The following is a 144,179-nucleotide window of genomic DNA, read 5'->3' as shown; positions in this document are numbered from 1 at the left end:
TGTTAAAGTGAAAAGCCTGATGCACCCTCATGGAAATCCTTTTTAGATAATTACACGTAATTCTCGTGACCCATTGGCATCAATATTTCATCTTCTCTCAAAAAAAATTTAGGAGAAGTTTTGAATATTTACCGGCGGGATGTCTTTGTCAGGTAACTTCATTGCTTGTTTTAGTGAACTAAAAAGGCCTGGTAGCGATACTTCTGCCTAAAGAAATAAATACATTATGTTCTTTGTTTAATAAATTAGAGTAACAGTATGAATTTCTTTCGTGGAGTCTTATTTTTAAGCTTAATTTTATTTGAAGTGAATTATAAAATCTTTTTTTCCATTAATGGTGGTAGGCCGAACCCGATTTCGTTGTTTTACGTCTAACACGTTAGAAATTTTGAGATTGAGTTGAGCAACGCAGAGTTAGTGTCCATATTATATTTTAAACGGGTTTCCTACTTACCACGATAACGATTACAACGATAAATTGACGAGATGATGAATTGCACTTAATCCATCACTCTATCGTACAGAGTACAAATAAAAGTGGTTTTCACCTGGAAAGGTCAATATTACCCAACTCTACTAGTTACCAAAATAAATATCACATATATTTTTGGACTATCCAATTATCAGCCCTGTATTTATCTGATAATTATTAGGGGAATTGTAAACAGTCCTGAAAATTATCATACAGTTCTTATAAGTGCCACCAGCTGACTTAATAGTGTGGCACATAAGAGAACATTTACACGGCATAAACAAAATGGTTGTTCTACAGAGGTTGGGAAATCTTCTCCAGAAGAACAAATCTATCGTCATCCAAGCCTATTTTTATGTCAAAATTTGGAGTATCAATAGGGCTGAAATTACTAAATAATAAGTTTCATATGTCATTTTCCATTTTTTCATATATGATAAAACTATGATCTGTGTAAAATTCATCGAGTAGTACTTTTTTCCCCTTTGAATGGTTGTTCTACAAAGGTTGGAAATCTTCTCCAAAAGAAAAGAACAAATCTATCGTCATCCAAGCCTCTTTTTATGTAAAAATTTGGAGTATCAATAGGGTTGAAATTCTAAATAATAAGTTTCATATGTCATTTTCCATATTTCATATATTATAAAACTATGATCTTTGTAAAATTTATCGAGTAGTATTTTTTACCCTTTGAATGGTTGTCCTACAAAGGTTGGAAATCTTCTCCAGAAAAACAAATCTATCGTCATCCAAGCCTCTTTTTATGTAAAAATTTGGAGTATCAATAGGGTTGAAATTACTAAATAATAAGTTTCATATGTCATTTTCCATATTTCATATATGATAAAACTATGATCTGTGTAAAATTCATCGAGTAGTACTTTTTTCCCCTTTGAATGGTTGTTCTACAAAGGTTGGAAATCTTCTCCAAAAGAACAAATCTATCGTCAATCCAAGCCTCTTTTTATGTAAAAATTTGGAGTATCAATAGGGTTGAAATTCTAAATAATAAGTTTCATATGTCATTTTCCATATTTCATATATTATAAAACTATGATCTTTGTAAAATTTATCGAGTAGTATTTTTTTACCCTTTGAATGGTTGTCCTACAAAGGTTGGAAATCTTCTCCAGAAAAACAAATCTATCGTCATCCAAGCCTCTTTTTATGTAAAAATTTGGAGTATCAATAGGGTTGAAATTACTAAATAATAAGTTTCATATGTCATTTTCCATATTTCATATATGATAAAACTATGATCTGTGTAAAATTCATCGAGTAGTACTTTTTTCCCCTTTGAATGGTTATTCTACAAAGGTTGGAAATCTTCTCCAAAAGAACAAATCTATCGTCATCCAAGCCTCTTTTTATGTAAAATTTGGAGTATCAATAGGGTTGAAATTCTAAATAATAAGTTTCATATGTCATTTTCCATATTTCATATATTATAAAACTATGATCTTTGTAAAATTTATCGAGTAGTATTTTTTACCCTTTGAATGGTTGTCCTACAAAGGTTGGAAATCTTCTCCAGAAAAACAAATCTATCGTCATCCAAGCCTCTTTTTATGTAAAAATTTGGAGTATCAATAGGGTTTGAAATTACTAAATAATAAGTTTCATATGTCATTTTCCATATTTCATATATGATAAAACTATGATCTGTGTAAAATTCATTCGAGTAGTACTTTTTTCCCCTTTGAATGGTTGTTCTACAAAGGTTGGAAATCTTCTCCAAAAGAAACAAATCTATCGTCATCCAAGCCTCTTTTTATGTAAAAATTTGGAGTATCAATAGGGTTGAAATTACTAAATAATAAGTTTAATATGTCATTTTCCATTTTTCATATATGATAAAACTATGATCTGTGTAAAATTCATCGAGTAGTATTTTTTACCATTTGAATGGTTGTTCTACAAAGGTTGGAAATCTTCTCCAGAAGAACAAATCTATCGTCATCCAAGCCTCTTTTTATGTCAAAATTTGGAGTATCAATAGGTTTGAAATTACTAAATAATAAGTTTCATATGTCATTTTCCATATTTCATATATGATAAAAACTATGATCTGTGTAAAATTCATCGAGTAGTATTTTTTTACCATTTGAATGGTTGTTCTACAAAGGTTGGAAATCTTCTCCAGAAGAACAAATCTATCGTCATCCAACCCTCTTTTTATGTCAAAATTTGGAGTATCAATAGGTTTGAAATTACTAAATAATAAGTTTCATATGTCATTTTCCATATTTCATATATGATAAAACTATGATCTGTGTAAAAATTCATCGAGTAGTATTTTTTACCATTTGAATGGTTGTTCTACAAAGGTTGGAATTCTTCTCCAGAACAAATCTATCGTCATCCAAGCCTCTTTTTATGTAAAAATTTGGAGTATCAATAGGGTTGAAATTACTAAATAATAAGTTTTCATATGTCATTTTCCATTTTTCATATATATGATAAAACTATGAATCTGTGTAAAATTCATCGAGTAGTATTTTTTTACCCTTTGAACGATATCTTTCATTTCCCTCTCATACCGGTACAGGTGTCTGTATGGGAGGTAAACATGAGGTTATCAAAGGGGTTAAAAATATTGTTTACAAAATTTTCCTGTAACTAATAATTCCTTTACTACTACTACTGAGAATGACTGGAGTGGTCGGGGCTTTACTTTCCACTTATTCCATTTCCATTACATGACTTGGTTACTAGAAAAAGTACTGGAAATTATCTCGTACAGTTTTAATAAGGGCCATATGTTGATCTAATAGTCTGGCATCCGAGAGACATTTATTTGTTTTAAGCACGCACAATACTATTTTTGCAGATAAACAAATCAATCGTCATCCAAGCTTCTTTTTAGTGGTAAAAATGGAGTGTCAAAGGGGTTGAAATTATTAAGTTATAAATTTTGTATGTCCTATTCCATATTTCGTATATGAAAAAATATTATCTGTGTAAAATTGATCGAGTATTAGTGTTTACATTTTGAACGATATCTTTCATTTACCTCTCATACCAGTACAGAGTTTTTTATGGGGGAGGGACTTGAAGTTATGGAAGGGTTAAAAAATAGTGTTAACTAAATATTTCTGTAACTAAAAATTCCTGTTCTACTACTGAGTATGACTGGAGTGGTCGGGGCTCTTTTATTGTTACAGGTTCTGCAAGTCTAAAATTGAGAGAGTGCCATACCCACTACTTTTGCCTAAAAAAGGCCAAAACAGGTTATCTTCTTCCCACGTGGCGTGATCGATATATAGATCCCACTGTTCTATGTCATGGTGGATGGATACAACATAAAATACTACCCCAATCTTACTCGTCCTTACCAAATTCCAGAGCAACGTGATCATCAACAACACGTGGGTTCTTCGTCAAACTATGGATTTGAATCAACGATATGGCCAATGATGATTGCCCATTCATATTTGCAATATTGTACTTGTTATGATCTTAATGCAAAATTTAAAATCTTTAAGAAATGTTACATTTTTGTACTATTTTTAAGATATTTCACTCTTTCAATTGAAGATTCTAATATCGTAAAGAAATTCTAATGTTCTTGCTCTATAATATGATTTTTAATAGTATTTAGTAAAAATAAATTAATTGCGTCAATTCAAAATTTACTCTTTTGGTAAAATTTAAGAGAACTTCGTCAACTTCATATTTAATTGAAACATTAAGGTAGAGTGAATTTTTACGCAAGAATTAACGGAACCAGTACAAAATAATTCGGTTAACAACACCAGGACATTCAGTAAACACCAACATTGCGTTTTACTGAACAAATCCAATAATTAGTGACATTTATTGGAGTCAGCTGCCGAGGTTGGTCTGTCACACTCCAGTAACCCTTCGTTAGTTGATGTGGTCGTTAATTATTTATTCAATGTACTCTTCCAAAATTAATCTGCTCAACTACATTATAGAAAGTCAGTCATTGAAAATACTGATAATTTACCAGTTTCCTACCTATTCTTTCATTTTCAACTAATGAAATGGAAAGATATTTTATGCAATGAAAATGTTTATATTTTTTTACTTCTAGAACTTTGCACCCTTGTCTATTTGAGTCTTTATAGACATACTCTAACTGCATATAAACATATTTTATATTACACATTCTATATTGAATATTTAGTAAAGCTATTAAAATTAATCCTTTTATATAAACTAATTTTAAAGAATTGTAAATTAATAATTTTTATGTAATTCATTTAATTTTTTAACATGTACACATGAATTTTTACGCAATGAAATGAAATTTATTAAATAAAAGTCTTTTTTATACGATTACCAGGCAAATGTGCAAAACGGTTTGTTTACATTCTGTAAACTACAAGAAATCTAATTTTTTTTGTACCAACTGTTCTTTGTTTGTTAACATATTCATTTTTTGGGAGAATATATGCTTCTTTGAAGATAACGTATTCCATTGGAGCTTTTAATGTAACTTTCAAAATACGGTTTATTTTATAGACTACATAAGGCACTTTATGAGGTCCGCGAGTATCTTAAGACTAACTTGTACAGTAATGTATTAGTAAACAAGGTACATAAAGAGATTTTTTGGCAAGATAACGAGTCGTGTCCCTTTCTTGGTTGGTTTACACGCGCGAAAGTGATTACGAAAAAAAGTACATACACTAGTACATCCATGATATTCAATACATGTTAATAGAGGTGTCAATGGCTATTGCTCTACTATCGAACTATACACTATACTCTCTCTCGGAGCTCTAGGATACATTTCACATTGTATTTGACGGGATATCATCATTTGGGGACTTAGCACGAAGTGGGAATTATATGCCTCCACAAACAACATTAGTGATCGTCAAATGTCGGTTTAATACTATGTCTTGGAATTTATTACGTCTTATTTCAAAGGACTCCTACAATTCGAACGCTGCATGAACATGAATATTTATTTGTATCTCTGAATTCTCAAGAATCTAAATACACGCAGGTGCAAATGTACTGGCTGAACTCAAAGGAAATATAGGACTCTCCGCTAGTGGAGTCAGGATATGTAATAGCTAATTATCAATAATGCTTAAAGATTGTACTATAAGCTTTACAGTGCAAGCCCGGTCAGGTAGCTGGCATACAATATTAAATTAACTAATTAATTTTAATTAACTACTGTATAATTTAACTACGAAACCAATATGCTTTATGTTTGGTGTTAAATCCCCCTTTTGCCGTTACTCATGACCTAATTACTCATTACGTATCGAGAAACGCAAGTGGGTTTGACAGAGGAAGAAGCAGTTATATATGTTAATTACACTATGTGTGTAATTAATGAGTATGTCTTCTGATGCAAAAGAAACTTAAGTCAGTCGCCATAAATTCAGGTGTAAACTAATAACTTTACTAATGTTACTTTTTAAACTTAGCTACTTCCACACATCCTTACATATATAATCCTCCCCTGACGTGGTCAACTAAAACAAAGGACACCACATGTCTCTTGAAAAGATTCGCTGAGGTAGCATGCAAATTTTCAAGTCTATAACGCATTTCATTAGGCTACATGTATGTGTCACATTTAACCCTTTCCGGGCCAGGCGGCAATATATTGCCGCCATAGATCGTGTCTGAATAGTGCCAGGCGGCAATATATTGCCGTCGGTGACATACGGCACCAAAGAATATTGCCGCCTTGATATTCGTAATTTTCTTTAAAAAATACGACATCAAATGGTTAAAGTTTTATGTTTTTTTTATTCCCTGGTATATTTGTAGATATTTAATATGAATATAATTTTTATTTTGGAGGTCTATGCATTTTTATTTCGTAATTGTCACGTGACATTATTAGGTGACTCGATCTATTGTTGTTAATTCTTTATGCTTTAGTGCAATCGTACCATTGTATGCTGGATTCTTCTTCATTATTTTATTTTGTGGTTGTAAATATTAGTAGTGTTACCTGCTTAGCTATTGTGTGTAGTAGTTACAATGACTGACAATTTGCGATCTCACGGGAGTGAAATTGTAAGTAGCATATTTGTAAATAGAAAAAGTGTAAATAAATTTCAAATAAAATTGTGTAAATATTTCTTGGTAAATAGTGTTTTTAACTGTATTGAAACTGCTTATGGATCCTACAATCATCTGTTTACCGGTACATCCGTAATGTGAATATTTATTTTAAGTTTCTTGCAGTTAAGAGTCAGTTGCTTTATCACTTGTTGCGAAGTTACAATTATGCGTATTTATACAAAATGTGTCATAAAAAATGTATTTATGAGAGAAATAACACAAAATTTTGTATGGTTGTTCCTTTATAAATGTAAAATATAATAACATAGCTTTCTACGGTAAAATTATTTTTCCTTTTTTAGTTATTTACGAAAAATTTTTAAAAAATTAAATTTTTTTTTATGTAATCCATTAAAACATTATTTTTTTTAAATTTTAAATTACTTAAAACTACATCTTTATATTTTTTTGTTGACAGTATATATCTATACGAGTAATTTGGTGCAACTTTTAGGTCATTCTCTAATGTTTATGAAAAGTTATAAATTTTAATCTAAGAGACTGCAAAATCGCCAATTTTAGCCTGGCACTTTTGACTAGTCACAAGGGGATAGATATGTGAAAAAATTTTGCAACATCTCATATTTGGTCCTGGCCCTGAAAGGGTTAAAAAGTCAAATCATTGTACTCATTTCAATAGAATCCAATACCTAATTAATTTTTATTTCGCACTTGCCGCGGACTACTGAATTGTATGATTAACTTATCCAGCACAATAGGAGAAGAGTTATTAGGATACATGATTAAACCTTACTATATCTCTAACTCGGGCCAAAAATTCAACGATTTAGACTGTAAGGCGATCTGCTTTCAAATAAAGGCTTATTTACTTCCAAAAATAAATTGAAGGTTTTCAAATTATTAAAGATTGTATACACTAAATTAAATGCTTATTTGTCTTAAATGATTTATTAACTTTCTGTTGTTCTAAACAATAAATTCAGTCTAGAATAAAGTATGAATTAGTCAATTTTATTGACAGCTATAAAAATGCATTCTTATATTTTCAATAAAATTAACTCAACGCCTAACTCCACTAAATATGAACAGTGTAATCATACGTGTACAGACTAATACTAACAGCGGTAATCAGGTCCCGTATGCGACAATGATTCATGTGCCAACAGCGACTGTTCTAAATATTTATTGGAACGTATTAATCAACTATTTATGACTAGTAATTTATACATAAAGCATGGGTAAAACACATTATAAGTATAATATTTTTTGTTCCAACGTTTTACAGAAATCTTCAATTTTTACATACAGCATTGAAATTTTTGAATAATCACGTTCTTCTTTAAGAAAGCTTTTTTTAGTCTGAAAATAATTTTAAAATGTCAAGCATTGTGACACTCTCTGTGTCGGCTCTCTTAGGGACCTTCAAGAAAACAATTTAAAACTGTAGTACGGTAATAAAGTAGGCTACTTGCATTCGTCTAGTATTATTATACAAGACATTATTATACTGTATTAGAAAATAAATATTTTACAATGCAACTTCCCATGAAAATATACAGAAAAATGGTTTGATGAGTTATATAAGTTTACGATCAATATTTTATTGTTCAAGCAGTTAAACCTATCCTATTTTTGATCAGGCACATAGTGGCTTCGTCAGAAACAAATTTGGTGCAGCCTCTGGCAGGGAATCAATCGACCGATCTATTCAGCCCCTTATTGGGTTATTAGCTGACATGAAAATTTAATTGGTACATACAAAAAGAAAGAAAAAAAGAGAAATATAACGGTCGAAATATACCTGAAAACTGCTTGACTCCAGACAGGAGAAAATGAACCCTGGCATTGTCACTGTACAGGATGCTAGACACGAATACGAGAAGTCAAGAGCACTATCACATATCACACCAGCACAGACGAAAGTGGGATAGAATTCAACAAACTTTAGAAATTATCTGATAGTTGAGGTTGAGTTTTATGAATTTTTTAAATATAATAATTCTGAAAACATTTTCTCAAATACTGAGAAATCTACAATTCTTCCAATATATACCACAAAATGTGGCATCTGCCACAGGAACACAATTTTTTGATACACATTTCAGTCGATTTACTGCAAACAAGGTTCTGCAATTAAATATACAAAGGTCCGTAAAAATATTAAATGCAATTTAAAAAATTCCTAGTACAGTATCAAGTGTATGCCTACAAGTATCAACTTAATTTGAAATATTATTGATGGTAAACGTTGTGTATTAAATCTTGAATTATTAATCTTGCATTTTTTTCTCTACTGAGATATAAACAAGTAGGCCTGAGCGCCTTCTTTTGTATTATATTGGACACACACATTTGAATGTAAGCTGACCTGAAATATGACGAATATGATTTAGCTAAAAACTTAAAATATGATTCTATCAAACAATATTGAACATTGCATTGTCAATCTGAGCGAGATATTTGTAAAGCAAACTGGAATATATCGAGCAATCATAGTTTCTGTGGCTTTTATATGACAAATATATAGTAGATTACAATGTATCTGTTTCAATAGAATATTTTTATGACGTTTTTCTCAGAAATATAAAAAATGCTTCGAGTACTTATGCTGTTCTAATAGTGATTATCTTTCAAACATCAGAAAGAAAAAAAAGAAATGATAATCACCATGTTAAGAGGCGCTTTTATTGTTTTTTATTATATTGTTCTAAAACACTAATATAATTTAAATCATAATATTAAAGGAGCCGAGAGATAATTTGATTTGTATAAGCATTGAGAATAATTGATTTTAAAACCAATAACAGAAATTCTCTAAGTTTGAAACCAAAGGTTAGCCGCTCTAGAATTGGTGCAGGTCAAAGTGGAAATGTATCAAAATAGTTACAATTATGTAATAATATTTGTATCTCAGAATACATATTTCCTATCTTTATTCATATTAAACCAACCATCAGAAACAAGATGTTCCTCTATCTTTAATTACAACACAACAAACTTTGTATACTTATATAACTCGAATGGGCTTTCTGCTCATAGGCTGTAAGTAATTACAATATAAAAATTACTTTAACCGTCATTCCACAACCATAATCATAAAGCCACAGCCTTCAATTGTAAAAAAAAAACTATAACAGATTTGGTTTAATTTATTCCATTATGTACATCACTCCAGTGATTACACTTCGACTTGTTAGTCACTTTAATAAATAGTAGTATAATCTATAAAATAACGTTGTTGGTGATTCAAATATCAGGAAATCACATTATTAAAGAGCAAAAAACGAAATTATATTAGATTTCGCAATGTTAAGTAGCGCTATTGTTGTTTTTGATAAACAACGGTCAAATTTCCAACTGTATTTTTTTAATTATTAAAATAATCTATGTGTAAATATAATTATTTAGGTATTTACACCCAACTCGGGATTATGTGGAGGTTTTTGTCTTAGTGAACGAAATTTTAGACATATTACAAGATAAGAGTAGTCTATGACACATCACGTGTTGTGTACGAGTGACAGGGATCGCTGAGTCTGCATACAAAGTTTCAAGTTCATAACTACATGCGATAACATGTCATACGATTGTACTCAATTTGCTTACATATTAAAAATATATGTACACGAATGTCTACGGTTTTCTCAGTGCCACAATGGTTACCCATAATGAAAATTTAAAAATATTGGCTAACGCTCAGCCAAATCCCATAAACTGACATCATCAAACATCAATTTCCTTATATAGAAATGAAGCTGTGCAAAATTGCAAGTTAACAGGTTTGGTCGTTCTAGACATATCTTGTAGAAAGACAGACAGACAGTCATAAGTTTAATTTAACTCAAATAAACTCATTTATTATTGTTATAAAGAATATATTTTTTTAAACTGTATAGTGTCTAACATTCTCTAAAGCACTATGTAATAAATATTCTAATCTACAAAAACCTTATAGTATATAATTTTCTACAGACTTTACATTATTATCATTTTCCTTTATTTTTATTCTTTATAAACTATTAAATAAATCGTTATCTATAATTTTTCATAGTACCTACATTAAATCCTTTTTGTGACAATTAGAAAATTCTATCTAAAAAAAGTATAGCTTTATCTACTTACTGCATTCGCAGTCGTATATCATAGCTAATTAGGTACGTCACCACTGTAATTGTTTATACATAATTGCTGCTGCAGTCCCAGGTAGACGACGCGGCATGGCGGGCCGAGGTAATCCAATGGCGGAAATCGTGTTCTCTCCCGTCTCGCTCGGAAATTGTTTTCCGCCCTCCGAGGTCTGATTGATTCACATTGTACGTCCCAGTAGGTTTGTTACTATCAACTCAAAGTCATTATTTTCTTGATTAATCTTATACTTTACCAGTCTGTTGAACAGCTTCATCTTGGAACTTGTATGAGGATTCCCTACTAAAAATATAGTTTTTATACAATTCTTTTTCTAACTATGAAAAACAATTTACAATAGTTAAAATGGATTAAAATAGCTTATTAACATTACTAGAGTTAAATAAGGAATATTGAAACCGTATTAAATGTGTTTTACACAAAGTTTTGAGACTTGTTACAAAATATAATGTCTGAAAGTTTTCAAGTCTTCAACCAACATTAACGTTTGTTATATTAATGTAAACTAGAAGGAGTATTAAAGAATATTAAGTTTATTTGAATATACTCTAGTTTTGGTAGCTATAGCGATTGAAATGAATATTATTAAGTTTTTTAAATTACAAATATTTATCTAATAACAAGAAATACCCATTACAATTTCACATAATTTACTAAATACTTTTATAGTAAATAGTTTACTTGAAAAAATGCAAAAAGTATCGTAAAAGAGATTAAATGGTGGCCGTAACCCTTTACTTCGCCATTTTAACGCTAGCACTGTTTATTACAAATATGAACAATACTAAAATATATATATATATATATATATATATATATATATATATATATATATATATATATATATATATATATATATATATGTATATACATTGTGAATCAAAAGTATGGATACTCTGTTTTTAGTTTTTCATAAATAACGATTGAGGAATGGAACTCGGGACACCTTTCTGGGAAATAGAAGTGAACCGTTTAGTCACTGTTAAAACTTTACCCATCTCCCCAAAATGGGATTTTGGGGGCATCACAAAATTGTTAAATGTTTTTAAAATCACCTATTAAGTGACTTTAGTAAAATTGTAAGCTTTTGTTTCGGATCCATTCATGCCTTTAACTTAATTAATTCCAATTACCTGCCATTCTGTACTGGTTTGAGATAGAAAATTTTAGTCTCCTTTCTGCTTCTTCTTTTATCACGAACTTACAAATGAAGTGTTACTTTCAATATCGTTGTTATAATGGTTAGTTTGAATGGTGCCTCTGTTCTGTTAAACAAAAAATTCAAACATATGGATTTGTATGTAGAATAAAAATTGATAAAATATTCTGTTACTAGAGAGACACAAACCGGTAGAACTGCAGTCTGTGCATTATTAAAAAGGCGGTTGCGTGGGGAAGCGAACAAGTTCGATAAAACATGTGGTTCCGATTTGTTAATATTTTCATATTGTACTTTAATCATTACATTAACACATCCTACTAGACAGTTGTTAAATAGGATTACGTATTAACTGAGCGATAGTAAGAGCTAGGAAAATTTCGGTTCTGTCTGTCATCCAGCACGATATATCGAAAACTACCCTATCGACTTGAACTGTTACATCCTACTTTATTTCCACATATGAAAACCCGAGTTCAATGATGTTTCATTCCACTCCATGAAAATTTTGCTGAGCCTTAAGAAACATTTTTACGTTGGACTTGTAGGTAACCATGACGAAAACGAAAAATCTCTGAATGAAGGAATTTATAAACAAACGTAGTACAGTCATATTACATGTAGCCCTAAATATTTGAAAAAATATCTTGAAAAAGGTTTTACCTGTAGACTTTTTTGTTTGCTTGAAGCTTAATATTTAAACACACGAAAAAATGTATCATGTATGTGTCATCTCAAGAATGAAATGAAATGAAACATTTGCATGCAACCTTAGCGACACGTGTTGGTGTACTCCTACCTTGTATGTGGTTAGGTTAGGAGAGTGTTTTTGTATAAACAAAAGTGATAATTTTTGCTATACCCTTTTAAAATTCTTTACGTCAGCTATATAATGGGGGGGGGGGTGGGGGGGGGGGGGGGTGGGGGGGGGGGGGGGTGGGGGGGGGGGGGGGTGGGGGGGGGGGGGGGTGGGGGGGGGGGGGGGTGGGGGGGACCTATAAGTAAGAGTGAGTTATATGTTACGTTGAGATTACAACCTATTTTTACAAAAAAAAAAACTTAAAAGCAAATTTCTGTTTTTTTTTTTTGCAAAGCAAGTTCTTTTTGCGATTGGGAGCGAACAGAAACAAAGTGCGAATGGACCGAAAAGGGGACAAACTTGAGTGCAAGAACTGTCAGCGTGTATAATTGATAGTTGACAGTTTCAAAATACAGCAGAATTTAATGTAGAATCTACAGCATCTAATCTCTGAATACAATAGGGCCAGATTCTTTGCAAATGGAAAACACACATAAGTGTTCCTGACGTCATGTGAAATAAACTTTTGTTGTTAGTATTGTTTTGTTTAGTTATGGTTACAAAAGGCGAACTTCATTGTGCTTTTACATAGCGACTTTTATGAAAAGAAACTTTACAGTTTGTACTTCACCGTAAAAATATTGTATTGAGCCGCAATGGTAGATTCATAGGTCTAGTCTACTGCTTAGTGTAATGTAGTAGTACACTAAGCAGTAGACTAGATTTAACTGTTGAGTAGTTGGTACCCCTTTAGTGTTAAAGGCAGTTGGTAGCATAAGGGCGTCGCCCCCTGCCTACTTCGACTGGAGAGGCTGGTCTGAACCTCTGAAGCTGGCCTCCTCTTTCTCCATGACGGTATGGCGGACATTAATAAATAAAATCCTTTCTCATGAATCTCGACAGGATGTGATCAGTACCCTCAACCTTACCCATCCAGAATATCCTTCACTCCGCAAGCAGCGCAAAGGCACTTTTACAACTAAGTGCAATTTCTAAGCTTCTTCTAAGAGTACAAAAAAAATGTACTGATATAATCAATATTAAAAGTTATTTTCAAAATGAACATTTTTTTATTGTTTCACCCAAAGTTAATAACGTGTTATTGATTGTCCAATTGTATTCTTCCCTTAAACAGATAAACCCTTCCTGCACATGATTACGCAGCAATAGAATCCATTATTTATGGTTCAACTGGTAAAAATTATCACTTCCAGTAAAAAAACACAGAGATATTCTATTCTGTTGTTGGAATTTTGTCCCCGTGGTATTGAGATGGTAACACTGAAGTTATCACAATTCAATTATCTTCTCGCCGCCGCGCTTCACAGCTGTTCTTATAATCTCATCTTTTATTCAACCTTCCTTGTTATCCACGGCTCCACGTATCTTAACGTGGTGCAATAGATTTTGAGTTTGAAAATATTTTATTATGTAAAACTACAGAACTTTAAAATAACTTTTTTGTATACAGAAAAAGTACAAAATCTGTTTTTTATCACTTTGACTATTAAAATTCAATTTTTAAACCAATAACAAATCGATTAATTATTTACAACCTGTTTAGGCCAATTAATTCATTATAGCAATTGACTACCCCATCACGTATTATTACATATATCAATTCTACTTGGGCCGCCGGCCTATCCCACAGACTATCACTCCAAGTCGTACAAAATTGAACACAATTCTCAACGAATTAGTTTGAAATTAGTTCAACAAGCGAAGTAAGAGTACAAATATTGTTTCATATTAGAGCAGCCTATTTTAGGATGGTATAATCGATTTTGAGTTCAGACAATATGTATGTTCAATTTTTAAGCTAAGAACGGGTTTTTAGCTAAGAACGTGGATTCCTTAGGGTTTTATTCCTTTTTAGTTTACAAGGGACATAAGTTTGCCTTTAATGGTACACAATGGAGTTCATTCAAAATTTTGTTTCTAAAATCTGTGTTACGAATTTACTACAGAAGCGTGTGGAAGGAAGAACCCAGAGCCCAAACGAATTTTTTAACAAGGCCATGCTGAATTACAATCCGAACACGTATTTGTTAGACTACCACCATAAATTTTGGAATATTTGTGAAAGTTTGTAATTTCAGTGAATAAAATATGAATAATTAACTCCAATTTTTTTTCCTAAAACCACAAAAACAAGAGTGGGACGCTCCTTAATATGCATCATTAATATATTAAAGGTTAAGATAGTAAATTAGTTCTACATGATAACAAGTTTTTTTGCGTTTTCTGGGAGTAGAATTTGTAATATAAATGTACCTCTTTCTCAGGAATGAACAGAGTTACCTACTTGAAATGTTTTGTAAATACTCGTACTTATAATACGTAACTATAGCTAGGGCAAATACATTTAAAAGCAAAATAATGCCTCATCAAAAAAATAAATAATGGTGTTTTTTATAAATCATAATTTTTTTTTATAAAATCCTTTTTACAAGAAAAGATTGATTTCGAACTTTCGATATATGTACGAAAGCATGTACTTCCATAAAAAAAAAAATAAAAAAAAACAGAAGATTTAAGCCTTTATTAGTGTTTGAAGAAAAGGGAAGATAGGGCATGGCGCAGTGACCCTTTTAACCCTCTTTTATACAATTTTTGTTATTTAAAACTAGATTCTTATGTTAGTATACTATTTACCTCGACAAGCAGATAACGACCTAGTGAGACCCAAACGTTTACTAGGTTTTAGAATTAACGACGTAACAATTTGTAGCTAATTGCCATATTCTACTACCTTGTATGCTCAGCGTTGTATTTCAATGATAGCTGTATTATTGTCGTCATAGATTATGATAAGTGGAAAGTGGATTGGTTTTATGTTCTATTCAATGATCAATGTTGAACGACAGCATAATTCAATACTAGAAGAATGTAAACACTCCATTATGTTGTCGGGTTATAGACTACAGAACATAACTCAAACAGTCTATTGTTGTGCCAGGAGATCACTATAGTTTTAAACTATGAATATATATAATAACTTTACTGTGACAAAAAGCGTAAAAGAGAGTAAATGTATAAGGGATGGTTTGCCGGAGGGACGAGTAAAAATACCCTCACCTTTCTATCACCGCGACCTTATCTACTGAATTTACACTTTCATTCTTCATCACAATGTTTGTCTCACTCTACTCACCATGGAATTGATACTTTTAAAACCCGTCTAAATTAATATTCACACTAATTAAAATTTAACTTTGTTAAAGTTAAACTGATTGTTAACAGTTATATCAATAAAGTATTGCGCTGCAAAGTTCACCAGTATACAACCTCTTCAAGGTAACCTGTACGGTTCTGAATTATGAGTGTAGATCAGCGTTGGTTGGCAGCACTGAAAACCGTCACAACTCAATTATCTCAACCGCGCTTCACAGCTGGTCTATAACCTGATGTTTTATTCAATGTTGCCAACTTCAATGTCTTGCTTACATACATCAGCTTATCTTGAACACCAAAGGTTTAATTTGAAAGTTTTAACTGACACTTTACAAAAGATAAATTGCATTACTTCTATGCATATATATTGAGGCATCAATCTTGAATTTAAGTGTTAAAGTATTCTGTTTTACTCTTTTGGCAAGCTATGGAAGTGGTAGAAATCCATTCTTCTGGAATGTCTCCACTGCAGGTAAACTAATATAAGTAAAACTCTTTTTCGTTCAGTATCATAATTTATTAGTATTTATTTTCCTTGTATTTATACCCTCTACGAGTCGTTCTGAACCATCAAATCAACATTCGGTTTTAGTGCTGAGACCCATTCAAAATAAAATTTGTAAATACTCATTTAGAGCCATTTATTATGTATAATTTTTAAGAGTGCCTATTGATAAACCATGTCAATGATATTTATTATTATTTAAAGAGATTTAAATGTAAGTTTAAATACTATAAAGGATGTGGTCCCTTTAATTATGGATTAAGCAATTTATCTTCACTAGCAATATAAAAAAAACGATGGGTGCGAAACAATATGCAAATCAGAGATAATAAATAATACAATTAAGGTTCAATTACTGAAAATAGTTATCAATTTAAATTTACCTACATGTAATTCAAATTCGTATATTAATTTTTATCTCCTGCTTATTACAGCTGTCTTGAACATATTATCTCTGCTGATTCAAGTTGTGGCTGTTTTACATAGAACTGTATTTCAAGAATCTATTAAAAAATAGAAATTTAAGTTTTAATATATGTTTATTATGTAAAAGCATATCTTATTTAGCAATTTAATCTTATTATGGATGTTTCAGTGAGAACTTATTTTAAAAATTTTCCAAAAAATAGACATTTGAGTCTCAAAATATATTTATTATGTAAAAGCATATCTTTCCTGCTTATTATTTTAAAACGTGAATTTCCTGCTTTATAATCGAAAAAAAGATATATTAATTAGTATTTTAATTTTATAGTTTTAATTACAGTATATACTATACGTCTACAAAATACTTTTTGTTTTTTAATACGTAACGTAGTTTTAATTTTTTATCATAAGATTTTCAAGAATGATTATCATGACCAACCTAAGGCGATTTGCTCTATAAAAAAACAGTAGCAGTCGTGGGACTGCCGATAGAAGTGAAAAACGGAACTATTAAGTTGAGAGTAATTAAAACTATATGCAAAAAATTTATATGAAATTTTTTATGTTTTATTTATTAGTTACATATGATGGAAAACAAAATCATACAAAATATTAAAAAAAGTTGAAAAAATAATTAATATACAATTATCTTAACAATATCTTATAAAAATACACAATAAATGAACATATTTCATAAAATCTAAAATTATTATAACATTTTTTTTAATTTTTCCAATTTTAAAATCCACGAAAAAATATTATCAAATAACTAGAAATTGAATTTTAACCACGCTAGTAAGATAAATCTTATACCGTAATAATACTCATTTCATGATGAAGAGGTTAAATATTAATAAACATAGAAACATAGAATACACCGAGTGAGTAAACACCGAGTTGAACAACAGTGAGTTGAACACCGTTGTAAATAATACAGTTATTGCTACGGATAAAGTATATAATTGCCAATAACAATTAAACCCACAATATTTTTTAAACTAATAAATTAGTTAAATTAACTTGGTTCTTTCGTAAAGGTATTTTTTATTGCACAATAAACTAATTTATTGAGTTAATACGGTATCAGTGAGCCAATGCGCCAACTACAGTTCCGGCAGAAACGTTCACTCATCACTTCAGATGGCCACTACTACAGGCTAAACTAAACTTCCAATAAAAAAAAAATGATAAATTACAAAAAAATATTCATCTATTTTCACACAACTTTCTCGCTGACAAATTTTGTCTGACCAAAAAATAAAAAATAATCCTCGCTTACTACTTTTTTTCTTGTCATTGTAAACGCTATGTAAAATGTAAACAATAATCAAAATTATTTCGAAATTTTTTTAATATTTTAAAAATGTAACCAATAGATTGCCAATATTAAGAGCTTTAATTTGACGTATCTTACAGAATTGTACGACATTGGCTTCACTTTTAAATCGCGAGAGGAGAGGAAGCCGTAAAGGTCACTGATTTTCGCAGTCTGTTTTCATACTCCCGCCGGGACAGTTTTAAACACAGCGAGACTGACTTTTTCATGCAGGTTAGTAGTCCGCGGCCAAGTCTACGGTTAAAAAACACAGCGAGACTGACTTTTTCATGCAGGTTAGTATCATTAGCATGTCGGTGACGCGAACCGAGGATTTTACCCTCTACCAAAAACGCTCAACGCGCCTAAAGAAGTTTTCACTTCAAAATATGTTTTGTAACATTATAAGGTATTTCATTCCAAAGAAACAACAAAAAAAGACTGACAGTGTTGCCAAAAGTCCAAGTTGGCAGAGTACCAACCCCCGCGCATACATCTCTGACCTTTACAATCCATTTCCCTAATGCGATCCACTTCCACATCATCTACTAAACAGATACACTCATCTTCTAATTTTATTTTAATTTTTTTATTACTTAAAAGAATTACTTTTATTATAATTTAAATACATTTTTTGGTCGTAGCTAAGACATCAATGTAAATGTATTAACCTAAATGTATGATAACTGCTGCTTTTGTCTAATGTATCGATTAATGGATGAATAGCTTTATCCATCATTGTCAAAATACAACATTTAATTTATTATCTCTATTTCCGGGTAGCGTGGTAAACAAAACCCGATATTGTTGAATGCATTATTGCATACAGAAGTTATCGACTAAAAAGGTCCAAATTATCATAATGCTTTACTAAGCGTGGCATTTTCGAATATGACTAGAAGTACTACAATGTAGAACTACTGACTAGAAGAACTGATTAGCTGTAATTCCTTTTATTAATATTAAGGCCATATTTATCTTGCAAACAGAACTGTTGACTATTTTCCCGATTATCAAGTTATTTAGTAACTCGAAAGTATAATTTCGAATACATCTTAGTTGTACTAACGTTACATTTCTACTCAGAACCCCAGTGTGACTAGCCTATTTTTACGTACTACGTAAATATATAAATATATATATATATATATATATATATATATATATGCTATAAATATACAACATTTTAACAATGTAGTAAAGGCGTACTAACGTGTATGTGTGGTTAAATACTTACACGTAGATGTATCATTAAAAAATATATTTTTATTCAACATGAGTATCAAAAACAACAGTCAACAATAAATCAAGAATTAAAACCCATTAATCAAAATGATAGAAGGATTTTAAATATTATTCTAAAATTCTGGCAATGGAAATTATTTAAGTGATCCCCAAAGGCACGAATCAAATCTTTTCGATTACCAATTACTTGTTAATCCACCGAATACCAGCACTGAAGTGTAGACACAAGAGAGAGGAGTAGACTGCAGAGTTTTAAGAGGAAGCAGACAGACGACCGTGCCGTTGTCATGGTGACTGATGTTATTAATCACTGTAAAACGTAACTCGTGGTATTATTTGTATTTAGCAGTTAATTTTCACTGTACAACTATTTTAAGAACCGAGAGTACAACGATTCGTTTGTGGCGAAAAATTAACCGGACATTCCTGCCGTTCCTAACCATTGAGCTCACCACAGTACCTCCCTCTTTCTGAGCTTGTTTCGTGACATCTGCTCCTTAAGGTTTACCTTCTCAATAGATATAAGAAACATAGAGTTTCATTTGGTGACCAGCAATACCTGAACATCCAGTCTGAATAAAGGTTGTCTTTAGAAACTACTCTTCTACAATACAACATTACATCATTTTATGTGTTTTACAACCAACTAATACACCAATTATAGCATCTTTAAATGTAAAATAAATACGGATTATATACTAATTTAAGTAACTCTTAAGAGAAAAGTTATATTTAGTTGTAAGTTAAACGCACATACAGAATGTGCATAAAAGGGTGTCAATCACTTCTGTGAGTGTTAGTATTCATCATTTCAGAAAACATTTCATAAAAACATCGATCGATTAATGTCTCGTTTAGCCGCTAGTACCCATTTTGTTTCTTAGTATAAAACATTATTACTATGTTTTATAACTATATTGGTTTATATTTTGTTACTTGACTTTAAAATTTGTTCAATAGAAGCCATTTTGTTAATATTAAGGAAAATAACACAGTTATTTCAGATTTCTTGTTATCTATTCGAATTGTGTGCCAAATTTTTTCTTTAGCTTAACTAGTTTTAGATATAATAATTTTGTTAAAAGAAAAAGATAGCTAGCGGCTAAATGAGACATTTCTCGTCGTGTATTAATGTGAAGATTTTTGTTTAAAGTAATGAGTACCATCAGTTAAAATCGTTTGTAACACTATTTTGCGAACCCCTGTATATAGAGAACAAAATATTTATTTGCATCTGGCACTATTTGTCTATTATAAATATAAATGTAGTATGTGCTTGATTTTTATTAGAAATTTTGAAAAAATGACCCTTTGTCATCAAATATAATTTATATAGTTGGCCTATTAACATTCCAGGCTTTGAATTAATAAACACTTAGTAATAATCATAATTACATGCCAATGGTAAAATATTAATGTACGGTTACTACACTGATAGTACATCAAGGGCGGATCCAGAGGGGGGGGCGCGAGGGGCGCGCGCCCCCCCTCGGTAGTCACAAATTCAAATTTTTGTTTGTTTATAAAAGATTTAAGCTTAAAGTAATACTATATTGTTCGTTAGTAAAGGGTGCTTTCATCGGCCACACTATTCGTAATTGGTACTGTCGGTGTTTCAAACATACATTTTGTACTTAAGATTGTAGATTTAATTCGTGTATGAGTAGAGGGGAGGTGGTAACAGTGCGTATGATCACCGGAAGGGGTGGGGGAGCGGTGCGTGCGCATGAGTCGTCCTAGTCCGCCCGCCCCAACGATAGGCCTACACCACACCGCCTACTACGGCCACTCAGTTGATTCAGTGCGTACGTTCGTGAATATCGTGAAGTACCCGTTCGCTTGTGTTTAATAGCTTTTTGAGTGTTAACAGATTTTTGTGCAATATGGATCGTTATCTTGTTAAAAGACCAAAGTTAGACAGTGAAGTTCCTTCTTCAAATGTTGAGGTTTCCACCCAGCATGAGGTTACAGACGTGCCGCTGCCACCACAATCGGCGCCATCATCCTCCAATTCACAAGTTAGTATCTCCGAAAACATGTGCTCTTTCGACATCGGGTCTCACATTAACAACATCTCTAAGATGAGTGACCATACTAAGTATAGTATTTTTACTAATCATTGGAAGCCTAAAAAGGACTTTAAGTTTCCTACATCCTCTCATGTAAAACGAGGACGGGAAGAACAAAGAAAAGCTAATATTGGCCATTTTGAAAAGTATCCATGGTTAGTTTTTTCAGAAGCTAAGCAAGGGCTATTTTGTAAATTTTGTGCAGTACTATGCCATCAAAAGTTAGTTGGAGGACAGCATACAGTTTCTTTAAAGAAATTAGTTACTGAACCTCTACAGAAATATGCTAAACTCTCAGGCAAGGACGGAGATTTAGAAAGTCACGCAGCGACACAATATCACAAAGATGCTGAAATTGACGCCAAACATTTTATATCTGTTTTTGAAAACCCTGAGGGAGAAATTCTTAATTTGTTAAATGAAAATAGGAAGGCCCAAACCATGCAGAATCGTGCAAGGCTTGTGCCAATAATTAAAACTATTTTGTTGCATGCTAGGCAGAACATACCCCTTAGAGGTCATAGGGATGATGGCAGTTTGATTGAAGTTGGAGATGATCCAGTACAAAATGACGGCAATTTCAGGGCACTTTTGCGATTTAGAATAGATAGCGGGGATGTTCAGCTTGAAGATCATTTGAAGTCTGCAGGAGCAAACGCCACTTACATCAGCAAGACAACAGCTAACTGCCTTATAAAATGTTGTTCTGATGAAATTTTGGAAGTGATAACTCAACGAGTATCAGAAGCTAAATATTATAGCATAATATTTGACGAATCAACAGATGCGTCTCATACTTCTCAGCTAAGCCTTAGTTTACGTTACCTGTATAACAATGCTATAAGAGAAGACTTTGTAGGTTTTGTTGATCTCCACGGTACGGGTACGAACTATTCTGATCAAGAAGTTGAACCTGTTATCACGGGGGAGGTTTTAGGACAGTCTGTGCTGAAATTCATGCAACAGCTTGGTTTGAACATGAACAACTGTGTAGGGATCGGTTGTGATGGATGCTCTGTCAATATGTCTGACATGCGAGGAGCAGTGACAGAAATTAAAAAAATTGCCATAAACAGCACCTTATGTGGCTGCAGTAATCATGCATTGAATTTGGCTATTTCAAAGTGCAATAAAGTCCAAAGCGTGAGAAATGCAGTAGGCACTGTAAAAGAGATTTCTAGATTTTTCACCTCCTCGGCCAAACGGAACTCTATTTTGAAAAAAGTACTGGGACATCAAATGAGAGGATATTGTGAGACCCGTTGGGTTAGAACGGCATGAATCAATTTTTGAGTTTACAGAAGACCTAACAAAAATAGCCGAGGCACTTAAAATTGTCTCAAAGTGGAATGATAGCTCAACAGCAAGCAAAGCAAATTGCTTATTGTGCTCTATCTCCACTTGCGAGTTTATAATAACTATGCATTGTCTTAGTGATATAACGGATGCAACCTGTGTTCTTAGTAAATATCTTCAGTCAGAAACCATAGACTTGTGTTCAGCAAGAGACAAAGTAATGCACACAATAAAAGTACTTCAGAATAAAAGGCAAAATCCTGATCAATTCTTTTCTCTGATTTTCAATACTGCTGAAAAGACTATGGAGTCTATGGGCATAGAAGTTCGTATTCCAAGAATTGTGGGACAGCAAGTAAATAGACCAAACTACCCCTCAACGTCCAGTGACAGTCGGGAATGTACAATACAACATTGGAAAAAATCCGCATACATAACAATCCTGGATAACATTATTGCAGATATGACAGATAGATTTTCAAGCGATTCACTGGAGTGTTATATGCTGAACCTAACCGTTCCGACAAACTTGGACAAAATAGTGGATATGAAATCTAGTTTTGAGCCCATATGTATGAAGTATTGCAGTTTAGTGTCATTGAACAAAAACACGATGCTACTGAAACTTATGAACGAAGTATGCTCCCTCAAGAACATTCCTAATTATAATGAATTTAAGACTATAACTAAAGCAATGAAATGTTTTGAAGCATTAAATGAAAACAGCTACCCTCTTCTAAGGGCTTTGGTACAAATTCTGCTTACTCTTCCAATTTCAATAGGTAAGTAATTTTTGTTTATACTATTTTTTCAAAATTATTTATTAGCAGATAATTTCTAAAACCAGTTAAACTAATAGTATTTTCTTAAATCGTGTGGTTGTTATTTTTTTTTCATTGGTATGAAACATTTGACCTTTTTTTCCAATCTGTTAGAACTTATTGTTTTTTCCAACAGCAACGGCAGAACGATCTTTTTCAACTCTGAGAAAATTGAAGTCATGGATCAGAACAAGGATGGCAGAGGATAGGTTGACTGGACTCGCTCTGCTAAACGTGCACAGGGACATCGAAGTATGCCCCGAAAAAGTCATTAACAGATTTGCAAGCCAAAAAAACAGAAGACTCGATTTTGTACTTTAAAGATAAAATTTTGTATTTTTACAACTTTTGTCAGATTATATACAGTTTATTGGAAATATTACATTGTTTTCATTTATCACTTTAGCCCTTTTTTTCATTAGTATAGAATAATAACATTATATGTCAAATTACAGAGCTTTGACTACCAACATGAATCATATGTGTAAAAAATCTCCCAAAATCTCAGACCGCCCCCCCCTCACAAAAATCCTGGATCCGCCCTTGTAGTACATCATATAAGTATATGTCTATAGATGTTATTGTTTTACATCATTTCTATCTAATATGCAGTTAGATACGAAGTTATATAAATATACATATAAAATCTGTAGTCTACAAAATATATATCACCGTAAACAAAATATGTCACACTGCACAATACACCCCCCTCCACCCCAGTGTGACAGTAATGCACTAAGCCCGACTGTCTGTCTGTCTATCTGTGGACAAAACTTTTCCATTACTGAGTTATTATATTAGTTTATTCCATTGCCATTTATGTGCTGTTACTTCATGAATTAAAGTCAATTTATATTAGTTTTGTTACATAAGGGATATTTGTTACAATCAGTAACACATTATGTCTCATTAAAGATTTCTCCATTGTGAGCAATATTATTTCCTACATATTTCTTTGAAGAGTGATTGGCAAGACTGTTATGGAATGTATATATAATTATAGTGTAAGTAAACTAAAATATTATAGAGAATTGTTTCTTTATAGTAATTGCGAACAAACTAGAAGAGAATTCTACGATTACAAAGGTTCAGGTATAAGGTTAACTACAATTATTTTAATTAATTTGTGAACACTGAAGATTCAGGCTCTCTCTAATTAGCAAGCAGTAAACAGTGTAACATAAGCACTTCCGACACAACGTCGGAATGCGTTAGATTAAAACTTAATTTAACTTTAGCTAATTTTTATTTATATCTGAGGTAGAATTTCTATTTGCTGAATAGATATCATAACATTTCTACAGACCAACAATTACGTGATTTTAAACAAACTAGTTTTCATCAGGCCATTCATTAAAACTCAAGAACATCATTTTTTAAACCTCTAAATTTTGAATAAATATACAATTTACGACAGTAAGTAAACTCGAGATTGCTGTGAATCTCTGTTAGAATGGGAATTTGAGATAATTAGGAAATTAGGGAAGGAAGCTATTTAGTATCCTGAAAATGTATGTTCACAGAAATGATAAATCTGTTTCTATGAATGGATCTCGGAACTACCTTATGCGGGAAATAGTGCAATACTAACGTTACAACGTCCGGTTCTAGTTATTGACGTCATTGAAACGCCTAAGTATATAAAACGTGAATATTTTGTTAAGACAATGTTTTGCACCAATAAAAAAGCTTGATTAAATTAAACTCTCGAATTTAGAAGTTTAAATTGTACATATTATGATTTGTATTATAATTTATCTTGATTCTTACAGACATATTTTTCTTAAATAAGTTTATTATTTATTTTATTTCTAATTTTTGTCACAAATTTTACCTAACAATACTTTTTATCTTTATGAGCTCAACTCCACGCACAGTTACAACCTATGTGGGAAACTTCCCATGCTATTGTAAATTTACAAATTGTAAGTGATTGAGATAAATAAATGTAATTTAATTTATGAACATTTTGTTAATTGTTTGCAGTTGTTTGCAGGTTTTAGATACATGCAATGTTTAATAAACACTGCAACTTTTAGAGGTCCGTAGCAGCGACTTGTGACAGTTTTTGCATGAAACTAATTTAAAAAAGACAGTATAACTCAAAGGACAATCTAATTACTACCTGAAACTAATCTTTTGTACCACATCAATAAGTAGTGGTCAATACAAAGCATTATTGCACAATATCCCCCTCCCCATCTCTCACTCTACAACAGGTGTTTAGTACGCTCTTGTTCCCAACATCAATATCTCCAGAGCTCTCACTGTCATCAATCATCTCCTGTTTTAGGAGAAATGATAGTCTGTCATCTTCACGCTCAGTGTTTGCCCACTAGTGTGCTCTCTATATAAAAGTGTTGTTTAAACATAGAAACCTAAGAAACGCAGATACAGAGAAATTTTATCACAAGATACTCGTTATTAATTGGATACTATTCTTAAAATGTGATCACAACTTTAACATCATGAGAGTGTCTAACAGCAATTTTAGTATTGGTTTTGTTGATCTTAACATTACATGACTATATGATTAGTGGTGTTTTGATTAAATTAATAAAAAAAGATGTCACAGTCATTTCCCTGATAAAATCTTTAAGACAGTAACAAATATAAAGATTTCATTACCGCTAGAAGATTTATATGCATTCAAACTAGTATTTTTTGCGATACTGTATTCTGGCTTCCCCTAAAAAAACAGGAGTGGAAAACAATGCAAATATTGTCAGTACTAGTATGATTAAGTAAAGTATAAGAAACTTATATGAAACTATTTTAAGGAAAACATTGACCAAAGTTGTGTATGCTAGTAAATTATCAATTTTAATCACTCCTTCAGTCACATCTCGTTTACAAAAAAAGTACTTGAGACAGAAATGATGCATCATAGAACTGAATCTTGTAGAACTAAATATTTTAGAAATGAATATTGTAAAAATTAAGTGTTATGCAAGATTGAAAGTCTATAGATGAAATCTTTCTTGACAAGTCTTGCTTCATGATCTTTGTTCATTGATTGGTTTTCATATAAATGTTGTACAATAAATTTTTATACAGCAACTCACTATACATTGGTATTGGCGTGTTTTTATAATTATTCTGCGTTATTATGTTGTACGTTTATGGTTGTATTGAGTTTTTTGACGATTTTAATTGTTCTGACAGAGACACATGATATTTTGTCCTAGCGCACAGCCAACTAGTAATTTTTTTATTTTGGGGCTATCCTTCATTTATTTTAAAGTTATTTTTTAAGCATCTCCTAATTGCGTTATTCTTAAAATTAACGCTTAAAAAACTAGAGACAATCTAGTGACAGGTGTTAATATATGATTAAATAAACGAACAACACTGTTGTGATTGGACCAAATAATCCTTCCCTTAAATTATAATGGATGTTGTTATTCCACACAGAATTTGTACAATTGAACTAATTCATAACATAACTCAGTAATTGTGAAGTTTTGTTGACAGACAGAGTTGTGATTTGTGCATTGTTCATTGATGTTAGGGTGGGCTTATTTTTGTTGCAGGCTATTGCTATTTATACAAGTTAATGTAAATAAAAGTCGTTTGAAAGGTGTTTGGTCTTCCGATCATATGTTAGTTTGCTTATTTAAACGCATATGTGTCAGATACGGCCAAATAAAAAATAATTAAATCGGAAAAAGTAAGCGCTCTGTGGTGTAATGGTAGCACATTCACCCGGCAAGTGAGAGCTCCCGGCGGAGCAAGTACTTTTCGTGATTCAATGTTTATTGAAATTAAATAAAGCTATTGCTATTTATACAAGTTAGTGTATATATATTAACTTGTATAAATGGCGCAGTATATCGGGTACAACGGTTATCACAAAATAACCCGATGAAGCATAATTTTCTATAATGCTCTCCCTTCAAATATGAAAGATATTTGTGAGGAGACAATTTTTAAAAGGAACCTGAGGAGTTACTTAGGAGTTATAGTAGAGGAATTTTATTATGTAAATTAATTCCTTTCTGACAGTGGTTTTTAAATTTTAACGCAAATCATTGTTTTTTGTGTGCTTATTTCTTTCTTTTGAGTACTATGTTGATAACACTTATGTGTATGTTTAGATTTATTCTATATTGAAGATTGCGATGTACTTCTATGCACCTTATGCAATAAAAAGAATTGAAATTGAAGCAACGTCGAGCGTGGTTGGTGCTCGGATAGGTGACCGCTAAGCGATCCTGTCCTTGCAAGCGGCCCGCCTGCCCAGCCATTGGTGGTGGTTCGGAAGTACCTTTAAGCCATTAGTCCCCAGGCTGTGTTACAGAGGGCTTCTAAGCCCTAACTTCGTCCGGTAAAATAAAACATCTTTACATTGCTGTTACTTTTAAATACACTTAACTTGTTTTAATATCGTTATATTAAAATAATATCAAGAGTAGGTCATGTAGATGATGAGTGTATCTGCCACGAAGGTGATGTAGAAACAGGTCACATTAGGGAAATGAAGTGCAAAGATGTTAGGGCAGAAGTTTAATTGTGCCAACCTATACATTTAACTATATTACCTTTAAGTTTTATTTTGGTAACAGTTAATTTTTATTTATATAACATATTATTATCTATAACCAAATTTATTTATTATTGACTTTAGTCCATTTTTTGAATTCCGTGGTTCATCTCATTGTTTGGAAAGCTTACGATATGAGAGTAAAATTGCAACAACTATTTGAAAATAAAATAAATATATTTGTCGTAAAGACACCTTACATTTTTAAACAGCATAATTTAGTTACTCAATCTGAGCTCATTACTTGCCCAATTTAAACACAATTACTACATCTTCATTATTATCTCAATTATGTATGATATTTACAAGAGCGTGTATTTAATTGATTTATTTACGTTGATCTTTTCAATATGATAACTGCAATGTTATACGATGCTGGCTGGACTATGACACAGGAAGAGTTATTTGACATGTTGAGGGATATTGCATCGTAAACATTCTTAGTCTAATCTCTTAAAAGAGTACTTATCTAATGTATCCTACTGTACCTTCTTTTACTCATTTATTCTATGTTTTGTGATTTTTCTCAGATTTTTCACTTTCCGCAGTTTAAACCTGGAATGCTTTTATTTGATACCAAGTGAATCTTTCACGCGCCTTTTGTATTCTACAATGTGAGAACCAAGAAAACAACTACTTTGCGACCTGTCTTTTGGTACCATTATTCGAATAGGACATTAAATCAATTCGTGTTTCTTATTCAATGTTCAAGTAGAAGGTTCAGAATTAATGCAAAATGTGTGCTAAGTGTCCTGCGTCACGTAATCAATATACCAAGAGGATGATATAGGATAGTTCTATCTTGATAGTATTCGCTTACTAAGCATCTGCAATAACGTGTATTTAAATCTGTAATATAGTTTTGGAAGCAAACCCATAAAGCTTAAAAAACATTGGTTTCTACTCAACCAGAACAACAATCTGACATTTTCTGACCATGTCACATTTACTTGTCAACGAGCACTGGACAGACTTAGGGGACTTTACAGGTTTAGAAGTTTTCTCCCAGAGTCCGCCAAACTTAAGCTCATACAGTCACTTATCCTGTCTGTTTTCTACTATTGCTATCCTGCATACGGAAATAGTATCTCCAAGGGGGACTGCGGTAGGATCCAAAAAATGCAAAACACAGCCATTAGGTTTGTGTTTTGTTTGAAAAAAATATGACCATGTGACAGCTTACCGCGAGGCTGCCAAACTTGCCCCAATGGCGACCGTATGCAGGATAATGACGTGCTGTATGGTGCACAAGGCCCTTACACTTGGAGTGCCTGGGTAACTTACTGACCGGCTCCAGTGTCGAGACGAGGTTTCCCTGCGCAGCACTCGCCATGGTGGAGTGCTTCACTTTCCCAAAATTAAGTTAGAATTGGGAAGAACAAGTTTTTTCTTATTTTGGGCCAAAGATGTACAATGACCTCCCCGAACCCATTAAAAAGTTATCATGCCCTAGTTTCAAGAAAATGTTTTAAAAATCTGTGGTATAGGCATTGATGTTGTATATTTATTTGTTATCTTACTTCTTGTATTTACTCTTAGGCCTAGATAACTTTGTGTCTTTTTTGTATTTATTTTAGTTTTTAGACGACAGTAATTCTGAAAAGCAGTATTTTACTGAGAAGCGCTGGATTAATAAAGACATTTTTATTTATTTATTTATTTACTCGTATTTATTCTATCTTAACTAGTGGCAGTACATCGTTATCTACTACCGTCGTGATTAACTAAACAGTGCAATGTCTAGTATTTATATTCCATCTTTGGCGGCTATCCACTGTTAATTTAGGAACGATTGATTCAATTTCATTTCATGCCCACTTAAAATATTGGATTTTCTTAATCAACATATTCAACTTTAACAATTTTGAATTTTGTGAAAAAACTTGTTTACCTTTTGAGGTTACACGCATCCGAACTTACTACTGAAAAAAAAGTTTTTTTTTTTGTCCTGAATGTAAAACTTAACATATATGAAAGTGAAGGTAATAGCTAGTACAACCAGATTGCCAATATTCAATATATTTGGTATCGCAGACATAACTTTTGCATTACTAAGTTCCATTGGCGAATGGTTCGGAGTAATTGGAATGCGCTGTTTGTTACTGAAATATGTTCCAACGGAAAGAATTACCAAAACACGATTTGTAAACGTATTCGCCACGATTGCATTCTTCTGTATATTTTGGACTATTCTTTGTAACAATTGACGTTATTAATACTCAATACGATAATTGTTACGTTTAATTAAACAATCTAATATGTAACAATTATAAAAATGAAACTTATTCGAGAACTTAGAACGAAAATTATAGTAAAATATCTTTGAGATGTAACATCTAACTATATGATAGCGTTAATTTAAGAGATATATTCATATTTTGAGAGAATTGGTATTTATATTATATTAAATTACCCATCTTGGTTGAACGATAAACTCGTACTTACTGGTAAGGACAACTCAAATTGGCCAATAGAGTTCCTGCACACGCTCAATCCTGCAGGAATCCCGCCACTCAGTCTGTATTTAAATAATGGACTGCGAACAAAGCTGCTGCGGAATTTGGTACCTCATTAAGTTTTATAAGGTACTATGAATGTACTCGTAGTATGGTTTTTAAGGTAACATTTTTTGATGATTTTTTTATTCGTGTGATTTGCAAACTAAATTAAATTATTTATGCTTATTTAAAATGCAAAAACCTACCATTCAAACGTAATTTTTAATAATAATACCAATTTTATAATCTGATATTTCGTAATTGTAGTAAAACGTATAAAATAGCATCAAAACTTTGCGAGCTTGATTATTTCAGTTATAATATAATGTAGTAAAACAAAAATTTAAGTTAGGGTAATAATTATTTACTTAGATAGGAATATCTTCCTACTTAGGAAACAAGGAGGAATTCTGTTAATTTATTACTTTTAATTGACTTATTTGTAAAGATATTATATAATCAAGTCAGGGTAACAAGGATCTTAATTTGTGAACTATCAGTCAGGAGACAAGAAAAAAAAACAAAGTAAATAGAATGGTTATTACATGTACATTAAATTACATGTAATAAAACATGCATAGTATTGAACATTACATCACAATAAACAATAGCTGATAGTGTGTTGGTTACTTATTTTTGTCTAAATCAATAGAACTATGATAATGAACCACATTGTTATGCTAAAAATAGTATTTTAGAATATAAAGTTATAAATCTTTAACCCAGAAAAGCTTTCTATATGAAAAATATGTAAAAACATATTTTAAGTTTTATTTAATTTAAAAAAATATGAGGTCGGTGGTTATGTTTATTCCTTATGGAGCATTGTTTTATAATATCTTCAACAATACTTTCTATCATACTTTGGTATAATCAATGGGTAATAGAGATTTGTAAACTAAAAATAATTAAAAAAACACACGCACACAAACCTAAACATTACTATAAGTACCATTTAATTCTACAACAATAATTTCATGTAAGACTTTTAATGTTCGGCTGGAAAACAAACCATTGTATTTATTCTGAAGAACTTTCTGTTGAGAATAAAGGAGAAATTTAACACAATTGTACAGATTTAATCTTATTATCCGATTATTGTCTGATAAATCCCCGCCAACTGTTCTACTCTTGAATTAATTTCGAGACAATCGTTCCCTTTTATCTCAGGGGAATGCAGACAAATTGCCTTGAACTAGACCCTTGTTAAAAACAAAATATTACATTAAGATTCTAGATACTAATTAAAATTATTTTATTATTTGTGATTTAATCATTTTAACAACAAAAGCAAGCTGATGAATCCGCATGCTACAACTAACCATCTAGTTAATTAACTTCGACCAAGAATAGAAAAGAACTAGAACAATTTTATTAAATAAAATCAAAACTTTTACAACTGATTTCTTCAAACAACTAAACTTTCCCAAAACGATATTGATTCACATTGTTAACTCATTAAATACCCAAGATAATTCTAAAGTACCTAATGTTTGTGGCGGCTTTGACAAAAAATCGTAACAAAATTTACTTGTATGGTTGATGTTGAAACAAATATATGCGCATGCGCACACACATAAACACTAAACATACGTATTTTAGTAGCTAGAACCGTACCACATGTAACCACAAACGTTACTTAAAAGTATTAGTCAGTTCATCTAGTTACTTTGAATAGTTACTACGTGGAGTATTATTACATGATGTGTAAACGAGGTGTTAGTAGTAGGAAGGTCTTTTTATTTCATATTCACCATGGTATTTGCTATGACTACTTTATTGTGAGGTATTTTACTGTCATTACATTACAAACATTTTAATTAAACAAAAAGTTAAGAATAAAGTGGATATTAATATATATGCGTCATACTTTTTCAGTAAATTGTGCGCAATTTGCCAGCCCTATGAAGAACACAGCCAGGGGTATAATGAGACGTACCTCTACACAATGTGAGTTATATATTTGTCAGTAGGGGTGTTTTTAATTTCCGTAGAAATTGTTTTGATCAATGAGTTCATATTTGAATTTGCTAAATCCCATAACTCTTCAGAATTACTTTATGCTCAGGCATCACTGCAGTTTGCGTGTATTATTTACATATTTCTTTAAACAATATTTGTCTAATTTTGACACTAAATTGATTATTTTTTTGTTGGGTGATAACTTGATGTCGTAACGTGCCATTTTGGTTAATGGAAACACTCAACCTCTTTTTTATTATAGATATCAAATCGTCCACACTCTTAAATATACAAAAAAAGTGTAGCTGATAACAACTAAGGATAAATGTGTAGTTATGTGATTAGTCCAGGAAGTCTCACACAAACTAATTAACTACACAATAGAAATGATGTAGACATCTAGGGGTATGGCAATACAGAGCAGCCAGGTATAAAAAATTAAAAGACAGGAAAGCGTAAAAACGGCAGTCATAAAAAGTATTACTTTATAAAATATGAGAACTTCAGAATAGACGTGAAACACAGCGGCACGGAAGTGGAAGTGTGGGAAGATAATTAAACTGCGTGATAACTTCAGTGTTGCCAACCGTGATACTATGAAGATAAAATGTCTAACAATTGCATAGGATTTGCAGTAATTTCTATGTGAGTTTCAAATCTATATTAATTGCAACTATGTCTTACAATTGCGTAAATAATTCCCAAATCAGCCTCCATCAGCTGCAAGGTGCAGATGCGAAAGTATAAACATAGATAAATAAACGCACATACTTGTAGTGGAATCGGACACTGCCATTTTCTTCACTGCTCTACAGCTCTTAGTGTCACAATATTACTAAAAATATTGTTTGAAAATCTTGAAAACGGTAAGAAACACACATGAAATAGTCTATGTAAACATTACCGTGCCAGGTTTGAAATTAGTAGCCGACTTTTGATTATTTTGCAAGCATTCAACATATCGCAAGACTTTTGTTGTTTTTTTTTCAAATTAAAGCATGTTAGGATAAAAACTTTGAAATTCGTTCATAATAATCTCTCTTCATAGATAAAGCATACATTTTCATACTTTTTAGGGTCTTGTTAAATTCCTGCATTTGCATTTAATTGTTGTTAAAAGCTAGTGAACAAATAATTCTTTATTTCGTTGGTACTCAAATATAAATACATTGCAGTCGTCATTCGAACATTATTCCTAAATTACATAACTATACAACTTCATAATTAAATAATTTACCTCAATTAACAACATTCGACAAGTATTTCTTAATACTACAATAATGTTTAGAATCAGCAGTGAACTCCCCTATTGGGTAATAGCTTTTTCCTAGCAAGTGTAACCTCAGTTTCATTTCGAATAGTTTTTTACTGCCTTGATGTCGGCCGAAGTTTTATTAAAAAAAAACCAGCACCCGCAGATTGAGACATAACGACTCCCACAGTCAATCTTGAGGACAGCGGACGAATTTGGGTATTGTGTCGGATAAAGTGATCGTAGTTATTATTCGACAAAGCCTTATTCGACAATAAAGGCATGTTTATGATTTTTATTTAAAACCCTAAACGTGTATGGTTGTGAAACATATTCTTTCAACATCATTCATAATTTTAGATCAAATTAATTGAATATACGACATCACATGGTCGATTATTATGTTAAGTATTTTTTTAACATGGTGTAATAATTACTTGAAATAGTCGTCTTAATTGCGAGAAAATACTTGATTTTTTCATACCACCTCAATGCTATGCAACCCACCATTTGTAGTAATGAGAGATTAATCTAACCATGATTATATAAATATAATAATACTATTTTTACATTTAAAATAAATAAGTAAACTTTCATTAATGGTTTAATCCACTGTTCTAACAAGGAAGAAAGTTAATGTAAACACACAGTTCCCTTAAAAACCAAACAAGATTGGATGCCCTCACTTTATATGTAAATTTATATTGGTTCATTTCATATGTAAATAGAAACGGGATAAAGTGAGAATTGAATTTTTACTCAATGAAATAAAACCAATTATGGAAATAATTTAGTCAGAAACGTTGTTTCCTTGCTGGACCCTACTTACGTATTAGTGAATTCGTTCACTAAAACCCTCATATAATTCCTATAAGTTCTTTGTTACGCTTGTTTAACACATTATGTAAATTGTGTTGTATATTAAGAAGTTAATTCAGTACTAAATTATTCAATACTAATAACAAAATCGTTTATTTGGTACTTAACTCTTTGACAGTGGAGTATATCCTGAAATTCCTACTTATAGGTTTTACCATTTGCTCTCACAACGCTTTTGGCATTAAAACTTCCCCTATTAAAAACCCTAAAATTGGCAGCAACCTCAAGAAAAGTGAAAGATGGTAAGGATACAAACAGAAAACCCCAAAAATACTAACCCCTCTTTTATTTGTTTTATCTACTTACCAAGAGAGATTCACAGATTACCTGACCACTTACAGGTTATTTTACTCCATATGGAAAGTTTTTGTTTTTTATATGTGTTCTCTTAGGAGTCCTCTTAAGGTCCTGTAAGAACCTTTGCGCTGCTTCCGGAGTGCTGACAGGATATTCAGGATGGGTAAGGTTTAGGGAGTAGGGGAGTAGGGGCCGCCTCCTATCGAGATTCATGAGGAAAAATTAGGGCACTACATTTCAAAGTCATGTCTCCCCGGAAGAAGGGGAGGCCAGCTCTGAACCAGACTCTCCAGTCAAACAGGCAGGGGGTTTCATACCCTCGTTGAGGTTAGCAAGAACCTCCGATAGTTATGGAACAAACCCCACCAACTCCAACAGTCATCTCCCACAGTAGACTAGACCTATTGAATTGCCCATGAACCCCAGAATCTCAACATTTGCGGTTAGTGATGTGCCCCTCCTGGACATCCATAAGGTTGCCCAGATTTAAGTGACACGTCGGTGTTTGCTGTGCCCAGTGGTGGGTTCAACTGGAAGGTATAAACCAGCCAGAAGTGATCCCTGCCGGGTTAGGTAAGTTTGTTACGATTGTCTCAAATAACTCCACCCGTGAATTCTCTCAGGAGACCAAATTGTATGAGTTGAGGACCTAATTCCGTGAAAAGAGGCCGAGCACGTAGTGAAGACAGAGTAATAAACCTCCGAGCACATATTAAAGTCCAGGAGCTGAGAGCTCTACGCAATGTTTAAGCACAACCTAATTTGTATTGAAACCAATCGAGAACTTTCCTCTAAGAAAGAAATTTATCGTCAGTCAAGCTAGGTTTAGGCCGAAATGGGAGGGTATCAAAAGGATTGAAAATATGAAATTAAATTTATTTCTCAGATAATATTAATATTGCTTAGCTTGAAGAGCTTAACATCAACCGTCAGACAAGTTAATAATTCTGAAATCAGAGTCAACTAACCTTAATAAATAGATCCTTGAAGTGGCAACTTTCAGACTGTTTATCTAGTTGTCTGACGGTAATAAAACTACAGTATTACTCGTATGTGTTTGACGGTCATTTAAAAGTGTACCAAACTAGGACAAATTTAATTTGAAAAATATTGTTTCATATTTTCAACGCTTTCATCCTCCATTAAAGTTAGTACTGCTGTCGGCGTCAAGAAACCCCAGGTTGTGTGCGTATACGGTGGAAATTGACTCTCGGCTCCTGTTATCTCGATATTTGATCATCTCAGCTACTGGAAGCCGCTAGGCACATGAATTCCACCTAACATGTATGTGTTAGTGTTACGCCAACCAGTCAGCGATGACGTCATACCCATCGCATCGCGTTCTCCAGTTTTTTTTTTTCTGTAGATGCCAATGCTGCAAATCGGTTGCCTTTTGTTTTATGTAACCATGTATTAATTTAGTATTTCGTGTTTAGCTCCAAACTCGGTTAACATGTTCTGTTGGTGAATTGAAATTATTGAATGTTGTGATACGTGACTACGGTGTGATGATATTTCTGAAGATCTAATATTATTCCCAGAAATAAAATGTTTTACAATGTGAGTATTGTAAACGTTTTACTCCAATTCAAGAGTCCTAGAAAATAAATTCCGTACACATATTAGCCAAAGTTCGCAGGAAGTAACTCAATAATACATACTTAATTATTATCAAACAAATAGTTTTAACTTTAAAAGTTTTCTACTGATTGAACTACTTTCTTGTGAGATAAAAAAGTTTATACGAAAAGATTAAAACTATACCATGGAGTCCTAAATATAATTTTGTAAATTGACTACTTAAAATAGAGACAATTACAAAAAGCATAATTTGTGCAACCACCTAACACGACAACTTGTGCAACTTACGTTGAGATGATAGGTCCGTCGTATAGAGAATGTTAAAGAGGGCCACATAAAGGAATTGGACTGCAGATGTGGGGATGCTTCTAGCACGGGAACTGGTACTTTGCCAAAATGTACATTTGGCAACACTGGATTTGTTATGTTAATCATTATTAATTTATATATAAAATGGTCAAAGTAAATAATCTTCACATATGTTTAAAACACCATTTTAATAATAATAAAATTTATTTCTTAAAACTTAAGTAATACGTTTATTTATTAAATTAATTCAAGGTTAATTTTGAATTCAATTCAGGAAACGGTAGGTAACCAAATTACAAATTATACATCATTTTCTCACTTGTGGTTAAAACGTAATAGGAGTACTTTTCTCTGAAAATTAGGTATGGTGGTGTATGCGATAGTATACTGCAACTCCGAGGATAAAATTTCGATTACTTAGTGGCAGATTTCTCTAAAGCATATAAACTGTGGGAAATGGTCAATACCACAGCTGCAAGCTGCTGATTGAATTATTATTAAAGTTACATTGTATTAATTGAGGTACGTTTTGTCAGTAGTAGAATATTTTGCACTATATTATTCCATTTAATCTGTATATTATTTTAAACCGTTATTAGCTAATGTTGCTGGTGGTGTAAAATATATTCTTATTTTTAGTCGACGCAATTGAAGTGTCAGGATATGAAAATGAAATGAACAATTCTTTATTTATACAGGCAAAGTTAAGGCCACATGTATTAATACATGGAAAGTTTCTCTTAGCATCCTTTCATTGCTGAGTACTAGGCCTAATGATGTGTATTCGGCTATTGTATGGTAAACTGCGTAAGTACATCTAATCTTTGATAATTAAGATAAGTATTCTACATTAACCGTTTAAATATATGAGATTTGATCAGATATTACAAAACCACTAAGTACAACGTTGTCCAAACTGTGTAAACTTCAATTATATGATCTAATATTTTATTTAGATCATATATCCACAATGAAAACGTGAGGTTTGACGAATTCAATACATTTTAATCTTTGCAGCACAAACAAAATAAAAAATGCAATACATTACGTCAGCACAACTAATTGCTTCATGTTAATTTATTAATTATTTTATTCTTATATGAGGCATTATGTGATGGAAATGATGTCAGAAAAATCTATGAATTGATATATAATACGAAGTGTCTATATAATTATCAGTGTAATGTGTGTGTATTGTGTAATTAGATTTTTTTATTTCATACAATTCAGGTAACAAATATTATATAATATTCATATTCTCTTGATAACTCTTAAAGGTTGGATACTTTTTGTTATGATCAGTGGTACATTTTATAAATATGTATTCATGAAGTTATTACAAATTATCACTACTGACGATTTAAGTACATGAGATCGAGTGCGAGTCTACACAATAAACGGATTTGAGATTGAATTATTCATAGCCACTCTTGGTTGCTATATACACGGTTTTTAAACTTAGATAGAGAAAAATATGGTTCTTAGTTATTTTATACCGACTAATCCAACATGAAGTGGGTAAAATTTGATAAGGAATATACTATAATCGTTAGTACTCGTATAAAAATAATATATTTGTAATCGTTAAATTAAGAAGGGTGCCTGACAGAAATTAACGGAGTTAAACTTTTATAAAGCAACATAGGCTATATACAGGACTGTGTGCTTAAAAAATAAACAGTTTGGTATTCAAGATAAGCTGATTTACGTAAGCGAGAGGCTGAAATTGGCAACATTGAATAAAACATAAAGTTAGAGAACAGCTGTGAAGCGCAACTGAGATAATTGAGTTATGACGATTTTCAGTGCTGCCAACCAACACGGATCTACGCCCGTAAGTTAAATAACTAATCTTCACAAGGTTTGGACCAATTTCTTCTTAATGGAACCGTCCTTTGCTACGCATCACTTTTTGGTGTTTCTTTAGTTTTCAAATACTGTTTAATTGTATGTAACGTAAAGTTTGTCCAAGTGTTATTTGAAGAGTAAATATTTCCTGGTGTTTAAAACCGTGTAGTAAAGGATGAACTGTGTTCGAGAGAGAGGAAGTGTTAATGCAGTCGGCTGTGTCGTGGTCACCGAGAGGCAGGGGTGTGAATACTCGACCCCTGCGGCAACCCTTTTCTCCTCTCTCTCGCTTACTATCTCTCTTTCGTGTTTAACCCTACACTTTACATTTTACTCACTATTTACAGTATTCTTAATTAGTTACGATATTAATTGAGAATATTTAATTTTTTTAAGATTTACTAAAACTTTCCCAGATCTACCGTTCACATTGAGAAGTTTCATCAGTTTGGGCCAGGACCGAGGTGTGATGCGGGGATAGGTAGGAAAAAGTAGAGTAGACTGTTATATAAACGGACTGTAGGTCCACGTCGTAAAACTGTCGGGACCATTTCTTACCTACTTCTTAAGGGGCGGACACCGAGTCCACAGTCCCGATCTGGGACCTATTGTCCGATCCACGGGTTTCTTTTGACGAGAGGTTGACAAGCGATCGAGGTTATACTGCAGTACTTCAAACAATCGTGTAGATCTAACCTGTGAGCGAAAGTTATACTACCCAAATGTACAGTATGTCTTTCAGTGCATTATTGTATACCGATTTCATATATTGTTTACTACTTTACAAGGTTATTCCACATTTCGTACCTTAACCTCACTCATTGTTATAAATCAAAGTTTAAATTAAACCTTTTCAGTAGGCTACAGTATTATTACTAAAACATTATTGTTTGTACACTTGAAAGATTCAATGATTATTTGATATAATCGCATATGGTTGGCATCGTGTATTAAATAAAATTAATGTATTGATAAACTAATAATAAAAATTATTAACTATTAATACTAAGGAATGTTTAACTATTTCTACATCAATATTATATTAGAGTTATTATAACTATAATCATTATCTTATATATAATTATCATGTAAGTACGTCATCTAGAACACAACATGTTATTTACTTTTTACAAACAAGCAAACTAGATGTGAGTAACGCTTACGCTTTTCTACGAAGTAAAATGAAACAAGATTAGTACATTAGTTTTCGTTTTAATTAATAAAACGTTCATGAATAAAGTCACTATTTTTGTTGGTTACGTAATACATTAAAGTTCTTACTAAAATTTATATTAATTTTTCATATACAAATAATATAGATATTATGTTTCAAAAACTTTACTTAAATGTTGAATCAAAATTTATTAGAATAAATTTAGATTGAAAAAATATTTTTAGCGGCATGAAGATTATGCTCTGCAATATATGATTTGGTGTGGAATTCCAACTCAGAGTTACTACTACTGAGTTGTTTACTATACATACATTTACTATAAAAATCTAAGCATATGAATTAGTTACCAGTTTTTCGAGATGTATTTGAACTTAAAGTTTTTTTAACTTGTATAACCTTATGTTTATTTAAATTTATATTAAATATTCCAAGTGATGGATTTCAAAATCTAAATTGTAAGTGCCAAAAATAATAATGATTACGACAGGGCACATACTGGCTTTTTTTTTTTTTTTTTTTGCTGTTTTTTATAAAATATTACTTTCGACATGAGGTTCTTTAAAATTATAGCTGTGATTTTCCTATGTTTACAATATCTCTAGGATACTTAGGGCCAATTATTGTTCGCTATATTATTTTACCTCCTAACATGTTTCTTATTTCTGTGCTGTATAAATACGTTTTAGAAGTGTTGAAATAACCTATATTCAAGTACATCGTTTTCTATGTAAATGCTTTATTTGCATTTCCCTCAATTTCATAAATGAATATATTCATCTGACACGCCACGGAATATAAAAGGGAGCATATAATTTCCCTTAGGCATCGTTAACTAATAAGTAGTTTGTCTAATATATTTAAATATTGTGTTTCTTACTCATATTTTTAAATCATAAATTTTCTAAATATATATTTTTTATAATAATTTATTTACGAGGACTGTTATTACTTATTATGGTTTGGTACTTCGATTAGCGTAGCTATTTTGGGAAGGGTTGATTCAAAGCGAATATGCAAGTGCATCGTTTTCGTTATATCGTAACATCGTTATATTACACTTCTTCTGGGGATGTATTATGTTATACAAGGACCGTTTATTTCAGTAAAGTTTTAATTAAACTTCTGCATGATAAATGTATTCAGTAAATATTCACATGTATTGCCTTCTTTACATGTCACAAGGCAACTTCTGAAATATTTTAGATTGCAGGTACTGATTTAAATCAGTTACAATATTTTTAATTTGAGATTTTATTGCAAAAAACAACTAGATTAAGCGTATAAATTTCTCACTTGTTATATCGTACCATCGCTATATTACACTCCTTCTGGGGATGTATTATGTTATACAAGGACCGTTATTTCAGTAAAGTTTTAATTAAACTTCTGCATGATAAATGTATTCAGTAAATATTCACATGTATTGCCTTCTTTACATGTCACAAGGCAACTTCTGAAATATTTTAGATTGCAGGTACTGATTTAAATCAGTTACAATATTTTTAATTTGAGATTTTATTGCAAAAAACAACTAGATTAAGCGTATAAATTTCTCACTTGTTATATCGTAACATCGCTATATTACACTCCTTCTGGGGATGTATTATGTTATACAAGGAACTTTATTACAGTAAAGTTTTAATTAAACTTCTGCATGATAAATGTATTCAGTAAATATTCACATGTATTGCCTTCTTTACATGTCACAAGGCAACTTCTGAGATATTTTAGACCGCAGGTACTGATTTAAATCAGTTACAATATTTTTCATTTGAGATTTTATTGCAAAAAAACAACTAGATTAAGCGTATAAATATGTCACTTGTTACATCGTAACATCGCTATATTACACTTCTTCTGGGGATGTATTATGTTATACAAGGAACTTTATTACAGTAAAGTTTTAATTAAACTTCTGCATGATAAATGTATTCAGTAAATATTCACATGTATTGCCTTCTTTACATGTCACAAGGCAACTTCTGAGATATTTTAGACTGCAGGTACTGATTTAAATCAGTTACAATATTTTTAATTTGAGATTTTATTGCAAAAATAACAACTAGATTAAGCGTATAAATATGTCACTTGTTACATCGTAACATCGCTATATTACACTTCTTCTGGGGATGTATTATGTTATACAAGGAACTTTATTTCAGTAAAGTTTTAATTAAACTTCCGTATGATAAATGTATTCAGTAAATATTCACATGTATTGCCTTCTTTACATGTCACAAGGCAACTTCTGAGATATTTTAGACTGCAGGTACTGATTTAAATCAGTTACAATATTTTTAATTTGAGATTTTATTGCAAAAAAAAACAACTAGATTAAGCGTATAAATTTGTCACTTGTTACATCGTAACATCGCTATATTACACTTCTTCTGGGGATGTATTATGTTATACGTACAAGGAACTTTATTTCAGTAAAACTTTAATTAAACTTCCGTATGATAAATGTATTCAGTAAATATTCACATATATTGCCTTCTTTGCATGTCACCAGTTTACGAACTCGTCCAAAATAACTCAGATTTTATCATAAATTTGTTTATAACTGATTAATTATTATGTTCCTCTACAGTTTATCATACCTAATAAAGCGCATACCACGAATAAAGTCAGGTTTACATTGAAACTTACCTCTGCAAAATGTATAGTTAAATGTTTTGTGTCGACTTTCATTATGAAATTATAAAAACTGTTTGTTTTAATTAATGCCCTTATTTAAAATTGTTATTGCTCTTAAGTACTAAGAGGTATGTCATAGCCTAGCACAATCGTATTTGCAATACAAATTTAACATGTCCTTAACCCGTATTTATTGTAAGTGTAATAACATAAATCCATTCATATACCATATAATCTTTAGCGAGGCAGAAAATTTACTTCGAAATGTATCAAATCAAAAAAGGTACAACTGTCAATACATCTAATACCACTAACTTCAACACAGTGAGTACTGAAATGAAACACGGATATTTAAAAAAACAAAAAAATTAGCTACATAACAAAATAAATATTTTCTTATCAAATTTACTCTACGGAATCTTTCACAAACTAATAAACTCAGTACACGACGCGACGGTCTAGTACAAAATGATAAATGAAGTAGGAGACCCATATCAGAAATGCAATGAAAGTGTAACTGGACATTTAGGTCAACCCCTCTGATGAGACGTGGATGTGAAAATAGCTTTTGTAAGCGTCTATAATGAGACCACTGAATAAAATATGAGATTATAAGAAGAGCTGTGAAGCTTGGAGGCGATAAAATAATTGAATTATGATAGATTCTGTGTAGCGCTCACAATAATGCGATTAGAACAATCCATACAGTAAATGAGGAGTTTCCTGTATGCTTGTTTAAATTTAAAGAGTTCTCGATTCAACATTTTCTACCTAATATGCCCAAACATATCAAGATTTTAGTTGTGTTAGAAATGTTTTGATGTATTGCGAACTGGGAAACATTTAAGATGGTTACTGTACTGGCTATTTAAGCCTGAGATACATCTTAAAGACAGAGACATACATGTTCTATATTATATAATCCTAGGATAAACAAATACTTCAATATATGACATGTAAATGACTTATATAACATGTTTAAATTATTACATAGCTAATCTAACATTGAAGGAAAGTAACATATATTTAACATACTATGTATTAGCACAGCAATATTGCTCATTAACAAACTATACAGCCTTGATTAGGCAACATATATTATGATCATAATAATGACTATGGACAATAAGCACAAAGAAGGGATATTTACATATTCCTCAGAAACAAAGGTGCGTAGTATCGTTTTGTAATATGATAAATTAACATAATTTCGAACCTCATTTAAGAACACTAGAGATTAAGATGCTTAGTAAAAACATTATTACATAGAGCCAGGGGAAATACGACACACCATCGAGAGGTCATTAAAATATTTCTGTAAATAAAAACCTTAGACATAAATGTGTATTAATTAATTATAAAATATAAACCTAAAATGTATATGTATCCTGTAGATATTAAGTTTTTAGAATTTCGACACCAAAAAGCCAACTACAACCTGAGACACCAGTCTACAAGACACCGATCTACAAGACACCAGTCTACAGCACTCTAACCAATCCCGACCACCCACGAGACAGATGAAGTCTTCACAGCACTTCCTACTACTACTCACAGCACTTGCCATGCCTCTTTCTGATTTTTTCGGACTGATGATAAAAAATTCCAGTCCACGTAGCTCCTGAACCATTAGAGATATAGAAAAACTTTTAAAATCAAAAATGTCTTATTTTGTAGAGTAGAATCTAAAAACAATATAAAATACAGGGTGTTCCATAAAATATTTTAAAGTTGGACGCCATTTTCCAATATGGCGGCCATCTTCAAAAAATTTGAAAGTGTATCCCTGAGTGAAACTTAAAATTGAGCAAGTTCCAAATTTAAAGTGTGGTGCTAAGTCGTGTAATTAAAAAGTTAACTTTTGGATCACTTTAAAAAACTCACCCGGTATATATGTTCAACACATTCTTATTCCTAGCTCTTCATCGTCCTATTTGGGACTTAAGAGTGTAACTTAATGTCTGTCTGAACTGTGTTAAAGCGCACTGGTAAGGTTTTCTACTTCCAAACCACCACCAAACTATTACCCAAAAATAAAACTACTAAGTTAACATACAAATATAAATGCAGTCTTAGCACACTTTCCACTAGCAACAACAAGCAACAAATATTGAAAATAAATCTGACCATAGTACATCACTCAAATGATGTTGTTGGTGAATAAACTATCTTGCTCTATTAACTTTTCCGTGTATAGCTAGGTTATCCCGTTTATACAGTTTCAAACATTTAAAAGAAATACATTGGTTGCCCACTGACTCATTGGGTTAATCAAATCTCAGAATCCCATTGAAATGATTCGTTGGCCCAAACTTCTTGACGTAAATTATTGCCATCATATTTGCAATTAGTTCGTTGGGTCAACCTCATGTAATGTAAACGATTTTCTTTTTAGGTTGCACTTGTGAATTAATTGTTGTTGATGTTTGAAAACTAAAAGAGATGCGTGATTTTTTACGTCCACGTTTATATTATGCTATCGATAGTAATTAGCCTGACTGTTTAACTAAAACCATCCTGACCATGTGCGTACGATACTTGTTTATTGAACACATTATAACAACTATACGATAATAGGGAGCTAACACGGATGCAACATTATGGTATTATGGGAAACTAAATTATTAACACATTTATTGGCATCCCGACCTCATAAGCGCTTATAGATAAGCGATAAGCTGTATTATGAGTACTATATTATATATTCTCTATAACGGCTCGTTGTGTACTTTCGCACTGCGGTCACATGATTTATTCAGTTTTGTGCCGCATATTCAACCTGCATAATTGATAAGTTGACTGAATCAAAGTATTCAATGGATCAAAATACAATCATTATAGATTATATTATTGTTTCACGATCATTGTCTGAATAAAATAATGTTACTATTTATAGCTCGCCAGGTACTTAAAATCCACATTTTGGGCCACATTTAATTACTACTAGATAACATTTACTGTCGAAACTAAAAAATACGAGACTAGTTGAAAACCAAAAACAACTTTGTATTCGCATTTTTCTTCGTAGGGTTTAATAAAAAAAACACTGACATAAGAAGTAACATTACTTTATATTTTAATTTATATACATTAAAATCGGTATTATTTCGAATTATTTGTAAAGGGAATCAAACCTATACGTTGTTTTTAGATTGACGATCATTTTCCATTTCACTGCGCGTCGATAGATTGTTAACACAAGTAAATGTTTAAAATGAGTGTATCTGCCTCACAGTGGACAGCTATCCCTACAGTGTAACGTAAAATACACAACTTCACTGGATACGCCTGGAGTATATAAAATTGAATTCTTCTACAGTACTTGTGGTTCAGCATACATTAGGGGAACAAAACATTTAACGGCTACACGAACTATTCAATGCATTAGACATATTGAATATCGGGCAGGATATGCAAAATTAGACAATAGTGTAACACATTTACTAAATGAACCACGATATAGAATTCGGTAAAATAAAAATACTTGCAAATCTTCATACTATGTTCTAATGATAATAAAAGAACCCTATTAAATAATAAAAAACAAGATAAATTCAACAAAGAAGATACCATTAAACGTACAAAATCTGGTAGCCTGTGGTAGAGAAGTCATATATATATATATATATATATATATATATATATATATATATATATATATATCGCTTTTAATCATATTAGTTCTAGGTTTGTTAAGCTTCAACGAATTACGATGCAGTTCCACCTCCTTCAACTCATCTTTATAAGCAGATATGTGTTACTAGCAGTGCCGGTTTAACATCTATTAACTGAAGATGAGTCAGCAGTGTAGCCTAATTATGAGAAGATTTTGATTACGTTAACAATATTTCGATAAGGTATATTAACCAGATATAGTACGAGCAACATAAAGACTCGTATCAAGACAAGCAACATTTAAATCAGCCATCCAAAAGAATAAAGAATTTTATTTTCTTAAATTTCAACAGTTAACAAAATGTACACTTTTATTTCAACATTTAATAATTCTCTTGTCAGGCTGCATTTTATTACTTAACTTAGTAGTTTTGCTTGAAAACAGCCTTAACTATTACAATATACAGTATGTACATATTACAGTAGGTAAAAAAAAAAAAAAAAATATTGACACAAGAAGGAAATTTAAGAAAATCTAGGGCCCCTAAGGCAAGCCTGTTCAGAGGTTATTTTATAGCACTTACAAAAAAATAGCACTCAGAAAAAAAAATTTTTTTAAGAAAATTGACAAAGATGGTCTCAAAAAAACAAACATGTTGTGCTTTAGCAAAACATTTATCCACAGTTAACAAAATAAACAAATGCAACTTGCAACAAGAGAAAATAACAAAACACCTGACTTCCCGTACCACCATCCACAAGAAAGCAGAACATAGACTACAGATACATAATAAAAACAAACATATTGACTTCACAACTGTATTAACAATAAATAAATATTTACATACAAATATTAACCATATATTACTGATAAACACTGATCATCTGAATAAGTAAGCTATTGTATAATATTAAACAAAAACCCAATATCTTCCAAATAAAAGAGCCATGATTTTAGTCTATTCAAAAAAATATTTTTGTTGAATGAATATTTAATATAATCAGGTATTTGGTTAAAAATCTTTGGTGCGATAAAATTATATGTTCTAATGTAAAAAGATATTGTTGGCTTAGGTATTGTAAATTTATTTGCATTTCTTAATCTCAATTTATAGGTATTTAAATTGGCTGGAATATTTCCACTTCTACAGTAAAAAAGTTTTAAGACTTTGAATACATATAAATATCTCAGAGGAAAAAGTTTTAGGTGTAAGAACAATGGACGAGAAGGTTCATATTTAGTTTTATGTATATGACTTCAACACAAAAGTCAATGATTGTGTGATTGTATGTCAGATTACAGTGTGTAAGTTATCCACTGAATAGCATAATGATTTAAATTCTGATTAGGGAAAAAATTGTAAAATAGAGACAAGAGGACAGTCAGCTGGACATGTCAGTAGAGACAGGACACCAAGGGGACATGTCAAGTGTGACACTCACCTCTGGCAGTGAGATCGTGACAGTGTAACTACCCACTCCCTACTCGCCATCGCCTACTCATTCACTTCCACTGCACGTAATATATTGCCCAGTACACCTACAATAATATGACTTGACGTTTTATAAATTATGTACTTCCCGACATAGTGTACACGTGTGTGTGTGTGTGTGTGTGTGTGTGTGTGTGTGTGTGTGTGTGTGTGTGTGTGTGTGTGTGTGTGTGTGTGTGTGTTTTCAGTTCACAGTTCAAATCATCTTTATTTCGAAAAAAAATACAAAACACAGTACAAATGTTGCCAAGTGCTGTAAAGCACGTGTGGCAAAAAATATTGTTGGCACAGTTCTTAAAACCTTAAAACGTCTCTGGTCTTGTGTGGAGACTATGATGTACTGAGAATAACATTTGCAAATCATACAAAACAAACAATTATAAATAATTTAACAAAACTGGAGTAACAATAACAGATAAAGAATAATTGAGTGACAATAACAAAGCAATAACAAGGAAATCAATAATAATGAGTGATAAGTGTGTGTGTGTGTGTGTGTGTGTGTGTGTGTGTGTGTGTGGTGTGTGTGTGTGTGTGTGTGTGTGTGTGTGTGTGTGTGGTGTGTGTGTGTGTGTGTGTGTGTGTGTGTGTGTGTGTGTGTCGATTCAGATTTACTTTGCCAGCAGTGGAAAGTTTTCACAACTCAATTATTTCCTCTACCGACTTCAAAGATAGTATTATTGCTTCACCTTTTATCCAGTATTCTTGTTACAACTGGTTGTGGAATATTATTAAAATTTGTAGTACCGCTTATTTTAGAACAGCTTCAGACATTTAAACAGTTTGCTAAATATAAATATGCCTATGTGTGTTAAATATTTCTTTACATCGACTTGCAAAACTATTCACCAGCTGTTCAGACCCCACATCGGAGGTCAACAGCATTTCTTTCTCTTCTATTTTTTAAATACAGTTAAGGGAAATTTGCAAAGTATAGCCTATAGTAATGTAAGTGAATGTTTGAAACATATTTTAGGACACATATAATAACTGCATGAATTAGTAAACTTGTACTGTTTAAACCTAGGTATATTTTATGACCTGCCTAGAACTTGTTCAATTTCAAGGTATATTGGCAAGAATTAACTGCTCGCGTCAGACATTTTTGTTTCTTTCAAAATATACATCTAATAATGAAAAATGTTCATGTAACACTGTGATTACATTATCATCAGCACAGCATTGTTTAAACGCCGGAAAAATACTGTGGTAGGTCATTTACTTAAATAAGTAAAGAGAACAGAGCCTAACACTGATCTTGAGGCACATCATGAAGACAGGAATAAAACCAGTCATTGGTTTTACCTCTGATTCCAAAGCATTCAATTTTTCAGGAGAAGGAGCTATTTAATGTCTCCTATAAAGTAATTCTAATATGGATTGAATGAATAAAAGTACGTGAATAGTTGATGATTTTTAGTTGAAGCTAAACTAAAATTCTAATAAATCCTAAAATTGGAGATTGAACAGAAGTAATCTATAGGGAAATCGTTATCAGTCACTTTGTATCATATTGGTAGTATATCAGTGTAATAATGTGTCAGTCTTGTCGGTCTTTTATGCCAGAGAAGCTATTTAAAATTATCAGGAAACTGGCCGTATCCAACAACGCGTTAGCTATAGGTAGAAGTGATTAAAATATCAGGTCAAAAGAATGTTTACTATATAAAGATTATAGAATGTACGCAATTTATGTGTTATGTAAAACTGTTGTATTTAACATCATTTATTTAAGATTTGGTATGGAAAATTTGTAATATTAATTCATTATTACATTTTAATTTATTTTTGTAATAGTTGTTTTATTTATAGGAATTGTCAGATAGTATACGTCCCCGAATTTTTTTATCTCTTCAAACAGGTGTGAACTCAAATTCCGTGAGTCAAGATTTTTAAATAGCGTTAAAATTCAGACGCTACACTAAGTGAAAGGTGAAATGGAACTGAATTTCACATTCACATAATACATTGTACATATTTAAATGGATTTAGTGGCAATAATTGTTATTTATATCGGTTATATTATCCGTAAACTCAATGATGTTTAGTGTATACATGTTGATTGTAAAACAGTTCCGTTCTATTTTATAACTTTAGGAAACGGTTTAGCACATTTAAATAAAGGAAACATTTGTATGAATGAATGCTAATGTTTCATTTCCTGTCTAGGTGTTTATGTACGAAAATATTTACATTTTAGTGTTTCCCTAAGTAACCGTTAGAGTTGTAAAGTTTAAATTTTAAATATATACTATATTTATTTATCACTAAAAATCTATTATGTTTTTCAGTTCAAATAGCTGATTGTAAATATTTTCACGAAAAGCTCTTCATAATAAATGTAAAAGCAATATATTTTTAGAATTTTTTATAAAAACGACTTTTATTTAATCGCACAAAATATAAAAAGTTGCCAATTTTTTTACACTAATTGTTAGATGCATCAACAGTTAAAGAATAGACAGTTATTTTGTTGTTAGTAAGCAAACAAGTTACTGGAATTTCGTGTTTTTTCCGTTGGTTTTTTTTATTCTGATGTTTGTCTAAAAACCTGGAAGTGTGAAAGACATTTTTTATTATTTTCTATTTTAAAAGCCTGACTGTTGTTCAATAATTGTAATTGTGCGTGCGCGCGCGCGCGCGCGCGCGCGCGCGTGTGTGTGTGTGTGTGTGTGTGTGTGTGTGTGTGTGTGTGTGTGTGTGTGTGTGTGTTAGAAATTAAAATTATTGGACAATTGTGTATTTTTATAGAAAATAATATAAAATAGTATTTTCCAATAAAAAGAGATACTTTCTATGAAATACATGTAAGCAATTTTAAATAAGTTTTTCAGGCTTTACTATTTTAAAGTTTCTCACATAATTATATGGAAATTTCAAAGCAAGCAGAGCTGTTTGTTAATTTATTACACTAGTTAAAGCCTAAATCTATACTACGGTACGGTATTACTAATTTAAGTTATATCTCACATGTAAGGTTTTGTAGTTTGGTTTAGTTTAAGATTAAGGTTGTGACATATTTTGAGCAAGGGTTGCTGTGAGAGGATTTAATAATAGGTTAGATTGGCAGTACAAATACCCTCAAATGAACCAACACATTTATTTGTGACAACATTTCATTAAATTGATTAATTGATTGCGTCAATCGACATATTAAGCACAAACCTTAATACCTTAATACTTTGAAAACATGTTTGATATTAAATTATTCATTACAATTTATTTTAAATTTAATTCATTATAACATTTACTAGTAATTTTTGTAGTGTTGCAATAATAATGAGTTCATGGACTAACATGAGAAACATTCTTTAAATAGCTAAACATTTACATGAATTTACATTTTCGAAATTGTGAACATTTTTAAATAGATATGGAATTGAAAATGATTAATGAACCCTAAAATAATATATACTAAGTTCTTAGAATTACTTACATTTTATTTCACATCACACTTATTACGCCTAGAGATATTTTTTTCCGCACACGAACACAAACACTCCCGAACTTCACTTTTCGAATTCCCGGCCTCGACTTCCACCTCTCCTCCTTGTTCTTCAGTTTTGATGTTTCTTCTCCCGCCAGCTCATTGACCACGCCTCTGCCAAATCTCTCCATCATAATTGGTGAGTAACAATTTTTCATATCAGCATGGCTGTCCCTTACATTGTCGCACGGTTTTTTACAAATAAGCATTTCCGCTGCTTAAGCAAGCATTTCCTGTTTGTTCACCATCGGCGTCTGGGCGGATGTGCGTATCTACTTACATCCGGAGGATGTTTGTCTCGAATTGTAATACAAGACTTCCTTTCCAGCAACTATCTGTACATTGATTCTATGAATTTTATATTACTAATAATTACATAAGTCTTACATTCCCCTGGCTTAATGACGATTTCTACCTACGAATCGTACTTATTGTCTAATGTAGGTTATCCATTGGGTAGTCACGTTCATGTAGGCTTCAGGAATTTTATTTTGATGTTGTTAATGTGGATGAAGTAGAGGTCTATAAAAAGAAGTAGTGTTATTATAGAAGTCCAGGCTAATAAAATGTACAAAATGAGTTCCATGTTGTTTACTATGTTTTTGTCGTCCGTGCTTTAGCTGGAAGTGGTGTTGTCTTTGTAGATTGTGAACAAAGCAGGTGAATGCGCAGGTAGCTCGGAGAGTAGGTAGTGTTGTTGTGTTGAGAATGCTGTGTAGACATCTTCCTTGTTGTCTGCCAAGTCATGTATTTGGTGTTATGTCGCAATGTCACAACACCATTCGAAGAGAAATCTCCGACGAACGTGAGCGATCTTCTGTTTCTATCTGGTTGCTGTCTTTGGATAAATGGGAGGTGTTCTGCTACCATTTGTTGATGTATGAGGGTTTGTAATGTGGAAAGGTTTATTCTGTATCTTGAAATAGGTTTTGGGAGTTGTTGAGGTTTTAGGGCAGAAATTTAAAGAGGGTTCGTTTTTAGGTAAAGTTTTGCTGTGTGTTGAAAGGAATTTTGTATATGATAGGGATGGAAAACTGATATAAGGTAGTGTGTGAGGAATTTGAGTAAGGTACGCTCCTGTGAAGATTTGTACTAGAGGCTTATTGGGTTCTTCTGTGTTGTGGGTTGATGTGCTGGCAAAGGTGAGGCATGGCAAGTGCTGTCAGTAGTAGTAGTAGGAAGTGCTGTAAGGACTTCATCTGTCTCGTGGGTGGTCGGGACGGTTAGAATGCTGTAGACTGATGTCTTGTAGATTGGTGTCTTGTAGACTGGTTTTTCTCAGGTTGTGGTTGGTTTTTTCTGGTGTCATAATTCTAAAACTTAATATCTACAGGTTACATATACATTTCAGTTTAAATATTTTGTAATTAATACACATTTATGTCTAAGGTTTTTATTTACAGAAATCTTTTAATAACCTCTCGATGGTGTGTCGTATTTCCCTAGCTCTATGTAATAATGTTTTTACTAAGCATCTTAATCTCTAGTGTTCTTAAATAAGGTTCGAAATTATGTTATTTTATCATATTACAAAACGATACTACGCACCTTTGTTTCTGAGGAATATGTAATATCCCTTCCCTTGTGCTTATTGTCCATAGTCATTATTATGATCATAATATATGTTGCCTAATCAAGGCTGTATAGTTTGTTAATGAGCAATATTGCTGTGCTAATACAATACTATGTTAAATATATGTTACTTTCCTTCAATGTTAGATTAGCTATGTAATAATTAAACATGTTATATAAGCCATTTACATGTCATATATTGAAGTATTTGTTTATCCTAGGATTATATAATATAGAACATGTATGTCTCTTTCTTTGAGATGCATCTCAGGAAAATTGAGTCCTTGTAGGGTATATTATGTTTAACACTGCTATCTACTAACTTAAATAAATATGATATATGTAGTACACTTTATCATATTTTATATTCTTTATTACTAGGCTATGTATACACGTATCCCTCAGGTAAGTATAATATGTACGTTGTGTCAAGTTAGAGTACGCTATGTTATTGTAGTAAACGAGGACGTGGGAAACATTACTTGCATACTAAGCTGTCTGAACCACCAGGGCCCTTGGCGACCCAGACCGCCGGTACGAGGCAATGCCCCCTAGTCATAGTCACAACACAGTCGGTGTAGTATAGCGTGGGAAGTTAGTTTGAGTTAGCAGAAAACTTATCTGCTGGGAGACATACCAGAGTCACGGTCAAGTCTTACTAGCCAGTCCTAAGTACGGTTACCGTGGGTTACAGGCTCTGCTCGTGTCGTGTCGTGTGTGCTGTGTTAGTGTCCTGTGTATTGGGATTATCTATACCAATATCTTTGGTACGTGTATCCTATCACTTAATCACTAAATTACAGTAAACCTCACATTAAAATACAAAGTTAGGCGTTTTAATTTTCTAAAACTTTTATGTCTTTATTCTCTATTCTATCGTTTTCCGACACAACATCGAGGATTTTAATATACATTTTTATTTCTGTTAGACTTACTTCAGTGACTCTCAAGGTTATATAACGTTATAATGAATCATTCAAACCGTAAATCAAGTTAACCGGTCTCTCAAAATACTGGAGTATAATACCTATCTTTAAAGCGATTCTTGCGTGACTATGTGGTAGCTTTTTACCCTCATATATTATGAAATTATTGCGAATATACTTTTCACTCTCTTCAAACTTTTACTACAAGGCAGTGAGTGGCATAGTGATGTTCATGAGAAATATTGTATATATTATTCTTGAATATTTTATTATTGCTCAAGTCCCTTCATATTTGTTTTATATTCTCTTATAGAATAATTTCTTTCTAGCAACATGTATTGGTTGTTCTGTTAACCTTCCCCTGTGGTAAATTTCTACTGCATATGTCACTTCGTTAATTTTTTTCTTGACAACGAAAGGACCTCTAAATGGTGTTTTGAAATTTACTATATTTTTTTGTGTGGTCTTTCGGGAAATGGACCAAGACTTCATCGCCGGGGTTTTAAATCCAAATGAGTTTTTGTCACGGTCAAAGTATTTCTTTTGCGCTTCCTGGGCTTTTTTTCATGATTTTCGGCATATCTTTGCGTATTTGCTCTAAAATTTCTATATTTTCCAACACCATTTTTTCGGGATTAACCTGTAAATATATACAGTCAGACGGTAAGTTAGCTTCGTAACACCAAACATGAGGTAGTGCGGTGTGTAGCCTGTTGAAATGTTTACAGACGTGTTGTAGGCAAATGTAACTATTTGTATATATTTTGACCAAGTTTGGGGTTTTTCCACAACGTAATGAGATATTGCCTTTATTAGCGTGTGGTTTGTATTTTTCAACCGCACCTTGTACTTGTGACATATAAGCAGCGCCCTGGCCTTTGTTCAATCCCGAGTGCATTTAGTAACTGTGAAATTACAGAATTCATAAAGTGTGTTCCTCTGTCATGATTAATAATTCTAGGAAATCCAAATGTGCAGAATAGATTTAATAATTTTTGCGCTACTGTGTTCGCATCTGCATTTCTACAAGGGGTCGCAAATGCCATTCTAGTGCAGGCATCGGTTGCAACTAGGATATATTTGTAACCATTACTTTGTGTAATATTACCTACAAAGTCTATTGTTATTCTGTCAAAGGGTTTTTATGGAGGGTGCAATAGGTTGTAGTAGGCCGTAATTTTTGTTCGTTTTTGGCCTACGTAGTTGACATTCTTCACAAAGTTTTTGTATATTGGAGGATATCACGGTACATATTCGGCCAGTGATATCGTAATTTTATTTTTGAAGCTGTTTTGTAATGTGATAAGTGTCCACCCGTGTAGGGGTTGTCATGGAATATTTTTTAATATTTCTTGTGTTTGTTTTTGGGGTATAGCCAATAAGTTCTAGTTTCTCGTCCGTTGAAAGTTTTGAAATATAACAATCCATCTATTTCTTCGTAATGTCTTGAAGCCCGTCTGATTTTTTTATTTACCGCCTCAGGTGAGGTCATCGCAAGGCGTATTTGTTTCAAATAACTGTCTTGAGCTTGTATTAGGGGTAGATTTGTCTGTATTAAAGTATTGACAGTTAAACACACGTCCCGTAAGTTCTTCATTCCAAAGGTTGTTCTAAAGGATTTCTGCTTAAGGCGTCTGCTAACAACGTTTGTAGCACCACGTTTATGTTTTACTACAATGTCGTAGTCTGTTAATGACAGTGCTAATCTGTTTTAATCTAGTGGAAGTGTGCTTAAAATTTTTATAAAACTGTAATGCGGCACAGTCCGTATAAACTGTTGTTTGTCTACCAAGCGTGAATTCCTCTGAAGTAGTTTCACAGCATAGGTTAGCGCTAACATTTCACGTTCAGCATTGCTGTAACGCATTTGGGTATTTGAATATTTTTTTGACATGTAATAAATTGGGTACATTCTATTATTTTCTTTTTTGCTCCGCATCCAATCAAACTGCTATCTACATAAATGTGTGCTTCCCTGTTGTCCTTCCAATGTGATAGTAATGGTGGGTTTGTCAAAATTTGTTTGATTTTTATAAAAGCCTGTTCACATAGATCCGTCCATTTAAATGCCATGTTTTTATTTGAATCTTTTATTATCTCAGTAAGGGGTTGTGCTATTTTGGCATAAATTTTGGATGAATTCTGCGGAAGAATCCTGAGCATCCTAAAAATTGTCTCACTTGCCTTACACAAGTTGGTCTTTTAAATTCGGTGATAGCTTCTACTGACTGTTTTTTTTGGGGTAAAATGCCTTCCCCTGATTCCTCGTGTCCTAAAATGTTTACACTTTTGTAGAGAAATTTACACTTTTTTGTATTTAGTTTCAAATTAGCTTATTCTAGTTTCCTCTAATATAGTTTCTAGATTATGTAAGTCATTTTCAAATGAGTCACCATAACAAATTAGGTCATCTACGTAACAGATGACTTTATTATAAAGGTGACGGTTTAATATCGCATTCAAGGCTTTACTAAATAATGTGGTTGAAGTTGAAAGTCCCATCGGCAGTCGGCAAAACTGTAGAAGTCTATCCCGAGTTTTTATGGCTAGGATATGCCTATCTTCTTTCCTAACCTCCATGGAATAAAATTCATTTTTTAAGGTCTAATTTTGTAAATGTGTGCGCTTTGTTCAAAGAGCTTAAAACCAGGTTTACTGAAGGAATGGGGTGGGCATCTGTTTTTCAACTGTGCGTTAACCTTCCTGAGATCAGCTACCATTCTGTCGCTTCCATCTTTATTTTTCACTAAAAATACTGGGCTTGCATATTCTGTGTAATCCTGACATTCCTCTAATATTTTTGCTTGTACTAAATCGTCCAATAATTTGTTTAATTTTTCCCTTTCTATTTTACTCTGCCTATACGGTGGTGAGTTTACAGGTTTCGTATTCGGTTTTAATTCAAGTTTAACAGGAGGTATGTTTGCAGCAGTTAAATCGATTACCTTTTTGTAAATATGTGTCTGTATTTTTGTAAAACGTCAAGGACTTTTTTGTGTTCTTGGAGGGTTAAATGTGGTGAGATATCAAATATTATGCCGTCCCTTATCTGTCAATACTGTTCTTTCCTGTGTCACTTGTAGTGGGATGGTGTTCCAGGGTAGGCTGTGCTTCAAGAGTTGGGTAATGTATATGTCCTATCGTAGTATATGCGGGTATCCTTTTTGGGAAATTTGATGCATTAATAAATATTTACAATTGTATCTGTACCATCTTCCCCTTCTGAAAGATATGCATGACATTTCTTTTTTATTCTTAGATTCCTATCTGTTTCGATGGCTGTTCGAGACTCGATACCTTTTAAGGAGCTAATCCTAATATGCTGATGTGGTGCTATAATTATGTCTTGTGGGGCTGTTACATCTGTTATTTGCTGTACTTCTAACTCCTGTGTGTTTTTAAAATTCTTGATGTCTAACTGCCACTGTTCATTCATAGGTTATTATATTGTTCAATCTGATATTTGGTAATTTTTATTGTTTTATTTTTATAGTTTAACTCCATGCAGTTCTGAAATAGGAATATGTTTCCTACCAATATTGGGCTGTTTATATCAGGTGTCACATAAAACGTGTCTTCAAGTATTACTATTGCCAATTTTTATGGCGATTTTTTTGTCGAACCCAAAACTGTTAATGGTATACCGTTAGCCGATATCAACGAGGGTATGTTGCTAGTATTTAATTTTGTTTGCACAAACTAGGTCTGCTCTAATAATGTTTATGTTACATCCTGTATCTATAATGCAGGGTACTGGATGTTGAGGGTTTGTGGTCAAGGCTACGTCTAGGACAGTATCTTCTTCGTGGTTTTATTTTCGCAATTAAATATGAGTTCATAAATATCCTCTAATAATAATGTTTTATTTTTTCCTCGGTCTGTGTATCCTGTCTTGCGTTTATTTCTTGCAAGTTAGTACAATCTATCATATTCTGTTTCTTCTGTTGCTCTATGTGATTTAAAATCTGTATAGTGTCTATCTCAATGGTTTCTTCCAATCCAGTATGTGGGTTTACCTCCCCCATACTACAATCTGGGTCCTGTTTTACGTGCGCTAACTACCTTTAATACGCTAGGTTTTATCTGTCCTGTGAAATTTTCTGAGACTGCAAGGTTTCTTGTAAAAACTGGGTTTTATTTATATTTGTTGTCCCCGAGGGGTTTGGTTCACTTAGGGTTGGGGTTGGATTGAACGCAGATTGAAGTTTCATGGTGTGTATAGGCTTCTGCATAATAGGTTTGTTCAATTTCTTGCATCTTCTTTAAGGGTGGGAATTCTTGATTATAATCTATGGCTTTTAAATATCACTTCTGAACTGGTCTTTCCAGGGGTTTATAGTGGTAGTACTTTGGGGTTAGTTGGAGTAAATGTCATAGACTTTATACATTTGTAAGTTTGTCGATTCCTTTGGTTAAGATCTATGGTGTTATTTGTTTTCGCTTTTGATAAGGGGGGAAGTTCGGTAAGGGTTAGTGTGACCTCCCCCCTATTTCCCGTTTTTTTGATGAATTTTGTTTATAATAATTAGACTTGTAAACATGATTCGATATTGTGGTTTGTTCGCTTGCAGTACCTGCAGAACAGCTCTTGTGTATTGTTGGTTTTAGATGCCAAGCAGTTACTTTGGGTTTGAGAAGTTAATGAACGTTGCTTGAACCAGCATTGTTCAGTATTATGGTTGTCTTTACGGCAAATAGTGCAATACCTATTTTGTCTAGCAGGTTGTATTTGGGGAATGGTTTTGTCTTCTCCTATCACTGAAAGTAACGTGTTTAATCATAGGTGGCTTTTTGGGTTTGTTTGGGGTAGTTTGGGCTTTCCATATGTCCTATTCTGGTGAGGACTAGGTGTTCTATCATATCTTGGCTTATATTTTGAGTTTTCATACGGGATGGAGACCTTTCGTACCTGTGGTTATGATTTGAAATTTGGTTTGTAGTTAGGGTAGCTACTAAAATTGGTTAGGGGTGTTAACTTCTGTTTGTAGTTTATGGATGATGTTTTGTTCATATAAGGGTGTACTATAGGGTCTGTTTTGCTGCAACCCTATTGTACCTTTCTTTGTTTTTCATTTGTGTTAGAACTAGCTGTTCTGTAATTTTTTAAATTAGTCTCTAGATCACTATTAAGGTGTCGTTTTTCAGGCCTATAACTCGTTCACAGATTTCTGGTTTTAGTCCCTGTATGATAAAATGTATAATTTGCTTGTCCTGTATTGTAGGGTCATATCTTCGGCATGCTGTTAATACATCTAAAAAAATAGGTTAGTGTTGGCTCGTTCTCTCCCTGTATTTTGTGTTCTAAATCATTTGTAGACTCTGGGTTTGTGCTAATGGAGTGAAAGCCTCTATGAAACTTTTAGCAAGTTTGATCCCATTGTATGGCTACCCCTCGTTGTTTTTGCTTGTAGTATTTGAACCAAGTTAGTGCTGTGCCTGATAAATGCGCTGGGAATAAATTAACTTTAGTGTTATCTGTCCATCTGTTTGAAGTTGCTGCCACTAGGAATTTGTCTAAAAAAAATCTTGTGGATTTTCGCTCTGGAGACCTGTGTAAGTCCCAGCTGATATTAGCGGTATGTTTTCCCCCATGGTTACTGTGTTCGTTCTGTCAGGTAGTGTGAGTGGCTCGTAATGTTGTGCTAAGGTTGGGGGTGCTTGTGTCTTGATGTCCCGCCTCAGGGTTATGTACTATGTCGTATAAATTTGTTCTCTGCACTAGAAAATCCTCGATTGTAGCTAGATCCTTATAGTTTTTCCCTGTCCTCTTTCACTTAGGTGAGTTTTTCGTGTAGTTAAATTATTAAATATGGTTTTAATATTAGGGTGACTTGCGCTTATACGTGTTTAAGTTCTTAAGTGCCGCTAGGATAGGTCTGAGGTCTGCTACAGTGTCTGTGTCTCTAGATAGTATTCCATTTTTCATTTAATATTTTTATTATGTCACTTTTGGAAGTCCTATATGTGTCTAATGGTATTAAATCTTCATGTAGTATGGTTTCCATTTATTTATACATGTCCATTGACGTACCTCGTTAGTTTACTTGGCGTTACTCTAATTACGGGTTTGAAAATATTTTTGAGTTATTGGAAATTTAATTTGTCTTTTAGGTAAATGAGTGGTTTGTTACTGAAGTAGGCTATTTTAGTTAAATACTTTCTTATGAATATTATTTAGTTCTAATTTATAACCTAGCCTATGAAACTATGTGCTTGCCCATGTGAGGAATTTGAATGCCAACCGAGTTTAGCGCCTCCACCATGTAAGGTTTTGTAGTTTGGTTTAGTTTAAGATTAAGGTTTGTGACATATTTTGAGCAAGGGTTGCTGTGAGAGGATTTAATAATAGGTTAGATTGGCAGTACAAATACCCTCAAATGAACCAACACATTTATTTGTGACAACATTTCATTAAATTGATTAATTGATTGCGTCAATCGACATATTAAGCACAAACCTTAATACCTTAATACTTTGAAAACATGTTATATATTAAAATTATTCATTACAATTTATTTTAAATTTAATTCATTATAACATTTACTAGTAATTTTGTAGTGTTGCAATAATAATGAGTTTCATGGACTAACATGAGAAACATTCTTTAAAATAGCTAAACATTTACATGAATTTACATTTTCGAAATTGTGAACATTTAAATAGATATGGAATTGAAAATGATTAATGAACCCTAAAATAATATATACTAAGTTCTTAGAATTACTTACATTTTATTTCACATCACACTTATTACGCCTAGAGATATTTTTCCGCACACGAACACAAACACTCCCGAACTTCACTTTTCGAATTCCCGGCCTCGACTTCCACCTCTCCTCCTTGTTCTTCAGTTTTTGATGTTCTTCTCCCGCCAGCTCATTGACCACGCCTCTGCCAAATCTCTCCATCATAATTGGTGAGTAACAATTTTTCATATCAGCATGGCTGTCCCTTACATTGTCGCCACGGTTTTTACAAATAAGCATTTCCGCTGCTTAAGCAAGCATTTCCTGTTTGTTCACCCATCGGCGTCTGGGCGGATGTGCGTATCTACTTACATCCGGAGGATGTTTGTCTCGAATTGTAATACAAGACTTCCTTTCCAGCAACTATCTGTACATTGATTTCTATGAATTTTATATTACTAATAATTACATAAGTCTTACACACATATATATATTATCTTAACATTATCATAAATTGTTGAAATTTAAGAATTGAAGAACTTTATGATTTATATAAAGTCAAGTTTTTAATATTTTACCGCAATCTTACTATGTCATAGATTGTAGACATAATATTTAGACATATAATTTACTGTTGTCATATTATGACGACAGTAATTGATTAATTGATTGATTTGATTTGATTGATTGACCTATAAATCTCATTTAAATATGATCATGGAAACTAATTAATAATGAAACATCACGCACTAATGTGTGTAGAGCAGAAAGTTCCACTCTGAAAATAAATTGTAACTATAGATATTAGTTCAGAAACTGTTACATAAATCGCAGTTAATATATTATTCACATCATTTACAATCTTAGTAAAGAATCAACGGACTCTGTCTCAGTCACAGCTGGCATCATTGGTGGTCTATGATCAGCAGAACACTTTAAACAATTCAATGATGAGTTTTAGTAAACATAACCTCAATCCCTGTGCTGCGTAACTGTTACAAAATAGCCAAACAAAACCTTTAAAATTGATGTGAATGCGTTAGATTAGAAAGTAATTATTTGAAACTAATTTTCTGTGCTTTTTATTACATTTTATTGTGATGAGTGGTGAGAGCGACGATGAAGATTTTGTTGTTTATGGAACACCTTTGGACCCGATTGATGAAGGTAAATTGTTTAATTTTGTGTTTTTTAATGTATAGATCTCACTTTTAACCTTTTATGAAGTAACATAGAGTCTTAGATCTATCTATTATTAAATTTTCACATCTTTTGTATGTGACCTACAAATGTGATGGAGTGAAATTGATCCAATAACCTAAAAACATTTGGTAGACTATTAAGCGACCTACACTTGCTATTCTCGACCTACACTTGCTATTCTCGGTTGTTTTTATCGAGTATTTCGATTCATTTTATCCAATGAATACTTCAATATTACAATGTATTTAACATATGATTTCATGTATTAATTACAATAGTTTTTAATGTTAAAAATGAACTACATGAAGTAAATTAATTTTGGAGAACTTGAAAATTGTGATGGATATGAGTAAATAACATGAGATATCTTTTAAAAGTGATGAGATTTGTTCAAATGGCTTCAAGATGTGGGTTTTCCTCCTAGTAAAACCCATGGGAAGAATCCTTAAGCGTTTGTTTACTGCCATCCGGCTAAGTTGCAAATACTGTATTTTTTCTTGTATTTAGATCTAGGCTAGTGCAGTTTTGTAATTTTTTACGCTATTGTTAGTTTATCTAATTAAAACTTGTAATGTATTATTCTTGTTGTTAATGTATTATAATTCATGTAGCGTATTATTATGATGTAATATCGAAGTTGGATAATATAATAAATCGTTCAATAATAACAATCGAATAACGAGTGTAGGCCGCTTATTGAAATCTCCCCAATCACTTTTTAGTCAGCTAGTTCTCAAATTAACCCAAAAAATTAAAAGCATTGCATCAAAAACTTTCTTCCTTCTTAACACAGACAAAAATCACTACTGGTAACGCAATAGTCAAACGTCGCCATGAAATAGCAGTACTGTATCTAATATTGTAACAATAAAGTTTTGTCGAAATAGGCTAATGCTAGGAATTGAGTATGGATGAATCATTCTATTGATTAGTTGGTTATATCATGTTTAATATTTTGCATTACTCAGGTTGTATGTGACAGTAATATTTGGTGAGAAAGAATTGTACAATATATTTTCAGACTCGCCTTTGTTACTATGTTAATAGTTTGTGATTTTTACCTTCTTGTTGCAAATAAATTATTTTATTTACTGTATTATGTTGAACCAGCTGTTAACTTTATGGCGTACTGTACTTAAATTATACATTTTAGGTATATTAGGCTACAAGTTTTAATTCAGACAGCATCATTTTATTCAGTAGGCTAGGAAAATCCATCCATCACCAGAGTTGTTGAGAGTGATAGACTGATAACATTTCATTTTTAATGTTTGAGTTAAAAGCAAATGTTCACTAATATGTGTTGTTTTTGTTCTCTTGCACTGAGGAGTACCTTATAACAGAGTACATTCACACAAAAAATGTTCTAATAATAACAAATAAATAGTGGATATACCCGCTAGTATTTCCATTCAGGAAGACAGGAGGCAGATATATCAGAACAATGAATCTTAGTATATTAATTTAAACAAACTCTTCAATAATATATATAGGTAGCCTAATTTCCAATAAGAGAAGAGCTTTAAGAGTGTAATGAATCTTAGGTAAAAATGTATCAGAAAACGTGTTTCTATAAAAAGACCACCTTGAGTTTGCCTCAAGCCTGAACAATATTAAATCTCAAACTCATTTACAACTTATTTTTTGTTGTAGAACTATGTGAAATGTTTCATTGTAAATATTTTTTATGTATTTACATCATTATGCTTTATAGTTTTTCTTGTAAAGTTTATACTTTTTCAATATTTAAACATTAAAGTATACAGACGGTTTGTAATTTTTCCTTTAATAACCAATAACAATTTTTAAAACCTTTGTATGTGTATTAATAATATTTTTGAAATTAGACAGTCATTTTAAATAGACAATAGACATTCTTACCTAACTTCATATGAGTAGCAATTTCTATCTTTCTAAAATAAGATAATTTTTAGAACTTCAGTGCCCACAAATTTTAGCAGCTGAAACAATTCTCAAGTTGTATAGCAGTACATACTCTCAAAGCAGTACTCCTGAGTCATATTAAAAGTATGCAGCTTCTCATTTTCCATCAAATATATTGGATTACTAGATTGCATTCTAATGTAGACTAACAGTGAAGGGTTTGTTGGCAGATACGATACCCAAGAAACGACCTCTGACTATTGAGGATCAAGTTGCCAAAGACAAGTATGGACGGCGAAGATTTCATGGAGCCTTTACTGGAGGCTTCTCTGCTGGATTCTTCAATACTGTGGGCTCACTGGAGGGCTGGAAGCCTTCTCAGTTTACGTCTTCACGTTCCGCCAAGTCTCAGTCAAAAGTCCAGAGACCGCAGGACTTCATGGATGAAGAGGTCTGTAGAGCTCTTTTTATTTTGTTTTTGTTTTTTGGAGAGTTTTAACATGTTTACATAAACTTCCGTCCTCGGAGACTTAGGGAACAGGTGGAATGAGCTTCTCTTTAATCGAGCTAGTACATTCTCTTTTTTTCTTGTCCAATCAGAAAAATCATAACAAAAAATGACCAAGGCAGTCACACTTACCTCTAGGGAAAATGCGTATTTTTTCAAAAATGTATAATTTATGGAAATTATGTTACCTAAGCTCGAATTTTAAGTAAGTAGAAGTTGGTGAATGAAAACATTTTCTGTATCTTAATTGGATAATGAAGCTTCTATTAAACATTAGCACCATTTAAAAATTTTCACTCATTCTGCATCCTTGATTCATCCTAATTTTGTGCACAAGTATATGTTAAGTCAATCTGTGCTCTAGAGTATGCCTTCTCCTTCACATATGTATTCACTTGGAGTATACATTATGAAATGTGTTAACCCTATTGCATATGGAAAATTGGTGAAATTGAAAGTAATTAGTATTGTGAACACCAGTGATTTCATAAACTTTCTTTTTTGCTTCCTCTACCAGCAATATAAATATATAATTGTGTGAAGAATAGTAATACATTCTATTAAGTAATACAAACCATAAATAAGTGATTCTGTATGGTCTACTTCTAAACAAAAAAAAGCCTAGTTGATTCCTAAAGTTGCTTAAAAATAAAATAAATTATAAACATGAGCTACATGAACTACTGGAGATTTTATTCAATTTGGTTCAGTAAGGTATAAATATGTTAAATATGCTTGTATTTTACATTTTAATTTACTTCTTTGGTAAATTAAACACTTTCCTTAGTTTTCATACTTGACAAGTGGACATGATTCCTATACTTTGTTTTCACTTTTCCTTATCAGCCAATTGTAAGAATATTTGTTTTAAATTAATATTACTCTTGGAAGACAAGCTCATCATATTGTCTCGCAGCTGACCAGTGAGACATCCTCAATCCACGTGACTTTTAATTGGGTCATTTATGAGATAAAAACATATATGTTTCCTGTGCTTAGGACATGGAAGAGCATGGGATTGCTCCGAAAGTTCTCAGACCAACTGGAGACTACAGGAGTAGCGAGGGCACAAGTAGGAAGCGACAGATGACTCAGTTCTCTGATGGTCCCATCCCAGGGATGCCTGTGTTAAGGACACTCTTGGAACCTATCAGGTCAGTAACATGGATATTAATAAAAACATCCAACTTTCAGTGCTAGTTTTAATCCTTGGCAACATTTGTATTTACAAATGTCAAAAATATCTTCATAAGATTATCCGAATCTGATTATACGGACATCCATGTTAATTACATAAAATGCCAGCATGCAGATGTTCAAAGAGTTAGAGCTAAACCAAAATAAATACAAGAAATCAATTTTTCTAAAACACATGTGAACTGAAGTTCATGCAGAATTTGACTTATGATGGTAAATGATGGACTGAACAGTTTAAACAGCATTTATACCGAGTAGAAAGCAAAATTTTTACAGCTGAACGTTGTTCACTTAAAATTGTCATCATAAAAAACTAAACAAGAACAAAATAGCACTAGCAAAAACAATCAGTGCACATAAGTGGAACAGGCCAGATTGACAATAGAGGCGGCACTGAACTGGCTATGAGTTGCACATACACTACACAAGCTCCACTCACTGCAATGTTATTCCGGGTTTTTTTTTTTGTACCCCCTCATATAATACTTTGACTAAAAACAGTGTTTTATTTCTTGACCTCAGAAACTGTAAATTTGTGTAAGCTGTGATTGAACGTGTTTTAAAGTCCAAAGTTCAGCACTTGCTTCACTCAACCTGGTGGTTCTTCGTTTGCTTAGTATCTTATTTCATTATTATTATAAATTATATCATGTTTTAACCAATAAATTAAGATTGGAACTTAATGATTGTATATATTCAAACACTCTTTTACAAAGCAATAGTTTTTACAATTTTGATCTGAAGTTTTTTTTAGGTAAAATACAGAAAAATGGTATATATCATTCAAAATTTCTTTCATTTGATGTATTTATTGTTAAAATTTGTTGTTGCCAAAATACAGTGTGCTCTAAATCTTAAATTATGTGAAAACTGTGGATTAGTAATAATGCCCTCTACAACTCATGTTTTGAAATAAAACGTTATATTTAAAAAAATAAATATGTTAATAAAAAAAATGTTATGCTTTACATCAATAAAAATTGTATTAGGCATGATTAAAAACAAATTTATTTGTTAATAGATATTACGTACAGGTGTGACAAAATGACCACTCAATTTGAAATTAAAACAAAAACAATACAGGAAGAGGTCTAGTGGTAAAGTTCTAAAAAACTAGTCATCATGCATTGTTGGTTTGAAAATTATCACACGTAAACGTAAACTAATTTGGGCCAGTTATGTATGAATATAAAACTAGCAGATCAATCTTTTGTAGTTAGGCCACTTTGGCTACCTATATTAGAAAAGAATTAACTATGAAACTGAACAAATTGTAATTAAAATAAAAGCTCAGTTAATAATTACACACAATGACTTTGAGATCTAGAATAGAAATGTATGGCCGAAGTTATTGTTCCTTCTCCCTCCTACCTCCGTCATCCGGTTTATTGATCCAGATGTATTGCAGGCTTCGGAATATACCGAAACTAATTGTTATCTCGGTTGTTCTCATTCCTTGGTGTATAGAATGTTATTTATAGTCTGCCGGTATTCTCCTATCGTGGATTGTGATTCTTCACACAACTATGAATTTCAAGTACATGCTTGACTTTTTTTTGATGTGCAATATTTTCTGTTATAATTTTTTTTTTACTTGGCGAGCTCCTAGAAACTTGTGTTCTATTCTTGTAGCATAGGACGATGGCAATATCTGAAATTTTAAACTTTCTATAACTCTGTTACAGAGAGACTGTAGGAATCAAATTGCTGATGAAAATGGGCTGGAAACCAGGTCAAGGCGTCGGCCCAAGACTACTGAAGTCAGAAAAGTCAGCTGTAAGGAAGTTCCAGTCGCAGGCGAAAGTGTATGGGTGCGCCTTGCCCGGCCAAGATCAAACAAATGATAGTGATTCAGAAGAATCGGGAGATGAAACTTTCAACCAAGATGTGACGTTTGCGCCTGATGATTTAGAGCCGTATGTTGTCAAGCCAAAGGACAACAGTTACGGCCTAGGCTACAGTGGCCTGGACCGACGGCCTGTGCTGTCTCATGTCAACCTGTTTGAACCGACCGGGCCCCTCTCTGGTCATGGAGGAAAAGAAAAAGAAGGTCTCCATTCGAGGACAGGTAATACCCCTTACCGTGTTTTTATGTTCATTGAGTTTTGGAAAACCGTTTTTTATATGAAATAAATGAATATGTACTCATATGTGACTCTAAGCCCCGTCTTCAAGCAATCTTATTCCAAGTGCATTCTGAAATGTTAATTAATTAATAGTTCAGTGAGCAGAGAGGCCAGCAACATTAAAATCTAGAGACGTCCGATATAACAGACATTTGGAATTTTAGCTAGACCACCGCTGTCAAATGTATCAGACACTGGGGCTAAAATCAAGATGACCACCACAAGTACAGCAAACTCTTAAACATCATTGGTCAGTGTGTGATGTCTGAGCTGTAAGAGGAAGTTGGAGCCGCATTAAAAAATAAAATATAAATCAAATTTTATGAGATAGACAATTTATATTATTTGTAATAAGGTAGATAATTTTAAATCCACCAAGTTTCTGGGTATCTATATTCAAGATAATTTAAGATGGATTATCATACTGAACATGTTGCTACTTGAGTGGCCAAGGTTTGTTTTTGTTAAGAGTTGAAAAATAATGTATCTGTTGATGATTTGTTAAGTGTGTAATATGCTATTTAAGTTATAGAATTTCTTTATGGGGAAATTCTCCTCCTGCTAAATTATTATATTATTCTCCTCCTCTTTATATTACAAAAACAGGCTGTCAGAATTATTTGTAATATTCCTTCCCGTGAACATTGTAAACCACATTTTATCAAACTTGAAGTTCTTACACTGCCATCTATGCATATTTGATCTGTTTTGTTGTTTGTGAAAAATAATATAGGTAGTTTTCAGGATCATACTGTTGTACATAATCATTTTTTTGTTGTAAGAACAAACATAGACTAATCAATAATAGGTGTATATACAGCTTGACCCAGAAGAGCTTTCAGTATCTGGGTATTAAATTTTATAATGTTTTACCATGTAACATTCAGGTTTTTACCTTTGAAATTAGTCAAGTAACGTATTAAAAAAATATTATTAAAGACATGTATCTACAGTGTTGGAGAATTTTTAGGCTTAAATGGCTATGTCTAAAAATAATGTAGCCTAATGTAAAATCTTTTGACCTTTGTCATACATTGTTAAAATATTGTGACCAACAAATAAAGCTTGATTGATTCATACAGTTGTATCAGCTTAAAAATGTTATCTCATTTCGTAAGCAATTAAATATTCCTAAAGGTAGGAAACACTTTCTCTCTTAAAATAGGCTATTGATAACATACGTAATTGTATGAATCCTTAACACTACAATGTCATACAGGCATTTGGTGTTGGAGCCTTTGAGGGCGAAGATGAGGACATTTACGCTACAGAAGATATGAGCCAGTATGACTTTGCACTGGATACCCCAAGAATGTTAGCAGACAAGAGAAAACAAGAACGGAACTCAAGACTTGCACTTCCTTCTCCTGCTTCAGATGTTTTGGAGGGTAGGTTTACTATTTAGTTTTGTATCACAGGATATTACAAAAATGTTGGTGGACTTGCTGTACATTGTTGGATACAACATCTAATTTAATTAAAATCTTTGTTATAATAATAAAAAACTCAATAAGTTGAGTTACATTGCTAATCAAGATTTTGTAAGTTTTACTAACACTATTTTTTTGAAACCTTTTAATTGATTACCGTAGTAATTACTACTGTAGGCTCTCAGAGTCTCCAGAAAAAACAATTTAGTATTTTGTTCATATAATTCAAAATGGTAACCCTTGAAAATGTAATTAATCCATAGTTATTACAGTACAAGTGCAAAGGTTTTAATATTGCATGTTTTACTGTTAAACTACCAAACGGCACTCTTGCAAACATTTGAGACGATCTAACTTGCATTCATAATTTAGCCGATGATATAGGCAGTATTAGGAGGAACACTATGCTATTCATATATATTAGATTATCATTATTGTTCTCTATAAATTTCATGAACGATTTACAGTTTTGTCTACATCTTTGCATCACCTGTTACAGTGCAAAAACCAACAAAAAAACACCCATATCAATTTGTTTTGTTTATTTCACTAATTTTACTATGATATAAATATATTATTCACAATAGCCAAATTTGATCTGTGTGATAAATGTTTCCCCATGAGTTCTGGATAAGCCAAAATATCCATAACATATTTTGGATATTTTATTTAGGATAGTGGCCAAAATGAAACACTCACAATATATCGTAGACAATGCACAATGCACAATTTTCATACTCTCAAAGATTTTGTTTTCTAAGTCCTTTATTGTCACACAACATACAAAAGTTACTTACAACATTACGAATCAACAAAACACGTAAGATTGTCAAATATTAAAATTCGACAGTGTCAAAAATTAAAAAAAAAAACATGTGGTGGCCACCACATATATTATTCCTCATAACTCGTGGCCTTGTTTCCCTTTTCTTTGCTACTAGTGACATGCTATGTTATTGTTCACTAATCATGTTTTCTTGATACACTTCTTATTTTATAGCTTCCTTGCTGATATGAAATTTCCCCCTAAAATAATGATTATTGGAACCATTAAGAGAAACATTTATAATATCATAAAATATAAACATGTTGAAAAGATTTTGCTTTCTTTTTAATGATAATATTTTAATCTACTAATAAATATTATGAAGTAATACCTAGAAAAATCTGTTTGTAACTAAGTCGTGCTTTAGGGTTTTGGTCTTTTATTTTTATATACATTTTCACGTTTGTAGCATTATAGCAACCAAAAGTATCCAATGAACTTAAAAACCAAAGAAAGTATTTAATAAAAACTTGCGTACATGATGGTGCTGGTATTCGAAGTTATTTCAGTAGCTAGATTTAACAATACTATGTAAATTGGCAAGTGGAAAAACTTTAACTTGTACAGTACTATTGACTTCGTACTGACCTTCCATGGTTGTTCTGGGGCAGTCATCAGTTGGGTTGTACGTATTTTGGTTGTTTCTTCATTATTCATTTTTTTACTGGTCTTTTTTTATAATCACACTTTTTTGATACATTGTAATAATCCAGCATAAGCTATGCACTGTGTTGTTAGGTTAGCTTTAAATAGTGTGAATAAAGTCAGAGTGACAATCATATTATAGCAATCATTCTTTCCAGGTTTTGTTGTGTGTTCGGTACCAGTGGTGCGCAAACGATATGCTCCTCCCACACTTCCGCCCGGGTTCACTCCCCACCACCAGTCCAGAGTGAGCAGGTTCAATAGCGGCCCCAGTTCCTCGGACACTGCCAGATTGTCAGCCAATGAGAGGGCGGTCATGGTCAATGAGCTGACTGCAGAGGTAAGATTTACTAGATTTGTTTTTAAATATTTGTGTTATACACTTGGAATTTATTGGATAATCTTATTCAATCACACATCCAGTACGGCTTATGTGTTTGTAAAACAAAGAGTGACATGTATTTAAATATCTAAAAAATTTGATCAGAATAACACTAAAATTGAGAAAAAATTAGATAGCCATAGAAAATTTTAATGAAAATTAATAATATGGACAAGTCTCATACATCTGTTATAACATAATGCTATCAAGCCAAATTATAAATTTAGCAATGTATTTTAATACATTATTCAAATGAGAGCTTTAACTATTTTAAATGTTAGCACAGTTAAAGGAGTTTTATAAGCACTTTAATGTGTTTTCATTTGGAAAACAAAACTTTTAAGTTATTTAAATTTAAAATAATGTCTAAATTTGTGATGTGTTGAAGCCGAATCTGGAATCCACCGAATCTTTAACAAAGATTTGGATCCTAGAATCGATCAATGGGATTCGTCATTTGAAAAATAAAGTTTAAAATCAAGTGATGTTTAAATTAAATTAAAATCAAAACTAAACAAAATGTGTAAAAACAGATTTCCTTCTGGACATTGTAGAGAAAATGTCAGTAAATGCAGTAAAGCTGTTAAGTGTTAGAATTAAAAAAATTGTTCCAAGTGGTATCATTTAAAATGTATTACATTGAGTGATGAAGATTTTAGAACAATATGCCAATCAAATATTAAATGAATTTGAATGTATGTCCTCCTATAGGAGAAAACTGTATATTGGAAAAGGAAACAACAAAAGGTTTTACTGATGAATTGGTTCAAGAACTAGAAAACGTAAATGAAGTTATAAAAACATTGACCGAGGACCTTAAGTATTCTTATGATGAAATAAAAAAGTTAAGACTATAATTCACAACTTGAAATCTTGGTGATTAAAAAGGAAAAAACTATTGTTTTATTAGAAATTAAAATTAAAAATCAGGATTCATGAAATGAAGATGCAATGCCAAAAAGTTCTGTTCAAGAAAATTATTATCATAGACAAAACTTACCACTTTTATCAGAGCTGGTGTGGTCCAAGGCTCCATATTGGGGCCTTTACTATTCATTTTGTATTTGATATTAGAATACAGATTCTGAATTATATCTGTTTGCAGATGACAATTCCCTGGTAATCAATGATAAATGTCATAATGTCGTGGAGATGGATGCTTTCGTTCAGTCAAACATCCTTCAGAGGTTTTATAGTAACAGTTTTGTTAATACAGAAAAGACCAGCTTAATCGATTTTAAAGTATCACCTCGATCAATCAATATATTGAGCCTACATATTGGAGATGTTGTGGTTGAATCTGATCAGTTTGTAAAATTCTTAGGGATCTAAATAGATAGAAACCTAAATTATCATTCTCACATAGAAAATGTAGCTGCAAAGTTGGGCTCAGGATTATTTGTCCTTCGCAGATTGTCTTCTTTTATGAACACTGACATGATATTGAGCAGAATCACCAGTCTCCTGTCCGGATCCCATAAGGTACATCCATAGCAAGGAAGTAATGGGCCTCTATCAGCCTATGAGTCAAAATGGGAAGGGGTATGTTCAATCATGTCTAGACTTGCTAAAACCTAAGCTTTTCGAAAAGAGCCACACTCTAACAATCATCTTCTGCAGCAAAAAAGATTATTTATCGATCAAATAGTTGCTCTACCCCCTTTGTCTCAACATTTCCACCACTCTTGGACATCGTTGAGTTGCTGAGGTGAAGTTACATCCTTTTTTCCTGAACCCAATGTGAGTGCTATTGGGAGATATAAATTAATGGAAAGTGAAACCTTCTGGGGACAGTGCGACAGTAACTGGCTTGATAGTGTGATCAAAGTGACCAGTCAATCTTTAACTTTTAAATTTGGAACTTTCTCACAGTACATTAATTTTTCCATACTTTATGAAACACTAACACCTGTTTTCTTAATATAATCTTTATTTAATAAAGGAGATTAAATTGTATTTTATCTTTAACTGTGGAGCATTTTCTAATCTGCTATTGACATTTCCAGGTGGCCCAAGACAAACCAAAGCCAGTGGAAGTTGAAAGGTCCTCAACAACATTTCGCCCATTTGTGGCCGATCCAGATAAACAAGTGAGGTACGAACAGTTCCTCACCCTGTCAAAGCAGGGGCAGCCTGGTGAGTTGAATTTAAATTAAATCTGAACTATACACTTTTCTCACTATAACACATTGGCATTGCCAGTAAGCTCATCTGATCACAAGATAGGATTAGTACAGTTTGAGTAAAAGATACTTTTAAAACAATTGTCTAAACAAATTTATAAATTACACTTTGGCGATCTCTACCTGTAGCATTAGGTGAACAGATGAATAGGATGACACACATATATAAACTGATGGAAATCTTACCATAATATAATTTTTCCTTGGAGAACTGTAATAGATATTTCCACTAACAATTCAAAACTGATGTTCTGTGCCATCTTAATACTTTCCTTAGTGCATGTGGGAGAAAGTAATTAGCCACAAAGCAGAACATATTTCTTTGAACGCCTCTATTTTCAACTTGTGATTTTTGTTATTGTCTAATTTCTGAAAATTTTGGGTCAAGTAGTATTCTCTGTATGTGAGAAACTATTTTGTCACCTGAAAAAGTAGCCTCTAAACCAAAGTGTTCACAATTCCAGATGAACTGAAAAGACTGCAGCCTTTCACCATGACAGAGTGGGAACGAGAACGTGAGAGAGCAGAGTTTGAGCAAGCGGCACGATTGTACCGGCCTCTTAGTGCTGCCTTCAGTGACCGGTTCGTCAGTGCCGGTCAGCCGGACAGTACCGACCCCTTGGTGCCAGTAGAGCGCTCAAACGACATAGATCAGGATGTGAAAAACGCTGCCAAATGCAAGATGTTCGGCAAGCTAACTCGAAGACTGAGCGAGTGGCAACCTCACAGCATACTGTGCAAACGGTTCAACATTCCACAACCAGGTGTCAGGTCAGTAGCGATCTTGTGTCTTTGCCCCAAATACGAAGAATATAGAGAAAAACAATTCTTCATCAAAATATTTTTTCATGACCAACAGTTGTATTTATGGATACATTTACATTTATTTATTTCTATTCATTAAGAGTCACTAATTAATATGGGTTCACTTTTTACTGATATTTTAAAGTCAAGGTCTTGAAAACATTATGTTTTAATTATGTAATGGTGCCACTTTGTGTTTACCACTTGACTCATAAACATGATTCATAAATAGTTAAGTTGTTATTGGATAATGTTTTAGGGTAGATATTTTCAGTCTCTATTCTTTATATGAAATATAAGAACTTGTCTAATTTACCGATTAATTTGTTGAAAATGTCCATATTTCCAAGTGTATGTCAAGTATTGCATATGATCAAATTTACAGTTTTTAGAAAGTATATAGTGTTTTAAATTAAAATCTCACCATCCCATTAACCCAATTTCATCTAAAAACACCAAGCTCCAAATCATTACTTTTACATCATATTGCATTTAATTTATCTATCAGTTAAATCATTTACACATCATATGTGATGTGTAAATCAAATTTTACATCACAATATAATGTTTGTATTATCATATAGAAGAAAAAGTAGAATTCCTCTTTTTGCATTAGCTATAATAATAAGTCAAGAAAATTTTGTTAGATTTTCCGTACTTTGCACTCAAAAAGTTGAATGAAAACAAATATTTTGTAAATTAAGAAGTAACTTTATTTTATTCACTGTGTAATATAAGAAATTTGCACAAAATCTGAAAATAGTGTACAAAAACTTGGATTGTGCACCATTTGACAAATTATTCCTCTTCATATAAATCTCACATATCAACTGTTTGAATGCTATGAAACTTTTTCTTGATGAGATCTAAATATTGTGTTATTTCTACTGTTGTACGTACAAAAAAGTTTTTGAATATTTGACACAAGTACTTACATTACATACTTTTAACACCTCATTGCTGTTCTGTACTGAGTGAAACCGACTACTCGCACTGTACGTGGCATAAGGCGTTTGCTGCCATCATCGTGTTATAACAGCTGACTCCTGGCAAAAATTCATTACTTTGCATCATCTGGATTTTACAATAAGTGTTGCCAATGGGAAAATTGTACCTACTTGATTGTTTGTTTGTGTGGTTGCATACAAAGGCATCAAATCTGTATTATTATACAGATGCTAGAGTTTTTCAACAACAACTTATTGAAAGTTGATCATACATTAATGGTCAAACTGGTCAAAGGGTTAAATAGTTAATGGCATAAACCACATCTGTATGAAGTCACTTAAAAATGTCTATCTGTTTCTTTGTGTGTAAATGCAATTTTAATTATAGGCCCCAAACACCATCCCAACCTAAACTTTTAAAAACTATGATCTAGTCTCTGATGATAGTGTGAAGCAGTAAAAAACAATATTTAGTGTTTAATTGAAGAGAGAGTGTGTGGCATACTTTGGTACTAAATATTTAATACTTTGGTACTGAATATTAATACTTTGGTACTGAATATTAATACTTTGGTACTGAATATTTAATACTTTGGTACTGAATATTAATACTTTGGTACTGAATATTTAATACTTTGGTACTGAATATTAATACTTTGGTATTGAATATTTAATACTTTGGTACTATTGATTTTATCCATTTTGAACTTACACATCCCTCCCAACAGGTCCAGTGGAACCAACCCCAAGACATCTCGACCCAAGTTTTCCATCTTCAACTTTCTGGATGCTGCTCCATTCAACAATCCATCCGCTTCGAGTGAACAAACATCCACACAGAAAATGGAAGTGGATACATCGAAATCAGACATAGAAGTGTCACCCACTCCTCCCCCCTTCACATCCGTGACACAGAGCAATACTGAAGCAATAGTGTCCCAAGACAAAGATATGGTATGTATTACTTGTTGCTCTGTAGTGTGGTATTGCTAACGTTACTGTGACATTTCATCGCTTAAAGGCTAAACTCTAACTCTTAATTAAATGGACCAACTTATGTTAGATCAGTCTTAAATACATATTCTGTGCTACAATATCACATGACAAGACCATCATTACACTCCGTTGATTAAAAGCAGAAATTATAATTTCTTAACCATAAAATAAGTTAATTGGTACTGATACGGTAACACAGTTTCAAGAATCTGTTGCTACTGAACTTTAGCTTGCAAAACAAATTTGATGTGTAAAATTTAATTATATGTTCCAGGAACAATTGGTTGAGTCCACCAATAAAATGGATTTGTTCAAAGCAATTTTCCTGAGTAGTAGTGACGAATCAGATGGTGAAGAGGAAAAACTTGAAAAGCCTGCATCCCAGGAACAACCCTTAAAGACACTAAGACAGGAACCCTCCAAGCAACCCTCAGCAGCAGAGGTCAATGTCCTGAGGAATACATCCCCTCCTCGTGGCATCTTTGCCAATCTGGACCTGGTCCAACTCACCTCCCAGAAGAAGAAATCGGTAATGGAACAAGATAAAAAAGAGGAAGTTAATAACATTAGGGACAGTTCGCCTCCAAGAGGAATCTTCTCCAATATAGACCTTGCTGCTCTAGGAAAGAAAGACCAGTCCAGATCTCTCAAAACAGGTGAATCTACAGTTACCGTAAATGTTAGAGATGATGCAAACCTAGAAAACTCACAGTCACAAATGCATGAGAGTAATATGTATGGCCCAGCATTGCCAAGCAGCATCACAAAACTCCAAAGCAGACAAAGTGATATAAGAAGAGATGCATCAAGTGAAAGTGAAGACGACTGGGTAGAGTTGGAGAGATCCAGTGACAGTGAACAGTCACACATTCGATCTTCTAAGAAGAAAAGCAAAAAATCCCACAGGAAAAGTAAAAGGCATAAAGAGAAGAAGCACAAGCGCAAGAAAAAAAAGAGTAGGTAGAGCTAAAAAGTACTCTGTGTAAATTTTATAAATTAAATGTGATATTTTGTTATGTAGTTTTATTGTTAAACTCCTTCATTAAGACTGTCCGTTGTGCTTGAAATGTATTTTAAATCTCTTATAGAATATAGCCAATACCAACCTTTATTCTAAGGAACATCAACTTTTAACATTCTTATCCCCCACAATAAATATGGCAGGTCAAGATAATATATTATTCTTCATGCAGATTAAAACAGACTGCTTGGGACCGAAATTGTTAATATTCATTATTACTATTGCACAAATTAACTACTAAAATAGTATTTTAATGCTTGTAGTGGTAGTCACTTCACTCTTATAAAGGGTATCGTAATTACATATTGCATAAGAGTAATTTTGTGAAATCAGAATGTATTAAACTGCAATTATGATCTGTTATATACCATTTCTAATAGATACAAGAGTATAACATACTTTTGTTAAATAACTTTGTTTAGTATTTAAGTTATAATTTAACATAAAAAGCTGTTTACTGTACAAGTAGCTAAATCTCAGTTTTATGTATATAATTAAGACAAAGAGAGAATGCCATTACTAGCTGTGCAGTTGGTACCATTGAATTGGCCAACTTGTTTTCCGCCCTGTACATAATGCAGTCAGTCAACTTCCTCTCTCAGATAAAATGCATCGTATTCCATTTAATCTATTAAAGCGCCATAATTAATTGTTTTTCCATCTCTCATGGTACTACTAGTACCTGTTTATGTTGTTCCTTCTCAACGAGATTTTGGTGCCACTGACTGTTGTACTTACGAAATAACGATTTTGGCATCTTCGCTTCTAGATTCTTGTTCTGTCCGGCTTTCTACAAGTTGTTTATTTTACACTAAACATTCATCCTTTCTCACTGTGAATTATTAATTTTATTAACTTTTACGTTGATTCTTAACATCTGCACTGATGTAAAAGGTGCTGGTCCATCAAGCTTAAATAAAAATTTATTTCTCTTAATTTAATTAATTTACCGCATTCAAACTTTGTGTGTCAATATTATACTTAATAAATTGTCTGTTTTCTTATTGCTTCTCCTTTCCACCAATTCATATGTCTACTATTTAAAAGTAATAGCTTTTCTGTGCATTGAATACTTCCTGATAATCCAATATATTTTCCTCATCTAACCCTTTTAGGGCCAGCTCTCATTATTTTTTGGTAGTTTAGGTTATTGTAAATAATTTTTCTGAATAATGGTTAAAATATTGGAGTAAAAACCATAAAACGGCAAAATGTTTAATAGTAAAATAAGCAAATGATTTCACACACTGTTTCAAAGTGTAACTGGTAAAATGTTTTGTAATTAGTGAAGTAAAAAACAATGCACCAAATCATATTGAGCTGTTAACGTAATACAGTAAACTTCCGTTAATACAGCACTATCAGGACTTACGGCATGCTAAATTATTGGATATATATCAGACACATAATGTAGACATAATAAATAAACAATCATAGTAAAACACGTTTTTATTATTCTTTAAAAACATGCTATTTGGTTATTGTACGTTTTTATATCAGAAATATTAATTAAGAATGTAATATGCTAATAATTGTTTTGTTTTGTTGCAATTAAAGCAAATCTGTCCAGGAGGAGCAGCCATCTAGAAATTCAAATCCTTAGCCATGATTAAACATTTGAAAATATAAACATATATTATTCATAAAAGGATATAATTATATGAGGACATATTTACACAACTAAAAAAATTACGAGATAAAACAAATAGTGGACGTCTGTTTTTTTACTCCTGAGAAGCGTACATCTGCACATAGGACACAACAGATGTAAGGCGAATCACAAATATTCAATTTATTTCAAAATCTAATATGCTGTCATAGCAATATATCTTACAGGTAAACTTTCTGCGTAATATGTTTGATAAGATATACAATTCATATACATATACTGTAGAGTGTAAAACTGCAAGCTAAATATTATTTACAAAACTGTGATAATTTATTAATAATTATCCATCTACGCGTTTTCACACACATATTACAACAAAAAATAATTGTTATCCGCAAATAGTGGCAACTGACTTGCAAAAATGTGCAAAAATAGACATAAAATATGAACTATACAAATTTTGTTTATAAAATTACAGTAATTAGTAAACTTGGTTACTATCTGATTTTTCATACAGAACATACAAAAATAGCATGTTTTAGGGATCAGTAATTTGTGTACTGCTGATCAGCTATGAATAAACACAGCAGATTCGCGTCTTTGGCCTATTCATAAACGTGACACTACAAGTCAGGAGATAGCCAACCAGGTACCAGGCTGGCCCCAACCATATGAGTTCATGAGTGTGGAGGTTTGTGCATGTGAGGTGACTTCATCCACCCTATCTAATTTTGATAATAATAGGTTTAAACTGTTATTATTGAATGTTAACATTTTCATTCGTGATATATACTGCAGGTTAGTCATAATTAAAAACATTATTAATATGAAAATTGTTTGAATAAACAAAGATATGAAAAATAACATTATTTTCCAATTACGACTTAACCTCATACTTCAAGTGATTTGGGCCTGAAACGTTATCACCCACTATCCCTTTCTTTCCCTAATTTTTTAAAACTACATTATCTGTAAAATCGCTGAAATTGCAGCATATTTCCAGTCCATCTCCTTTATTGCGTAAAACTATAGCATACAATAAAAATTGTTCACTGTCCCTTGACAACACAGCAAAGGCGGCGACATATTTTGATTTATTTGTTCACAAATTCACAGCTCATCAGAGTTCTTTATGGTAGACGAAATTCATGGCTTAACCATGGGCAGTGGGGACTCATATTAGTTTAACCCTCAATCCCCCCCCCCCCTTCATTGCACCACTGTGTACTACTGATTCACTATAATGGAATAGAAGGCTATGGCTATTATCACATTTAATCGGTAATAGTGTTATCAAATGCAGATTTAATAAGTGAAAATATAATTAATAATTTTATATTAAAGAAGAACAATAAAGTTTAACTTGAGTCCTGACTATGTGGAAGGAACATTAGCATTGGAATGCCTGATATCGTTCTTCTGGATATGCAGAGTTTGGACATTATATCAAAGGAATAAAAATATCACCATTTTAATGAAGATAAAACCTTATTGTAAGACTTTGGAATCTTGTTTCGTCTGATGTCCCAAGGTGCGGCTAGTGTTTCAAAATTTTCAGTTTCCTTTCAACCCACTCACTTATTTAAGGAAAGGGGGAAAATTTTAAAAATATTCAAGGCAAATCTTAAGTTTCCTAATGCCAATAATTGAACATTTGTTTGTTTTATTGTATTCATCAAAAGTTAACATAGTAGAAATATGTATATTTCAAATTCATACAACATATTTCAGACTTCAATTATTTTCATGTCAAAATGCCCCCTACTATTCCAATTTGAGGAAAGGAACCAGTAAATTTTAAAACCTAATATAAAATAATACGAGAGACAGACATGTCCTTCAAGAACATTAAGAAGTTTTACGTCAAAATAAACACGTGGAAAAGTTTATCATTGTTAGTGCAAGTCAAGTATAAATCAAAGAAAAAACTCACCAAAGGAGTAGAATAGATGTGTGGTCAAGTGGATGGGTTGACCTTAGTTCGTGTAATACCTAATGGACTGGGAAAGTACCTCCCCAGGGGTGACAGTCAGGTGCCACTCAAGACTAACTGACTGAGTCATGGTTGGGGTATCCGAATCCAACCATGATTGGGCTCGGATAAAGTGTCCGGCAAGAGGTGGCCCTGCTTTCGACAGAACCCAGGATCTAGGCTAGTGCTCCTATTATGCACCCTGCGCAACGGCTGCTCTCGGCGACGCGCAGTAGTGGTGTCAGGTCGGCCACTACCAGTCTCGACTGGTCTGTCCGGAATCGTGCCACACACTACTTTTGCATGACTGAGAGTCCCCAATCCCAAGGTGTTAGGCGACCTAAGGGATGCATGGTGCAGGGGTAGTGAGTCACGAACGGAGTCCTTGGGGGTTGGGCGCCCTCCCTAGCGTAAATACCCTTATCTGGTTACGCGGGCCTCTGACTAAGCGGACCTTTTACTTCCTTGGTACCCGTGAGACCTTTTATGGGTCATGACATCAAGAACACAAAAGATCTTGATTTGAAAATGTTACTGCCAGTTACATCTGGCAGTTTGGCTTTGGGTGTCTTTGACTGTTCATCACACTCAATTACCATCAAAGATTCAGCAGTTGGTGGTGTAACTGGTCAAGCAGTCCAGCTGAGGACGCGAGGTGTTGCAACTGATCATGAGAATCAAAGTCCTTCAGGTTAATCTGTAGCACAGTAAAGCTGCTTCAGCTGTGTTCTGCAGACGGTTTTTGGCGGAAGAATTTCACGTGGTCCCGATATAGAAACCCTGGATTTGTAAGGGTAAAATATCAGGGCTTTCCATGGCAGGGGTCAAAATTGTTAGCGCCCATGTTAATAATGCCAGAGCTTGTATTGTTGTAAGTAACAAGGTGAACATGATTCCTGTTCTCGAATTTTGTTCAAGAGATCTCTCCACGGTCAGGCTGATTGGGACTGGTGCTGGACGAACTCTGTTGTTTCCTCATCATCATATCTCCCGTATCATGATGTGGATTCCATGCCCTCCAGAGAGATGGCTACCTTGGTTGATCATGTTGGGAGGAGCGGTTTGGAGTTGGTGATTGGCTGTGACGCTAAAACACACTATGAGATATGGGGTAGCACCAACACAAACGTAAGTCTCTTCTGGAGTATATAATGTCCTGCAGTCTAATGATTTCAAATGTGGGTACAGTTCTTGCGTTTCGCACACGGACGCGTAGGAATGTGATAGATGTGACCATGATGACGGGGGGTATGGTTAACACGGCTAGCATGTGTCTGAAGAGCCCCCCCTCTCACTGATCGTGCCCACATCTGCTTTAAAACCGGAGACAGACCTGGAACATGAAAAAGTTCAATATAGGTAACCGAGGAACACAGATTGGGTGTCATACAAGGAAAACCTACGGGTAAAACTAGAATCTGATGGTAGTAACCGGAAACGGATTCACAATACACTGCAGCTGGAGAAATCTGTCGACTATCTGTCGTGCAATTGTGGATTCATCTGATCTCGGTTGTCCTGTTATTAACAGGAGAAGATCAAAAGCAGCCTGGTGGAGCTCTGAACTGGCTTCTTTGAGCTCTTTGAAAAGGGTCGGAGCTCTATTCAGGAGAGCAAAGACTTGTAGTGCTTGGGAGACCTACCACGAAGCTCTTGCACTGTAGAACCGCAAGGTCCGTACGGCTAGTGTGCAGGGTTGTGCAAGACTTCAGAGGCTATTAGCAAAAAAATCCATCTAGCCACTAGGTGGTCTGAGGGCAGATCAAGGTATACATATTACTGAACAGGAGGGAGTTCTAAAAATCATGATGGGAACACACTTTCCGGACTGTATCATTTATGACAAGTATCAACCACTAAGCTGTGGAGGGAGACCTGCGGGGCGCACCGCTCACTCACAATGGAATTTGGTGTGTCGTGCAGTAACCTTCAGAAGTATTGAGTGGGCGATTAACTCGTTTAGTCCATGTAAAGCTCCTGGGGAAGACGGAGTGAGACCGGTTTGATTGCAGCGGGGGCTGGATATTGATGGTCAAATATGTGACTGGGTAAGGATCTTGCTCACAGACAGAATGGTTACTACCACTCTTAAGGGAGCTAGCATCAGTGCAAAGACTACGAGGAGCTGTCCACAGGGTGGCGTCCTTTCTCCTCTTCTGTGGAGCCTAGATGCGAACGACCTGCTCGTGTCTTTCAACAACAGTGGTGTCTTTGCACAGGGGTATGCGGATGACATCGTGATTCTCATGAGAGGAAAGTTCAATACAAGTCACGGAACTGACCAATGCTGCTCTGAACATGGTAGAGAACTGGTGTGATGGGATGGGCCTTAGTGTCAACTCCATCAAGGCTGCCGTGGTTGCCTTTACTAGGACGTGTCAATGGCAGGTGGTTCATTTCCTTCCCGCCCTATATGAAAGTTGTTGGTAGCATTTTTTGACCCATCTTCGTTTCATCATTTTTCCACACCCTTTTCCTAAGTGTCTTTGATTTGTCATTTGATTGGGCATTGCTTTTTGCTACTTATAGTTGTTTTGACAGTTCTTAGTCTCAAATCATAGGCTTTCTTCTTTGCAAATGCGTTTTCTTGTGCTCATCCTGTCAGGTTAAATTCGTCGTTCTTGTGCTCGTCCTGTCAGGTTGAATTGGTCAAATGCTTCAAGGAATATGTTCTTTAGTTAAACTGTCTGTCTGTAGTCATGTTTTGCTTTTTTCCTTTTTGACTTGGTGACAGGGCACTTTATGTCTAAACATTTGTGAGAATCTTGCAAGGGTTTCATATGCGTCATCTACAGAGATCGACTCAAGAAATGTTTTCCAGTCTTGTACATCTAGCAGACTTCTCATCTTCATGATGTTTTTTGAACTGAGTATTCTACTTTCTGAAGTTAAGACCTGATCTTTGTGTTTCATTATATTTTTAAGTATACATAATTGGGCTGTGTGGTCCGATATTGCTGAATTAATGATTTATACAGCATACATTTTGGGTCTTTCACTAAATATTTTGTGAGAAGGAGGGGCATTGTCCTTTTTGTTGACTAGGATCTGGACTACCTTCATTCACATCTAAGTATTCATGATCCAGGTTTGTTAGACACAGTCAATGGAGGTTTTTGATGTAGGTATAATTTTAGTAGGTGGAATAAACAATCATCATATTATGACTTACAAATTTCTAACAGGTGTTTTTGGTCTGATCCATTTTTTTATTACATCAATGTTAATGTCTCCCACTATTAGCACCGGGTATTTTGATGTTGGTATTTTGTTTAATATCTCCAACATCATCTCAAGCTCTTCTTTCAGATTCCCCTAGTTTGTGTAGCTCCCTAGAACATAAACACATGTAGGCTCTGTCTTGATTTTTACTGGAGCACCCTCTATTGTCATTTCTCTGCAGTGATCGGATATGTCGATGGCCTGAGAGTGAAATGAGATGTTTTCACTGGCATATATTGCAACCCTGAGGTTCCCTGCTGGAATCTGTGATTAGCGTATATCCAGCTAATCGTGTGTTAAACAAAAGCAGTTGTTACAAGCCATATTCTGTAAGAATAAGTAAGGCTGCTTAGGTGCTAATTACAAGTTCATATACATGATCAATTTTGTTGCTACTCTGTCAATGTTTTGTTGGAGAATTTGAAGGATTTGTTTGTTCACATTTTGTGGCCAGCTTTTGCTATTTCTAATCCTTGGTTTTTGCTAGATGATATTATTCTAAAAAAACACTTTATGGCATCTTAGATGTTGCATTAGTATTGTCAACTGTTCTCATGTTGCTCTCTGGTGCTCTGTTGAGAAATCTGTAATATATTTGTTGAAAAATACTTGATAGGTGTCATTGCTTTCATGAATTTTTGCTGCCATTGGAGGGCCTTTGTGTAAAAGTTCCAAACAGTTATGGCTTTTCTCTGGAATACATTTTGGGTCTTTCACTAAATATATTGTGGGAAGGAGGGGGCATTGTCCTTTTTGTTAACTAGGACCTGGACTACCTTCATTAAGTGGCTCTTTTTGGTAAGGTGAGGTACTGGCTGTTTTGATTCGCTCTTAGCCATTTGTAATGAGATTCTGAAGTGATTTTTCTTGTGTTAAGAGTTTTATTTTTATTTTTATTAGGAGTGTTAGCTCTCTTGAGTATAGAAAGGCTGAAGACTTTTAAGGAGTTTAGTGATAGTATGCTGCGTAAGTTTATTTGTTTGCTCTAGAAGTAACTTCTTGTTTACTTTGAGTCACTTCCGTCCCAATTTTTTACCTCTTGCTCTAAAATAGTTTGTTTGGATATCAGTTTGACTATCTCAAGAAGTAGCAATGTGGTATTTAGAGAAGAATCTGACTCCTTGAAGTATATGTTCTTCAGTTTTAAGATCTGCGTTATTTCTTTTTGCTTCTCTTTATTGTACTATTTCATCTTATTTACCAGTACACAGAATGGCACTACTTAGAAAAGCCATCTCACAGTAGAGCTAAGCTATTTAACCTCCTGCCTGAAGAAATCAAAGCTCCCTCCCAAGAGGGAATTAAAGAAGTGGTTGGTGAAGCGCCCGTTTTACACCAATGATGAAATCAGTCACAAACTGGAGAACTCAATGGGATTTGAGGCTTGAAAATATTGTTGAATTTGACCTTTTTCTTCTTTGACTCAATTCCGTAACATTGTGAAGCCATTGTAATTCTCAAAGAATGTACAAATGAAGATATAATTATTGTATATTTGTTAAGTACTCATTGAGAGCTTAAGTTTGTTTATAATGTTATTATTCAAAAGCAACTTACAGATGTCGGTTTTTCTGTTTCATGGCTTCTGTCTATAAGGCTCTCTATTTTGCTTAGGCATTTTTCTTCTGTTTCTTTAGCATATTCCAAATTTGCTTCTAGGGATGTTTAATTGGTGATGAGATTACAGCGCTATATGGTCTTGATGAGTCATGGAATGTGGGTGTGACCTGTAACAATGCGTCTCTTGTAAAAGGTCATTTAGGTTGGTGTCTGGTTGAGTAGAAATAGGAGTGTCATAGGTGTAAATAGAGAGAGGATGGTGGTGAAGCACATTTGTTGCAGTGCCAAATTTCAGCTTCAGCTTTTGTAATTGTTCAGTATTTTGCTTCCATCAGGATCCAGATGTAAAAAATTTTCAGGGCCAATTTAAGTCTAAGAAGGTCCAGTGTCAAAATGAGTGTATAGAAATACAGTGTTGACTGGAGATTTGACTGACTTCTCTGGCTAAAAGAATAAATAAACATGTAGTATTGAATGGAGATTTGGGTATCTTCTATGGTCAAAAGAGCTGCAGTATGTGTAGAAGGTGCAGTTAATAGTCTGTGATTTAAGAGATGGCGGCATTTTCTGTTCAAATCATAAGATTGATTATCAGAGTAAATAGAATAGTTAGTACTGTTTTTTGGGCAAACTTTGACAGGCTTTCTGTTAAAAATAAAAACATTGAGCTGATTGCATAGATTGTCAAAACTACAGATAAGTGTAGAATGTTGTCAACATTTTAGAATGTATTATATAATAAAAGAATTATATAACTATGTCAGTTTGATAAGCTGTACAGCAGCTGGCTGTATTGGTGAAGGTCAGTGCAAGGTTAAAGTGACATTGTAGTCGTACTGTTTGGCGTGGAAGTGTCTGATGAGAGACAGCTGAGTGGAAGTGTCTGATGACAGACAGTTGAGTACACAGTCAGCAACTCAACAAATACCGTAGCATTTCACAGTCTAGTTGTCAATAGATCAAAATGTTGATACTATTCTTGAGTTAACAATTACGTAATTATTGATGGGTTTCTTAATTTTTGTTGTTGAAAGTATAGATAAAGCTTTGTGTTGGTAAAATGCTTATAAGCGTGATTCGAAATTTGTGTGTCTTTATGTCTGGTAAATGAGGTCACTGTGTGTCTCTTCTAATTTGGATAATTCCAATCTTGTGTGTGTGGTGTTGGTTTTTTTTACTTTAAGAGAAAGTAGTTAAAGCTGATCTTAGTAGATGATCTCCATTCATGTCTCTTTTGCTACTTAAAAACTAAACTTTTCACTGAGGTAACATCCATTGTTGTGGGTCACCGGCCATTTTGAATTTTTGTATGACCAGTAACCACCATCTAAAGCTTTTCTTTTTATAAAGAAGGAAGCTTTCTATCTTCACACTGTTTCAATTCTCTTACTGTTATCTCAAAGAATGATGACAACCATCCTTTCAATTTAATAGAAAGTGGAAGACTTGGGATGCAACAGGGATTCAAAAACAAAGAATGATTAAAAGATAAAACACAATTTAATATTAAAAAATGTTAAAACAAAATTTACAGGCAGAATTGAAGCACTTCCATTTTTTGTACTAAAGCATAAACCAAACACTCGGCCGCATAGAGATAACACCGGCAGCACAATTCGCTATGGCTATGGCACAGCAAGGCTAGGTAACTGGGCAAGATGAGAGTTGAGGAACACAGCAAAACTCAAAATTATGTTGCAAACGTTCTAAAAGGTTATTAATAAGGTTGCAGTCTTATAGTCGATTACTTAATGAATAGATTACGAATCATTGCATGGATTTTGTTTCAACAAAACCACTCCGCTAATCATTGGTTTTGCATTCTAATGCCCATAACACTAAGAATAAAAACAAAAGCACCTGCTTCTACACTGACTGGTAACGGATTAGTTAACCAAACAAACGTTTGCTCACAAATTGTACAACTTTTTTACAAACTATTTTACAGCAAGAGAAGACTTGAAATTTAAAATAAAATGTCCGACTACAGTACAAAAGACTGTAAGAAAAGGCAAGATAATACAACTTTTTAATTTATCTAAAAATGACAGCACACACAATCAAGGCATTATTTTAGAATTCAATTTTATAACTGTACAACTTCAACAGAATACACTTTTTTAATGTACTGAATTAAAAAATTCATTGAAAAAAAAATGTACAGGGGGTGAAGAAAAATGTGTTGACAGAGACACTTTCACAACATAAATGCATAAATATTGTATAACAACATAAACAAAGTCTTTGTTTAACTTTTTCACATGAGTAAACAACAAGAATCTATTGGATACAACTACTAATTAATAATTAGTAGCATTCACAATCACAAAATACAAAATAAAATGCCTCTGAACAATAAATTTTAAAATTTTTTGTTTCATCAGATTTTTCACTCAGCTAAACTACTACCAAAAGGTCAACTTAAATGCTGATTCGAACGACCATAAAATGGAATAATAATGAAATGAGAAAACAACAACAAAACAAGAAGGCATAAATTCAACGGGTAACTGTAGCCCGCGTATGGTCCTTTGGCATTGGGTATCCCACAAATGGTATTTCTGCATTGGCTCTCCTGCAACACAAGAGAGATACTTAATATAAGTTAAATATTTCATGAACAAAGAGTTATACAATATCTGTATCTTGAATAAAAATGTATAAACTATAACATTAACTACATGCAGGAAAGTTATGTTATAATCTTTTGTTTTGGCTGCAAATTGAAGGTACTTACTCTCTTATACTCTAATGGTAACTATGAGGTGTAAAATGTTTTTAGACATTACTTGTAAATCCACACTTACATTCTTCAAATGTAGAGCTATTAATTATTTTAATAATTTATATAGTGCATAAAACAGGAATAATTATAAAATTTATATTATTCTTTCACACTAACTATTGTTTTAACATTTTATTTTATTTTAGATTTCATGAAATCCAGTGTAATAACAAGAAATTCTCTGGAGACATACAAACTAGTCTATAATTTTTAAAAAAATGGAAAGGCAGCCATGGTATTGACCGAAATAAATGACTACTTCTTGTAATGGGCTGTGAATATATCTTGAAAAAGTATGTTTCCTAATTATTAAATGGTTATTTTTTATATTCTAAAATAATATGAGGCACTAAATTCTTTAACATTAAAACGTTTTATATTTTCTATAAATTTTATACTTTTTTTTAGTATTTTTTACATTTTATATATTACAATGATCACTGACTTCTTAATATTAGTGATAAATATTTATACATTTTCATTATTATCGTTTATATTACTGTAGTTTCTGTGATTTGTCAGTATCATTTTCACTACAATCTTTATTTTCACTGTAATTATATTAAAAAATGAAATTATGGGTTTATAATAAAATGAAAAAAGTAATAACAATATTGCAATAAAATGTTGCTACATATCTTGTAAACACAGCAAGTATCGTTGTACCATATCTCGATGTACTCATGTTTTTATTGTTTGACATTGTTAAATTTAATGTATCTTTTAAAAAGCCAAATAATGGTTTGGATGTTTCCTCAGCAAAATTTGTATTAAAATCTGTTTTTTAGTAATTTATTTTTAAGTGAAGTAAGGCCTAATGTAATTGAGTATAAATTATAATCGACAAAAAGAATAATTTTCTTCCAAATTTAAATTTTTTTCATCATGCAAAACATACATCCATAGCCCACCAAAAGAAGTAGTCACACCACAAAAAGCGTTTATTAGTACCACTTTGTTATGAGTGAACAATAAATAATTGAGAAAATCTATTTTTATTGACAAATTAATATAAATTCTATTTACATTTCGTTACATGTATTTGCACAAGCGAGTTACCTAATAATACAAGAAGGTACTAAAATTTAGTATGTAAATGAAAATTGTTTAAATATTAATAAAAAATTAAATAATAAGTTATGATACGTTAATTGATTGCTGTTTTTCAATGTAGAATGGATAACAGGATTTTATAAACTAATTAAATTATTTCCACAGGCTACTTGCATGAATGCCTAGATATCGCCCCATACACAGATTTATTGTATGTACGTATCCAAATACTGTATTAAATACCCAAATCATGTCTTCCTTAGTGGGCAAGATGCAAATACAAATACAAAATCACTTTATCTCCAAATACATTTAGTATTGAAATGGTATCACCAAATGAGATCCCAAACAATAAAATTTACAAAACCTAAGTATTCCAGATGTTTAAAATTTTGCTTTCGTGACATACTTAGGTTTTAAAATGTTGGCCAAAAATGACAAAAACTTTGCTTTTTTAAATGGATCTTTTAGAGCAAAAATAAATGTCCCAATAAACTTTGATCATACATCCAATTTGAAATTTATTTTTGATGATGGAAGGATGTGAAGGAAACAGTATTTTTCTGGACATTTGCCATCATTCAGTGAAACAAAAAATCAGTAACACTACATTTCGAGATCTGCAATCTGATCTCTTATTCAGGTAAATAACTAACCTAACACACAATTACATACTAGGTTAAAATAAACAAATCATACCAGAGCGTTGTGACACACTTAAGTCAGGAATCACAACCACCATGTAGTGTGTCAACTTCACTAACTCTAAAACATGCACTTAATAAAAAAAACTAAACACAACACTAATCATGAAAACTGAACTACAGACTACAGGTCACAATACGTCTGCATTCGTCGACCAACTACCTACGACTCACCAGAGGCCAATAGCAACCGGTGATAGCAAATGTCCGGAAAAATCCTGTTTCCTTCATAAATCCAATGTTCAAAAAATTCTGTCTATGGATAGAACCAAGGCTCAAGTCTTGGGGCACTTTATTGGCATGCAAAGTTGCTCCTAACCCGAGCATTGATTGCCTGGCTAACGTACCTATGACAGTTTAGACAAGAAGTCTTGTACACTCTTCCCTGTCCCGAGCCAACCACGCAGTGTTGACTCTGATGCTCTCACAGGTCTGCTGCAGCGAGCCGCTCGCAGCCAGGCGCGTCATGGCTAGCAAAAGAACTCTTCTATCTCCACAGCCCGCTGCTCACTAGCAAAATTCTCTGTGGTCCCGCTTGACCAGCCGACCCAGCAGTCCACCACCACCCTGTAGCATACAATTTGCAATATTTGCACATAGTCATATCCCTAAATTGCCACACTTTTGCTGCTGGCACTGCTTTCTTACTATACACATTAAAACACACAACATATATACTATATTTTTTAATTTCATAACAAAAAAATTCATGGTCACTTCATGCACATGAATATGTGAAGTGGTCACTTGCACACTAGAAATACAGTGCAGAAATAATTTGTAAATTCTAGAAACATAAAAGAACTTTCTTTAAATTTTAAGGTACAATGAGGTAAGGTATGACACAAAATTAATAACGTTTTTGATTAAAGTGTTTTAGAATAGTACATCATTATATGCTAACGTCCATTAATTTGACAATCATTAAGGTTTTCCAGTTCAAACTGTATTGAAAAATCACAATTCAAAACTTGAAATATTTTGGCCTTGCTGTAGAGAGGCATCATCAGTCCAGAATTGTTAGACCAAAATTTGCAGGACCAGTAATACACATCTGATTGGCTGAAGCTCAACCAATCAACAATCAGTCTGACCAGTCAGTGATGGATATGGCGTCTTCATCACAGGTGCCAAGTTTTCAATAATCTAAATCTATCTACTTTGCTCAAGTATTTTCCTGCTTAATTATTTCTAAGGTTTCTCTTATCATTTTTAGGAATTTTAGCAAGTACTTTTGTTTTATAAGCCTATTTGATGTTTGGTTTTGTGACTATTTTCTGGTACATCTGTCTTTTCCGTATGCTGATGCTTTGTGTGCCTTTATGTGGTTCACAAACACGTATTGATATAAACGTTTTGTTTCTTAAATTTAGAATGAGCCAATACTGTATGAAATTTTGTAGACTCCTTTACTGGTCTCAAACACATCTTCAATATTTGAACCAGTTTTAAATACAGTTTTTATATTGTGTCTCCCCAACAACCTCTCTAACAGATCAGATAATTAGATTGAAGGAGGATACACCAGTTTTTGGATGCACTTCATTTTGTTTTGGGATCCTATTGGTACATCCTGACACAAAATTTTAGAATTTTAACTTAGAACTCCAGCTATCGTTATATAATGTATTAATAAAAGTATTCAATACTCCAAACTTCTGGGCTGGAAGATGGTAAGATTGGGCGTTCAGATATCTATTGATGTGTGTTTGTTTCCTTTACACCAAATGTCCTATACTCCTATACTTTCTTCTTTTAATTACATCCTAAAATGATAAACATGAATTTGTGATAGTAGTTTTTCAATCTGATTTGAATCGAAAAATCTTGATGATCGTCATGACACTGTGAAAGGCTGAAAAATATTCCACCAATATGTTAACAAAACAAATTTACAGAGAAGACTGTAATAGTTTGGAAAATCTCTTAATAAAAGAGGATGTACTTTATAATGGAGGCAGTTTTACCTCATATCTCTTGAGGAAGGTGGCCCAATTGTCCTTGATGAAGTTCCAAGCCAGGTCTCTGCCCAGTTTGGTCATTGCAACTGAGATGATCACGAAAACGGTGGTCTTGAGATCTAACATCTGGCTGTAAATACAAAGTTGAGTGAAAAATACAGAACAAACAAGAACCGACTGTATCTAGATATCAACGAGCTGTACTTATAATTCAAACAACTTATTGTGAAATCAAAGTTGGTTATGGGATTTCCAATACAATTTTACTATGTCATTACTAGATCATAGTATGTTATTCAACGAGCACTCACATCTCTTTTATTACACTATATGGGCAAAAGTAGAATTTTAATATATTAATGTTTTAATGGTTAGTTAAAGAAGTTATAAAAAATTTAGTATGTAAATGAAAATTGTTTAAATATTAATAAAAATTAAATAAATAAGTTATGATACGTTAATTGATTGCTGTTTTTCAATGTTAGCATGGATAACAGGATTTTATAAACTAATTAAATTATTTCCACAGGCTACTTGCATGAATGCCTAGATATCGCCCCATACACAGATTTATTGTATGTACGTATCCAGATACTGTATTAAATACTCACATCATGTCTTCCTTAGTGGGCAAGATGCAAATACAAATACAAATTCACTTTATCTCCAAATATATTTAGTATTGAAATGGTACCACCAAATGAGATACCAAACAGTAAAATTTACAAAACCTACGTATTCCAGATATTTCAAATTTTGCTTTCATGACATACTTAGGTTTTAAGATGGCCAAAAATGACAAAAACTTTGCTTTTTAAAATGGATCTTTAAGGACAAACCAAATGTCCCCCAATAAACCTTGACCACCATATATCCAATTTGAAGTTTATTTTTGATGATGGAAGGATTGTGAAGGAAACAGTATTTTTCTGGACATTTGCCATCGTTCAGTGAAACAAAAAATCAGTAACACTACGTTTCGAGATCTGCAATCTGATCTCTTATTCAGGTAAATAACTAACCTAACACACAATTACAAACTAGGTTAAAATAAACAAATCATACCAGAGCGTTGTGACACACTTAAGTCAGGAATCACAACCACCATGTAGTGTGTCAACTTCACTAACTCTAAAACATGCACTTAATAAAAAACTAAACACAACACTAATCATGAAAACTGAACTACAGACTACAGGTCACAATACGTCTGCATTCGTCGACCAACTACCTACGACTCACCAGAGGCCAATAGCAACCGGTGATAGCAAATGTCCGGAAAAATCCTGTTTCCTTCATAAATCCAATGTTCAAAAATTCTGTCTATGGATAGAACCAAGGCTCAAGTCTTGGGGCACTTTATTGGCATGCAAGTTGCTCCTAACCCGAGCATTGATTGCCTGGCTAACATACCTATGACAGTTTAGACAAGAAGTCTTGTACACTCTCCCTGTCCCGAGCCAACCACGCAGTGTTGACTCTGATGCTCTCACAGGTCTGCTGCAGCGAGCGCTCGCAGCCAGGCGCGTCATGGCTAGCAAAGAACTCTTCTATCTCCACAGCCCGCTGCTCACTAGCAAAATTCTCTGTGGTCCGCTTGACCAGCCGACCCAGCAGTCCACCACCACCCTGTAGCATACAATTTGCAATATTTGCACATAGTCATATCCCTAAATTGCCACACTTTGCTGCTGGCACTGCTTTCTTACTATACACATTAAAACACAACATATATACTATATTTTTAATTTCATAACAAAAAATTCATGAGTCACTTCATGCACATGAATATGTGAAATGGTCACTTGCACACTAGAATACAGTGCAGAAATAATTTGTAAATTCTAGAAACATAAAAGAACTTTCTTTAAATTTTAAGGTACAATGAGGGTAGGACACAAACTGTACTATTATACATTTTTTGATTAGTGTTTTAGAATAGTACATCATTATATGCTAACGTCCATTAATTTGACAATCGTTAAGGTTTACCAGTTCAAACTGTATCGAAACATCACAATTCAAAACTTGAAATATTTTGGCCTTGCTGTAGAGAGGCATCATCAGTCCAGAATTGTTAGACCAAAATTTGCAGGACCAGTAATACACATCTGTAGCTCATCTGATACACATCTGATTGGCTGAAGCTCAACCAATCAACAATCAGTCTGACAAGTCAGTGATCAATATGGTGTCTTCATCACAGGGTGCCAAGTTTTCAATAATCTAAATCTATCTACTTTGCTCAAGTATTTTCCTGCTTAATTATTTCTAAGGTTTCTCTTATCATTTTTGGGTAATAGTAAGGAATTTTAGCAAGTACTTTTATTTTATCAATCTATTGGTTGTTCTGGTACCTCTGGCTTTTCCATATGCTGATGATTCGTGTGCCTTACATGTACACAAACACGTATTGATATAAACGTTTTGTTTCTCAAATTTAAAATGAGCTAATACAGTATGAAGTTTTGTAGACTCCTTCACTGATCTAAAACACTTCTTCAATTTTAGAACCAGTTTAAATACAGATTTTATATTGTGTCAACCTAATAACCTTCGATAATCGGATATAAGGAAGATAGTTCAGTTTTAGATGCACATTATTTAGATTTTGATCCTATGTGTTATATCCTGACACCAAATTTATAATTTTAACTTAGAATTGAACATTTACTTTAAAATTTTGCTTTTTAAAAGTCTTATTAATCTGTGTTGTGCTGTGCTCATATTATGTCTTATATAAAGCTCTCTCCTCAGTAATCCAGTTATCTTTCTTTATCTACTGTATTAATAAAAGTATTCAATACTCTGAACTTCTGGGCTGGATGATGGTAAGATAGGGCATTCAGATCATCTATTGGTGTGTGTTGGTTTATTATACACCAAATGTCCTATACTCCTGTACTGATTCTTCTTTTTGTCATTACATCCTAAAATGATAAACATGAATTTGTGATGATTGTGTAGTTTTTCAATCTGATTTGAATCGAAAAATCTTGATGATCGTCATGACACTGTGAAAGGCTGAAAAATATTCCACCAATATGTTAACAAAACAAATTTACAGAGAAGACTGTAATAGTTTGGAAAATCTCTTAATAAAAGAGGATGTACTTTATAATGGAGGCAGTTTACCTCATATCTCTTGAGGAAGGTGGCCCAATTGTCCTTGATGAAGTTCCAAGCCAGGTCTCTGCCCAGTTTGGTCATTGCAACTGAGATGATCACGAAAACGGTGTCTTGAGATCTAACATCTGGCTGTAAATACAAAGTTGAGTGAAAAATACAGAACAAACAAGAACCGACTGTATCTAGATATCAACGAGCTGTACTTATAATTCAAACAACTTATTGTGAAATCAAAGTTGGTTATGGGATTTCCAATACAATTTTACTATGTCATTACTAGATCATAGTATGTTATTCAACAAGCACACTCACTTTTATCTCTTTTATTACACTATTTGGGCAAAAGTAGAATTTTAAATATATTAATGTTTTTAATGGTTAGTTAAAGAAGTTATAAAAAACGACCCAAACAATAATTTAAATATTTATATATGGACTTAGGACGAAACAAGCAAATTCAAATAAGACCAAAATTTGGGTGAGAAATAATATTCAATCAATATCAATGAAAGATTCTTGAATTAATTTCTAACAAAAATGATTAATTATTTAACTAATCTAAAAAATACAGGTGTGAATTGAAATGTTTGTGCGCACTTGCTTTAACTGGTAAGAAATAATATTTGTAGTGACGCAGCAATTGCATAATAATGTTAAGTTGTGATGAAACAAAACACAGCTGGTACCATAAAGCTGATATTAATAATTATTGCTAATACATTCATGTACAGCTGAGAAAACCCACTTCTAATACAACCTAGCAGATGATATTGCAAACTCAACTGAGTGCAAGTTCAACTTGAGCATTCTATTGTGATCTGTTGAGAAATTTATAGAAATTTTAGGTTGAGATGAGCTGAAATCAGAGATAAGTTGGATAAGTATTACAAATAAGTTCATATTGGTATTTACTGTGAATGACATATTTTATGAAATTAAAAAGCTATCAGATTTTAAGATGACATTCACTTACCGACATGGCAAAGTCCAACACTTTCCGTAGCAGTTTCTCGTCCCTGATGCTTCCCAGGGCGTGGCTGATCCTTGACTGTTCCTCATGCAGATCTGATTCTTTGTAGAGCTGGAACAGACGACAATGTTACACTGTTTGTCATATGAGAATTTGGAGGTTGGATAAAAATACTTCTACTATGAGTAGGTTGTTGAATAACCATAGAATGGAAAACTACATACTAATAATTATTTACCAAAGAATGGTGGACTTGCTTCGGCAATTCACAGCACCATATGTGGTTTAAAGATACTGTGCTATTGTACTAGTTTAACAGGAGTTTATCAATCCTTATCTAGACTCAATGATGAACCTAATGCAATACAGAACAGGTCCACTTCCTCTAAAATTCAACTATTGTATAATTTACAATTAAATATTAGCAGACATATATAGCATGTAAGTAGTTTATAAGTCTGAGCAAAATTAAAATCAGAGACATGAGTGCTGGCGCATATCATACATTAAAACGTTCGTGAGGAACTTACACAACTTTACAGTAATACTGAGTTATACTTCGTATTTAGCTCAAGTTAAAAAACGGTCCAAAAAACAGCCATTCCTTTCTGATGTAATCTTATATGGATATCCCTTTTCATCCAACCAATCATTATATTCGTAATTAGGTGATTATCTTGGAAAATATATTGAAGGTAATTAGACTAGTGCTAGAAATCTTTTTCAATTTTGGGGTTACAGCTCAAGAAATAAGCTTGTGAGTTTTTGTGATGGGAAAAGAATTACATTACCTGTGTGGATATACAGGGGTGTCCATTTTGTTTGTGCCACTATTGGTATCTCATACACGACTGGATTTACAAGAAAATGAAGGACTTCACCAATTTTCAAGTGAAAATTCAAAATATGGTTTTAGAGTTTCAAAATTTGTCACTATTTTACAATATGGAAACCTAATTTAAAATTTCTTATGGAACACTCGATATTTTCTGGCTAAAATACATGAAACGTTCTTATTCTTGGCAATTTCATTTCTAACATACTCATTTAGGAGCTACATCCATTTCAAAGTTTTAAAAATGACACATTTTAATATGTTGAAGAATCATTGTATGAGTAATTTCAAACGTAATAAAAAGCTAAAGAACGTATTGTATTGTTAAGTGGATTGTTAGTATCACGTGTACATGTAGTAATAAAAACATAGTATAGTTAATAAATTTCCAACATGAGGATTTAATACTGTAAAATAATGACCAACAGAGCCAACAACCCCAAGTCAGGTAGTATAGGGACAGCCTTATATTTTTGAAGCATTTTCGTGCCAATGTCTTATTTTTTCATCATATCAAGGGGTGACCGACACAAGATGCCAATCTATTAACTTAAACTGATACTACAACTCGTGTGATAACCTTGACATTATTCACTACCATGTTACTTTTCTGCAGGATTAACCCACACAAGATGCTAATCTATTAACTTTAACTGACAGTACAACTCGTGTGATGAAGAGCTTGACATTATTCACTACCATGTTACTTTTCTGCAGGATTAACCCACACAAGATGCTAATCTATTAACTTTAACTGACAGTACAACTCGTGTGATGAGGAGCTTGACATTATTCACTACCATGTTACTTTTCTGTAGGATTAACCCACACAAGATGCTAATCTATTAACTTTAACTGACAGTATAACTCGTGTGATGAGGAGCTTGACATTGTTCACTACCATGTTACTTTTCTGCAGGATTAACCTTGTTTTAGGAATGTTGTAGGTTAACCAACAAGTACAATGAGTCTTTAACAATAATAGCATACAAAAAATTAATAGAAAACTACAATACAGTTATCTGGAAAGCTAAGAATGTTTTGAAACGTGTCATGTGTTTCTTCCATCACATCAAACACCCCACTTTCCGTTTAGTCCCCATGGAAATCTACAGCAGTTGTTTTCTGTTCCAGTTTTAGAACTTTAAAGTAAACTAACTTATCCAATAAAATAGAACCATATTATTGAAGTTTATTTTAATGTGATGAATAGTTTAAAATGAGTGTGAAATCATTATTATTAATAGTTGAGAACAAAAATATCCACAATGCAGATCATTGTGACTAGAGGACTCAATCATCGTAAACATTACTTTTGTTTGTGAACTAGTTAACATAGTATGCCATTTTACAAACTACAGGTTTCTTATTTGTATAAATATTTAACTATTCTTATTATGAATTACACTCTCTAAATTCTAAAATTTGTTCTGCATTCAGAATGAAAATCACACTAAAGGATGTCTCAATCATGTTAAAGAACCATAATTACACATAAAACATTCATAACAGATCATGTTTGAGATTGGGAGATGAAAGAAAACATTATTAGCCATTGTGTAGATGTTCCTCATTTTCTGCATGTTCTGGATGAGCTTAAACCTAAGTTGATACTTAGCCTTAGCATTAGAGCGCCTCCACCAGCCTTATGTGTCCTCTGTGCCTTCCAGTTCCCTCATACCCTTGTTGTATATGAACTATAAAAAGCGTAATCGGGATCACATTGAGGTTTTGTACCTTTATCATGGTGTCGTAGGTCTTTTCACCATCATCACTAAGCACTGCTCGGTATACTACGCTGCGCAGGTCTGCGGGTAATGGACTCTCTCCGGAGACGTGTTGCTGGAACCGTTTGTGACTCTCGGCTATCACCGCCTGGTCACCGTATGTGGCCAGTCGGTTCAGTACCAGCGAGCGCAGTAGTGTGTCCAGGTGGCCTAGAGACACATCACACACTTCAAAATATCGTTCCTTGAAACATAAGCATGGATATGGCTGGTTAATCTATCCATCATAAGTCTATATGTTAACTAGATGATGCCACAATATTTAAAACATTATTCTGAATTTAAATAAAATATTAATTAGTACTTAATGAGTAAAGATATTTCGACACAACTGTGATCAGCTGTGTCAACTATGATCGGTTATGGCAACTGTGATCAACTGCGGCAACTGTGATCAACTGTGTCAACTGTGATCAACTGCGGCAACTGTGATCAGCTGCGGCAACTGTGATCAACTGCGGCAACTATGATCAGCTGCGGCAACTGTGATCAACTGCATCAACTATGATCTGTTACGGCAATTGTGATCAGCTGCTGCAAACTGCAATTAGATTCGCTTGTAGTACGAAGAAAAATATACCTATTTCTTTGCTAAAATGTAATCCAAGTGTCCAAAAATCAAGATAAGTGAACTAAAAAAAACCAATAAACACAACCAGAAAATAATGAGGCCTGAGCTACTTGAGCGCCGGTAGCCACTGCGGTCTCGGCCCAATCCATACTCGGGCTCCAGTTACAGGTCTTAATTGTGTTTTAGTTTAACAAGCCATCCTAAGCTGACGAAGAGCTTTAATTTGGCTAAAACATGTCTTGTTAAAAAAACCTTGATGCTACTCTATGAATCTAGGTAATGAACATGTTTTTGGAAATTGTGGTGAATTAGTTATTGATATGATGAGTTCAGACTTACTCTCATGAGGTTTTGGCTCCCAACCCAGTTTCTGACCGATGTTGCCTAGTAGTTTCAGTCCATACAGTTTGAACTTGTCCTCAAACTCCGTGTTGGAGAGTAGCACCTGCAGCTTTGTCAGACAGTTGGCTATTGTGCACCTGTCAAAATTAACAATCATCACAGGAACATATATCATCAACAATGGGAAGCTACCATATTCACAGCAAAACCAGAACCCTTCACTCATTCCTTATGCATTACTGATTACTGTGATTGTGAATTGTATGTACATAATAAAACAATATTAGTGCAGTGTCTGAAATCTGACCCCGTTACAGATTTTGACTCCTGGAGTCAGGATAAAACTGGAGCTAACTCAACATTCACATAGCATCAACCCTTCCAATTATTGTTGTTGTGTAAATAAATAACCTAGAATCAAGATACAATTACGCACAACGTAAAAAAACACAAACCATCTGCACACTGATGCTAAACCGAATCACTTAAGAGCTTGTTATTAAGGTCACGAGGACTGCCGAAATACAAAATGTAAACATATAAGCAAAACATCAATCATAAGTGAGAATATCAGACCTCACAATATCAAAATATTGGGCAATTTGGTTAACTGTGCAGCATGTAAGCTTAATAAAACTGAGCGCCAATACTGTATGGACTGAGAGTTCACTAGCACATTAAGTTTCACAGCGGTTGATAAATTCCAACTTACCAAACAGTGTAGTTATCCTCTTGGTTCATAGCCTCCATCAGTTTGAGGACCTCCACTGTCTGGGACTGACCGGCTTGTACCTGAAAACATGACAAAATCACAATATGATAAGTTTACAACTTAGGGAGTTTTAGTAGTTTCTCATATGCCAGATAATTAATTTTAAAGGGACGATATTTTAACAAGATGTTCTCAAAGAGGCACTTGTTACTTGTAAGAACACAGTTAGGGATGGAGAAGAGTGGTATTTTAAGTTGGTTTAGGATTAGGCATGAGCTGTCTTTTTCCATCATAACAAATTCCTTCAGGAATAAAATTAACATAATTTTCTCACCCAATCAATTTTTTTAAATTTTAATCATTACAAAAACAGCTAAATATAGTTTGAATAATATTGAATCTTGTATTTTCTTGAGTCATGGACTATTTATGTTTCGTTAACTTGTGTCTTTGTATCACAAACGTTCGTGTCCCATCAAAACAAACTTGTACAATCATTGATTTAGGTTTTTGTTTGTGTTGGTAACCTTTTTTGTGAGAGCTAAACAGCAAATCATTGTTTAGTCCTTCATCTTTTTTTATTTTTACCACATCAAACCGTTAAAACCAATGGAATTTTACTGAGGAACCAATTTTTCCAATCTTTTTTTTGCATAGAGAATCAATACTAAGGATCTTCTGAAATAAAAAGTTTATATTATATTCAGGGATAATGTTTACATTTGCCATGTTGGCTATAACGATCTACAACCACTTTTATCAATTTCTTAAACTAGTAAGTTTTCATTTTCAGGAAGAATTTTTAGGCGGTCATGATCCATAATTGCACAATAATTGATAAAATGTTTGAAATTTACTTCTTTCCAGTTACGTGTTACTAGGACCAGACTATTCATAGACACAAGAAAATCTTGTGTGACAAGATAAACTAGTTAGTCTCAACAGATTAGAAAAACAAAGTTGGCATTGCCAATTTTGCAAAAAACTAAAACAAATTGGATTTTATTTTTAATTAAACTTAAGTAATTTAAAGAAGAAAACACATTTATCTATTACAATAGAAGTAGAATTTGGTATTCCACGTGGATTGGTTCTAGGTTCAGTGTGATTTGCTTTATATGTAAAATAATTCAATAACGGGTTCTTTAGAAATTCAAATCTTGTCCATTATGTAGACTTCACATCAAACTATAATGCACACTCTGTCGAAGTTGTGGAGTTACAGTTTTGTGATCAAGCAATAGGTTATATAATATATTGACAAACAAAATTAGTAATAAATAACACTAAGTTTAATTTACACAATATAACGTGGGAACACCCATACATTATTTTACATCTATCTAATATATTGAAAACCTCTTGGGACATCAAAATTGCACAGACATAAATAGGAAGTAGCACTGACCAGAGCAAAAAGGTCGTCTAGAAGTCCGAGCCTGTCGAGAGGAGGCAGACTCTTGTCCTGAATGGCAGGCTGGAGTTGCTGCAGCATGGCAGGGGGATAGCGAGTACGGTAGTAGCCTACAGTCCCCGGATTGAGCTTCACCCAGTCTTTTGGCGCTACACCTTCAACACGCACTGTCATCTGGCGTTCACGCATCATCACTGTGTGACACGCGGTATCTGGCGCACCTGCCTTGGAGAAACTGATTGGCACCAACCACAGCGATTCATTCTCTGTAAACAACACTCCATTTGTCCATTTTTGCAAAATAAATAGAAAAAGCTTCGTCTTTGGTCGTCAAACACAAGTCCTACAATACAATTCTGATTATGTTTTAAAACATATCTGGACAAGATAGTGAACCATACAGAAGAGTTAGGCTTGTGTATCTAGTACTGTGTTAAAATGCAGGCAAAAGAATCATGTACCACATTAGCTTATTTAGTTTTGTAATGAATGTGGTGTCGGTTGGTGTCAGTCTTCTCCCTCAATGTCACTACTTGAAGTGTGTGCGTTTATTGTGTGTGTTTTATTGCTGTTTTGCGTGTTTTATTGTATTGTTTGTTTGGATTTAGTCAAACAAGAGTAGTGTAGGTTATACCTGACTATGTCATCTGTTTTATAGCTGTGCTATATTATTATGAAACGTTTGTGACAATAAAGATTTATTATTATTATTATGAAGTCAAACTGACTGAACCAAATTGGTGTAGGAATATTTCTCATCAAATTAGAAGAAAAGGCAAACATAGCACTTCTATCAGAGACGTGATTTTCTTCGCTAACCTCAATACTACTTTATTTTTAAACTTTATGAAACAGAAGTTATATTGTATCATCAACATTAAAAGCACAGAATCAAGTTGAAATATGCATAATAATTTAAACTTACTAGTTCTTAACTATATTTAATAAAATTGGATGACTTAGCAAATTACTAATAGTGTTACATTTTGTATCTGTTTCGGCTCTCCATTTCAAGACCATCTAATCTCTCAGTAGAACTATTTTCATTGTGTTGTTGTGCAACTTGAATAAGACCTACCTTTCTGTGCGTCTCTCGGGTCAGCACAAAACTTGGCCTGTGAAAGGGTGAAGACTCGTGCGTCACCCTCTTGAGTGGCCTTCTCCACCGTGATGACCGGGAACCCCATTTGTTTGGTCCAAGTGGTCATCACGTCAGCTACAGGCTTGCTACTCGCTTCCTCTAGAGCTGCCCACAGGTCTTCTGTGAATGTGTTGCCGTATTGATGACGAGTCAGGTACAAATACATCCCAGCCCGGAAGTCCTGACAATGACGAAAAACATGGTTAGTTTAACTTAATCTCCCTTAGTTCAATTCAACATATAACCTATCTTCCTCATTCTAAGACTTATATAATAGTTATAATAACAATAACATCTAGGTTTTCCGGTTTACAACACATCAAAAAATTGCTTCCACGATTAAATTAACTGGCAGTATAACGTTCATAAGAAAATAGGTAGGCCAAAACTGCCCAATTAAGCTAAATTGAGAACATACAAAAATCACTTTACAGAATCCTAAAAAATCTATTTGGACTGCAGCATGTAATTTAAATTTATCAAGATCTAACTTGACTATATTTTTGCCAACAGTTAAAACTATATTGAACTTAACAAAATAATAATAAGTGTCATACTCACTTCTTCTTCTTTTAAGGGGCGGCCTATTGCCATGCACTTACCCCTCAATGGTCTTTTGCGCACCTCGGAAGTATGATATGAGGCCAACAAATCTACTGTTTTAGCAGTTCTAGAAACCACCGAAAACAACCGATCAGGTCCTCTTGGGGTAATTCACCACCCTTGTTCCAGACTACCAAAGATAGCGTAGCGCTCTCTTGCTATTCACAACTTAAGATTACGTGTTTTATTTAAAATTAAAAAATTCTTTTATAAATGTGCAAATATTTACAACCCAATAGAGGTTCAATTTTTAGACATGTTGTTTTAACATTTAATTAATTACAATAGAACATAATTTATCCAGGCTAAAGTAATCTCACTCATTATACACCAACATTAAAAAAGTTAAATAAATCTGCATTTGAGTAACCAACCAACTGGTCTAACCAATTGTAATCAAAATTTATCACATACTGCTTTAAATATTTATAACATCCTACACTAAGTAATTTAATTATAACCAAGTAATTTCTTCTAATCCTAATCAATATATTTGATCAAGCATTAATTAGCTCAAAATATAAAATTCGTGATAATTTTACCATTAAAACTGTAAGATAGACATCCATGTCAGATTTTACCAGATTGTAGACAATAAGGTACTCACGTTGTCACCGATGTAATTATTGAGCATTCTGATGACAGAGGCCCCTTTGTTGTACGAAATATCATCAAAAATCTCTTCAATCTCGTTCGGGTGTGACCAACGGGAACCTAGAAAATCACCAGCAAATCATTATAGTCATCATTGAAATTGTGATGTTTGTTAGCAATTTCTGTGTCGCTGCAACAGTTCACACTATGTACGTACCTCAATAGGGTGGGAGTTGTTGAGACAGTCGAGTTGCAGGGCGGGGATATACATGTCAGTCACAAACTGAGTCCAGATGTCATACTCGGGGAAGAGGTGGGCCACACACAAAAACTCCACAAAAGAGGCGTAACCTTCGTTCAGCCACAAGTGGGTCCACCATTCCTGCAGAACAGCACAGGATGTCACAGTCATCTCACTGTTATTAAATTTAATTCTACAGCATTTCCCATTTTTACAGTACATAGCGATATATTCATAGTAAGAAGTGTTTTTCAACTTAGAATAGTAACAACCACTTCTTTAGTACTAGTGTTCACAGTTGCATCTTTCAAATCAATTGAGTCAACACAAAAATAAAACACATTCGGTATGTAAGAAAGATTTTTGTTATACAAAATAAATACTAATTATTCTCAACTATAATTTAATGTAGTCCTACCCAATAAAGAGGTTTATTTTTATGTTCATTAACTAGATATACTTGTTGAATAAAATTTTGCAATCTAAATGAATGAAACTTATTTAAAAATCCTAGCTCAAATAGGCAAACAGGTAATATTATCAACAATTAGATCTAAAAACTAATCTATGGTATGCAATCAACCAAATGTATAATCATTTTAGTAAGAGTTTAAATTAGCTTGTGTCCAGGCCTTTATTTAAGCACGTGCTATTCTATACTCACGCACAGTGCAACAAGATTTGGCCGGCAAAACTAAGAAATTTTAATTTTCATAATCATAATAAAATATTTACAGGGCTTTAAAATATTATAATACATTATGTTAGTCAGGAGTCATGCCATTACAAGGCAGTCTGAACGAGGGCGGCATATTATACCATATGTGCATAGGTTTGTATATATCAACACAATATTGTTCTAAAGGTAATCTGGCAACACTCCACTTGTCGTTTTGCTACTCTCAGATGAAAAAGTATAGACGTCTGATGACGTGGGCTTCAGGGTAGACAATAGATAAAATATGTTTATCTTCTTCAACAAGTAAAAAAAAAAAAATACACTAGTTATATCATTCTACGAATAACCAAATAAAACAATTTATTTTATAAGTTGTACTTTATAAGGTATTGTATTCCATGGAGAAGAGAATAGTACTATTTTTTTTTAATATTCTAAACTTGTTTTAATGAAAATTGCAAAATATACTTGGTACGTTTGTGAAATACACTTATTGTCATTTTCTGCACATCTCTGCTAGAATGTTTATTACGACTCACCATGGTGACCAGGTTGCCGAACCACTGGTGAGCCAACTCGTGCCCCACCACCAGAGCTATCAACTGCTTCCTCGCCGTCGACGTGTTCTCAGCGTCCACCAAGAGGCAGACCTCCCGGTACGTGACGAGCCCCCAATTCTCCATTGCTCCTACAGCAGAAATAAGTTTCATACTTGTCCACATACTACTAGTTTGCTCATTAATACTGTCACGAGTTCATTGAAGTGGAATGGCGAGAGGAGAAAACAGCCCTTTGCTCAGTATCCCTAGGATTGAGGATTTCCAATCGTTATACATCCACCGACAAGAGAAGTGAAGAGTTTAAGAGAGAACTGGCACAAGACAGATTCTATGCATTTATTGGCTAGTCACATGCCAGAATGTAAGCCTTTGAATGTAACATTTAAAGTGCTTCAAATAGTTTGAATACTTTTGATATATGTATGCAGTTTTTAATATATCTATGCATAAGTTATACGGATTCCAATACATAAAGTTTTATAATAAAAAGTAAAATGAAAATTTTGTGAGGTGTGTGAGGAAAAAAAAACACAAGCACAGGATGGGTTTATAATATTTCAAGATGGGCATATCCATAGGTTTACAACTATCATGTGAAAACAGTAAAATATACCGTCAAGAGTACTTAACAAAATACATAAAGAGAAAAAGTTTTTTATTTCTCTTCGGGAAACAAAATACTACATTATGTGTTTTTGCTCAATATCTTTTTACACAACAGATTTCATAAAACATTTCCCAGTGATTTGATCTACATTTTGTGGTAACACGTTGAAATAAAAAAAGCCCAATACCTATATCCTATTAACTAAAGATACGATTACTAGAAAATTAAAATACCACTAACCTGCAGAGAAGTCGGAAATGGCGATCAAATCAATTTTTGGCAATGGGTACGCAATATTGAAGTAGTCTTTGTAGTAGGGTAGCACCTGAAAAAGTATATGCACTGTTACCAACTTTGTACCAAAAATAAATGTTTTAGACAACCCGTACAAAAATAGTCCGAAGATGATCCAAATCTCCCCTTTGCATTCCACAAGCAACACTTCACCAGTTTTATATGCATGAAAAATTACTGACTCATCTCAACATCTGTCACAACAAACATCATCAGCTGTTACTGTGAAAAATATAAGTACATTTGATATCATACACTTATATTTCAAACAAGTATATCAAGTAGACAGTATAGGGCCATAGCCATTACAAGTGGATATAGCAACACCACCTTAAATGTCATCGGACTATTTTCATGTGCAATAAAGTAGTCATACTTCTAAAAGTAGCACAATCACAAAATAGTTGGTTACCATTAAAAAATATAATGTCCCTGACATTCTATTCACATTTAGAGGGTACAATATACAGTGTCCCAAAATTCATTCCAAAAATGGTTCGATATTTTTTTTAAAGTATTACAGATCTAGGTACAGAAATGTGCACATTTTTATTGAATTTCAGAAACTATTAATGCTACTGAATGGTCCTGTTGTCCCAGAGGGGTAGTCCACAAATATGTAAGGAAACCTTAAATAAAAGCACAGAAGAAAATGAATACTTTTCAAAGCTAACTTTATAATATAATTTATCTGGCAATGAAAATGGCAGACTGTTATTACTTATTATTTTTTCAACAAGTGTTTTTAACCCTTTGAGTGCCACGGCATATTTTCCCAAGTCATACGCATAAATTGCCAGAGCATTTCCTTCTGTTTTGCAAGCGTGTGTGGAAAAAACTATATTAAAAAAACTATTCAACCGATTTGAATAATTTTTTTTTTAGTTTGTGTTATAAAACAAGGTATTTTTTCCATATAATATTATAATTTTATTTTTATTTACACACAAAGAATATAGGTTATAACAAAAAACTAAAAAATGAAAAAAAATAAATTTCAAGTTTGAACTAAAATTTTATTTATACAATATTTTTTTTAATTTTTTTTAGCTATACCATATGAAAGAGCATGAAAAACTGAACAAAAATCATGCATAATATGGTGTGTTACAGTAATATTTAACCAGATACTGCAATATATACAAAATGCAACGAAAAGCAATTTTTGTTCAAGTTTGTCAAAAGTTTAGAAACAATATTATAACTATCATATTTCACTCAATGAAGTAAGACGACTGTAAAATACTAATTATATAAAAAGTATATAAAAATATACACAGGCCTACAATATAACCTTACTTCTATAACCTTACTTCACCTAAACTCAATAGTTTGATTGGAACTTGCGTTTTACTTCATCACCAATCCAACAATAAAATATACGTCACTAAACACGAAAAAAGAAGTTTATAAATGCATTGTAAGTTTTACTGAACACAATTGCAGAATAGTAATAACAACAGTTTTCAGCATAAACACACGAAACTAGCACAATGTAAACACACAACAAACGAAACTGTGTAGTTAATGGCAAGTAGCAGCTGACCAACTATTGCGTCATCTGTTTTTATTCTGATGGCAAATAACTACAAGGGGGCGGTGAACAATAAAAATCAATCACAATCGATTATTCGAAACTTGTAGATTACCGTGAAATAAGTTATTTGTCAAAACAAAAATGAATTATATGTGATATTAATTAAATACAAATCGTCTACTGGGTAGATGCCGGCAATTTATGCACATTTAACAACATCTACTATGTAGACGCTGCGGCACTCAAAGGGTTAAACCATAATTATAGAAATAGTCCAAACACAAGAACAGTAATAATGCATCTTTTATTAGACAATTAAAATGATAACCACGCATGTAATCTACATTTCTTCAACATGCGTCAGAAGGGCCATTTAAGTTGGAACAGATCTAGTAACGAGTAATAATTTCAAGTTCAAAATCAAATTTTACTTTTTTCTGTTGAAATTTTGATAATGTCGTGTGTTTTTTGTAAATGTCTAAACGTTTTTAGAGATCAAGCTCATTTAATAAGTCAGTTATATATTTGTTAAAAAAAATACTAGGGGAAGGGAGCTGTTTTACTGTGACGGCAACATTATTCTCAGAATTGTAACAGAAACTCTTTCTTGATCACCAAACCCTTGGAATTAAGATTTTAGACACTTATTAAAAGAATAAACTGTTTCTTAGTAATGTTAGTTTATTTAAATTTATATTGTAAATAACATATTCTAGCAATGAAAATATTATTACATTAATTTAATCACTGATCACTACTAAATGTTTCTATAACATTATTTTACACCTATTGAACATTTTAAAAGAAACCCTCAAAATACCACAACTCAGTACAACAATGTATAGTAACAAGCAGAGGATTAAAAAGTGGCTTTCACCAACTAAGAACTTAGCAACCACACAATCAGATCCCTCAATCATTGTTAAATTTGTTTCAAGTACATTAGTTTCATAAACTTTGTATTCCAATAAATGAACTTAATTTTTCTAAATCCTACTTTGGAATAATTTCTTCAATTTCAAACATTTATAAAAATAAAATTTCACAATAGAATAATGAAATCTGTCCAAGATTACAAATACTAACAAGGCAGTTTAATGTGAAGAAGTGAGCCTGTTACTATCTTAACTTTACGACTTGTTTTATCGCAAATTGTTATTGCCAACTAACCGCATAACTATCTCCTAAGATAAATAATGCCAATGTTGAAAAAGCTGAAAGTAGTCATACTTCTTTTCCACTGCACAAAGACTACAGAAATACTTTAATTCTAATATCAAGTATTATAAAATATTTCTTTTCAAGTTTCAGCCCTTTCAGAATCATAAGACATTTTTCACAAGTCGCACACAAAGTGTAAATGTTCATAAAGAATTATTTCTTCACAATTTTTGTAGATTTAGTCATAGATCATCACAAAAATAGAAATGTAAAAATTAGAATGCCATTTAAATGAACAAATTCTTTGATGAAAATATGTTAGGGCAAACTTTTTAAGGTTGTTATTTTGCCTCTTGTAATTTCTTCCCCAACTTTTTGAACACCTTATTACTGAAGAGCATCACCATAATATTGCAGGACAATATTCAAACACATAATATAAGTTCTTGGAAAAAAGCCACACAAAGATATATCGTTGTAAAACAGCCGAAAGATTAACAGATTGGATAAAATGTGCTTTTATTAGCTTTTTGAGTCAAAAGAGTTTATATGAACCAGATTTCTATTTCTAGAAGTAAAATTCCATGGAGAGTATATTAAGGACAATATTTTAAAAAATGTCTTCTTAATTATTAGTTATGTAGTAATACGAGAAATTACTTCCAACATATTAATCTAAAATTCTATGATAGATTGTTTAACTCGTCCCCTTTTTGATTAATCTAAAAGTCTATTATGGACTGTTTACCTCATCCTCTTTTTCATAACAGTATATGTTTCTAAAGAGAATTAACATTTTTTCTGCAATCACGTATTTAAGCGACTGAAAATTTATTTCATTGCATTTTTTCAATAAAGAATAGAAACTGAATTCATAAACATGTTAACAACCGCAGAATTGGCAATATTTTTATATTAGCAGTGTGCACTATCACTTGTGGACTCACCTTGGTTGCGACATGTAGGGCGAACCTCCCCTGCTCCTGCTTGCCCACAGGAGTGTAGACTCTGACCTTCACCCCATCAGTGGAGGTGTCCTCAATGTAGTCATAGTCACCCACCACCACAGCCACCAGGTACGTGGACATGATAGGCGTCCGGGCAAACGTCACAGTCCGCTCTCCTCCCTCCACTTTCTCACTCTCCACTGGCTGCACAGAAAATCGTAGAATCAGGGGGGAACAGGAATAAATGTATGCTAGCACACAGATGATTGGTCATATGAAAGTCTACTTTTGTGGTTGGTAGTATTTATAGATTTTAATTCACTCAGGGTTTTCATTAACATCTGTTACAGTGTATAAAAAAACTGAAGTTATACCAAATCAAAGAGTTTTTTTATCTGTGATAGTTTGCAAAATAAAATTTACATAAGAGAATAATTTTACTATGAAAATTGGAGTAGTGGTCATATTAATTTTTCTAAAGAGCAGTTAAAACTGTTGAGAAATATAATACCATCACTGTTTGCTTATGAGTACTATTTTTCAGGTGCTTCTTGGTAGCTGCCTTAAGTTCATATTGTTAAAGATGTGCTTCCCACTCAGAGATAGGTCTGAATATTATAAGACTATAATAAGAATTATAAGATTATAATGATTGAATTTTTTTTATTTAATTTTTTTAGATCTTTGTCATGTTCATAAGAAAATTCATAAATCTTCAACACCACTCCCATGAAATAACACCACTCACAAAGTTTTTACTCTACACTTGAACCATATTGTTAGTTATTGTTGCTTTGCACCACTTTAAAAAATTCAATTACATCAAATCCTATTTCCTAAATTGTATAATCCATTTATCATAAAGTGAATTAAAGGCGTATAACAATAATAATAAAAAAAAAACTACAAGTGACAAACGTTCCCAAAAAAATATGAATGGAACAACACATGAGGGGAATGGGCTACGCAATCATACAGCATGCAGTCCTACCCTCTTTACATTTAATATTTACTTTTAAGCATAACAAGAGGTGAAATAAAAACAAATCTCGAGTTTGTATACACTCATATAAACATATACAACATTCAATAATACTTCTCATTTTGTTTTTAGAATAAATATTTAAATTTAAAAACAAGCAAGATGCAGTTCTCACTGGGACAACATATCCTTAACATCCAACGTTAAGCATGCACTTATTGAAACCTTAAAATTTTGTAGTTCATTGGTAGATATGATCTTAAATTTGTGAACATATATCTTATTAGAACTTATAATTTAAGTACCTTGGTTTTGAATGTTGAATTCAATAAATAGTACTAAGAAATTTTTTTCTTTTTTGTTACCTTTGAGAAGTTTAAAACCCAAGAAATCCAAAGATAAAATGTACAGAATACACTAACAAAAAGTATAGAATATGAGCACAAGACAATTTGTGCTATCGACACATATTGGTATCAATTTAATAGAAAGAATTTATATCAATCCCTCTGCCTTTTTTCAATCTCAGCTCACTCCATTAGTATGCCTATTCTTTATTGTTTCAGGTTAAACTTTTATTACAAAAAAATTAAACTTATGTATCAAAGCCGTGAATGGAATAAAAGAGGTTGCAATACATCGTCTGTAGGATTATCAATTCTTTATGATTTAAAAAATTTATTTAGGTATAACTAAAAAAAAACATTGTAAGTACCGTATTATGTAATTGTATTAAAAATAGCAAATATTATTGTCATGGTAGAATACCACAAATCTGGGTTACCCTGCTCTAGATATGCTGGACGAGATTAACAAAAAACTCATAGTAAAAATTGTGTATGCTGTTATTTCACAACAACAACCGCGATTGTTTAGTTGTGTTACTCTATTGTGCAGAGGCCAAGAGAAAATCTACACTTTATAAGAACACTGGTTTTTCTAGAAATCGATAAGAGGAATTTCTCTTAAGAAGGAAATTCAACGTTAGCTGAGCTAGATTTGGTAGAGGTTATAATAGTGGAAAAATATCAAAGGGTTACAAATTAAATTATTATTTAAAATGATAATTCTTTTCTCAGCTCATATTTGTCCTAATATGACTCATTAGAAAACAAACGTTAGACATGTAAATAAATGTATCAGCTTACCATAAACTGACCAACTAGTCAGAAAATTTCGGTCGCACTATACAGTGATGTAATTGTTACGCTATTTACGTGTCTGATGGTCAGTTTAGCTGTAACACTTAGCCGATTCAGTATGACACGTTAGCTGCAAGTGTCTAAGATAGAAAAGTATAGTCTGAGAAAATACATATTTTTTCATATGTTGAACCTTTTTCATACTTCTCCCATATCTATCTCCACTAAATTTATCACAGCTAACAATCAAATTCTTTCTTAAGAGAAATTTCTCAATCGATTTCAAGAAAAACCAGGTTGAGTGCTTATATAAAATAAATTGCACCTCGCCTACTGGACAATTAACTTAGAACAATAACATTGTCTTCAGTTTCTGCAACTCATTAACAAACTAGGACTTCTGTTATTAAGTGAGACTACATAACAGTCAGTAATAAAATTAAAATTATGAGGAGGCTCAATATGACTAAAGTCACTTTTAGAATTACCAGCCCAAAGCCTGAATTGGGGGGGGGAGGGGGGAGTGGAGAACCATTCATATCTTTATAGATGCTTGCCAATTTGCTTTGTTTCCTCCAGTTTATAATACATATACAAGTTAGTGATCCAAATTCTTATTACAAGCATGCATTTATACACTAAACTACGCTTTATATAGTTTTTTACAACAAAAACACGTTTTAAATATATATTTGAAAGGTGATTTAACTATAAGGTATTTAAACTTTCAGTGATCTGTGAAGGATCCTATTGCATTAAATCCAGGTAAGTTAAGATTGTAGTATATTCCACCTATACAAGAATCAACCCCTATTCATGACAGCCCTCACCATATTGGAGAGTGCAGTCTTCTCAGGCTGGACCGCAAGGGTGATGTCGAATGTAGCCTTGATCGCCGGCTCGTCCCAGCACGGGAAACACCTCCGTGCATCTGTCGACTCGAACTGTGTAACAGCTGCGTAGCGTTCCTCGTCACCCCTGCAAACAACAATCAACAGTGACTCACAGCTTACGTACCATGTTAGACAAGACGACTCGTGCGGACTGCACGTCCACTGCCACAGAGATCTCAAATGTTGCCTTCAAAGCCGGCTCATCCCAACAAGGGAACATGCGCCGTGCGTGTGTGTGGAGCAGAGGAATGTCACAGCTGCGTAGCGTTCCTGACTGTTCATTAGACAAGACTCATTGACTCATTAGACAAGTTAGAACTTACTTCCACTTTTATAATTAGTCATTGTAAAAAGTGAAATACTCTTTAAGCCAGCCCTTCATTAAAATGAACTAGGAGAAAAAAATGAATAGCAAGAAAAGTTTCCCCACTTTACGATTAAACTCAGTATTCCTGGGGTAAAACTTATATATAAAATCATGGCAACTCCAATTACTTCAGAATTCAGAAACTTTTCCTGAAATCTACTGAGCAACTCACAAAGTGTACTTGCTGCGGTAGAAACCTTTCATCTTGTCATTGAGCTGGCCGAGGAAGCTGATGTGAAGTTGAGCATCACCGGGAGTAAGAGTCTCGGCCAGGTCCAAGGTCAGAGTCTCTGTCTCGGTGGAGAGGCTGCGTGCAGGTGTCACCGTACGTCCTTCAGCAGTCGTTAATTCTGCTTCTGTGATTTCCAATTCTATTGCGTTCATCACTATCTTGTTTGTTGGTTCATTTATCTAGAAGACATAAAAACACTAGGTAGTACATCCATCAGATAAAAATCGATTTCTAAGTGGACATCTATTCAAAATGAGTGTATGTAAACAGCACAAATCGCTTATATAAGGAATGATGTTTCTTCAATGCATAAACTTGAAATAATTATAATTAATTAATTATTTTGTTCTTTAAGGACAAGAGGCTGAGAAATTGCGCTTAGCCCTATAAGGGCCTTTGCGCTGCTTCCAAAGTGACAGGATATTCTGGATGAGTAAGGTTGGGAGTAAGTGCCACCTCCTGTTAAGATCCATGAGGAAGAGTTTTAGACATTAATCTCAGTCATGTCCAAAATGACTGAAGAAAGGATAGCCAGCTCTGAACGAATGTCTCCCGTCAAAGCAAGCAGAGATGGCATGTTCTTATGTCTAGGTTACCAACAGTCCTTAACACTTATAAACCAGCCAGAAGTGAATCCTCTTGGGAGGGGGGGAGGGTCAATAAAGTGACTAAAGGAAGTTCCAAATGATAGTTGTACTGTCAGGTGGATATTTGTTATCAGTGGGATAGAAAGGGTAGTTGGTTTGAAGTCTAGGTAAGAAGACGGTTTGAGGAGGATTAGAGCACATGGAAATTAAGTACCTAACATTGAAATCTGGGATGAGACAACATGCTATGGAAATAAACTGATACTATTTTTAACTTGAAAATGACCACATTCATCAGAAAGAAGTCTATTGCCAGTTCTGTATATACATGCTACCTTGCTGTTAGTCAATATCTTCCATTATCTTTATACTCATCATGTGAATAAAGTGGCATGGGATATCTTATCCCAGTATCTCTGCATTTGCTATTAATTACATATTGCTGTTACTATGTATTCATTGAGTCGATAAGATTGAGTCACAAGAGTTTGCGTAATATCCAGTGTAAGATTTTTTTGACTATTTAAACAATTTTTGTTGATTGCTAAAAGTTTTAATAAATCATGATTTACAAAGGCCCTTTTACTCAGTGTTGATATTTGCTCCACACTACACAGTCTGCATTTAGAACATGCCTGTTTAACATTCTGGTTTCATTAAACACTGTATGGGAGCTACTACAATGGAAACACTCAGCAAGTCACTAATTTTCAGAAAAAGTCCTACAGTAAAGAGGGTTTGATAATTAATTAGTTTTTAATTTTGTTTGTGACAGCTTCTTTAATTTCAAAACTTTGAGAAATAAAGTAACTGTGTTCAAATATTATTGTTGATACTATAAATCCGTTAGCAAAATTGAAAAAACATATGTTTGAGAATGCCCAGCACTTGTGGACTTTAAATTTTGAATCGGTTACACTCTTTGACACGAGCTACAAATGAGTAGGCCTATAGAATGCCAAATTATGTTCATGGTACATGTGCTGTGTACTAAGTGATTGGTGGCCTTCACATGAACCGTGAATGTGTGTGCATGATTCAAACTTGCAGCTTGCGCTGACTACTGTGATTGCTTCAAAATTTGCAAACAGTTTCCAGCACATTCAAATTTAATTTCTTAATTTTCTTAAATTGGTGTTTTCTACATCAAATGACTACCTACAGTATTGCATTGTTAAATACGCAGTAGAATTTTATTCTTCTTTAAATGATGAAATACTGGATAACAGCTGTCCTCAACACTTCAGCTTTGATCTAGCTACATATTACTGTACATGAATAATTCAGCTTTGATCTAGCTACATATTACTGTACATGAATTCAGCTTTGATCTAGCTACATATTACTGTACATGAATTCAGCTTTGATCTAGCTACATATTACTGTACGTACATGAATTCAGCTTTGATCTAGCTACATATTACTGTACATAAATTCTTAATTGCCTCATCTCTGTATACCAATACTGTGTTATTCTCCTCAAAATATTTTTAAGTATGTGTAATACCTCAAATAAATTAAAGAAATTATAAAATAAATTTGGTTATGCAAGTATACATTGATCTCTACGCAGTTTGAGTAACCATGGGCTAAATTTTGCCTATAGAAGATGAAGTTGATTCAAGGATTTTTAATGAAGGTCAGGCATAACAAAGCCCTGCCCTCGATTGCCTCTGGGCACAAACATCTTTGTCAGGTTCACAATACCAAGAAATAAATATACCAGTCACCATTTACTTTTTAACATCTTTACAATTAATATGTCACATAAATGGTGGCTGTATGTTTAAAAAATCTATTCCATTAGATACATGTCTTCACTGCAAACTTTCTTGAAAATTTGGTTTTACTTTTTACTTCTATATTTGATGGAAGTTGGTCCATGATGTAATCCATTGTACATTATTATCTAGTTTATATTTTACTCTTAGTTCCTAAAGTTTTACTGACAAATTGTTCCGCTTTTTAAACACTACAAGATATTTTTAGTTAAAACTATTTTTTGGGAATTCATCACTAGCGTCTAGTTTTCATCACTCCTAAGAAATCATTTAAAGTGATATTAAGATTATGGACATTAGCGATCATCAAGAGTTGTACAATAGAATAAATACAACGTTTTCAGGACTGAAATCTCTCCTCTACTTCAGGTATCAAATATTATACGCAGCAGAACAATGGCTGACAAAATACACCAAGAATTTTAATTCCCATTACAAAAAAAAAGAAAACAACACATTTTTTCAATTCAATATGGAGAAAGACATCACTCATTAACACAAAAAAGAACGTCTTTTGCTATTAAATATGCAAAAAAAACTAGCCGATCAAGAAATGCAACATTAAGATGCCCAAAAAAGTTCTGCAATGGCAAACTAGACAGAAATAACAAAGTGAAAACAATTAATAAACTTCACCATGGAGATAGGACCTGCGGCCAAAATGATGAAAAACAAGAAAAAGTAGAATTCATAACTAAACCTCATATGAAGTTGGTAGACCTACTCTCTCCTCTTAAATTTCCTGCCCTTTTTCTGTGATTGGTATTAACCTTCTTATCCCCTTCCACCCAGAATGAGAAATTCACCTCGTTTCCCCTATATCGATTGAATATTTGGGATATGAACTAATTGCAAAAAAGTAACTAAGTTACTAGACTAATTATTGGGCCATAAGCTACATGGTATTAGAACGCATAAAGTTTAATTTTCTGAAAATAAAATGGGTAGGGTACGATACGCAGACCCGGTTTTTTATATCGAAAAGAATATAGTCATCGATACCTAATATTCGCATGTAAAATCCTTGACTAGATCAATCGATATAAAAGTACCTATAGTACTCAATAACAATCATATATTTTAAATTTTTAATCATTGTGTTCAAACAAATTATTATAACCAAAATTAGGAAAACTGAAGACGACCATATTTACTCCTCTCACAGTTGCAGTTGTTTCTTTCCCACAAATTTCACATAATGGGTTTTTTCGGTATGAATCCAACATGTTGAAGCCAGGAAAAAGCAACGTCATGTAGTTAACTGCCATTTTTAATAATCAGAATTACTTATGTAAAATTGAAATATTTTCCTTCATGTGTATTATTTTAGAGTGTTCACAGCTGTTGATACAGATTATTTAACTTAAGAGTTCAAAATAATTAATCAGTATCGATTGATTATATCGATGGTAGCTGCTATGATTAAGTAATATCGTTTGCCAATTTTGATATAAAACACCGGGTCCGCTTATCGTAACCTACCCAATAAAATACATTAGCCTACTGTAAGAAATTTACCATAAAAGTGATTTTCTATATTGTGGTTAAAGTAAATACTATCAGACACTTTTTAGTACTTGTAATTAAAGGGAAGACTTCAGTAATGGTTATCCCAAAATAATTACACAATCATACATACATATCTACAAAGAACAAAACTATTTTCTTTAGATAATATCACTCAACATTTGTGTTGAAGCATTAACAAAATTGTCTGTAGAATTTATAAAATTTAAAAGCCCTCGAAAAACATTCTTCGACACTGCTGAGTATTTTTTGTAGGCTACAGCTGTAACTTAATGTCTCAAATATGAAATTTGTAAATGTGGTTAATGGTAAAAATTATAGCAAAGTTTAGGAAGATGAAATATTGGGTTTTTCACATAGCCCACGTGTAACAAGTATCTGCCCATGTTTTTGATGTTTTTAAATAACTGAATCAATTTTTGTATATAGGCTACCTAGTTAGATAAAACAAATATCTGGTTGTTAACCTATCCTAATTAGCCTAGTTTTATTTCCAATCAAATATACAATAGCCAACCTAACGTTTAATTTTTTATTCTGTGTAGGCTATCCCATGTAGAATTTAATGGCTAAGAATCAGATTGAACCAATGTAGACTTAATTGGCTTACAAATCACTTCAAATTTGGATTGAACTTAATTAGACACCATTTACAACACTGAAGGCTTTTTATTTATGATAAAAATTATGTTTAAAAAATAAACCTAACAAAAAGTTTAATTGACAGGATTAGCCTAACCTATTTAACACAATTTACTCTTGAAATCTGATATTAACTTATATGGTTTCGAATATTGTTTACCATAACGTACCCTCTTCAGAATATTAACCCAGACTTTATAGTATTTAATTTGTTATTTATGACAATCAATGTACACGAACTTACCTTAATATCAATTTTCACTTTGCCTTCAAAAGTGAATTTTGTTAGGTTGGGTCTCAAGAACAGTTCGTAGTTTTTTGGAATCACAGATTTTGGAAGACGTTCAAAATGCTTCTTTTCCGGCATTGTTGATAAATGAATATAATTAAAAATAGTGTCACTGAATGGGCTATTATTTCTTCTCACACTATAATTTCTTGAAAGTCACAGGTAAATATGATGCACCAAGACACAGTGCGGATACCTTAGGCTTCCCCCGTTGAAGGCAGAGTGTAGAAGTCCTCGTTCTCGGCCGTTTACAAAGTGATGTTGTACCACTGACACGTATTCCACTTTCCTGCTCCGGCAGAATATAACGGAACCAACAAAAGCCGTCCGCGACGAAAACCGGTTTCCTACAACTCTTTATAAAGCCGGGTACGACGGCAACAACGGACATAAATTTTGTCATGTCATGTGTGCAAGTGTGTACAATCACAAAAAAAAAACAAAGGTTTGGAGGTTACTCTACATTGCCAACAAGTAGAATAATTTTAGAAAGTTCGTATTAGATTAACACTGGATTTTCTTACAAAATAAAAAAATTGGCAAGAATGGCTTTTACTAATAGGAGTTAATAAATTAAAAAGAAAAATAATCCAAACAAAAAAAATCTAGTTTTAAGAGTACTTGTTTTGATGAACTTCGTATTGTACATTTTATGGAATTAATTAAGTAGGCTAAAATCCCTTGCACAGATTATTTTTCTATTTTTATTTCTCTTATACAACCATCTTGTAAAAGCTACTATGTTAAAATTGGACTAAAACAAATTTATTATTGTGGAACTTATAAACGTAATAGCCTATATTATCGCGTCAGATTACCAAAACTTACCACGATTCTAGTTTTGTGCCAATTTGCAATACTGTACAAGTCAATAATCAGGTTTCTCTTAAAATCGATAGGGAATTTTTTCCTAACAAAGAAATTGATCGTTACTACACAAGTTTTGGCAGAGGTCGAAGTAGTAGGGTTAAAAATCAAAAGTGTTAAAAATATCAAACAATTTCTTTCTCTTGTATAATAAATTTTTCTTGCTTTATACACTTAAAACTGGCCGTCAGACGTGTAAAATATATATTTTGAAAAATTATTATCGTTTCATATTACATCCCTCTCGACACCCTTTGATTACGACTTGAAAAGCCAGGTATGCCTAGAGTGCAAATTCGCCCTCGGCTACTAGACTGTACTAAAAGCCTCCTTCCATAATAAAAAAGTGTATAGTTTTAACATTTTGAAACCACACTTAATGTGCCATACAACTATTTTAAATTTCCCTGTAGGAAATGTGATTTACTATTCTTTGTAGCCAAATGTTCAAAATTGAACATTTTTTCAGGCCCTAAGTTTTATTTTTTAAGTATTACATTTACTCATTTCAATACTGATCCTCATGATCAATACTGGCTTACGGATCCTCGCTGAGCCATACGGTTTTACTCGCACACTTACAGCTCACTTCACAGCCATAATAGTCGAACTGCTCTCTCTCAATAATTGACTGTGTTCTTATTGTGCATTATTAAGTTTGAATAAATTCTTATTAAATTCAGGCAATTTTATTACATGTATAGATTTACAACAACACGAGCACCAGCTTGCACAAGGTCGTAGGAAACAAATATGAAGTAGTAAAGCTAATGTTTAAATGTATATGAATATATGAAAATAATTTATTCATCATTCAACTACTCTAACACGTCACAAATACGTGGTATTTATGCTCATTTTCTAAATATTTTCATTAAAGATTACATATTTCAAAACATTGTTTGGTTCGCATGACAATCTTGGCTGTAGTTTTAAAAGAATTTTTAAATGCGTTTTAGGGAAGACATGAATGAGCAAAGATGCCAGAGACGTGTTTTATGGTGGATCATAAATTTCTCTTATACATTTGTTGGCGGAAGATAGAGTAAATAAGGGAGTGCATAGGCCAGCTATGGGAATGTACTGCAGTAGTCTATTATAATTGATTAGTAGGGTTTATTATCCTTCAGGGGCTATTGTTCTTCGATCATATTATATTACGCCCTTTTACGATCTACCTGCGCATCTATTAAATATATTTGTTAGAGCTTTATTACTGTAAAATGGTAGCAATCTGGTTGTAGTATTCCATTACTTTCAAAAACGTGTTAGAACAGATATGAACAGAGCTGCAATAGAGGTTTTGGATGTTGTGACTAGAAATTCTCTTGTAAAAGTCATGACGGGAAATCACCAATCAACGCACCCTATCCCCGCATATTTTGCTATGAGTAGTTATCCTTTCTTTGGAATCTGATTAAATGTAAAGACCGCAATGGACTCAATATCGCCACCCATAATTAGTTGAATTCAGTTACTGCAGCTGCTGTATTGTACTTTTTATACAATCTTATGGTTACATTAATAATCCCTTGGTTGGTAGGGATGTTTTACTGTTGCGACGCGTCGTCTGGTTTTATTCAGCTAACCAACTTTCATCATGAGTAATGACAGACGTCAGCAATATTCATAGTCGGACATGTACATTTGACGCTTCAGGGTTTTTTTTTGGAGATAGTCAGCTTTCCAGTGCATTTCCGGGTGCTAAAAAGAGTTTGACGATGTGAATTGCTTTGCCACTGCTAATGTTTTTGGCAGAATCGAAAAGAAAAATAGAGTTTTAGATTTTTAACTTGTTCTGGCAGTTTTTCTCGTGGCTGTGTTTGAAAATAGCATGTTATGAGTGAGGAATTTGACATTGAGAACCAGTTAGTTGTTTTGAATTTCGGTGACGATCTTCCAAGGTTTACGTAACAGTAATGAGATATGCAGGCACTTAGCAACGTGTGGAACAGATGCTCAAGGGCTTGTCGATCGAGGTAGTTACAGCTTTTACGTCACTTTGTGTGCGTGTATTTCCCAGTCGTCTGTCTATAGATAACATACCTCGATGTGGGGTTCAGTATCGAAACGAAAAAAAAGATATGTGGTGATAGGGGATGGGTGGGCACAGTGATAGCATGCATAGCTTTCCAACAGAACTAAGACTCCTCTGACACTACAGCTGTGCTTTTGTAGCACTAAAAGAAACCTCTTAACACACATTACTACCCTTGGAGCTCGACCATTGGGGGACGCCTAATTAATTATAGAATCATACAATTTTGTGAATATAACATTTTACTACGTTATGTTATCTTATTTACGAAGATCTAGGACTAAATTTAAATATAAATACATTATTAACGCATTTCTGCTTAAAACGTTACAAAATTCAGTATTCTGTTCTTTTCATTATTTTCCGTGAAAGAGTTCAGTACAGGTAATTTCAGAGTTGATATATCATACAATAATATTACTTAAATAGCAGCTATATTATATCACTTGGCGAAGACAAAATTCTGAAACTTGGGGCACACAAATTTTTAGATCCATTCACTACAAAAACATTACATTAGGGTTTTATATAGCTGGGGCCCTGCTCCATTCTCATTAGACTCGGCTCTGCGAGCCAAGAATCAAGCCGGTTCTCCGAGTACTGGCTGGAGATGAAATTCATTGTGATAACGGACCTCAAGGTCACTTTAAGGTCATTGTCAAGGTGACGGCTCTCCTCTTCCCAGCATTATTGAGATAGCCAACTACGTTTATGTAGTTCATTTAAATCAGTGAGGAGAGAATAGCATTTTATTCTCAACTTTATTTACGCCCTATATTGATCGAGCTCTCGATTTTGCCAACATACGCCTGATTAAAATCAAATTAAAAAATTATGCATACATATTAAAATACAGGCAGCAGTTTCAGCCTGAAAAATCTTACTCAGTAACAATAGCTTTTTGGTTGCCAATTTCCAAGATAATTAAAATAAATGTTCATAACTGTATGATTGATAAATACCGTTCACGTCAATTTCTATCTCTGACGTTCTGAACAGTTTCCTTGAATAAACTACTGTATCTTAAAGTTTAAACAGAAACCTTTTATTTCTTTACTGTTTATCATTCTCTGCTGGTATTGTGACTCGTTCTACTTCGGTCTGATCAGCTAAACCAACTATCGATAACGTAAATATTGCTCTTTAATTAGTACAGTGGTTTGTTAAGGAGACAATTAATTGTTCGTTTGCTGTTAATGATTATAGGGTAATTTCAGGTTTCATTCGTGTTTCAAATATTTAAAATAATTATTGTTGTAAGCATAGGGAAAGAATAAAAATACAAATTTATTAGTCTAATTGAATACTAATAAACAAATATTCTGATTTGATTCGAAAATGTTTTAAACGAATTATAAATTAATTTTATTTTCATGACTTGTGGTTGCCTTCCATCTAACGAACATTGAATTATGGAAATAAGAGTAGATAGTGAATGAAAAGATGTAGTGAAGACAGAAGTGCGGTCATTCAACTCTTCTCTAATACACGATAAACCGCCATGCCGCCTTTTTAGAAAGCATTTCTATACGGTTCAGGTAAATGAGATTGTTTAGGAACAAACTCGTATAACCGAACGCCATTTTGGCTAGGAAGGAAGGCGTAAATAAAGCGAGACCCAACGTTCGAGAGTGTTTATGAAAACTGGACACCTTTCTTATACTTGGCTACTCTTTGATTTACTATCGGTGTGTTGTTGAGCGAATGTCTTCCTGTGAATCATTCTCACTGGTTTGGCATTTTATTTCAGTTAGGCATGACTTACAACTAGCCGCTAGCATCGGAAAAACGTATATTGGAACTATTAAAAGATTTTATTGAACCTCCTTTTGAAGCCTTCCAACCCGAGCAAGACCGAGCCTATGGAAGGTTGTTGTGTCGGACTGGAAGGGCTAAAATATACAGCTGCTACGTCTAAAAACTACGTCTCCGACAAAGCAGGTAGAAGGGGCCAGGCTAGAAGTAACGGTGCCCACTGGACTGGGACACAGAGAGTGAAAGTATCGTGCCTACGCCTATCCGGGGTTCAAGCACAACACAACATGCCTGCCCAAGGAGCCTTGGCTTCTGCTCCCGTCCTACAACTCACATCTCACAACACAACGTTCAGCGCTTTAATTAACAAGGTAGAGGTACACGCCACACCCTGTGTCGTAACAGGCTTCGCTGAGGATTAATACAAAACTTCGAGTCTCTATAACTCATTTCATTACTGACGGATAGAACAACTGGCAATCATATGGAAAAGAACTTTGTACATCCCAAATAAAAGAGAAATTATTTCACACCAAGAGGATGAAGCACTTTAACGATACTTAGCCATGGTATCTTTCACATGCATTATCATTCTTGCCTGTATAGAAATTAAGCAATGTTTAAATAATAATAATAATAATAATAATAAAAATTCCAGTGAGGTAGGGAGAGTAGTCTACTACAACACAAGAGGGTGCTGAAGTTAAATCTTGCCATCGACTTTTAACATTGATTCTCTATTACTTTTTCTTTTTACGGTATGAATAAGCTACTTCTGTTAATATGTCCAATGTTAAAAACTCATAATTATGATTGTACTGTGTTTGTTTACAAATTTAATTATCCTGCCTTTTCTCATCGCCATCATGGTTACGCATAAGATTAATGTAAAAGTTTTCGTTAACGCTGTCAAATACTGTGGAGGGATATGCATCACCATCAAACTCAGTGTTAATCTTGTGGAAATTAAATTTCATTTACATTTTCAAATCTATAGATTAGTTTGCTTTCGAGATATAGTGCGGACAGACCGGTATAAATGAAGTATTTCCAGCCCTTCCACTGACGTTCTTCGCTGAGCTCAGCCAATTACACCGTAAAAACCTTGATATTATTTAGTGATTGGTGCCGTCATCCATATAACTGTGTGGGATATCATGGCGTATATAGAACATTATTTCAGGGAGAGAGGGGTGACACAATGGGTGGTTTAGGAAATATAAAATGCGCTCCAAAAATCGGGGTACGAGAATTTTACCTTATGAAATTGTTGAGCTTTAAGACCTCATAAATGTGTTCTAGCTTAAAAAAAATATTGGATGCAATTTTAATGTTCGCATTTTAAAAATTCGGGTACGCCCATGTGAGATATAGATGATAAATGAACTAATAATCTAATAATAACCACTTGCTGTACTCATTTATCGTCTGCATTTTAACACGAACATTGACGAAGAACTAACGCCTTTGGCGTAAATTCCAACGTTTACGGCTCTTGAAAATTACGCCGTGTATTATAGATGTCATACACGATCGTCGTTTAAACTAATTTACGATATATAATTCTGTTAATATATGCGCAATCTGCAGACTCTCTGCAAGACTTTATAGTAGTTATTGTCTACTTTAAAAGACAACAAGTCACACAAGTTTATGATTTGAGCGTCACTACATAAGGCGTTTACGACGGATTGGAACCACACGGTAGTATGTACACAAATCAGAAAAATTATATTTAAATTAAGAAGACAATTGTTATAAAGAGAGGAAGGAGAAAGGAGTTTTAAATCTTCAAGTGCTTCTGCAGTTACAAAGTGAGTGGTGAGCGGTACACTTAAGTTTGTTGAACCTGACTTATACGTGTCACAAAGTATGGTGTAGGTGTATTATTTTAACCTGTAATGTAGTTATTAGCAAGGTAATAATCCACCTGAGGAAGAAATTAGATTACAGATCTCGAAACGTGGTCTTACTGTGTCATCCAACAATGGCATTTGTCCGATAAAAATCCTGTTGCTTTCGTAATACCTCCATCGTCAAGAACGAACTCTAAAGTAAGAATTAAAAAGGATTATTTGCAGGGACATACTAAGCTTTGGCCGGCCCCGGAAAAGATACCCGACCAGGCCTCGTCATGTTCCGCCACCGCACCCCCGTCCCACCGCTTCACCCCATACCGTTATCCCATCGATAACATCTTATTATTTAGTTGATTATAGTAAGATTCAGTAGTAAGTTACAGTTATTAGATTGAGTTATCTCGTCCGTCGACACGGTTCCTTCAAATAGACGTGTGGTGGAACCCGGACTGCCCCCCCTAAAGGCCCTGGCCCCGGTAAAATTGGCCGAAAACTGATGTGAGTACGGCCCTGATAAATTTTCATAAATAAAAATGTAACCGAATAGTTTATATACTTAAAAAACCGAAATTTACTACCTCAAATAATGACGTAATTATATCAAATATTCTTCTTAATCTTTAATTTCAATCTAATATCAGTACAATTAACGAATAGTAACAGATATCTGTTTTGTTATTTTATCAGTTAAATAGGCTACTACTGTAGCAACATCAACGTAGTATAGTACAACAGAACGAAATTATAAAAGCGACGAATCGACTTCTAACGCAGAGTAACGGTTTTAGCGAGTAAACGGTTCACTATCCTGATAAGAGTGTTATCAACTTTGTGATATGTTGTCATCGTGGTGTCAGACTTTAGACTTTCTGTCGCGCCTTGGCGTCTGATACCGTTGAGTCAGACCATATAACCAAGATTATTTGTTTCATTTGTTTCAAATTATGCGTTAATCCAACAAATTTGAAGATTATAACTGTTCGATGGAAATATAAATCGACTAATACAAAATAAATTTAGTTTTTTGTGGTTTATGTAAGTCTAAGATGCTTTTATTCTCGCCTGCGTTTTATGCACACATTTTGGAGACTTTTACGAGAATTGGAGAACATTGGTTTCCATTAGCGTCATCAATCTTCTTTCTGTGTTGGCAACATTATTCACTAGTAGGCGATCAATTTGCCAACATTTGTTGGATTCTAGCGAAGAGCATCCAAGTTGGCAACACAACCTCTTCCAATGTTCCGCTCACGTGATTGGGGCTGGACCAGAAACAATAAAATATACGTTCAAAGTCTCTATCAGATATTCTTGACAAGTCACAACTCCAGATGATGCATCAAAATCATCTTCATTCAAGTCAGGTAATTACTCACTGCTGCTCTACACATCTTGGCCTGAGAGAGACCAGAAAATCCCTAGGTTGTCTTTTTTGTCTATAGTAAAATAATACAAGCTACAAGTGCAAGGCCTTCCAGTGTTGACATTTGTCGAAATGCGCCAAAAAGGCAAGCTAAGGTGCTGTCAACAGATTTTTTGAGCAAACTTTGATAGCCACCAGACTTAAATATGTTGTCAACCTTTGTGTCAACTAGTAGTCACCAGTCTCTTGGCAAACGTAACTGTAAACGTTGTAGATAAGCAAGGTCGCCCTTTGGTCGTACACGGTCACGTGATTTAATGGCTACACCGTTATTAGATTTGGCCTCAATGGAGTATTTGAGTCAGCCATGCAGTTTAGCACAGGAATTTGGCCTGCTGAGGTGAAGGTACTAAGTGGTTTGTGTGGTTTATTGATATGAGTAAACACATCTTGAGTGACATGACTTCTAGTGCCATACCTGTATGTGAATTCTCATTAAATTTGTCACCTGAGGTATTTTCTGGGGATACCTCATCATTGGACAAAGAAAGAAATATAGAAAGTTTAAAGCAAGATGATACTGTTATAGTGGAGTTTATAACAAATATTTCGGAGGGCGCCGTCGCAAGTGGGAGGCAATTCGCTCTATAGAACCCTTTTCCCAAATAGAAAGGGGAGTAGGATTTTCTATTGCGTTAAATTTTCGATTTTATACCTCATAAATTTGAATTATAGACATGTTTGAACGTATTACAGATAACGTGGTTTAATATTTCATAAAAAACAATCGTTTATCGATAATTAACGTACTTCTTTATACTTCGATACGTACTTCTTTATACGTACTTCTTTATGGACATCGCGTAATTTAATAGGCTTATCAGGATCTATACCAGTGAGAACTACACACACACTGTGCTCATTGATCAACAAGAAACCCGGGGATTACATACTTTTCCAAAATTTTGTGGGGGGGGGGTCGTTCGCTCCTTCAGCTTCCCCTTTTATGTACTCTTGACATGTTCTACCCTTTTTCTATCTAACAATAAGTTAACAAAGAGCGCATTTTTGTGCGCTGCTTTAATGAGTTGAAATATCACTCAAAATATAGGGCCAGAGAATGGAAATGGAACTGAAAAACTTGGATATCTTAAGTAATAGTCTTTATGAAACAAAAGGTATTGCAGGAGAGTAACTAAAAACCACGGAGGAACTTAAAACGTACTATGGAATTATTTATTACATAGTAGCCTTCATGTGAGCCCTGATCAGACATATCAACAATATCTACACAGCATATGGCAGACTTACACAACAATGTGCCGCATGATCAGTCATGTTGAAAATATATACGAACATGTGGGGAATAAAACTGATAAAACTGAATAAAACAATATTTATAACGGACCTCTATTATGTAGAATATAGTTTTTGGATAGTTGATTTCATAGCAGCGTATGTTAGTTATTCATCAATGTATTCTATTAAAATGTACACTTTTGTTAATACATAAATATATTGTATTATTCATTTTAATACAGATTTCAAATGCGATGGTGGAGTATAGTTTCAGAAAGAAAGATGATTGGGATTATATTTTTAACAAAAAGTGTTTCTGAAGGTACAGATGGCTTACTAAATATTAGTTTAAAATACGTATCCATTACAAAATAAACAACGCTGTTAAAATGTTTAAACTTTTCCTGGCCCCACCGAAAAAAAGTACGCGTTACGTAACACAGGTATCATGAGAAATTTGAAACGTATAGCTCAATACAATGGCCTACATAAGTTATCATACGTTTTTCCAGTTTCTATCATAGGTACCCATATGATCAGTGTAAAACTATTAGCATGAAGTGACGTGCACCATAATCGATGTCTATGTTGCTTATGTAGAAAAATTAAGCTTCATGTAAAATTTCAAGTCTATAGATTAGTTTGTACTTGAGATATCGTTTGGACAGACAAACAGACAGATTTTTAGCTAATGTCTCTAGCCTTTTTTAATGTTCAGCTAATAGTTGCATTGAACTAAATGACTAAATAGCTAATTTTTCCGCCTTCAATATTTGGTTGGCAATATACATGCATATGTGGTATCCACGTAGCATTTACTATAATTTAAGGGATTAATCAAGTTTAAAATAAATATACAGGATGTTTCAAATCACTCGCTACAAACTTTATGATACTGTTGTTCCACGGACCAAATAGAACAAAAAACTAAATGTAAGTGATCTTATATCTCTTCTCTTTTACTGTTTGTCCATCTGCATGTGTTGTTAAATAAACAAATCATATCTTTTAAACTAATCAAACAATTGGAACTGATCTTTGGTTTAACTCTTTATATTTATATAGGATCTGTAAATAAAAAGATATAGTTGAATTTGACAACTAAGTTATAAAATGGCCGCAATTTTAAATATTTTAACTAAAATAACGAAAAAAATTATATTTTATATAGATTTAGATGTTAGTATCGCTCAGCGATAACCGTTGTACCCGCTACATTGCGCTGTTGGTACAGATAAGATGATGAAACGAAGGTAAGAATTCGGATTTTATTTTTTAAGGTTATCCAGAAGTTAACGCAGCTTCAGTTTCCATTGATCTTCCTCCTTTTTTTATTCATACGTACAGTAAATTCCACACCCTACAATCATTCGAGTACAGATAAACAAGTAGGAAAAGTCAATATCACAACTAGTACCCCGAGCCAATAAATTCCTCGTAAACATTGTTTAGCTGTTTCTGCGGTTGATTTCCTACTGATTACAAGGTATTACAATACGATACACCACGCGTAACGTGCTTCTTTCAGGATGCATGCAAAATTCAAGTCTACAGCTCAGATGTCCAGCGGACAGATAAATAGAAAAAAATTATTTCCGGCAGACGAAGAGAAATAACCTTATTGTCATCGTGTCAGCATATTAAGTTATAGGCTTCAATGACGTTTAGCAGCCAAATTCTCGAGATATCTTGCCACACGATACATTCACATTCTTGTTTATTTTATAGCAGTATTGAAATATAAACGTTCCTGTGAGGTAAGGAAGGGTACTACAACGCAAAAGTGCGCTGAAATCAAATCTTGTTACACATTTTTAACATTGAATTTCCTTTTACTGTATACATAAGCTGTGCGTGTTAAAATGGCAAGTGTTCAAACCTCGGATTTGTTATGATTGTACTTAGTTTGTTTTCAAATTGGTTTTTTCTGGTATTTTCTCGGTGCCATCATGGTTACCCAAGCCGATGTAAGAATATTTGCTAACACCCAAGGAGTGACATGCACCATCATCGAACTCAGGTTTCCTATATAGAAATGAAGCTTTATAGTAAATATAAAGTGTGTAGAAGAATTCGTTTTCGAGATATATTGCGGACAGATAGTCAGAAATTATATATTTCCAGCCCCTCCAGTGACAGTCTTCGCTGACGCTCAGCCAATTGTTCTGAGGACAAAAATTGTTCAATGCAAAACAAAAATAGCTATTAAATAAAAAAACATTACATTTTGAAATTATTTCCAATCGTGTTACGATCAAAATGGTTTCATAGCTTAAATGCGTTATTACGTTTATTCTTCTTTTAAATACCTTATTACTGATGATTAGGATTTTCATGTATCTTGTGATAATAAGTATTTCAAGCTTGAAACCTTGGAGCCTAACGTAAACATTTAGCTGTCCCTGGTAATTGATAGACAATCGTTGAAACTTATCTTCCCAGCGAAACAGATTTAGGCACGACGTTTGCGCGTGCTTCACGTACGAATTAAATATAGCCTTATGTAGTTTAATGAACGCTGCACGGTTATAACTTGAGATTATCTAAAAATGAGGTTAATAAACTAGTTTGCTTGATTCGAGTTCAAGAATGAAAAACTAAATTAATCAAATTTTATTCTACTTACTCGTTATTCACAACATACCATCCATTCCAATTATAGTAGGGAAATATCACAGACCTTGAAAAAGTCTTACATTTTTAGTAATCATCGATATTTTCGGTAGATTATGTATACAAAATCAGCTATTTGTAAACGTCCTCATGGTAGCACTTGCCGACAATTTCATAATTTTACCAAACATGATGACCAGCCAGAGTCCAAAACCACCCCCGGTTCTAAAGTTTATGTATGCATATGGTATATGTATATATATATATATATATATATATATATATATATATATATATATATATATAAGTGGTGACAGCCTTATTTATAAGAAAAAAAACTTCACAAAAATCTTTAATATTCGACTATATTGTCGTTTTCAAAAGGTACAAAAAGCATTAAAATAAGAATTAAAAGTTTGACTATTAATTATTTTAGATATATATACACTTTTTGTACCTTTTGAAAACGACAATATAGTCGAAATATTGAAGGATTTTTGTGAAGTCTATTTCTTTCAAATATTGTTTATTTAAAGCCTCTGAGCATTTATTTTCTGCATACAGAATATATATATATAATATATAAAAATATAGCGCTATGTAGTGTATTATAAAATTTATTATATATGCGATTCAACGTTTATTGAAATAATAAATATATATATATATATATATATATATATATATATATATTTATATATATATATATATAACGTGGGTTTTGGAAAGATAGCTGTCCCAGAAAAGTCTAAACAAGTTTTATACCTGGTACAAAAATTTGTCTTATAAACATCTCGGCGGAGTTCGTTGGCCACCTTGGTACATCATTTTGTTCAAATATAGCGGCTGTTCAAACCTTAAAACACCCACAACTCCGGTATTTGTAAACCTAGAAACAAAATCTTAAATTTTCTTGAGTGCTTATAAGATTTCCTAAACCTTTTGTCTTAAACAACTACTTGTACCTTGAACAGTTTAGAGATAAAGAGTACACATAATCCCATCAAGATAAATTAATGGTATTTTAGCTGTCCCAAAATCAACCTCCATTAAGCCGGAAAGGCCGGTTTTAAACGGTTATTGTCTATATAAAAAGAGAAAGAAAAAGGTGGAAAGAGAAACGTGCATACATGTGGGAAGCGTTATTTTAGATTCTGCATGTCAATAAAAAAGATTATCAATAACCTAACTCTTAAGAAGAAAAACAGGTGACTCTGGTACAGGTAGAGGCCAATCGAAGTCATTGAATAGTGGCAATTGTAGACCTACCATTTACTCTGTTACAATGCGTATCCTGAAGTGCTCGCCATTACCTCTAAGAGCGTGAATGGTATGCCATTAGACTTAGACTTACATAGCTGTATTGTTTCAAGCACAATACCTCCGATGGTTTAGCAAATACTAACTACTTCTCAGCTTCATTCGTGAATACGAGTAATTGGAAGGTCTGCAGAACGTGCCATTTCCAAGTTTCAGTAGGCTAAACCCCGTCTGTTGTGTCATCGCTGACTTCACTCGAGAAATAATAAATTCAGTTTTTCTCTAGTTTATAGCAAAAAAATAGATGAGAAAATATGCATACTACAATATATGGAATTTTACAGCTGTATTGAAAAGAGAGTCAGCAATTGATGCTGAAAAGCATAATTATGCTGCAACACAAAAACACAAAAGTTTAATCTAATTAAACCCTTTGAAACCACAACGCCCTCTCTAAACTCCGGTATTATGAAGACTGAGCAGGGACGCTTTATTATTTTCCGATATCATGGCGAGAACGGCATGTCGGGATTTGATTTGTATAGGGGAAGGGGAGAGGAAGCATCAACATGTGATATTTCAAGTGTAAAAAGTAAAAGTAAAGTAAAGTAAAGAATGTTTTATTTTACCAGGCGAAGTTAGGGGTAAAAGCCCTCTCTAACACTTAACCTGGGGACCAACGGCTTAAAGGTGACTTCCGAACCACCACCAATGGCCGGGCAGACGGGCCGCTTGCAAGGACAGGATCGCTCAAAGGTCACCTGTCCAAGCAGCAGCCACGCTCGGCGTTGCTTGATCTGGTTATCTTGCGATAACCGCCGTACCCACTACGCTGCGCCATTGGCAAGTGTTTGAAAAAATGTGAACGGAGAGAAGTACATAAAAAATTAAATATTTTCAATTACCTTTTCCATCGTCTTTGGGGTGTTTGGCCTATGGTGATTACATGAATCGAATACGTATGTATGTTTATAATGACTAAATATTTTCGTTGATAATGCACTGCAGTAAGTTATCACTTTCAAATTATATAAACTTTTTTTTAAACTCTACTGCTGAATGAATATTGTTTAAGTGATTATTTTCACCAATAACTTAGACGCGAGACTTGGACCCACGTCAGTTTGCCACAATTTTTGAAATTATGCAGTAACAATATCAGCAACTTTGGAGCTCGTCTCTTTTCATATATTTCTCCATAAGACCTTGACATCTGTTAGTATTTTACTAACTTTGCTTTAAAAAATAATTAAAACTTGTTGGTCGGTGCAATCAGTTTGGCAATATTCCTTGATAGAAACATTGGATAAATTTATACATAACTCAAGGTACATTGTGCACGTTGTTCTTTTATTAGACACATTTTGAAGTACAAAACAATTTGTTATTCACATGATAAAAAAAGTACATGCCATCTCCAGCATAATGTAAAATTGACGGCAAATAGCACAGTACTTGTAATATGTTTTTGTCACAGTTTTATTTGCATATAATCTAAGTACTGTATTCTGAAGGAAGGGACAAGGCTGTGTGTCCTTCACACAACATGTCTGACGTACATACAAGCGTTCAGCAAGACGCTCCATTTGCTGGGACAACCCCTCCAAAGCAGTACAAATTGTAGTAAAGCAATTGCTTTAAGTGCAAGTAAGAAATTTATCATTTGCATTTGATCTAACGTTACTGTCGCCTCAAACGGAGTACCTCAGGACACTGTTCTTGGCCAACTTTTGTTCCTCATATGTAAATGATCTACCCAGTAACGTTCTAAATAAGAGAATGTTAAACGACATTTCCAGTTTAAACGTTCTTTCATGGTAACAGCTCTCTACAGAGTTGTATAGGAAATTATTTTGGGGTGAGGGGCGAGGGGAGGCTGACCCACTGTGTGGTCCAGGTAAAAAAGGAGATCAGGAATTTTCTCCAGGGCAATCGTGAGGTGCAATTTTAATATTTGTGTTTCAAAATTTCGGAGGGGGGAAGCTTGAGCCCCTAAGCCCCCCTTATGTACGCCCATGGATGTACCTGTGAAACTTTTGACATATGACATTTTTATTTATTTGTGTATATGATGCACTGAATGACGCGTGCGTAGTACAGACAAGGAGTTTCGGAAGATTTGATAACGGACCTATACGTTTGACATTGTTATAACAAATTTAACAATGCATTATTTTTATATTTATATGACATTATAAGCCTATTCAAAGTCACTCGTACACAATCAAGGACATATACCGAAGCGTGTACCTCGGGTTGTATTTATTTTCGCTTTGAAGATGAAATTTATCAACGAGATAATACGGATTATTGAACATTACCCTGTGCACTTCAGAATATTGTTTATCTGAAATCGATGCAGCGTTCACAAAGGAAACCGTCACGTCGGTGTCGTCATCCTGCCATGTTCAGTTATCGATTTGCCTAGAAAGCAATACACAAATTTACATTGATTTTCATAAATTAAATAGTACTTTAGTATAAAAAAACTCAAAGCCACAAAATCAGTTAAATATTTTAACATATTAATTTCTGCTTAGTTTACCAATAATGTTCAAACTCTACAAAATAGAAAATTATGCAGTTTGTTTAAAATTGTCTGTATGAGTCAGGGAAATGTTTCTGATTAGAAGGTAAAACAGTATGCCGCACCACGTGTCATAAGAGGCTGCGCTGAAGTTGAATACAAATGTTCAAATCTACAGCTCATTTTATTCTCAAGATGGCATGCAGACAATAATACAAAAAAAATCAACAAAACATTACGCATTCTTATAGAAATGAAGTGTCATAAAAAATTAAAAAAGTCTACATATAAACCTTCATTGCCATATATTGTCACATAATACATTTCAATTTTTTAATTCATTTGAGTTCCATTTCAGTTATAAATAATACAAGTCTACACACTGTCACTGTAAAATATTTTATGTGTGGGGATATATAGGCTATATAGTATAAGGCTATATAGTATATAGGCTATAAAGATATATAGTATATATAGGCTATATAGGATATATAGGCTATATAGTATATAGGGCTATAAAGATATATAGGATATATAGGCTATATAGTATATAGGCTATAAAGATATATAGGATATATATAGGCTATATAGTATATAGGCTATAAAGATATATAGTATATATATAGGATATATAGGCTATATAGGATATATAAGCTATATAGTATATAGGCTATAAAGATATATAGGATATATAGGCTATATAGTATATAGGCTATAAAGATATATAGGATATATAGACTATATAGTATATAGGCTATATAGATACCTATATAGGATATATAGACTTCAAGTGTTAGTATGTCACATGTTTGATTCTCTTATGGGAGTATTGAATTTGTTTACAAATTTATATATTCTGCTATTTTCTCGTTCCAATCAAGGCTACTCATAAAGCCAATGTATAGTTTACTAATGCTGAGCCAAATTTCATGGAGCGACATACACCATCATCTAGCAAAGTGATCTTCATACAGAAATTAAGCCTCATGTAGAATTTTAAATCTGTAGGTGCGTATATTTTTCAAGGTATCGTGCGGACAGATAGACATACAGACAGAAAGGACAGAAATTCAATTTTCCAGCCTAATGAGAGTGAAAGGCTGCGCTAATGCTCAGCTAATTTTTAAGACTTTTATTAGTTAAACGTCGGCCAATCAAAGCTTTTTTGTAGTAATAATAAAATCATTGTAACAAACCTATAGGCGTTTTTTATATTATATAGTGTGCGCTCGTGAGATCATTAAATTGTTTTTTTAAATTCCAAAAACTGATAATGTACACAATACCCTCTCCTTTTATTTTCAAAACGCGATAGTGATACATGAAATATTTTAGTTACGATAAAAATAAAAACATTCTCATATTTTCACGAATGAGCATACACGTGATGTTATGGAATACAATGAATGTTATACAATACAAGGAATGTATGGAACGTTTCGGTTATCAGAATATGATTAAAGCAGTGATTAAATCTAGTTTTACAATTTAACATGTTATAACATCATTGCCAGAGTAATAAGCAATGAAGCATGTTCCTATAAATCTCATATTTTATGTACTGCCTTATCTCATATTTTCTGTTTTAAGATTGGTATATTAGATTACTTATATCTTGAAACATTAATCTATCTGAGCTTTGGGGCATTTTATGAACATATTTTTAAAGACTTATGCCAAGGTTACGAATTGCTTTGTCCAATGAAACAGAAATCTGTATGCAAATGGTCTGTATGACCACTATTCGAATTTCAAAATTGATAAAAGTATTACTCTTACATGAAACAGGCAGAGCTTGTATTTCTCTCATAGAGGAAATATATTTTTGTTTTAAACAACTGTCTGTGGTCCTAGTTTGGTGAATTTGACACATGTGCCTTATCTTAAACAGAAGCAAAAGCAATATCATGAAGACCAGCCTTCCATACGGGGTTAAATAGGGTTGCAACCCCTAGAAGAAAATATATTTTGTTTCTCAACTGGTGGCTGAAATGAAGTTTTTAATACACGTGTTTTATGCTCTCGACAAAAAAATTAAAGCTTTTCATTGAGATAAACTGCCCTTAGGGGTTTAAGTGGGGCTGCAAACCCCGCTGTCATGTGACTTTTGCTCTCAACAGGTCGTTTCAAAACGTCAAGGATCGTAACATAACAAAGTATTAATTAAAAGAATATGCGAGTGCAAAATGTACAGTTTTTACGCATTTGTGTACTGTCGAGAGCAGTACCCTTTGTTTTTGTGTTCAGTGTCCGATCTCAGAGTAACACACTCATCATTACCATTTTTTAAAAATATTTCTGCTCAACCGCAAACGCTGTAACCAAAATCTACACCGTTAATAAATCATTATCTATAAAAACTGTTTTTTTCACGAAAGAAATGTAAATGAACATCAATTAGTTAATCTACATCCCATAAAGTCTTCACTTCCTGGTAATATGTTGCAGTGCAGAATTTTAGAAATTGTGAATTAAGAAGTGAATTACAAGCAGTGATACCAACTATGTGGTTATTAAATTTTCCTCCTTTTCTAGATTCCATTGTGTAAACTTTTAATTTTGAGCCTGGACTTATTTTTAAATAAACATCCAACTTTAAGTAAACTGCAAGTTTTCACAGAATATAGTCAGTGTCCTTTTTTCTTCACCTCAAGATAAATATAAACCCGTGTTGAAGATATTTGGAACTTGTCGAGAACAGCACATTATTCCACCAGTATAAACCGCAAATAATACCCAAAACATTTTAAACTTTTCGATTTAGAATTATTTTTGGGGGAAGACGATGGAATAGATTAAGTAGGTTGCTCAGAAAATGGAAAGGGAACTACTACAATTTTCTGAAATTTTCCAATATAATAAAAATTAGTATTTATAATGTTATAAGAAATTTACATATATATTAATACAGACGATTTAATTGAATTACAAATTGCTAATAACACATGACATTCTTTTTTTTTTACTTACTAATTGAGTACACTACTTACTCGTACATCAATACAAAATAAGTATTTATTCATTAGTAGCTTTCTGGCAGCTTCACAGAAGTTAAGTGGAGTCACCTCATCCATTTGAATTCCACTTAGAACTATCACGTCACTATCTACGGAAAAACATCAACGATTATCTATTGATGACTTTCCTGTTTGAAGTGAGATTCATGAAAATGTCAAGTTGTCTATATCAGTCTATTGAGTAATTATCTATGGATACGGCAACAGACAGACACAATGTAGCCAACAAACTTATAAAAGATTTTTCAGCAACGCTCAGACAACGATTGACATTAAGAAATACACTATTTTAGAGCTTAAACTGGAGTTTAAATTTGAGGATCCCAAACCCTGGATGAATGTTGTCTCCATTAACCAACAGAACAATCTGGGTAATTTACAGTGGCGTATATAGAAAATTATTTTGGAGGGGGACACCCTGGGTGACTTAGGAAATATACATATCCTCCAAAACAGGGGATTGGGAATCTTCCCCCAGGGAATTGTTAAGTTTTAAGACCTTATGAATGTGTTCTAGATTAAAACAAACTACTCAGTGCAATTTTAATATTAGTTTAAAAAATGGGGTTGTGCCCCCTTGAGCCCCTATTATAAACGCCAATGGGGTCATAAGACGTATAAAAACACAACACCAACACAAACGCTTATGTTAAACAAGGCATATGCTAACAATTTGAAAGTAAATGCAATAGGATTATGATTTATAATGGCTTTCTCCTATACACATTGCTAGGATTTAAAAAACTGGAAATTTTCACAGCTTATGCAACGCGGCCTGGGGAATGAATGCTCTTCAAGGAAAATATTATCTAGCGAGAAGCGCGATCGCTTCGGGGCAAGGGCAGGAGCTTCAAGCTGTACGGCTCGGGAGGTCTAGTGGTTAGCGACCTTAGGTTGTGGCATTTGGGGAATTTGAATATAAATTTGAAAGTAAGCTTGACTGGTAATAAGAGTGAACTTCTGTGAGTTGATTAATTATTGATAATGTCCAATTTAAGCTGGAATTTATTTTAATTTTTACCACGTTATTTAGTTTTAAAGAAATGGAGATGTTTACAATTTTTATTTTATTTTTTACATTAAATTTGATTATGCGGTGAATGGACCTAATACTTATTACATCGTCCCTCAATAAAGCTCTTTTTATTTAATTTATTTAAAGTGACGCCCAGAACAATTTACAGCAACGCCTACACGTGTACAATGCAACCTACGCACATATCTGTGGTGAAGTTGCGTTCACATTAGGCAGCTGCCACACTGTGAGAAAGTTACTATGATAGTACCACAGACTATAGTGGTTATATTGATATATCTTTTAATTGCTCCTCACTAATACAATGTATTTTTCGAGTAATTTTTATATAAAAATATACATACAATCCATTTTGTGTAGTACATTCCATAAGAGAAAGCTCTGACTTGTTAATTACTATTAATTCTAATTCATGTTTGGATAGAGGATAGAGATTTTTAGCATATTTTTAGCACTTAGACATTTAACGAATTCATAAACTAATATCGTTTAGTAGTTAATTTCTTATATTTCATATGTGTAATAGTGTAGAGTGAACTTTTAATTTTTCAAAATTTTGAAAAAGAAAATTGAGAATTAAATTGTTATAGTGTTTTGCAGACCTGACCACATTGCAAACATAGTTCACATATACTTATAAATTAGGTTACTTTTGACTTATTAATTAGGTTTATGAATTGTTAAATGGCTCTAATAATACTCAATTCTAAGTTATTACGTCAATATCAATGCTAAATGTTTAGCGATCAAAAATTTTGAATAAGCAAAAGTCTGTCACTATTAGGAATGAAATTATTTAAGATTAATTTTTGTCTTCACCACCTTTCGAAAATTAGTGGAGAGCCTTTATCATCCTAGACACTGAGTGAGGTATAAATTATATTGTGAAAGTAATAAAAATCTCTTTTGTATTGAACTGAGTGAGATGTACCAAGATAATATTACGGATATAATACCAAGAAGCTAAGAACCTGTTTATTCCCGCGGCGATTAAATATTGAGTAGACACTCTTTTGAAATTTTACTGAAGATCTTGATCTTGGAAAATATAATTTGATGTTTTAAATTTATCAATGGATCAATCAGGAGTAAAAGGTAGATATCAAATATGTCTGTGCCATCTGCTTACTTAATTCATACTACTGATAAAGCACTTTTCTAAAATTTAAAACAATCCAATATTTCAGCCCTTAGACGAATTTGAACAAAAAGTGTCATCAGCTGTTTAGTGTCAGTTTCATTTGGATTATGACTCATAAATATTACCATTTATCTAATTTTACAGTGTCCCAGGACATTTATTCGATCTTTCTCTATATGTGAAGCTTCCTTGCAGTTAACGAATATTTTATAAAAAGAATTAGTCGAATTGGTCCAGCCATTCTCGAGATTAGGGCTTAGAAGCATATTTAGCGATTAATTTGTATTTATAAGATAATTTAAAGCAGTGTAAACAGGAACATTCATATCGTAGTTATAAACCAGCCGTGTAAAAATACAATTAAGAAGTCTACATTAAGCGATCTTAAAACTCAGTTATTTTGGGGGGGGGTGGGGGGGGGGGGGGGTGGGGGGGGGGGGGGGTGGGGGGGGGGGGGGGTGGGGGGGGGGGGGGGTGGGGGGGGGGGGGGGTGGGGGGGGGGACTACGTTTGAATGTTGCTAACAGGTAGTAGCCTAGCATTTAACTGATTAAAATACAACAAAACAAGATATCTGTTACTATTCGTTAATTGTACTGATATTAGATTGAAATTAAAGATTAAGAAGAATATTTGATATAATTACGTCATTATTTGAGGTAGTAAATTTCGGTTTTTTTAAGTATATAAACTATTCGGTTACATTTTTATTTATGAAAATTTATCAGGGCCGTACTCACATCAGTTTTCGGCCAATTTTACCGGGGCCAGGGCCCTTTAGGGGGGGCAGTCCGGGTTTTTCCACCACACGTCTATTTGAAGGAACCGTGTCGACGGACGAGATAACTCAATCTAATAAACTGTAACTTAACTACTGAATCTTACTATAATCAACTAAATAATAAGATGTTATCGATGGGATAACGGTATGGGGTGTGAAGCGGTGGGACGGGGGTGCGGTGGCGGAAACATGACGAGGCCTGGTCGGGTATCTTTTATCCGGGGCCGGCCAAAGCTTAGTATGTCCCCTGCAAATAATCCTTTTTAATTCTTACTTTAGAGTTCGTTCTTGACGATGGAGGTATTACGAAAGCAACAGGATTTTTATTCGGACAAATGCCATTGTTGGATGACACAGTAAGACCACGTTTCGAGATCTGTAATCTAAATTTCTTCCTCAGGTGGATTATTACCTTGCTAATAACTACATTACAGGTTAAAATAATACACCTACACCATACTTTGTGGTGACACGTATAAGTCAGGTTCAACAAACTTAAGTGTAACCGCTCACCACTCACTTTTGTAACTGCAGAAGCACTTGAAGATTTAAAACTCCTTTCTCCTTCCTCTCTTTATAACAATTGTCTTCTTAATTTAAATATAATTTTTCTGATTTGTGTACATACAACCGTTGTGGTTCCAATCCGTCGTAAAACGCCCTTATGTAGTGACGCTCAAATCATAAACTTGTGTGACTTATTGTCTTTTAAAGTAGTCAACTACTATAAAGTCTTGCAGAGAGTCTGCAGATTGCGCATATATTAACAGAATTATATATCGTAAATTAGTTTTTAAACGACGATCGTGTATGACATCTATAATACACGGCCGTAATTTTCAAGAGCCGTAAACGTTTGAAATTTACGCCAAAGGCGTTAGTTCTTCGTCAATGTTCGTGTTAAAATGCAGACGATAAATGAGTACAGCAAGTGGTTATTATTAGATTATTAGTTCATTTATCATCTATATCTCACATGGGCGTACCCGAATTTTTAAAATGCGAACATTAAAATTGCATCCAATATTTTTTTTAAGCTAGAACACATTTATGAGGTCTTAAAGCTCAACAATTTCATAAGGTAAAATTCTCGTACCCCGATTTTTGGAGCGCATTTTATATTTCCTAAAAACCACCCGTTGTGTCACCCCTCTCTCCCTGAAATAATGTTCTATATACGCCATGATATCCCACACAGTTATATGGATGACGGCACCAATCACTAAATAATATCAAGGTTTTTTACGGTGTAATTGGCTGAGCTCAGCGAAGAACGTCAGTGGAAGGGCTGGAAATACTTCATTTATACCGGTCTGTCCGCACTATATCTCGAAAGCAAACTAATCTATAGATTTGAAAAATGTAAATGAAAATTTAATTTCCACAAGATTAACACTGAGTTTGATGGTGATGCATATCCCTCCACAGTATTTGACAGCGTTAACGAAAACTTTTACATTAATCTTATGCGTAACCATGATGGCGATGAGAAAAGGCAGGATAATTAAATTTGTAAACAAACACAGTACAATCATAATTATGAGTTTTTAACATTGGACATATTAACAGAAGTAGCTTATTCATACGGTACCCGTAAAAAGAAAAAGTAATAGAGAATCAATGTTAAAAGTCGATGGCAAGATTTAACTTCAGCACCCTCTTGTGTTGTAGTAGACTACTCTCCCTACCTCACTGGAATTTTTTATTATTATTATTATTATTATTATTTAAACATTGCTTAATTTCTATACAGGCAAGAATGATAATGCATGTGAAAGATACCATGGCTAAGTATCGTTAAAGTGCTTCATCCTCTTGGTGTGAAATAATTTCTCTTTTATTTGGGATGTACAAAGTTCTTTTCCATATGATTGCCAGTTGTCTTTATCCGTCAGTAATGAAATGAGTTATAGAGACTCGAAGTTTTGTATTAATCCTCAGCGAAGCCTGTTACGACACAGGGTGTGGCGTGTACCTCTACCTTGTTAATTAAAGCGCTGAACGTTGTGTTGTGAGATGTGAGTTGTAGGACGGGAGCAGAAGCCAAGGCTCCTTGGGCAGGCATGTTGTGTTGTGCTTGAACCCCGGATAGGCGTAGGCACGATACCGTACTTTCACTCTCTGTGTCCCAGTCCAGTGGGCACCGTTACTTCTAGCCTGGCCCCTTCTACCTGCTTTGGTCGGAGACGTAGTTTTTAGACGTAGCAGCTGTATATTTTAGCCCTTCCAGTCCGACACAACAACCTTCCATAGGCTCGGTCTTGCTCGGGTTGGAAGGCTTCAAAAGGAGGTTCAATAAAATCTTTTAATAGTTCCAATATACGTTTTTCCGATGCTAGCGGCTAGTTGTAAGTCATGCCTAACTGAAATAAAATGCCAAACCAGTGAGAATGGATTCACAGGAAGACATTCGCTCAACAACACACCGATAGTAAATCAAAGAGTAGCCAAGTATAAGAAAGGTGTCCAGTTTTCATAAACACTCTCGAACGTTGGGTCTCGCTTTATTTACGCCTTCCTTCCTAGCCAAAATGGCGTTCGGTTATACGAGTTTGTTCCTAAACAATCTCATTTACCTGAACCGTATAGAAATGCTTTCTAAAAAGGCGGCATGGCGGTTTATCGTGTATTAGAGAAGAGTTGAATGACCGCACTTCTGTCTTCACTACATCTTTTCATTCACTATCTACTCTTATTTCCATAATTCAATGTTCGTTAGATGGAAGGCAACCACAAGTCATGAAAATAAAATTAATTTATAATTCGTTTAAAACATTTTCGAATCAAATCAGAATATTTGTTTATTAGTATTTCAATTAGACTAATAAATTTGTATTTTTATTCTTTCCCTATGCTTACAACAATAATTATTTTAAATATTTGAAACACGAATGAAACCTGAAATTACCCTATAATCATTAACAGCAAACGAACAATTAATTGTCTCCTTAACAAACCACTGTACTAATTAAAGAGCAATATTTACGTTATCGATAGTTGGTTTAGCTGATCAGACCGAAGTAGAACGAGTCACAATACCAGCAGAGAATGATAAACAGTAAAGAAATAAAAGGTTTCTGTTTAAACTTTAAGATACAGTAGTTTATTCAAGGAAACTGTTCAGAACGTCAGAGATAGAAATTGACGTGAACGGTATTTATCAATCATACAGTTATGAACATTTATTTTAATTATCTTGGAAATTGGCAACCAAAAAGCTATTGTTACTGAGTAAGATTTTTCAGGCTGAAACTGCTGCCTGTATTTTAATATATATGCATAATTTTTTAATTTGATTTTAATCAGGCGTATGTTGGCAAAATCGAGAGCTCGATCAATATAGGGCGTAAATAAAGTTGAGAATAAAATGCTATTCTCTCCTCACTGATTTAAATGAACTACATAAATAAACGTAGTTGGCTATCTCAATAATGCTGGGAAGAGGAGAGCCGTCACCTTGACAATGACCTTAAAGTGACCTTGAGGTCCGTTATCACAATGAATTTCATCTCCAGCCAGTACTCGGAGAACCGGCTTGATTCTTGGCTCGCAGAGCCGAGTCTAATGAGAATGGAGCAGGGCCCCAGCTATATAAAACCCTAATGTAATGTTTTTGTAGTGAATGGATCTAAAAATTTGTGTGCCCCAAGTTTCAGAATTTTGTCTTCGCCAAGTGATATAATATAGCTGCTATTTAAGTAATATTATTGTATGATATATCAACTCTGAAATTACCTGTACTGAACTCTTTCACGGAAAATAATGAAAAGAACAGAATACTGAATTTTGTAACGTTTTAAGCAGAATTGCGTTAATAATGTATTTATATTTAAATTTAGTCCTAGATCTTCGTAAATAAGATAACATAACGTAGTAAAATGTTTATATTCACAAAATTGTGTGATTCTATAATTAATTAGGCGTCCCCCAATGGTCGAGCTCCAAGGGTAGTACTGTGTGTTAAGAGGTTTCTTTTAGTGCTACAAAAGCACAGCTGTAGTGTCAGGAGGAGTCTTAGTTCTGTTGGAAAGCTATGCATGCTATCACTGTGCCCACCCATCCCCTATCACCACATATCTTTTTTTTCGTTTCGATACTGAACCCCACATCGAGGTATGTTATCTATAGACAGACGACTGGGAAATACACGCACACAAAGTGAACGTAAAAGCTGTAACTACCTCGATCGACAAGCCCTTGAGCATCTGTTCCACACGTTGCTAAGTGCCTGCATATCTCATTACTGTTACGTAAACCTTGGAAGATCGTCACCGAAATTCAAAACAACTAACTGGTTCTCAATGTCAAATTCCTCATTCATAACATGCTATTTTCAAACACAGCCACGAGAAAAACTGCCAGAACAAGTTAAAAATCTAAAACTCTATTTTTCTTTTCGATTCTGCCAAAAACATTAGCAGTGGCAAAGCAATTCACATCGTCAAACTCTTTTTTAGCACCCGGAAATGCACTGGAAAGCTGACTATCTCCAAAAAAAAACCCTGAAGCGTCAAATGTTACATGTCCGACTATGAATATTGCTGACGTCTGTCATTACTCATGATGAAAGTTGGTTAGCTGAATAAAAAAACCAGACGACGCGTCGCAACAGTAAAACATCCCTACTAACCAAGGGATTATTAATGTAACCATAAGATTGTATAAAAAGTACAATACAGCAGCTGCAGTAACTGAATTCAACTAATTATGGGTGGCGATATTGAGTCCATTGCGGTCTTTACATTTAATCAGATTCCAAAGAAAGGATAACTACTCATAGCAAAATATGCGGGGATAGGGTGCGTTGATTGGTGATTTCCCGTCATGACTTTT

The 144,179-nt window shown here is 33.3% G+C and overlaps 2 protein-coding genes across 2 annotated transcripts; one reads left to right on the top strand and one right to left on the bottom strand.

The window, feature by feature from the left end:
* Positions 1-61,133: 61,133 nt before the first annotated feature.
* LOC124353701 (G patch domain-containing protein 1) lies at positions 61,134-76,354 on the top strand. The gene is given in 11 exon segments (XM_046803671.1): positions 61,134-61,374; positions 63,525-63,745; positions 64,802-64,956; positions 66,685-67,015; positions 67,017-67,067; positions 68,345-68,513; positions 70,185-70,366; positions 72,415-72,544; positions 73,056-73,362; positions 75,071-75,296; positions 75,613-76,354. Coding segments are annotated over 11 exon segments (2,529 nt in total). The 5' UTR covers positions 61,134-61,307; the 3' UTR covers positions 76,303-76,354.
* Positions 76,355-86,203: 9,849 nt separating this feature from the next.
* Positions 86,204-117,939, bottom strand: LOC124353700 (puromycin-sensitive aminopeptidase-like). Its single transcript, XM_046803670.1, is given in 18 exon segments — positions 86,204-87,297; positions 92,639-92,854; positions 94,361-94,483; positions 95,328-95,435; positions 97,897-98,096; positions 98,857-98,996; positions 99,572-99,651; positions 100,980-101,251; positions 102,064-102,307; positions 103,337-103,429; positions 103,432-103,443; positions 103,541-103,705; positions 104,783-104,931; positions 105,651-105,735; positions 109,350-109,553; positions 112,304-112,451; positions 112,906-113,144; positions 117,747-117,939. Coding segments are annotated over 17 exon segments (2,601 nt in total). The 5' UTR covers positions 117,870-117,939; the 3' UTR covers positions 86,204-87,297.
* Positions 117,940-144,179: the final 26,240 nt, after the last annotated feature.

The sequence above is a fragment of the Homalodisca vitripennis genome, chromosome 2 (assembly GCF_021130785.1).
Source record: "Homalodisca vitripennis isolate AUS2020 chromosome 2, UT_GWSS_2.1, whole genome shotgun sequence".
Classification (NCBI taxonomy): domain Eukaryota; kingdom Metazoa; phylum Arthropoda; class Insecta; order Hemiptera; family Cicadellidae; genus Homalodisca; species Homalodisca vitripennis.
The sequence above is the reverse complement of the archived record's forward strand: the minus strand, read 5'-3'. Positions and strand labels throughout refer to the sequence as shown.